The following is a 144179-nucleotide window of genomic DNA, read 5'->3' as shown; positions in this document are numbered from 1 at the left end:
ATGGAATATTATAAAAGATCTAATACATTTGTCATCAGAATCCTGGAAGAAGAGAGAAAGAATAGGTCTAAAAAATACTTGAGGAGATAATGCCTAAGAACTTTGCAAATGTGACAAGAAACATGAATCTACAGATTCAAGAAATAATTGAACCTCAAACAGGAGACAAGAAAACACATACCAGGATACAGCATAATAAAGATGAAAACTAAGAACAAATAAAATATCTTGAAAGCAGTCAGAGAAAAATGATTTTGCATCTCTAAGGGAAAAACAATTCAAATATAGGAGATTTCTTACCAAAAATCATAGCAGACAGAAGGAATTGTCATAATAGGAAGAACTATCGCCTAGCATTTTATACACAGTAAAAATATCCTTCAGGAATGAAAGAAAATCAAAACATTATAATATGAAGGAGAACTAGGGTAATTTGTCACCAAAAGACCTAAAAATCTGGTTAAAGGAAGTTTTCTAAACAAAAGGAAATCAATAAAAGGAACTTTGAACCAACAGGTAAGAAGAAAGACCATGCTTGCTAAGAAAATATGTAAGAAATGCAACAAGTTTTGCTTCTCCTCTTGAGTTTTCTAAGTTATATCCAATGGTTAAAGCAAAAACTCTAGCAAAATCTAAACTGGTTCCAAATTAATGTAGAGGAAATACTTAAAATTATTATATTATACCCATTTTGAGTTTCTTTTGGTGTATGGTTAAATTGGTGGTCTAGTTTCATTTTTTTGCATGTCCAGTCCAGTTCTCCCAAAACCACTTATTGAAGGGCCTATTTTTACTCCATTGTATGCTTATGATCCCTTTATCAAATATTAATTGACTATAGGGACTTGGGCTTATTTCTGGATTCTCTACTCTTTTCCATTAATATCTATGTCTGTTCTTATGCCAGTACTAGACTGTTTAGATTGTAGTGACCTTGTAGTGCAGTTTGATATCCGGTATCATGATCCCTCTTACTCTGTTCTTTTTTCTCAAGATTACCAAGACTATTTTGGATTTTTTTTGTTTCTATGTAAATTTTTGAAATATTTGTTCTATATCTATGAAGTATGCCCTTGGTATTTTAATAGAAATTGCATTGGATCTAAAGATTACTTTGGGTAGTATGACATTCTAACGATGTTAATTCTTCAAATCCATAAACCAGTGTATGCTTCCATTTATTTGTATTTTCTTTAATTTATTTATTCAGTGTTCTGTAGTTTACCAAGTACAGGTCTTTTATTTCCTTGGTTAAATTTATCCCTTGGTACTTTATTTTTCTTGTTGCTATAGTAAATGAGATTTCCCAACCCCAGCTTCACTTTCTGATGTTTCATTGTTGGTGTACAAAATTGTCATCAATTTCTGAATATTGACTTTGTATTCTGCTGTTTTGCAAAATTCACTTATTAGGTTGACTAGTTTTTTTTTTTTTTGAAGACTATAGGGCTTTCTATGTACACTATCATGTCGTCTATGAATAAAGACAGTGTTACTTCCTCCTTTCCAATTTGGATGCCTTTCTTTTTTTTTTCCTTGTCTGATCACTGTGGCTCTAACCTCCAGTACTATGTTTAGTAAGAGTGGTGAAAGCAGACACCCTTGTCTTGTTCCCCACCTTAAGAAGAAAACTTTTAGTTTTTGCCAATTGAGTATAATGTTAGCTGTAGGGTTCTCATATATGGCTTTTATTATGTTGAGATATGTTTCTTTTATTTCTACTTTGCTGAGTATTTTTTTCTTAATTGTATGCTTGACTTTATCAAGTAGGTTTTTGGCATCTATTGATATGACCATGTGATTTTTGCTTTTCATTTTGTTTATGTAGTGTATTACATTATTGATTTTGCAAACATTGTACCATCCTTGCATGCTTGGGATGAATCCAACTTCATCATGATGTATGGTATTTTTAATGTATTGATGAATCTGGATTGCCAATATTTTGTAGAAGATTTCAGCACCTATGTTCATCAGAGATATTGATGTATAGCTTCTTTTTTGTGTCTCTAACCTGGTTTTGGAATTAGGATGATACTGGTCTTATAAAAAAAACACTTTAGTATTCTTCCCTCTTCTTGTGTTTTTTTTTTGGAATAAATATAAGTTATAACACCATAAAAATCCTAGAGATAAACATAGGCAGGAAAATTTCAGATATCCCACATAGCAATATTTTTGCAGATATAGTTCCTAGGGCAAGGGGAATAAAGGGAAAAATAAACAAATGAGATTATGTCAAATTAAAAAGCTTCTGCACAGCTAAAGAAACCATCAACAAAATGAAAATGGAATCAACTTTATGGGAAAACGTATTTGCCAATGATACATCAAACAAGTGTATGATCTCAAGTATATAAAAAGAACTCAGTGACTTAACACCATAAAGACAGGCAATCCAATTAAAAAATTCAGGGCAAAAGATGTGAATAGACACTTCTCTAAGTACTGGTGGATTATAGACATATGAAAAGATGCTCAACAGCACTAGCCATCAGAGATATGCAAATTAAAACTACAGTGAGATATCACTTCCCACCTGCCAGAATGGCCATTATAAGCAAATCAACAAATAAAAAATGTTGACCAGGATGCAGAGAAAAGGGAACCCTAGTGCACTGTTGGTGGATATTCAGACTGGGCAGCCACTGTGGAAAATGGTATGGAATTTCCTCAAGAAAATAATATTGGAACTGCCATTTGACCCAGCAATTCCACTGCTAAGAACAGACCTTAAGAGTTCCAAATCACTAATTCAAAGTAACGTATGCACCCCTATATTCATAGCAGAATTATTTACAATAACCACGTGCTAGAAGCACTCTAAGTGCCCATCAGTAGATGAGTGGATCAAAAATGATGGTACATCTACACAATGGAATACCACACAGCGGAAAGAAAGAAGGAACTCTTATCTTTTGTGCCAGCATGGATGGAGCTGAAGGATGTTATGTTAAGTTAAATAAGCCAGTCAGTGCATGACAAATTCCGTATGATCCCCCCTATAAGAAGAATCTAATAGACAAAATAGAACACAGGCATAGAAATAAAGAACATACTGACAGTGACCAGAGAGGAGTGGGTAGGCAGATGATGGTGGGAAGAAGAGGAAGGAGCTAGTCAAAGAATGTGTGTGAATGACCCAAGGACATTGACAATAGTGTGGGAATTGACTGTGGGAGCGAGGCTTGGGATGGGAAGAAAAGAGCAAAAGAGAATAAATTGAGACAGCTGTAATAAAACAACAATAAAAATGATTATAAATATAAAGTGAATTCAATGCATCAAAAATTATATTATAAATGGGAAATTACAAAGGCATATATATATAAAGGGAATGAATTTTTTTATACTTTACTTGAAAATTATGACCCCAGTTGTCTGTGATAACTGTGTGTATATATATAATGTAATAGCTGTAACAACCAGTTTTAAAAAAAAAACTATACAAAGATATATTTAAGAAACACTAAAATGATGTAGTCTAAAGCAAAGAGAAAAAATGTCATTTTATTAAAATGACATTTTAATAAAAATATCAGACTTAATGGTAATGCAGACTTAAGTCTTAACATATTATTAATTATTTTAAACGTAAATTGCATAAGTAGTTTAAATACATAAAATAAAGGACAAAGATTGGAAAATTGTATGAAAAATTATCATTCAGCTATATACTGTCTGCAAGGAACTAATTTCTATGCCTCTATATGTAACTATAGAGGCAAGTTGGGAGTGTAAGGTTAGAAAATATATACCATACATATCATTAATCAAGGGAAAGCAAGAATAGCAATGTGAATATCAAATAAAATAGGCTTCAGATGAAATAAAATACCACAGAGAGAGAGGGGCATTATATAATAATAAAAGAATCAATCTACGAAGAAGACACAGAAGTGCTAAGGGAGTGTGCATCAAACAACAAAGCTGAAAAATATGTCAAACAAAAATTGGTAAAACTTAAAGGAGTAATAGAGAAGTTCACAATTATACTTAGAGATTTCAAAAGTCTTCTCTGAATAATTGACAGAATTAGAGAGAAAATGAGTAAGCATATAATCTTAACAATACCAACCAACAAAAACTAATTAAAATTCATAAAACCTTCCACCCAACAGAAGCAGAATGTACATTCTTTTCCACAGACAGACCATATTCTGGACAATAAAGTAATCTTCAAAGAACTGAAATCATATAGAATTTATTCTTTGACTACAGTGGAGTAAAACCAAAAAATGAACAGAAAGCTAACAGAAAATTTACAAACCATTGGAAACTTAAAAACAAAACCAAGAAAATACAATAAACAAACTCCCAAACAAACAAAAAAAAACCCAAATCAAGCAAAAAGTGAATAAATAAAACCAAACAAACAAAAAGCCCAACACAATTCTAAATAATCTATGGGTCAAGGAAAAATTTTCAATAGAAATTAAAAAAATACATTGGACTGAAAGAAAATGAAAATACAGCATATCAATTTGGGGGATACACCTAAAGCAATGTTGAGGGAAACATATAGAACAAAGCTTAATAAGTACGTATTAGAAAGGTAAAGTGCCCTGGCAGATGTGCCTCAGTGGATTGAGTTCTGGCCTGTGAACCAAAGGATCACCTGTTGGATTCTCAGTCAGGGCACATGCCTGGGTTTTGGGCCAGATCCCAGTATGGGGCATGCAAGAGTCAACCACACATTGGTGCCTCTCTCCCTCTCTTTCTCTTGCCTTTCTCTTCTCTCTAAAAATAAATAAATAAAAATCTTAAATAAAAAAGAAAAGTGTCAGGTCAACAACAAAAAGTCTCATCAGAATAACCTAGTAAAAGATCAATATAAATCCAAAGGAAGCAGAAAGCGGGACCAAGTAAAATAGGAACAGATTTAAATTTAATTGGAATTAGAAAAACAATACAGTAAAATCACTGAGAATAGTTAGTTCTTTGAAAAGATTGATAATTGACAAACCTATAGCAAAAATAAAAAAAGAAAAATGAAAATTACCAATATTAAGAATGAAATAGAAGATACTACTAAAGACCATACAGATATTAAAAGAATAAGAGAATACTGTGATGTACTATACACTTGAATTGATACAAGAAAGAAACAGATTAGTTCTTCAAAAATCACAAACTATAAAAACTTGTTTAATATGAAATAGGTAATTTGAACAGATCTACACTTAAGAAGAAAATTTAAGTCATGACTTTGAAAATCCCCCAAAAGAAATTTCCAGATAATTTCACCTGAATTTTCTACCAAATATTAAAACAAAAATAATTAACACCAATCCGAAACAATTAGTTCTAGAAAATAAAGAAAAACATTCTCATTCAATTTATGAATCCCGTATTTCTCGAATATAAAAATTAACAAAAATAGTCACAAAAAAAGAAAACTACAGATAAATATTCCTCATGAATGCAGACACAAAACTCCATAACAAAATATTATCAAGTAGAATTCAGTATTACATTAAAATAATTATATACCATATCAAGTGGGGTTTATTCCAGAGATGCATAGCTGCTTTAATATTTGAAGATTTGTAATCCACCACATTAACAGGTTAAAGAGAAAAGTCACATGATCACATCAATCAAGAGAGGGAAAATCTCTGACAAAATCAACACCTATATATGATAAAAATGGGAATCAACTTGATAAAGAGCATCTATAGAAAAATGACTACATGTAACATTATATTTAATAGTCAAATACTGAATGTTTTTTCTCAGATTGAGAGCAAGATAAGGATGCCTACTCTCATCATTCTTATTCAACATAGTTCTGGAAGTGCTAGCCAGTGAGCATTGAGCAAAATAATAGTAAATTATTACTATTATTTTATTTACTATTACTATTACTATTTATTTACTATTACTATTACTATTATTATTACTATTAATTTATTATTACTATTAAAATAATAATAATAATAAATTTACATAGATCAGAAATAAGAAGTAAAACTCTCTCTATTTGCATATGACATGATTTCCTACTACAGATTTCAAGGAACCTACAACCACACACACACAAAATCTAGAATGAATGAGTTCAGTAAGGTTGAAAAGTAAAAGATAAAAAATACAAAAATTTGTACTGCAATGAATATATGGACACCAAAATTTAAAAAATAAAGTAACAATATCGCAAAATATTAAATGCTTAGATATATGTTTAACAAAATATGGACTGGACTTAAATGCTGAAAATTACATAAAGCTGGTGAAAGTAATCAAAGATAATCTAAATAACCATAGGCATAATTTATTCATGTATTTGAAGACTAAAAATAATAAAGGTATTAAATCTTTCTAAATTTATAAATTACAAATTTAAATATAATTCCCAGCAAAATCCCAACAAACATTTTTGTAGATATAAATAAGGCAATTCTAAAATTTACATGAAAATGTAAAAAAACTACAGTACCTAAAATAGTTTTTAAAAATAAGAATAAAGTGAGAGTAAGCAGTCCATTGGTTTTAAAACTTATGATATAGCTATAGTAGTAAGAACTATGTCATAATGGTGAAAGAATAAACACACAGGTCAATGCGTTAGAGTAGAGAACCCAGATATAGGCCCACATAAATATGTCCAATCGACTTTTGAAAAAGATGAAAAGCAATGCAATGAAGGTCACATATCGTTTCCAAAAATTGGTCCTGGAGCAGTTAAACTTACATAGAAGGAAAAAATAAAAAAAAAATCATACCTTCTATAATAATTAATGTCAAGTGAATCATAAATTTAAGTATAAAATTTTAGGAAAAAATAGAACATACTCTTCAGGATCTAGGGTTAGGTAATATGTTCTTACTGATATTAAGACCAGCATCCATAAAGAGAAAAACTCATGAGCTGTTAAAAACTTTTGCTTTGTGAAACATCCTGTGAAGAGGATGGAAAGGCAAGGTACAAAGTGGAGTGGGAGAAAAGATTTGCATATGACATGTCCAACAAAGCAGTTGTATTTAGAATGTATGAAGAAGTATCAATTTCAAGAATAGAAAACAAACAATTCAACTGGAAAATGGCCAAAATATAAAAAATGACAGTTCATTGATGGTGAATAAGCACATGCATGTTCAACACCATTTGGGAAATGCAAATGAATGCTACAATAATATATTACCAGAATGTTTAAAACAATGGCAAGACAAAATTCTGGTGAGGACTCAGAGAAACTGGATCACTCATATAATTGCTCGTGGGAATGTAAAATGATAGTCACTCTTGAGAAGTTTTGCAGTTTTTATAAAACTAAACGCACAGCTACCATACTACTCAGAAATTGTACTCTTGGCTGTTTATTCCAGAGAAATAAAGACTTGTATTCACACACAAACTTGCATATGAATATTTCTATTAGCTTTATTTGAAATAGCCCAACATTGGAAACAACCCCAACGCCCAACCAGTGAATGGTTAAATAAACTGTGGTATATTTAAACTGTGAAAAACTATTAAAAAATACAAAGGAACAAGCTACACATATACAATTTGGATAAATCTCCAGAGAATTAGGCTGAATGAAAAAAACCAATCCTAAAAGTCACTGTATTATTTCATTTATGTTACTCCCTTCTTAAAAATATATTTTATTTATTCATTTTTAGAAAGAGGGGAAGGGAGGGAGAAAAAGAAGGAGACAAACATCAATGAGTGGTTGCCTCTCCCATGCTCCCCACACTGGGGACCCAGCCTGCCACCCAGGTGTAACTTCTTAAAATGACTAAATATAGAAATGAAGAACAGATAAGTGGTTTCTGGGAATTAAGAAAAGGCAGAGATTGGGCATGAAGTGTGATATGGCTATAAAAGGACAATAGGAAGGATCCCTTTGACTATGGAAATGTTCTACATCTTTACTGTATCCGTAGCAATATCTTAGCTGTGATATTGAACTCGAGCATTTTTCAAGATGTTATCACTGCGAGGAAGTAGATAAAGGATACATTAGATATCTATGCATTATTTCATAAAACTGCATGTAAATCCACAATGATTTCAAAATTATAAAGTTTAATTAAACAATTAAATCACTAGTTCTCCCCCTTCCTTCCCTGACAGTCACTCCACCACCAAAAGTTTCTTCTTTCAACTTCTTTCAAAGTTACTCCTACTATTTAAAAAAAAATCAATACAAGAGAATGTGGTTATGGAGCACTAATCTGATGAGAGAATGGGTGCCAGATAGACATGATGAAGGAGGGCTTCAAGAGAATAAAGCACACAAATAGCTGTTTCTTTCCTTTTGTCTCTCTCTTTAAAAAATCTATTTTCTTTTTATCTGTCAATCATCTATCTATCTATCATCTATCTATCATGTATCATCTATCTATCACCCATCCATCCATCCATCCATTTCCAGAACCCACTTTTTATCATCCTTCTTACTACTCTCCTGGGTCAAACCACCATCATCCCACTCAATTCTTGCAAAAGAGGTCTCTATTTCTACAAGCGACACCTTACAGTTCATTCTCCACACAGCGGCAGGAGAGCTCCTGTTAGTCTCAAGGAAAGGTAAATTTTTTAACAGCCTGCAAAACCCTGTCAGACCAGGCCTCACCCACGATTTTCTCACACTTCTCAGGCCACACCTGCTTCCTCCTCAGGGACCCAGAGCAAGCCTGCGCCTCCCCTTCTGACCCTCTGCTTGGTCATTCCGGCAGGGACCCTGGTGGATGCCAGGCCCACCTCCAACCCTGCTTGCCTCTTCCCTCTACATCTGACAGGACAGATTCTTCTCACCACATGCCCAGGTGTGCAGGGATAGAAGCCCCTGTGGCCCTGGAAGCATCAGGGACCTGGGGTGGGAACTTGGGGATGGAGTCAAAGGTGGATGTCACTGGCTTGAATGGCATGTGCCAGGGTGAGGGAGACAGCCCGGGTGTCCTGGCAAGCACTGAGAGCAGAGCCCAGCAGTCCCACACACAGGAGCTTCACAGAGCTCTCCTGCCTGTGGGTGTTCCAACAGCAGCGGTTAAGTAACTTCTCAGGTTCTCTATTGTCTCCTTTCCCTCTGCTTGGGGTATTTGCTCCAGAAATGCATATGGCTCATTCCCTCACTGCCTTCAAGGTGTTACTCAAATCACAAGTTCTTAGGGAGGCATCATCTGATTGGATATTTCATTGTGCAACCCTTATCCTCATACGTGCTACCCTAGTCCTTTTCCTTTTTTATTTTTCCTTTGTTCACACTACTAGTCACTTTCTAAGGTAGATATTTGAATTTTGTGTTAGTTTCTTTTTCTTTCTCTCTTTCCTTCCCTCTCTCCTCCCTCTCTCTCTCCCTTCCTTCCTTCCTTCCTTCCTTCCTTCCTTCCTTCCTTCCTTCCTTCCTTGCTTCCTTCCTTCCCTCCTTCCTTCCTTCCTTCCTCCCTTCCCTTCCCTTTCCTCCCCTTCCCTTCCCTTCCCTCTCTCTCTCTTTTTCTTTTTTCTGTAACACTCAGGTAGAATGTAACCTTCAGGGCACAGAAAAAAATTTCCTGGCCATTTCACCTTCAGCTTTCAGGTCACAGCAGAAGTCTTCAGAGATGGCTCTTTCGTTTAAGCTCACTGTCCATGTCTAGATTTGAGCCAAGTGAATTACTGAAATAACCTTCAGTCTTGGCACGGTCCAATGTATTTATCCCCTTCCATGCATTTAGAGAGTTTTCTAAAAAGCAAACTTGATTTTATTACTTCCCTGTCTGAAACCATTTAATATTTTCCTAGTGAATTTAGGATTACACAGTAGTATATTGAAGTGCTCATTTGAGAAATACTTGGAGATCATAGAGTTATTCCCCGTCTTATGGGGCTTTCACTGTAGCCTGTGGGAGAGAAGGGGTGATTTTGACCCGGGGCACTCTGGAATCTGTGAGCAAGCATGCACAACTGCAATGTCAGCCTGGATCCAGTATGGGCAAGTGCATTTCTCTAGTAGCCTTCAGCATTCCAGATTTAGACACTGAAGGAAGACAATGGGATTTTCCCAGGATTTCTGTTTTTCCAGTAGTTTAGCAATATTGAGAAACTTGCAAGTTTTGTTAGCCTGAAAGCAGACTTTGTGAGGATTAGGAACAAAGTGAAAATGAGAAGGAGATGAAACAGGGCAGTATGAAAGAATTTGTCCTGAGAGATTTATAGCATTCCTTGGTTTTTAGAAAAGATAATATCCTCTGATTGATGCAGGGAGGGAAGATGGTGAGGTCAGTATTGATCAGTAAGTAGCCTGGCGTCCAGGTACTGAGGGCAGGGATTGAGATCATGTAGAATCACTGAAACATTAAATTATAAAGTTAGGTGATGTCTTAGTACAAAACTTGGTAGTATCTTAGCATATCTTTACAGCTGTTTTATTCCAGGTAAACTGTCAATGTTTTACTAATTTTAAACACTTCTATTTCAAGATGCAATGCATATAATAGTGCTCTATTTTTAGGTAAATAATGCCATATCTTTATTCATATAGTAGAATAATTTCCACTAGAACACAGAACATATCTGTCTCACTAGTTCTAATACCTAGTGGTATTAGAACCACTAATTGGCTCTATACCAGTATATTAGAACCACTATATTGGTTCTAATACCAATTCCTGGGAGCATCCTTTTTTTTAATTAAATGAACACATTTATTAGTTTTATATAATTTGTGCTGCATATGCACTAAAATGAAAGAAAGTGTTTCACCTGAGTGAGAATTTGTAATCTTATGGTCTACTTATAACATCCTGTGAAAAAGAACATTTGAAGGATAGTTTGAAGGATAAATGTTCACGGTAGACTGTTTTGAAGTTAGAAAAGAAGATCCTATTATGATGTATTTAATTTGGATTACATAATAGGTAGTAGACTTTATTTTACAGTGAATTGAAAATACATTAGGTTGTGTGGAAACTGAGTTTTAGTGGATGTGGAACTTTTTTGAAGGACATCACTATTATTATTTTAAATTGAAGCTAATAGAAAATATATCAAGTTAATAATTGGATAAAAAGATACATAGCAAGGTGTCATGTATTTTAATTATTGAAAAAGTAAAATTCATTAGGCTATGTTAAACACTAGCAAATTTTTAATGTAAAGTTTAAGAAATGATAAAACTTTTGATATAATATTCAAAGGAAAATTTTATATTTGACTATAGCTGAAACATCAACATTTTATTAAAGTTGAATAGTTTACTTTTGATAATATATAAATTTTTTACAGTTAAAGTTTAATGGTCAATTTTGGAACATGATTCACTCATTACCTACTTATTGAGAATTTACATTATACTAAAATATGGAGTCAAAACAAGGTCTCTATCTTCACACACATATACACATACTACCCATCCTATATCCCCCACATATATTTATATGGCTACTACATATATACACATACCTATATTGTGAGGGGGGACCCCTGAAAAAATCAAAATATCTTGCCTAAGGAAGGAGGTTCCTTAGAGTATAGGCTTCCCTCTAGGTGAGAGTTTCTAGGAACCAATCTGTATCAGTGTACCAGTTAGTATCATTGGGAGGAGCTGCATGGGCATCAGTGATTTTTTTGAAGACTCTTTCCACCTGTTTGCCCATTTCATGATAGGTGATTTAGAGCACACTTGCCCACACCACACTGAGTGTTCAGCAGTTTTTGAGCAAAAATGCCTTGATCCCCATGCGCCACCCTCCTTATTCACCAAATCCCACCTTGAGCAACATTATTTTTGTTTCCCCAGATGAAAAATGTCCTCAAAGGGAAACATTTTGGCACTCATGTGGAAGAGGTGAAACAAAAAAACGGCAGAAGCACTAAAAGGCATCAAAATCGACAAGTTCAAAACTGTATTGAACTGTGGAAAAAATGTCTTAAGAGGTGTATTGTATCAAATGGAGAGTACTCTGAAGGCTACTGAAATTTCAACATATAGAAATAAATACACAATTTTTATAAATAAATTTAGGATTTTTGGTAGTTACTGCGTAGTTACTAACATAGCTATATACCTATGACATATACACTTATACATCCTACTTACAATGTACATATGTATATATTTTCTGAGACTTAAGGGAAACCTCTAAATATGGAAATGAAAACTGGAAAAATAATTTTATACTTTTAGTAATATATGAATAAACATGTATCTTAAAGTCATTATCCAAGATTTAAAAATAAATAAATTCAGCATGATAAAAATCTTATGTAATTTTATCAAATAATGTCTAAACAATAGCAACAGTTTCAATATGTAAATTTCTTCAGAATTGTATCTTAGATATGTAGAAGCATTCATTTTGAGACATGTGCTCAATTTTTAGTGCTTTGCTATAATATTAATTGCACCTCTTCAAGGTTTATTTTCCGCTATCTCTACAGATTCACCTTGCTAAAATGAATATTCAATTTTGATAGCATTCAGTTTTTGAAATGTGTTAAAAGGAAGGGATTAAATAATGTTAATATATTATTTACCTTTTTTCTGCTAGACCCTCTCTGTGCGTCCTGGAAACATCTCTTCATGAGATGCATTGACTCTCTCATGCTGACCTCTTTAGTAACTGGCTTCACAGGGCATTGGTTTCTATGCAAACCAGTGCTGACTGCTCCTCATCAGCCATCCTTTTTTTCTAACTATCTTTTTTATTGTTTATGCCATTAAAGATATTCTTAAAATTTTTTCAAGGACTAGAGAAAAGCTGAATAAATGAAATAGATGAAATGTTCATTTCCCCCTTAGTAAATATATACATATACAAACTGTCTTTTGTATTCTGAGATTTCTTTTTGGTTTTAACTAATGCATGTGTCTTGTGAAAGCACATGTTTTCTATCACACAGGGTAAAGGTGGCCTATCATTGCATGTGCTATCTCATCATTTTTATGGCTGATTAGTATAAAATATGTGTAATGGACAAAGATCAATTTAAATGTGCTCAGGAAAAAGTTTTTATTGTGTTGCTTGTTATCAAGTAGAAATCAGTTTTATGTCAAATTTTGTCCACCAAAATATTTAAGATATATACTATAAAAATTTGGTAAACTTTTCAAATGATCATAAATTGATCATGTTACATACAGATTAGAAAATACAAGAATGTGGAAAATGTATAAGGTAGACTGAAAATTTAGGAGTCAGAAAGAGAGGAGAAACAAAAGTATGATAAGCAGTAAACAAAATATGTGTACACAGATAAAGAATAAAACTATTTCAACAAAAACAATGTATTGTTTCTTCTTAGTTATCTGGTCTCTTCTCAGTTTTCTTGACATTTGTGAAAATGTTAGAATTTTTAAAATTTAAATCACTATGTTTGTAATACCTTCTCTCCTTTACCACCAACTCATTTTTGTCAGCCAAAAAATATTCATGAAAAACTACTTCTCTGTGTCTACTTCAACAATTAACTGAAACAAGTGACTATGCTTTAGTAATTGTGGCATTCAAGTAACACATTATTGCTTCTTTCAGTTTGTGCTTTCAGTAAGTCTTTCAAAGGAGCAGCCAAAAATCAATGTCAGGTGCTCTGAAGAAGGTTTTCTAATTAATTTTTTGAAATATTTTTAATTTTTATTTATTTTTAGAGAGGGAAGGGAGGGAGGAAGAGAGAGAGAGAGAGACATCAATGTGCAGTTTCTGGGGGTCATGGCCTGCAACCCAGGCATGTACCCTGACTAGAAATCGAACCTGCAACACTTTGGTTCGCAGCCCGCGCTCAATCCACTGAACTACACCAGCCCGGGCTTTGAAAAAGGTTTTCTAATGATTGTCTTATCATTTGTTTACTTTGGGAAAAAATGTTTTTATAACATAACACTGTTGCACAGACATATCTAGGCCTCTGGACGGTGACACTGTCCCTGTGAATCCTCAGTGATAATAGGAGAATTGGCTTGATCAGCCTAGAGTTCTTAAAATATAGATTCCTGAAATTGTTTTAACACATGAATTGCCTAAAAATCTAGTGGAAATACAGATTTTAGGGCACTGCATTTTAGATTTGGATCCATTATTTCTTGGGCTAGGTCTGGGAGTCTGTTTATGAAGCATATTCCAAGTGATTCCCATAGAGCTTCTTTAAGGATCTTCATTTAGGTAAAATGTAAATCAGCCAGGAGGCTGCTTCTGTTCAAATGTCCATTCTGGGTATCAGAAATTTTAGGCATTGCACAGGTTAGGCAGCTTTTTGTAACCATAATTGAAGTGATACAATAATTTAGAATTTGTGAAGATAAAAATAGTTAAAATTACTGAGACCACATTATTCAATGAGAACTATCAACATTCATTAAGTGTTGATAACCAAAACAAGTATGTGTTATAATGCATTCTTTTGCACTAAGAAATCAGTAACTATTTAGCATCATAAGATTATTATTTTTTAATTAGTAAATTTGTTTTTCCCAACCAGTAGTGAAATTATACAGTACTGCCTGTTTGGTTACCATATTGTTCTTGTTTTGATTCAAACGTATTAAATCAATATCAAAATACTTGAAGCTTTTTCATTATTTTTGGTCAAAGCTCATCACAAGTAGGGAGGTAGGAATACTAGTATTATTGCTGTGTTACCCTTAGGAAGGTGACATTGGAAATGCCAACATCATATTCTTCTTTTTCTTCTCCATTACCAGATTTAAAGAACCAAAGTAAACAATCTTTAATTTTTTCTTTTTCTTTTTTAATTTTTAATTTTTAAAATTTTAATTGTTGTTCAAGAACAGTTTTCTGCCTTTTACCCCATCCGAGCCCACCCCTTCAGCCCTCCCCACCTCCCTCCCATTTCCACCCCCTTGTTATTGTCCATGTATAAAGGACGCATGGATAATTTTTTTCTTTTATTTATTTATTTTTTAATTCTCTATTAAGATGTCATTAATGTGCCATATCTGGAATTCTAAAAGAAGAAATCTATAAAAATTGGACAATTCAAAGAGAATAGAAATTTTAACTGGAAGAATTGCACCTAGAAAACTGAGCAGAAAAATGATTAAGAGGGAACTGGGAAACAAAAGCCCCGTTTCTCAGATGTACCCGTTTGTGGGATCACTTAGTATAGTTGCTAAAAATACAGATTTGGCAGGTGACAAGTAGGCCCTGTAATCTATATGTTCAACAACTGCACAGATCTTTCTATGACCATGAAGGTTTGGTAGACACTGAAACAGCATTAGCTTGGAGAGGGCATGTTTGCACAAGTCTTCATCCCTGAATCCAGGAGGAATTTATGACCCTGGCACCAAATGCCAATGAGACTCTGGTCACAGGGCTTTTATGGTCTCTATAAACTTTTAAAATTTGACTTTCTTTATAGTACAATTCACACACAATAAAATGTACAAATTTTTAGTGTGCCTTTGAATGAGTTTTTGTCTCTATATATGTAGTTCTAATGATGAAATGCTTGGTGCATATTAATATTTTGAGAAAATTGTAATTACTCATTTAAAAATTAAAAACAATTCTCCATTTGATCTTTAAAAAAACTTAAAAGTAGAAGCCCTCAGAAAATGCCTTGGGATATCTATTAATAACTTACTGTAGCTTCACTATTTTGACTATGAATGCCTTCATATCTGATTGCTTATTCTTGGTGAAAACAAGTTATTTTCCATGAGGCTTTTACATGTCTTTATTTCAGTGTTGAGTTGAAGTTGCATATTTAAAGACATTACACTGAGAGGTGTAACATTCAATAATTATACTTACTTTATTCTAATTTTGAAAAATATATGACAATCTTAATAACTTTAGCAAGGAACTAAAGAATACTATAGAGATTATATTTGTAAAACACAATCAAATCACCTTTTTATGTTACTTTTGCAGAAATTTATGAGACTTTGCCAATACTACAGAATGCTGTGCATATTGCCATGTTATTTTTGAAAATTAAGTAACCCCTGCACTTCACAATCATTTGGGATATTAGGTCATGCGTACTCTAGGTGTTGTGAACTGCAAAGGTAGTAGAGGACAGACAGTGCAATGAAACATCATCTAATTCAGATCTTTTACCAGCAAGCCTATACAAAAACAAAACCACTACTGAATAACCTTGTAACTTATGACTTTATTTTATTTATATTTGCTTAACAAATAACAAGAAACACAAAAAGTATATTCATTAAATAGATAACCTTGATATATGTTTCATCATCAGTTACTGCATAGGTCCAGTGGTCAAGAACATGTTATAACTCAGTGATGAAGAGTGCTCAGTAGACTTTGAAATTTTTTTCTAATATAATTTTCAAATTCTGGGTAAACTTTGTAAATTGTATATGTATTTGAGTGATTTTCTTTGTTCTCAAAGAAGTGTCTATTGACCATCTGGAGTGCTGTTTATTTCAATTTAGAGAGTTTTACTTAAACTACCTTTTATGTAAATGGAAAGAATTCCTTTTATAGTTCATTACAAATATACTTCTTTCAACTTTTTAAAGTCTAAGTTTTAATAATATTACTGATTTTTGTGTTTTTAATGTATCAGTGAGGCTTTCATTCTTTCCTGTTTGTCTGTGTAGTAATTATGAGCACAAAGTACTACCATCTACTTCCTTCAGTTTCTTGTCTTCATTCCAATGACTTTTCATAACCTAATTTAGATTTCAAACCGATGTTTATGAATGTGAAAATGTATCTTTTGGATAGTAAGAATGAGACATAAGTTCATCCTGATAAAATAAAATTACTTATTGAGTATAATAGCTATAAGGGAAAAGGGTGGTATCCTTGAACTGGATTTGGCATTGGATGTCTTGTACATTGATACTCTAAATGTGGGTTCTTTGAGAAAACCATTGGTATGATTTAGGGTAGAGTTTCCTTGTGAAAGAGACTGGATTGTCAGGATTTTCCATTCAGAGTCATTTCTAAAGTTTATGTTTATTATATAACACTTATTCTACTATTTTTATTTGAAGAAAATAATTCTAAAATTATTACAAATATTCCCAAAACAATTTGAAGTTGAATAATGCATAAAAGGGGAATATTCTCCTGATCAAAACTATCATTTATATTCAATTTACTAATTTCCAGTTCATGCTGTGTCATTTATCATTAATTATCCTGAAACTTAAATTTAAACACCCCTCTCCCACAAGAATACAAGATATATTTAAATTCTACATATTTGTATTTTAAAATTATTTTAGTAAATAATACTTTTTAAAAGAGGCAGGAAAATTTTAGTATATAAATGAATGATATGATGTTGTGACTTCCACAAATTTAAGGCAATTAAAGTTTAATAAAAAATGCTAGAATTAATATACTGTACATTCTAAAGCTTTTAAGGATATATCTATAAATGTATATATACACACACATACACATATATAACTTATAATGATAACCAACCATTCATGTTAATCAAAAATAATTTAAGACCACATATGTGTACATATAACTTTATAGAAAATTCCATTTGAAAATGTACTCCATTTTTTGTGAATATGTTATTAAAATTACTCAGACAACAGAACTTACATTTCTGCCTATAATAATCTTATGTTTCTGACTAAATCATTTAACTTTCTCGAGCTTCAAGGTCTTCATTGGCACTGCTGGGAGATAGATGCTATTATTTTGTAAATTACAAGTGTAGATGGCTTAAGTTACTCATCAAGGACAAAAAGCAAAGAACCACTAGCAAAACCTTACAGTTAAGTTGTGTCCCGTGGCCTGATTTACTATAACACGCTTTCATAAAAATAAGGTTTTATCTTTGCTGTATACTTAAGGTAAACTGAGATAGAGAGGTTAGGATATTCACCCAAGATTTTAGGGTTGATAAATGTCAAAGCTGAGACTTTTGCATACAGAGCTTCTAGTTCTTATTCAAGTACCAAGCAGTCTACCAAAGTGAATACCTCATGGAGTTCAGTAGTACTAAGAAGGAAAAAAATCTAACAATAATGCCTTGTGTGTGCTACATATATGCTCACAGTATATAAATTACAAATAAATGTATGTGAGAGATATATCTACATATGCATATACATATACATACACATATACATATACATATACATATACATATACATATACAGTTTTCAGCAGATTTAGTCTCCTCCCCCAAAATTGTTAATACATGTACATGCTGAATATTATGCATACTATTTCTTTTCTTTTCTTTTCATTTCTTTCTTTTCTTCTTTCTCTCTCTTTCTTTCTATTGTTATTTAAGTACAGTTGTCTGCATTTATGCATATTATTTTGTACCTTGTTTTTTTACATTGGAGGATCTGCCAATTGAGTCACTACATACTTTTTTTAAATGGTTGTACATTTTTCGGTTTTAAAGATTTTATTTATTTATTTTTTAGAGAGAGGAAGGGAAGGAGAAAATGTTTGGTTGCTTCTCACACATCTCATATTGGGGACCTTGCCCGCAACTCAGTGTGTGCCTAAGCTTGGGAATTGAACCAGTGACCTTTTGGTTCACAGACTGGCACTTAATCCACTGACCCACACCAGCCAGGGCAATTTTCTGTTTTCTATGTCTACCATAAGTTACTTAACTTGTTATTCAATAAGAAACTTATAGTTTCCAATTTTTGCTATAATGAACAAAACTACAGTGAATATACATTGTTTGAGTGTGTGCTATTATATATATATATATAAAAGAAGGACCTATGGGTATAATTGCTGGGTCAAAAAACCTGACACATTTTTAAAAAATATTTTATTTATTTATTTTTAGAGAGGGAAGGGAGGGAGATAGAGAGAGAGAGAAACATCAATGTGCGGTTGCTGGGGGTTATGGCCTGCAACCCAGGAATGTGCCCTGGCTGGGAATCGAACCTGTGACACTTTGGTTCACAGCCCACGCTCAATCCACTGAGCTATGCCAGCCAGGGCTTAAAATTTACACATTTTTAATTATAATAGATATTCTCAAAATTGCTCTTTACCAAGTTGGCAGCAATTTTCTATGCAGCTTCTCATATAAGAAAGACTGCTTTCTATACACTCTCTCACAGCATTATCCAATTGTTTTATTCCTCAAGGATGAAATATTACCTGGCAGTTTTAATTTTTTATGTCTTATAATGAGTTATTTTGAGCATGTTTATTTTCTAAGAACCTTTTTTTCTGGATAATGTCATTTCATATCTCTTGCCACTTTTTGATTGGACCATCAGTCTATTTTTTATTGACTCGAAGGCATTTTGTTTAATTCCAGAAATTAAATTGTGGCCTTTGATAAGAATTACCAAAATTTTCTCAATCTGTCTTTTAATATTCTCTTTGTTTAGAGTGTTTTGGGCAAAGAAGTTCATATTTACATATATATATGTAAATATGTCAATATTGTCTTTGTAGCTTTTGAGTTTTAAAATATACTTGGATGCATTTCCTATTCAGTTTTTATTATTTTTCCAAAGTAGAAGAGAATGAATAAGACAACTTCTTGTTTTCTTCTAGTACTTTTATGTTGTTTAATGTTAAAATTTTAAATCTATCTGGGAATTATTTTGAAATAGTGGTAAAGTAAAAACTTAATATTTTTTCTCCAGATGATTGTCTTCTTTCTCTAATATTATTTATTGTATAATCTTCTATTTCCCAAAGATATGAAATATAAACTTTAAGATCCAGGTTTTTTTCTTTTTTACAGTATTTTATAAGCTATTGAATAGTTGTCAGCGCTTTGTTAACCAAGTTTAGCACATAGTAAGGAGACATTGTCATACTTCATAAGCCCTCAATTACTCTGGAAGCAGTAAGCACTGGTTTGACCACATATAATTGTTTACTTAAATATTTATTGTAGTGCAACTTCCATAAGTATGATTTAGTTAATGATTAGTGGTAAAGAGATAGGGGAAAATCAAGTCAGCAAGAGAATACACCTATTTATGAAAAATTTTGAGATATGTAACAGTATCAGTCTCAGGAAGACTCAATCATTAAACGCTAGAGCTGGCATGTGGAAGTCCATAGGTTTATTTAAACGTAGATCATCTTAAGATATTTGGAAGTGTGTGGGACATTTAAATAGACTGTACAGATATCCCTAAATATGCAATAATATTTATGTTTTGTGCTTATTTTTTATTATCTACTAAATTTAAAAAGTCACCTCATGGTCATATCTCTAATCTTTATAGTTGAGAGAGAAATAGAATATGCTGTCTCTGGCAAAATGCTTCATGGGAAACTAGTCACTATTGTAACATGTGATTGCAGCATGTTTACTCTCATGATCAACTAATATTCTTACAAATAAAAATGATCTGATAAACTCTGGGACTTCACCCAGGTAATTCAGATAGTGCTAAAGAGATTTATTCCAAGACTATGCTCGATATATATGACAGGCTAAACTCCAAAATAATACACAGTTTAAGGCAAAGAGCATGGGCTTTGGAGATAGAAATACCAGCCTCTTCCATTCACTGTGTACATTGACCCTTGTTTTCCCCACCTGTAGCTCTAGAACAGCTGTTCATTTCATGTTAATTTTGTTTAGTGTAAAACAAAATGATGAGAAAAAATAGCACAGTACTTTATATAAAGGCTTAGTAAATGTGAGCTTCCTTTCCTTTTCTCCCCTTTACTGGAAAATATTTTCATGTCATAATACTAGATGTTTCAGTAAATTTTAACAATTTCCTCTAATAATTCACCCTATATATTATTATCATTTTCAAGTATTTTTATTCTTTGATGTCATTTCTTGTGGAAATTAGTTTTTAAATGTAAATTCTTTTTTCCTTAAGAGTAAAGTAACTTTATAATGTGATATTATAGAGCTAAAATATTTCAAGTAATTGACTATTTCAATCAATATATTAATTTTTATAATAAAAAACAACATAGAGTTACATAACATTGTATATCTTCAGTGTTTAAATAACTCGATTTCTGATCATTTTCTTTATGTTTTGAACGCAATTATGTCTATGTTACATGACATGTCACTTGCCTTCACAAATTTATCTTCTATTGGTGTTTTACTTAAAATTACAGTGCTATTAGTGGTCTTGAAGGAGAAAATGTAAGCTCATGACACTTCAAAAACATGTCTTGGGCTTGCTGACATTAAGTGCTGTTGTTGCAATAATGGAAGAGATTTTCTCCAAACAAATAGCATGTATTCTGCACTTTTATTGCTCCAAGTGACCAAAAGATACTCAAATTGAATTTCATCTTATTTACTTATAAATTCTCATTTTTTGCTCAATGTAGAAAATAAACTTAAATGTTATTTATCACAAGACACATGTAGAAAGAGAGATAATTTAAATATCCCACCTTATATCATCTTTATTTATTGTTTCTTCTTTTGCATTCTTTTGTTCCATGAGACCTAACCTTGAAAGCAAGAAAATAATGATGTATATAAATGAATATATCATTTATTTTACATGATGGGATTGCATTCTTGATCTTTTGGAGTTATACTATAAGGACAAAAAGTAGTTCTGTATGGTTAAAGGTCCATCATTATTTGATTTCCATCAACAGATTGATCTGTTGGTCTTTCTACTGGTCATAATTTGCTTGTGCAATCCTTATTTCTGTGATTATCCCAGTCACACTACACCTACATTTGTGGCTTTTTAATCTTTAATTTGCTCGAACAACTGTAGTATCTTTTTCAGGGTCTATTCTCTGCTGTATTCCTGTTATTCTAACTGCAAAACTTAACATAATTTTGGTAGACTTCAGTGGACATATTATCATTAAGATGATGAAATTTAGGGAAAAAAGGAAAGAGATTAGTGAGCCAGAGGGATATTTGCATTCTTTTTAAGGGAAGACATGAAAACAAGAATCTAAGAAGGAGGAAAAAGGAATTCAAGGAACTGAAGTTATTTTGTCTACCTTGAAGAGGAGGATCCAAAAATATTATTCTATAGTGATTCAAGATGTATGCAAATAAAGATTAATCAATAAAATTTCTTAATTTTAGACTTAATATTTTATTCTAGAGGAAAAAGAGGAAGGGTGGAAAATAATGTTTGAGATGGGAACATTAAACTCATAGAATGACAGAACTTTACTTGAAATGGAGCTTATTCTGTAGCTGAGGATACTGAGATAAATGTGAAGTAATTGCTCAGTCTCAAATGTAACTATTCAGTAGTTCAGCAAGATCTGTCTTGCAGACTGACATCCAGTCAGCTGAATAGGATGGCCAGTTGCCATGGGTATGAGGTAGAGTTGTGTTAAACTTCCAAAATTATGCTAGTGTTAGAACTAAATACATGGATAAACAAACAAATGAAACTCATTGTTCTTGAAATATTATGACATGAGGAAAGCATTAAATATCCTGTGGATTAATTAATCATTTGGCCTTATTTAACAGATATTTATTACGTATCTACTAGGATGAAACTCTTAAATAGTCTTCTGGCATCAGTATCAAAGACTGCCTACATATTTTCTTCTTTCTTTCTTCTATTGCCTGTCCCTTATCTTTGGCCAAAGATCAAATTTATTTCTCTTTTATAACTTTTCCTATTAAAAACAACTTTAAAAAATTGAATTCTGGTCAAGTTCAGAGATATTGGGAGAATAGTTATGGTCTACTCTTTTTGTGTATTGTTTTTCATTTTTTTAAATTGAGGGACATGTATAAAGGACACATGGACAAAGCCAAAGAGGGTAGGTTCAAGGGTGGGAGGTCGGGATGGGTAGGGTGAAGGTGCACAGTGGGGTGAAAATGGAGACAACTGTACTTGAACAACAATAAAAAATAAAATAAAGTACAAATTGATTAATCTTACATATTCAGGAAACTTTGTCAGACTTGATTTGTAGGTCCACATTTCATTTGACCTATCAGATATTTTTATTACTACTATTACTAATTATTTTCTAGGTTTTAAAAAATAATATAATTTCAAATTAGAGCCATGCCATCTTGGTAAAATAACATAACCCATTTCTTAAGCCACAGTTTCTTTGTATACAACACAAAGATATTAAAACCTACTTTAATACAGTTTTGTAATAATTAAATAAGAACATATAAACATGGAACTATTTATAGTCAATCATTAATCTATTTCTATATATTTTAAGTATTTTGTATATATTTGGATGTGAATTAGACTTTGTACAAAGATCATTTTTCATCTTATTTTATTCATCATCTACATTATTCCAGAATGATCTGGCAAGTGATTGTATGAACATAATAAGAAAATAATATCTTTATTCAGCAGGTTAGATTCTGGAAGATGAATGGTTTAAGGGAAACCTACAAACAGGAAACTGGAACCAAATGTTTGAGGATGTGTTGAAGTTCTTACTTAATATTTTTGGAAGACGACGAAAGAAATTTATTTGGAGCCAGAAGTTATTATGCTTATCTAATAAATATGGCTATTTAGTACAGTGCACAACAATAAATCAAATACCATAAATCAGATAAGGAAACTGAATATAAAAGGTAGCATGCTGTTAAGTCTAAAAAGAATGATTTTAGTAGCGTGAGAGAAAAACAATGTTTATAGGTCCCCTTATCTCATGTTCTAAAATACTACTCTAACTTAAAAAAAATCATTACCTTCATATACCAACAAAGGAATTGGGTAAGAAATAAAATTCAGAAATAATTTATCCAAATGAATTATAATTTCAAAAGTAAACTTCAATTATTTGAAGTTTTCTTATATGAAAAGTGATCCCCCAAAACTGTGATTATCTCCTGGAGATTGGGCCCCTTTACTACAGGTTTCCCTCATTAGGTGTTCTAGGAACCTATCTGTATCAGTGTATCAGCTGGTGTCATTGTGAGAGGCTGCATTCAGTTTCAGCAAATCTTATTTGAAGACTCTTTCAACTACGTTTGCTCATCTCATGATGGCTGATTTTCAAGCATGCCTGTCCACACTGTATTGAGTGTTCAGCAGCTTTTGAGCCCAAGTGGCATGACCCCTCTGCCCCACACCCCATTCACCACATCTCACCCCAAGTGACTTTTGTTTGTTTGTTTGTTTCCTGGCATAAAAAAAGGTCCTCAAAGGGAAACATTTTGCTTATGTGGAAGAGAAGAAACAAAAAATAGCAGAAGCACTAAAAGGCATCAAAATCGATGAGTTAAAAAAACTGTTCTGAACAGTGAAAAAAGTTTGGATAGGTATATTGCATCAAATGGATATTATTTTGAAGGTAAGTGAAGTTTAAAAATAAAAATAAATACACTTTTTGGGTTTTTTTTTGGGGGGGGGTCCTGCCTCACACTCTCTTTCCCCAAAATTCCCATTAAGTAAACTATTAATTGCTTTATTAAGATTTTCTTTAAGTAATGAAATAAAATAGATGATAGATGACAATTCAATTTGAACATTTACAGCTTAACATTTAAGATTGTATCTTCATTTGTTACTATTTTCTTTCTTAAACTCAGTAAAATCAGACTTGAATCAACAAAATTCCAACAGAAGTGGTCTTGATTCATTTATAACTTTCACATTTTAAAGCCAGTGATTATTTCTCAATCTTCATCATCTTTGATCCGTCAGAAGAATTTCACAAAGTTCATGAGTTCTTAATTCTTTTTTCTAAATTTTATTTTTATTAATTTATTAGGATGACATTGCTTAATAAAATTATGTTTCAATGTACATCAACTTGATATATCAAGTTGATACATCAACTGTACATTGATTGTGTGCCCACAATCCAAAATCAAATCTTTTTCTATCACCATACAACAGTCCTTACTCTTTAATATACTTCCTTTACTTGGCTTCTAGGATATCTCACTATTTTTTCCCCCTAAATCAAAAGTGATTTCTTCTTAATTTTCTTTGATGGTTCCTTTTCCCCTTGACCACTTCATATTGAAGGTCCTCAATTATTAGTTTTTGGGCCTCTCTATAGCTTAAATGGAAATCTGGTGGCACCCAAACTTAAATCTTGAATTTAGATCTTTCTCTTAAACTTCAGATTCATATACCTTACTTGTAAAAGAACACTATCTAGATAAATGTAGATTCCTCACATAAAGACACAGATGCTACAAAGAAAGGACATAACATTTTAAAAAATATTTTATTTATTTATTTTTAGAGAGAGGAAGGGAGGGAGAAGAGAGAGAAACATCAATTTTTGGTCGCCTCCTGTATGCCCCTCACTGGGGACATGGCCTGCAGCTCAGGCATGTGCCCTAAACTGGGAATCAAACCAGAAATCCTTTGACTCATAGGCCAGCGCTCAATCCACTGAGCCACACCAACCAGGGTGGAAAAAGCAATTTTAAAGTTCTGTCAACCCAGAATTCTATATACATTAAGAATTCTGGGGAATTTTTATTAAAAAAAAACATTTTGTGATGAAGGAACACTAAAAGGATGTATTGACAGCTGACCAGTCTAAAAGACTTGTTAAAGGATGCTCTTCAGACAGAAACATGGAACATAATGAAGAAAAGAAGAGTCAAAATGATAAACATTTGAGTATATTTAATATCCATTTTTCTCCTGTTGAGTTACCTAAAATATGTTTGATGGTTGAGAGGAAAAATTATAGCACAGTCATGAAGTTTTCAATGTATTCTACAACATAAATAGAGGGAGGACAAAGAACCTTGCAGATGGTGTGGTTTTTACAATTACTTAAGGTGGTGAAATACTGACCCTAAGTACTTTGTGAAATATTAGATAAATACACATATATATGTATGTGTATATATATATATGTATATACATATAATTTGTTGTTGTTCAAGCACAGTCCTATCTAGTTTCTCACCACCACTTTCTCCCACCTCACCCACTCCCTCCTACCACCCTCAATCCTTCCCTCCTTTGGCTTTGTTTGTGGGTCCTTTATACATGTTCTTTGATGACCCTTTCCCTTCCTTTCCCCATTATCCCCTTCCTCCCTCCCCTCTGGTTACATCAGTTTGTTCTTTATTTCAATGTCTCTGGTTATATTTTGCTTGCTTGTTTGTTTTGTTGATTAGGTTCCACTTATAGGTGAGATCATACGGTATTTGTCTTTCACCGACTGGCTTACTTCACTTAGCATAATGCTCTCCAGTTCCATCCATGCTGTCGTGAAGGGTAGGAGCTCCTTTTTGCTTTCCGCTGTGTAGTATTCCATTGTGTAAGTGTACCACAGTTTTTTGATACATTCATTTACTGATGGCCACCTAATTTTTACTGAATGCATTGGGGTGACATTGGCTAATAAAATTATACAGGTTTCAGGTGTACAATTCTATAATGTATCTGTACATTGTCTTGTGTGTCCACGATCCCAAGTCAAGTCTCCTTCGATCACCATTTATCCCCCATTTACCCTCTTCTACCTCCCCCCACCCCCTTTCCCTCTGGTAATCACCGTACTGTTGTCTGTGTCTATATTTTTTTTGTTAATTCCTTTACCTCTCCTACACAGCCCTCAAACCTCCCTCCCTTCTGACAGCTATTGGTCTGTTCTCTGCATCTAGGCACAAATATTGTACTGTGATTTTTAGGGAAGTTTTAGATTCATAGAAAAATTGAGAGGATGATACAGAATCTGTCCTTATCCTCCCTTGTCTCCACATATACATACAGCCCCTATTACTATCAATATCCCTTAATAGAGTGGTACATTTGTCACAACCAATGAATGTACTTTAACACATAATTTTCATCCAAAGTCCTAATTTACATTAGTGTTCACTCTTGCTGTTATATACTCAGCGGGTTTGGACAAATGTTTAATGACATGTATTCACCATTATAGTATCATATAAAGTAGTTTAACTGTCCCTAAAATACTCTGTGCTTTGCCTATTCTGGATATAAGTTTTCAAATTGTTAGTAAATACCAAGGAGCATGATTACTGGATCATATGGAATGAGTTGGTTTAATTTTGGAACTTCCAAATCATCTTCCAAAGCAGCTGTTCCATTTTGCATTCCCCACAGCAATGAGTGAAAGTTTCTGGTGCTTCACATCCTCACCAGCAGTTGATGTTAATGTTTTCGATTTTGGCTCTTTCAGGTAAGTGTGCTGTGGTATCTCATTGTTGTGTATTTTCCTGGTCATTGGTTAGGCTTTGGAAAAAATCTCAGTATTCTATGTACTTTATAAAACTTAATTTATTTTGATATGCATACTCTTGTTTATTTTCTCAATTTATTCTTCCTTATTTGATTTGCATGTTGAAATTATGTTTATGATATATTCTCAGTAATATTGAATTATCTTCTTTAAATTATGGTAAATTAAATTGAATTAATGGTATAAAAAACAATACAGTCATTCATGATGTCTCATTCCTCTCTAAATGAGATGAAACAATTGGTGTTTGATCAAAATCAGATGCTTACTTTTTATGCACATAATAGTATTTTCAGAAGAAAGTATAATTATTTAAATATAACTTGTCTTGCAATTTGAGGGAAGTAGAGGACTTCAGGCTTCAAAGGTATAGAATATTTCTCCTTAAGGCTTTTAAGGGAAATTTGAGTTAGTTATTTGAAGATTTCATTAGCTTAAACAATATGTTGGGAACATCATTTTGTCAATAGGAAATACACATCTAAATGTGATATGAGTCTCTTTCTTTCTTTTTCTTTTATCCTCATTTTTTCTTCTTTAACAAGATGGAAACATTATTTTTCTGTAACAGAGAACTATTGAATAATATTTTTAAATAAAGTGAGGTAACAAATAATAAATACTTGTTTCTTTTATTATATACATTGAATTTCCAATCCTTTTAAAATAATATTTGTATATCAATAAAGCAGGATACAGAAGTTGTTTCCATAAACTATCTGAAAAAATAACTTTAAAAAGCATTTAAAAAACACGTTTTGATTTTAAATTTCACTTGCCTAAATATCTAAAGGAAGGATTCAATTGAAATTTCACGTTAAATGTATAAAAAAATTGCACTTTACTGAAAGTTTGGTTGCTTTGTTGAATGAGTGGTGTAATCATTAATTGTAAAATGTTTATGTAATTTGTTCTGTTATTGAGTAGTGCTACAAAAAATAGGGCAGATACAATGACTTATATTCACATAGAGATGCTAATATGTTAGAAATTAAATAATCAAATGATCAGATTCTAAATGAGGATGCAAATAAATTGTAATTACATTGAAGTGTCACTAGTATTATGATGAAGTGCCTTTACATTTAAGTTAATGCAGAGAGCAATGGGGGAAAAATGGGGACAACTGTAAATGAACAACCAAAAAAGTTTAAAAATTAAAATTAAAATAAAAAAATAAAGTGAATTTGGAATTTCAAGATATATCATTGCTATCAATACATTTAGTTTTAAAGTTGTATGGCTTCAATACAGTTTCTCTGAGTGTTTATAATGTATATGACACTTTAGGAACACAAAGATAACTAGACCATATTAGCATATAGTCTTCATTCTCAAATTAATTTGTAGCTTAGCTTCAAATTTATAAATTTCTATATGCATATTCTGAGGCTGAATAAAATGTAGTTTTTAGAGATTAAAAGGAAAAACACTGGACATGCTGGGTGGCACTTTGGAGTGGAAAGAACGTAGGCAGTTGGGGGTTGAGAAGCAGACTTAGGGGACATGTCTGGGGTGTGCAATAAACTGGATGTGGGACTGCTAATCCTCCACATTTTAGAAACCTTGATACTGACTGTAGTGTCTCTTATATGTAAGTTTCCTCCTCAACAGAAGGATATTTGTATTGATTTCTTTTGTTTGTAACTTCTGATGTCCTAAGAGATTAAAAGTCAAAGCCATTCAAGGTGCCTTATCCTCATTGTAGTTTCATTGTCTCTGAGTTTATAGTAAATAAAGTGGCTGAGGCAACAGCAGTCACCGGAAAATGGCCTGAAAACAGACTGTCCCTTCAAAGTGAATGTTGAATAAAAGGTTGGGTCCCTGTATAGATTACCAAGCTAAAATATTATAAATATCAATTAACATGTAACAGATACTGATCACCATGTAACATTTCTGTAGTGTTTCTGAAGACACTGGAAAATTGGTGTAAACCTTGGTTATCATGTTCCCTTTTATCCTGAGTGATGGTTCTTTTTTCCCAGGTCTTGGAGTTTTCCCTTTGATAGGAAGGGGCTTGAGATACTATTACTGTCATTTTCTTCTAGCCGATCTCTATTTAAGGTAAAGGAGACGATATTGAATGATATTCATATTTCCTGAGTTTTATGCTTTACTAAAATGGTAACATTATTAATAATATTATAAAAGAAGCATTATTCACAATTTAAAATGAATCACCCCTCTTTAATACCTGGTTTTATGTACTTTTTACATGTTGACATTCAGCAACCTGTCTTCTGATTTCAGAGTTTATTGTTCTGTACATGTAAACTCAGATTCACTGGGTTTTCATTGTGACATTAAAAAACCTGGAATAAATTTATATATGCACAATAATTTTATTGTTCCTCCAAGCTGATGTTTATTTATCAAAAAATGGAATAGTTTCATTTTGCTATTCTAAACTTATGTTTATTAGCTTACCAGTCAACCAACAGTTATTTATTATGTATCTACTCTGTTTTTAGAGTGGATTTTAAAGTAAAACAAAATGTTTTATGCTATATGGGGAGAAAACCTATGATGGAAAAAGTTTTTCAAATTATAAATCAGAGTAGAATTGAACCCACATTTTGCTGGGTGCTTTTGGGTAGATATTACTCAGTCTCAATGGCACCATCTGTAAAATGGGAATTATAAATTCCACTTTGCAGGGTTTGTTGAGGTTTGAAGATTACAGGTACATTTTTTAGCTTGTAACATTCATGGCTAAGTCCTACACATTTGAAACCACCAGAAAACACAATAAGGTTTACGTAATTTTAGATAGTTACAGAAATTCTGATAAGAGGAACAATCTTAATTAAGATCTTAGATAATCAAATCACTCCATGCAAGAACTGAAACATGAACAATTGCAGGTCGATTTTGAGGATGGTAGCTGTAGAAATAACGCCACTAAAAGATCTTGAATTATTTCAGGAGAAAGTGGACTCTTCTTACTTTTCATGATTGTCAAGACAATATTGAAATGAATCTTAAAAGATAGAAAATATGTTTGTCTGACTTTCAAAATTACTTTGTGGCTCTGTTCTTTCTCAACATCCTGTCCCTCAGAGAACTCATCCTTCAGTTGTTGTATTTATAATAAAAATATTAAATTTGTTTTTCTAGTTTCTGTTCTTAAAATTCTATCTAAAAATAGAGGTACAATTCTAATTATATTTTAAATAATATACTGGTAAAATATTTCTTTTATAAATTAGTGAGGTAAAAATTGCTTTTCTAACAGAGGGTTTTTCCTCCCACATACTGTAACCCTTTGGTATAGGACATCTTTGAGGAACTGAAAAGTATCTTTATGCTTTAATAATATGTACTTCCTTAAAAAGTCCCAGATAAACTTTAAAGAGAACACATTACTTTTTATGACCCTGAATTATAACTAAAAATAAATTTATTGCTTTGTATTGCCACCTTTTATAAAAAAGGTTACATCAAATGCAGATAATTCCAGCTTCTTGAAGATTTTTATTTAACAGTAAAGTATGATTAGATACAGCCCTGGTTATGTTCACTGCTTGTTCATTAGGACAAGTTGTGTCTTCAGACATGGATATTATGAAGATCAGTATAATCAAATACTTAATTTATGCTTTAATTATTGCATTAGCTTAAACAAATATTTCAAGATAAGAGTCTAACATTTTTCCAAATTTTCCTGGCTACTAATATCTTTGAATATTTCCTAATTTAAATAAAATAGCCAATATTAGTTTTTCTCATACTAAGGCAGTTGACTCAGGAATCTTTATCATCTCATAAACTGAATATATACAGTCTAATGAATTTGTTTTCCAGCATCTGTTTCTCTCATTCTCCCAAAATGTCTGTTTTTTTTTAAGGATGAAAAATTCTATATAGAAAGAGAAGGATACTGGATTCAATTTCAAGAAGTTACATTCCTTTTTAAACACATGTGAAACTTCTTGGGTTATATGGTTGAATTATTGTTACTCAACATTATCTATTCTTCACTTTGAGAACCAGAGAGCAAGAAATGCACAGCTGGGTAAAATTCAGGTGTGCTCTTTTCAGGTTTCTTTATTCTGTCAGGAAGTGGTTAAGTATACAATCTATTTAGTTGACCTTTCAGGGCATGCAACAGAGAATGTTGCTTGAGGTATCACTAGGAGAGTGTAACCAAAGTCATTGACAAATAATGTCTCCTCATTCACTCATTTTAAATATTATGTTTTACCATGTATAGGCATATATAAGCTCTCTTAATTTCATTTTTAATCACTGTGGGAGTTATATGTATGGAATGAATACTTGCTAATGCACTCAGTGATATTAAGTATTTACTATTTGATAGGCCACTAACTAGTACGAAATTATATGCTAACATAGTTTCAAACATTGACAGGTTTTTACTAAGTCAATTGAAAAATATACACACACAAAAAATACATAGAAAATGAAGATATAACAGAATTTAATGTGGAATTATATAGGTAATAGAATTGTTTTTTTAAGATTTTATTTATTTATTTTTAGAGAGGGAAAGGAGGGAGATAAAGAGAGAGAGAAACATCAATCTGCGGTTGCTGGGGGTTATGGCCTGCAACCCAGGCATGTACCCTGGCTGGGAATCGAACTTGGGACACTTTGGTTCCCAGCCCGAGCTCAGTCCACTGAGCTATGCCAGCCAGGGCAGGTAATAGAAATTTTTAACAGCCATGGTAAGACATGGGGCACGGAGAAGTTTAAAATATTATTCATAATAGTGAAAAAATAGTGGAAACATCAGATTTGAGTCTGAGCATTAGGACTTAAATATCAGCACTGTATTGTGTGAAATATATTTTTTGTAAATATGATGAGGGAAGTTTACTTCCCAAAACAATTTTTGGTGCAAAATATTTTTTATTAAATCTATTGGGGTGACATTGGTTAATGGAATATGTATAGGTTTCAAGTGTACAATTCTATGATACATCATCAGTACATTGCATTGGTTGTTTATGACCTAAAGTCAAATCTTCGCTTTTCACCATATATTTGACCCCACTTACCTTTTACTGTCTTCTCACACTCTTCCCACTGTTAACTACCCTACTGTTGTCTATGTCTGTGAGTTTTTGTTTGTGTGTTCACTTGCTGCTTTTAGTTTTATGTCCCCCATATGAGTGATATCATATGGTTCTTTATTTTTTCTGACTTATTTAGCTTAATATGATATTCCCAGATCCATCCATGTTACCACAAATAGCACTATTCCATCTTTTCTTAATGGCTAAGTAATATTCCTCTGTGTGTGTGTGTGTGTGTGTGTGTGTGTGTGTGCGCGCGCGCGTGCGTGCGCGCGCGTATCACATCTTCTTTATTAAATTATCTAAGGGTATTTTGGTTACTTTCATGTCTTGGTCACCACAAAAAACACTGCAATAAACAAAGGATTGCAAATATCTTTGTGAAAAATGTTTGCAAAATATTTAACTTGCATTTCTTGTAGGTAGCAGTTTGTTTAAATTTTATAAGATCAGTAAGACAAATAAATGTCTTCTCACAGATCCTTTATCTTTAAAGGATAACTTTCCTAACATCAGCAGAGAGAATACATGCTTTTTCTCTTTGGGTTTGTTTTTATTAGGTTTAGTGTATTAGTTAACTTTGTCTAATATTTATTGACTTCTTTCTGTATGCTAAACAAGTGCTTTAAACTATGGATAATATAAATAAAAATAACAAAAATTACCAAACAGTAAATTGCATAATATTCCATGTTTTTGTCTTATAAAATCATTTAAATTAAAATGATTTAAATAAATTAGATAAAATATCCAATTGGCAAAAGCTCCAAATATAGAAATAATGTTATTCCATCATAATTAATATTACAAAACAGATAAACTTACAAAATAAATGGAAAATAAAAACAGTCACTTTTTTAGTTTTTGATACAGAACATTAAATAAAATTAAAATGATAGGGTATTAAAACCAACAACAAGAAAGCCAACAAACAAAAACCACCTGTAAAATGAAGATTCATCCTTAAAAATTATAGTACTGTGCAGCCAAGAAGGGAGCCCAAATAAGGATTTGGAATGGGGTCCAGAACTCAAGGTGTCCAGGAAATATTAAGATGTCCTCACCCCTTCCCCTTCAGGTGTGAGCTGGAGGAAGGGACACATGGAGCAGGGCTGTTGAGAGCTGTTTTGCATAGCAACAGCTTTGCAGCTACCTTCTGGTGTGGTCATTTAACATATCTATAACCTTTAACTGGTTACATAGATATGTTAAATGGCTGTGGCCCTGCTCTGAGCCAGGGGAATGGAAGTAACTTCCCCACCAAGATGTAATGGGGGAGCAGGTCCCCCAACTTACAGCGCCTGCAAGCTTGGAGAAGATTGACTCCAGGGCATGGGGCCATGCCTGCCTGGATTCATGATGGCAGCCTAGTGAAGCTGGAAGGATATGAGAGTGCTGGCAGGTGTAACTGATTGTAGAAGGAGTTGGAAATGGGGCTGCAGAGGAGGATTGGCTCAGGGCTTTAAACCCAGATATGGCAGCCATTGGAGGGAGAGAACCACATGGTCTTTAGCAGAGTGGGGGCCCCCTAGGCTTTAGAAGGGGGAACCACCATGCGGCTTTAGCAGAGATACCAGCGACACAGCTGATGGTGCTGGGAACCAAGGGAGGCCTACCATCTGAGACGAATTACTGGGAAGAACTGGGGGCTGCCTGAGCCATGGACTTCTATTTTTTTTTCCTGAGATATGGTACCCCAGACTGGGCAAAGGGGGAAGGAAGGACTGTGTGTGTTTGTGGGTGTTTTAAGGAACTTTGGGATTTTGATGAAGACATTAGGTCACTACTTTAAGTTTGTATAGCATTAAGTAAACATTTCCTTTCCTTTTCATGACTTTCTGGCATTGAGAGACGTCTTTCCTCCTGCAGTGGACGTAACACACCTGGGGGGTTCCTTTCAGTAATAGTATATTGCCCTTCGCCCCCCCCCCCCTTGTTGTTCGGTAACAGTGCTATGATAGCCAATAATAATCAAATCTTATCCTGTTTAATTTTCAAGCACTTCATTTCTTAAATGACACTGTCTGTAGCTTTTGCTCTGATTTTTTAAAAATCATGATTTATTTTCACTTTGAGTTTTTTATAAATACATTTCTTCCCTTTTATTTTATTTACTTATTTATTTATTTATTTACCAACAGCTTACTCAAATCTGCTACAATAGCTTGGATCATATAATCTTAGCTACTAGAGATTATTAACTATTTGATTTCTGTTTTGTTACAGTGTACAGTGAATTTTATTTGGCGATCATTTTTATGGGTGGTCAACATATTTTTATCTTGATAATGTTAGATATATTTTGGCACATAAAACAATATTAACCTTACACAAACTGAATCTGGATAATACCTCAGGTCACACCCTGGCTGGTGTGATTCAGTGGATTGAGCACCAGACTGTGAACCAAAAGGTCACCTGTTCGATTCCCAGTCAGGGCACATGCCTGGGTTGCAGGCCAGGTCCCCAGTAGGGGGTGCTTGGAAGGCAAGCACAACTTGATGTTTCTTTTCTTCTTTCTCCCTCCCTTCCCCTCTCTAAAAATAAATAAATACAATCTTAAAAAAATAGTTCAAATTACATTTTTATGTTTATGAATGGAAGTATTTATCCTCGTCCTTGAGTTTTTAAAAATGTTTAAGTCAAAAATTAGTAGAGATTATTCATCAGATGTTACTAAAGGCAAATCTTTATATGTGCTTCATATTCTTCAAAGTTCTTATTTTATCAGTGGTCTCCTTATGAATAAATTTGTGTCATTTTTAATTTTTACTATTTAACAACAGTTTGTTAAAAGATTTTATTTATTTTATTTTATTTTTTTTAGACAGGGAAGGGAGGGAGAAAGAGAGAGAGGGAGAAACATCAATGTGCGGTTGCTGGGGGCTGTGGCCTGCAACCCAGGCATGTGCCCTGACTGGGAATCGAACCTGAGATGCTTTGGTTCGCAGCCCGTACTCAATCCACTGAGCTATGCCAGCCAGGGCTCTTATTTTTATTATTGATAAATATTTGCTATTTTTTCATTGTCTTGGTTAAAAATAATTTATGTAAAATTTAAACTTCAAATCATATAGGCATGGGTTTATATTTTTCTTATAGAATAACTGCTAGTATTCAAACTTCATAGAATGAACATATTTCTAATTACATCACTAAAATTTTGGTTTCAATATAACATTTGAAGCAGTAAATATATGATTAACAGTACATTGATTAAATAGATAAATAAAGAAGGCTCATACATTATGTATCCTATAATGGATCTATATTATAAGTACTATTTAGAAAACTAAATAATAACTATATATGGTGTCACATATATAGTTATTTATATGTGACTTTATATAGTTATTTATTTATAGAAATGGGGGTGATTACTTTTTAAGGTACATAAATATATAATCACTATGGTGTGCACCTGAAACTAATATTATATTGTATGTCAAGAGTAATTGAAAAATAAATTAAAAAAATATATATCTAGTATTAAAAGGAAACTGGGATATCTCTTGTTGGATAGTAGAGACTAAGAGAAAAAGTGTTTAAGCCTGGAAATGGGTACGTCTTGACCCCTGATAGTCCTTTATTGTGGAGGGTTGTGCCAATTAAGTCAGTACCACACTGAATTTGGATTTTGTTGTTGCTATGACTACCTTAATTACACTACAAGCTTCAAATTCCTCTGGAGTTACTTACCTTTGAAGAGTCCTCACTTCCAAACAAGACAGGGGAAGTATAGGATTACAGAGTGTATTTTTCTCAGTGCCTGCTTTATCTTCAGCTTTAGGTCTTTCCTTTTTCTTTGTGGCTTAGAGTCTTCATGCTCTTGAACTCAACACTAGACCTGTTTCCTGTTCCTCAATGTGCTTTAGTTTGGTGAGAGCAAATGTCATTTGTTGTTCTGGTTCAGACTCGATTTTAGACAGCTGCTACAACCCTGGGTTGAAGCCTGGCCTTTTCAGTGATTCTATCAATATCCAACTGGAGGGAGCCCCTTCCCATTGGCTGGGTGCAAGACATACTTCTGCCACATGTCCGGGCTTCAGCAGGTGTTCATCTATGCCCCGAAGGCACCAGGGTTCATTGCCTTTTCCCAGGCTCTGAAGGCCTTTCTCTGTGGGAAACTTGAGGGAGAAACTGGAATATTATGCCTTTCTTGCACTGGTCACCATCTCCTTTTTTGCCTGCATCATCAGGGAAGATTTCTCAAGACTCCATCCAGTCCCCAGTCCTATGCCTGAGAAGTGCCTGTGAGAAGATGAAAATTTCCCTGGCATGTGGCTCCCAGGGTTACTGTCATGATAGCCCACACTCAGCCTTAGCAATTTATCACAAAATTAAGCAGTATTCTTACTGGCTTGTAGCCACTGGTGATTGTTCAATCCATGTAAGCAAATGTTGCTGTCCTTTGTCCTCTTACATTCTTCCAATTGTTAACTCAGATTTAACTCAGATATCAAGGTAACAGGTTTACCTGTAATCAGTCAACTGCTGACGAGTTCAAGAAAACTTGTGTTTTTTTTTTCTAAAAACTTGTGTTTAGCTTTTTGTTGTTGCTGTTGTAAAAGTGGTAGCGTTGTGGTGTTTTCAGATTTCTGTCTTCCAGGCAGCAGACAGAATCTCTACACTTTGAAGTGTGAGTAAAACAAACTACTTTGTAATGTTGCCAGAATTGACAAAATGTAGAAATTCTTAACAATGCAGTGCTTGTAGAAAGCTGATGTATTACTCCCTCCAAAACATGTTTTACAACAAATTTTCAGGTTTGTGCTGGCAACATAGAGGCTATTCAAAGCCTTGTATTAGAATTTTTCAGGGGCGTTTACCAAGGTTAATGGAAACAAGCAGAGCAGTTAATGAGATAAGTGCCTTGCAAGTGACATGCCACACATGGATTTTTTCCTGGATTAGGGTTTTTAAAAAATGAAATTCAAATAATGTAGTCCAGTTTAAAAGTAACTCTAACTATTAGTCTGACTTTATATTGTAGCTATAGATTCTCCAGCTTTCTGGGAAAATAATTACAATATTATTATTTTAACCTTTTTTGTATATTCTGCAAAATTCATGAAAGTTTGTTGATAACATAGCATGGTATTACTATAGCCTGTGGTATCATTGTAGCCTGCATTCTCATTGTATTCTACAATTTTTCTACTGTGTTATAAGAAGATAAGAACTTAAGACTTTTGCACCCAGTGCAAGGTCTCACATACATCAAGGGACAGTGATTGCTCAAATGGGAATACCCTCCTCTTTATCCTCCTTGATTCAAAGTCGACATTGCAAGAGTGGTCATAAAAATCTCAGAATGTAGTGAATATGATAACTGGGAATAGTTTCTTAGTTCACTGGTTCTGCATTGCCTTAAAACTCATTATTTAACTAAAACTTTTGATTTAAATGTGATTTTAGCCTACATTTTATTCCTAAAAATAAAATGTTTTATGAAATGAATTCTGATATGGGTGTATACTAAAATGAATATTAGAAGATTCTGATGTAATATTTTTTCTTTTTTTAAAATTAAATCTACTGGGGTGACCTTGTTAAAAGATTATGTAAGTTTCAAGTGTACATTTCTGTGATACATGATGTATATATTGCATTGTGTGACTGTCCTCCAAAGTTAAATCCTCTTCTGTCACCATATATGTGACATACGTTACTCTTGACTAACCTACCCCCCCTTCTGGTAATCCACCACACTGTTGTCTGTGTCCAAGAGTTTTTGTTTTTCTTGTTTGTTCATGTCTTGTTTTCAGCTTTGTATCCCATGTATGAGTGAAATCATCTGGTTCTTAAATTTTTCTGTCTGACTTATTTCTCTTAGCCTGATATTCTCAAGGCCCATCCATCTTGTTGCTCTCTATTTCTTGAGGTTAATGAATGGAAGCAGAATAGTGTGGGAGAAAGTAAAGACCAAAGAAACAAAAGAAACTACTCAAGGTACAGCCTAGCTCATGGCACAGGACAGGGAACTATGAATTTATATAGAAGATATGAAAATTTCAAATCATGTAAAGCTTTTTCAATAGAAAGGATAAAAACTGCTACTTAAAATATATCTACACATGAAAGGAAATCTAAAAAAATGACTAAAACTTGATGGAAGTTTACCATTTCAGGTCAATAAAGGAGAGGTTGGAAAGAGTTTGCCCTTACACTTAAAAGAAGGAAAAACTGAGTAAACTAGTAATAAATTGCTTTATTTTGAACCAATCAGAAAATGAAATTGTGGAGATAACAAAACAACCTACCTGAATTTCAAGGTCGATATATGTTGTTGCCTGAATATTTATTACTTTAAATAAATATTCATTCATGTTTTATAAATATTCCTAACTTTTTATTGCTGAGTAATATGTCATTGTATGCATATGCCCAGTATTAAGGGGCACCTGAGTTGTTTCCAGTTTAAGGAAATTATAAATAAAGTTGCTATAAACACTGATACAGAAAATTTATAGTCAGATTGCCTATAACTATTTGTTGGAATTTTTATTGGACTTCTATTTAATATATTAGTCTAATTATAAAGAATCAATAGCAGTGAAATACTACATTATATAAACCATTAATACAGTTTATCACCCCATTTACTTACATTTTAAATTGATTTTAGAGAGAGAGAGATGAATGGAGGGAGGGTTGGAGGGAATGAGAAAGACTAATCTGTTGTTGATTGTTGATGCACTCATTGGTTAATCCTTGCATATGCCCTGATGGGGGATCGACCCACAGCCTTGTCATGTTGGGATGATGCTCTCACAAACTGAGCTCTCTGACCAAGGCCTCCATTAATTGAGATCTTTGATTTCTTTTTATTGACATTTTGTTGTTTTCAGAATACAAGTTCTGCATATTTTTTAGGTTACACCCAGGTACTAATTTTTATGCTTTCATAAATTATCTATCCATTTATATCTAAAGGTATATATGCTAGATATATATGTACTTATATTTAGCTTTAGTTTCCCATTGTTATATAGGAACATGATTGACTTTGTATATTGGCCTTCTATCGCATGACTTTGCTACATTCTCATCCTGGTTCTAAGGGATTTGGGTAGATTTAATAACATTTGCCACATATATATATACACACACACATATATATAAATATATATAATTTTATGCTGTGAATAGAAAGTAAATCACTCATAATTTTTATTACATAGGACTTAGTTCTGCCCATTGAGACCAGTCTATAACGATTATAATCATATTTCCATATCACTGCTCTTAATATACTAGAAGTTCTCTTTTATATCTCCCCCAAGGCTTACAGTCATCCAAGCATACACTTATATTGTTTCTTTTTAAACTAAAAAAAAACTATGCAGTTATTCTACTCTATGTAACCATATTTTGAAAAAACCATATTCCCTTAAAAATATAGTGGCCAGATTGTGTGAAAAATGCATATACCAATCTTTTAAGAGTCAAATTGTACTTTCTTCATGATAGTAGAGCTGTAATAATGGTAATTATATTATTTCATATAATTCTCACAGTGACCTTTTGGGTAGATATTTTTGTTTACTTGAAGATAAAGAGACTTAAGCTTACAGAAATTAACAAAGTTGCCCACAGTTCCTCAGGAAAATGTAGCCTAGCTGGGGTTTTATGTCAGGTCTCTGATATCAAATACTTTGCTCTTAAATGCTTTAATACTTCATTCAAACCACTAGTGTAGTTGATACTATAATTTTTACTGTATGAAATGCTGTTTCCAATAAAATTTTGATAATTAAGTATTTTAATTAAAATAGATAAATAAAATGTTGGTTTTAATCTTGATTACTTGTTTATCTATCTCTATTTTACATTTTATTTTTATGAATTTGGTTGGTTCTTCAAACTTAATATTCACAGGAGATAACTTTTAGTAAATCATTGCTTTATATGATTTATTATATTTTAATTGTTAGTTTCTACAAATATTTTTTTAAATTCTAGCTTACCAATGAGTTGCTACTTTCCAGCGAAATTTGATCAATTTAATTATCTCACAATGGGATAAAAGATTTACTGGGAAAATGCCCAAATAATAAACAAAATAAAATTTTGAAAAGAGAAAAAACAATGTAAATAAATACTTTTATCTTCTTAGGCTAACTCATAACTTACAGAAAACAAAGACTATTTGAGAGCACAATTATTAATTAACTGAATTCCCAGAGAGAAATATTAACCCAAACTATTTCCAGGTTTAAGGTTTTTTATAATTGCTTGTTGAACATGTTTGTGAGTACTGATAGACTGATTGAGGGTGCAATAAAGCTTTATGAGTAGCTCCATATATACCTGAGCAGTGCTCCTTGATCTTTACTTTGGCAGCCTTACCCAGCTCTTGCATAGTACAGCAAAAAGAACAAGGAATGAAATAAGGTAAGTTATGAATAATATTTCTTTGTTACTTTCATGTTTTCAAGTAATTACATTCTTCCGTAATTCATGTTAGCAACCTTCCTGTCCATCTGCATTTCTTTAATATAGCAAAAATAACATATTTCCAGTTGTCATTTTAAATATATAGCCACCTGAACTAAATAGGAGAAAACATTTATTTTTTAAGACCTAAGAATTTTATTTTTTTGCCTAGCTCTTTATTAAATCTTTTTTAAAGACTTTATTTTTTAAATTTTAGACAGAGGGGGAGGGAGGGAGAAAAAAAGGGAGAGAGACATCAATGTGTGGTAGCCTCTGGCGTGCCCCCTCCTGGGGACCTGCCCCACAACCCAGGCATGTGCTCTGATTGTGAATCATACCAGCAACCCTTTGGTTCACAAGGCCGGCATTTAATCCACTGACCCTCACTGACCAGGGTTTTACTAAACTTTTTGTCAGACTTAAGTGGAGTCATAATAGGTTTAGTTCAATTGACTTATGTAGAGGAAAATAAGGGTAAAAATATTTTGTAATATAGAAAAATACTCTAAGAATAATTAAATATATTTCATCTGAGAAAAATATGTAGGCAGAGTAGAATGTTACATTTTAAAAACATTAAATCTTTTCAAACAAATCTTCTAAAGATCAAGCTATCATCTAAAAATGTATTACTCATTTTGAAAATAGTATACAGAGAAAGGACGTCAATATATAATTTACCCCCAAATATATTGCTTAAAATTAATGTGATTCAAAGTATTATCACTTTCATTATCACCTAGAGCATACAAATAATTTTAATACTTATTGTTTATGAGTACTCACATGAGTAGTTTACTTTTAGCTCATTAATTTTGTTCTCATTTTCTAGATATAAGAGAGTTTGCTTCATGACAATATGTATTTTTTAGACTTCCTTTAACAAAAGAAAAGCCAGTCATTTTTATTGACTTCTTGATATCCAAGTAGGACATTACTTTGAGTGAGACTTAAACTTCTTTAAAGTTAAATATTAAATGCAACTACGTCATTTCTCATACAACATTGAGCAACTGGGTTTCATTTTCTAAATAGCTGCACATGTCACCTGTCAAGTTCAGTTTACATTTAGGTTGTCTGAAGGTTACCAATGCAATGAATACTGTACATATATGTTAATTATGAAATCTTAATATTTAAACATTCATTCATGAGTTATATTTTAAAAATTGAGATGGTGCTTATTGAGTGTCAGGCTCTGAACTACTTTCATGATTTTTGCTACAAATCTACAACAGTTCAATAGAGGAAATTAACATATGCACAAATAACTGCAGTAGATTTCTACCTGCCATGGTAAAATGGGAAAAGTATACATTCACTCTGCATCTAAGAGTAGGAAAAGGCTCACTGAGGAAATAGCATTTGAAATGGGCATAAACTGGAACTAACCTGGAAGGACAGATGTGGAAAGGTCAAAGAAAGATTGAATCACACGTACTAAGAAGACATATTACCCCAAAAAAGATGTTGCAGTTGTGGGGCTAGGACGTGGGTTTAATTCTGAAAATATGTTGGAGGTAGAATCAACAGGACTTGTGGAATGATAGAATGTGGTAGAAAAATATGGAAGAGGGAAAAGAAGTTTTCCATTTGGGGTGCCTTGGTATATGAACCGACACAGAAAGGTCAGGAAGAGGGACTGATATAAAAGGGCTCTTTCAAAAACTTTGATTTTTAAAACAAAAAATTTATTGAAGCATTTACTATGGATATTCTAAATTCTCATCTGGGTATATGTCATTCAATTAAGATTTATATAAAAATCATAGAACACTCAAAAGCCTTAAAAACTTGAAGACTAAACAAGATAAAAGATGCATAGTCAAAATGAAATTAAACAAATAGCTTCAAGGTGATTACTAGAGAAGGGCTTTTGCCATTCTATGTTTAGATATCCTCTGTATGTTATTTCAAATGCATAATGTTGTCTTAAATATATATTTTTGGTTTGATACACTTTATTTGCTCTTGGAGGAAGGAACTTGAAAATCATATAGTTTGAATCTTTTTTTAAAAGCTTTTATTTGTTTTTATAGAAGGGTAGGAAGGGGGAAAGAGAGGAAGAGAAACACCAATGTGTAGTTGCTTCTCAAGCGTCCCTGACTGGGAATGTGGCCCACAACCAGGCATGTGCCCTGACTGGGAATCAAACTGGTGACCCTTTGATTTGCAGTCTGGCGCTCAATCCACTGAGCCACACCAGCCAGGGCTTAATCTTTTTTTTTAAAGAACACCCAAATATATACTCTTTATATATATATATATATATATATATATATATATATATATATATATATATACACACACATACATACACACATACATACATACATACATTTTATTTTTCATTTTTATATTTACATTTATACCTTTTGTATATTTATATTAATATTTATATTTTATATTTATTCTTTTATGTTTTTATTTTTATTTTTTCTCATATGTTTATATTTATAATCATATATTCCACAATATGGTTATAAGAAAATGATTGAAATTTGAGAGACAATAGTTATAGTGGGAAGAAAGAGACCTCAGTCAAGAAGATCCCCTCCTCCACCTCTGTTCTCTCTCCACAAGAGATGAATTCAGTTGAGAGACAACATGTATAGTGTAAATGAGACATAAGTTTATTATGACACACAGGAGCATAAAGCTGCAAGCAGGCACCCAGCTAGTCTAAATGTCCCATGGGTAGAGAAAATAAAGTTGCCAATAAGTTTGTTCTATACACTTGAGCCAAGACTATAAATGAGTACTTAGCTAATCTAAGTACACTGACTGTTGAGGTTCAGGGGTTATATACCTCAGAATCCCAACTTCTCGGGGTTCCCCCTCCTTCCCCTGCCTTGGAAATGATGTAAAGCTACAAAGGCTTTCTTTCTCAGTTAGTGAAGGCTCTTGGTCTTAGTGAAATTGTTACAGAAGGTCCCTTTCCTGTCATAGAATCTCATGGACTACCTCCTTCATTGTACTATTTCTGCTTGTGATGTTTAGGGCACCTGGCAATCTTAGTGAGATTGTTACAGAAGCTTGCAGAAACCTCTCTTTCTCAGCACAGTCTCGAGGACTCCTTTCCTCCTGTGCCATTTTTCTTGTAATGCTTGGACATCTGGCAAACCAAGCTCAGGACTGCTAAGTCAACTGGTCAGCCATGTCTTTTCTTCACTCTCAGCCTCCTGTATTAAAGTTCTTTGCTAGATTGTAATGGCGAGGGTCCTGCCTTTACTTCCCCTCTGGTCACTCATTCCTAGCTGCTACCTAAACAGTTATAGTAGGAAGAACTAGATTTTTGTTTCTTACATTGAAGTTCATAAGTAAAATGTGAAAAACAGCATCTTCATATAGTGTATCTCTGTGAGAATTAACGAACATAGTGCAAATGTGAGGTTTGTTCAATCTGAAAATGCTCTAAAATGAGAAAGCTAGGGCATACCTCCTTGGTTATCTTTTCTTTTCCTTTTATGTTTTCATCTTAGTGTACTATTGTAACTGCATCATAAAGTTACTCTTTTTACTTAAAATTGAATATGTTGCTTACATTTTTCCAATGTATATTATTTCATGTTACATAAATTTATGGAGCTGTGTCTAGCTTTGTTTCTGCTGTGCTTAGTTTTTTAAATGTATATAATTTTATGATAACAATGGTGGTTTTTATAGTTATATATTTTACATTTTAAACATACATTTATTTTGTTTTAGATGGCAAGGAAGAAATTTAGTGGATTAGAAATCACTCTGATTGTCCTCTTTGCAATAGTTACAATAATAGCTATTGCTCTAGTTGCTGTTTTAGCAACCAAGACTCCTGCTGTTGAAGGTAAGTAGTGCTAAAAATAATTACACAGTATAGTGAAGTTAAGATAGAGCTTACTCCATAATAGTTACGGATTTTGAATAGTAATTTATATGAGATGAAAATTGTAAAGTAAGATCTCGGGTAAGTTACATAATTACTCCAACTTTTTCTACCAATTATATTCCAGTTATTTCAATGATGAGCCATTGTAATTAAGAATCTATGTGCCTTTACATTAATGGCCTTCCCTTATGGGGTTGCTTGAGAAATAGCAAAGGGGCAAAGGAATCAAGGTGTTCATAGAAGGTGGAATAATTGTCTACAGTTACCAGTCAGACCCTTCTAATTAGTGGGGAGACTGGGTTTATACCTTGGTTTTCAGAGAGAGAGAGAGGTTGTATAAATGGCGAAAAAAGGGAAGGGGAAACAAGGTTTGGATTATCTTCTTTGTAAATTATTCTATTCTAATTTAGAGTTGATGCATACTACTCTCGTCCACCTTATCTATTTTTTCTTTTCATCATTCTATCTTAACCAAATCAAAACCATAAAAGATCTTAAAAAATTATCTCCAAGGTAACTATGGTTAGCATTTTCTACTGTTGTTAGTCTTTTGTCTTACCTTCTTCTAGTAAACCAAAATTTCTTTTCATTGTGAAGCAATCATTTTTATCTTTCCAATATCTAATGGCTAGAAAGTTCCTCTTTATTATACAGAGTTGGAATTTACTTTTCTTTTCTATTTCCTGCTTTCTCTTCTATTTACTTCACAGTTTCCTCTTTCTCTAACTTTTCTCTTTACTTCTTCAATTCTTTTCATTCTCTACATTCTTTTCCTGTCCACATTTCATCTTCTTTCTCCATCTACACAACACAAATTGTAAATGTGGTGGGACTGTACACTTTGTTTCCTTTTGAACCTACTTCAAGTCCTTCTGTGAATATATTTTGTTTTTCTGTAGAAACAGTCCAGAGGGCTCCAGGTAGTCAGTCTTTAAATACTGCTTGACTCTTTTCTTTTTAAGGACTGGGATTTGAATTTGTATGTTCTGTTTTAATGCCAAGTTTATTTTTACTAGATATAAATTCATGTGTTCTTTTAATGTAAACATTCATTAATTAGGAATAGGAAAAAAGTAATTTAATACCACATTTTATTTTATTGACTTTTTCTGGCCCAGAGATTAGTCATTCTACTCCAACTCCAGTGACTCGCACGACCCCTGTGTACCCTGGCTCAGGGAAATGTCCCAGTGAGCTAAATGACCCTGTCAATGAGAGAATAAACTGCATTCCAGAACAGTTTCCAACACAGGTCTGTGGCAAGTCTTTAATATTTTTATGAACAGATATAATAATTATTTTAAGATAATTACTTAATATCAGATTGATGCTATATTTTTAAAGGTGTAGCCATGAATTAAGTTTCATTTATGTTTTTATTATAGTTCTGTACAAAAAGAAGAGAGATAATAGAAATGATTGAGCATATTTTTTTGTATCTCTATTCAATTCAAATTAAAAAGTTAACATTTTCCATGCTTAACAAGCTATTGTTAATTTTATAAACCTTCCTAAAATTTTATTATCTCAAATTGACTTCTTATTTAACTTTTGATAATATATAATACCTGGCAGAAAATATTTACTCTCCATCAGAGTATTTGTAATGATGGCATTAAGAAGTATCAGTGGGAAAAAAACAACACTGATTTTTAAAATATTATTAATATTTTTATTATTTTGTAATTCAGAAGAAGAATCTGAAACAGAGATAATTCAGATTAACCAAATGAATTCATATAACCTTAAATTGACTCTTCTCTGGTCCCCATAATCTGCATGGGAATAAAGTTCAATGTGTGTGTGTCTTTGTATATTTACAGTTTTCAATGTCTGTGTATTATAATGCATTATAATATCAATATAATATAAATATCACATTTAATCATTATAAGACATCATATACCATATGCATTATATATTAAAATTATATCATACATTTTCATTATAATATGCATATTATATAATATGCCCAATATATTACAGCTCTACTATATGCATATCTATTCTGTTATATACACAACATATATCTATTATATGCATATCTGAGTTTCACATAATTTTATGTTTAATTTTTCCATGAAAACTTGAAAATAGAAAAGATTTTTTCCTTAGGACAACATTAGAAATACTGGGTTTTACTGCTTACCAGATAATAAAATAGCTAAATAACAGTGTTTACTGTGACATGCTGAGCAAATTGGACAGATAATTTCTTAAGCTAATACTCTCTTTAGCAAATGATTAAAGCTAAATATAAAATTCTGTTAGAAAAAAATGTGTTATTAGAATCTTAAAGAGAAACAACATTCAAAAACAATGGTTTAAGGTTATGATGCCTACTATTATTCTTTAATGTCAGTCTTCTAGGCTGCTAGTGTTTTCAATGTGAGACAAATTAAACTTATGATTTTAACAAATTTTAGCTAATTTATCATATATATATATCATTTAAGAAAAAAGGGTGAATTAAAAGAACTTAAAATAGTATTTTAAGAAGCAGCCATAACTTTACCCAGAGTGTACTTAGTAGTTAGTGCAAACTTCTCTAATAAAATACTACTGACTGGGTGGCTTAAACAATAAACATTTATTTTCTCACAATTCTGGAAGCTAGAAGTCAAGGTGCCATCTGGGTTGCTTTCTGGTAAGGCTTCTCTCCCTGGTTGTTAAGACAGCTGCATTATTTTGTCTTCACATGGACCTTTTTTCTGCAGATGGAGAGAGTGAGGGAGAGAGAGAAAGAGATAGAGAGAAAAGAAGAGAGGGGGAGACAGACAGAACTTCATTGTCTCTTGTTTTTCTTATGAAGACACCCATTCTGGCGGATGAAAGCCTCACTTAATGACTTCATTTAATGTTAATTATCTCCTTGAAGGCCTTATCTTTAAATACAGTCACAGTAAATGTTAGGGCTTCCTATAAAAGAAGTGTGAGGGACACATTTCAATTCAAAACACAGAGGCAACCTGCTATATATAATTACATAATAATTCTATATATGCACTTAGGTACACATAAAATAAAAATAAGAACATAAATTTATTTTATATTTACCTACTAAAATTTGTGCCTATTGGTGAATATTTAATGTTTCAATATTTTGTTTTTTTCAAATGAAGCAGAAATAAAAGTGAAGTTAGATTAGGAATTAAAAATAATGGGAAAAAATGCCTGAAATCCTAAAAAATAGGCAGAACCATAAACATAAATAACAAGTACCAAAATCTATACAAAAGTACTCAAAATTTAATATATTAAGAGCCATGGAGGACACATACATTTCTAAATTAATATTTTGCTGTATGTATATAGTATGCTGAATGATGTCCTACAAAAATGTACATCTAGTTGGAGCCTCACATGTGATCTTATTTGGAAATAAGATATTTGCATATGTACGTAGTTAAATGAGGTCATACTGGATTAAGGTGGTCCCTAAGTCCAACGACTGGAGTCAGTATAAGAGAAGGGAAGACAGGCAGAGAACCACAGGGAAGAAAACCATGTGAAGATGGAAGTAGAGATTGGAATAATGTAGCTTCAAAACAAGGGATACTGAGGGTTGCCCGGAGAAACCAGAAGCTAGGAACAGGCAAGGAAGAATTATTGCCTGTGGCCTTGACAGGAGCCTGATTCTGCTAACACTTCGCATTAGGACTCCTTGACTCTGGAACTGTGAGAGAATAAATTTCTGACTCCAACTGCCCTGCTCATGGGTGCCACAACAGCTGGAGGAAACTCATACAGTATGTTTTGAGGAACTCCATGTAATTTAATTTTACTGAGTACTTTTTTTGAAATTTTAGCAAGGCATGATTATAATTTATTTATTGTCTTTTGTTTTTAAAACTTTACATCTTTCTAAATTAGTCTATCTGTGTCTAGTTCTACCTCTCATTTTGTACCAACATTAAAAAAAAACATGTTATACAGACAATTGCAAGTTATGATTTTATTAAAAAAATTATTTATTTTTAGAGAAAGGGGATGGGAGGGAGAAAGGCAGAGAAACATCAATGTGCAGTTGCCTCTTGTGTGCCCTGCACTGTGGACATGGACCACAACTCAGGCATGTGCCCTAACTGAGAATCCAACCAGCAGCCCATCAGTTTGTAGGCTTGCACTCAATTCACTGAGCCACACCAGCCAGGGCTACAAATGACCATATTATACAATTATCTTTTTGTATTGTCTGGAGTATTTCTATAAGTTAGATAATTAGAAATAAAATTGCCAGATCAAAAGTTACATGTAGAGTCCTGGCTGTGTGGCTTGGTGGATTGAGTGCTGGCCTGCAAGCCAAAGGGTCACTGGTGGGATTCCCAGTCAGGGCACATGCCTGGGTTGCAGTCCAGGAGTCCCCAGTAAGGCATGCTCAAGAAGCAATGGCACATTGATGTTTCTCTCCCTCTCTTTCCTCCCTCCCTCCCATCTCTAAGAAAAAAATTTATGTGGATGTTAGAGCCTGATAAGTAATTACCCTAAAAAATGGCCACATTTAATTGTATTCTTATCTGCAATGTACATGCATGTATGTTTGTGTTTTTGGGTGGGTGCACATGTATTTGTTTCTGATGACATTTTAATTTGATGCTAGAAAAAGGAGAGAAGCTCACACGTGTTACTTCAGTTACTAAAAGTAGAGGTTTTAACTTTTTTCAAGACAAACAGCCAAGAAAGCAAAAATCGTAGGTGTTCAAATTATGAAAGTGTACCACACTATTCCATTTAAATATTAAGTAGAATTTAATGACACTATTGTTCATACATATATAACATCACTATGTCACTCAACTTTTTATATAAGCTATATGTAATTTTCTCCTCTAGTCCACACGTTTTTTCCATATAGATAATAAAATCACTGATAATACAGTATTTTGCTTTATTCATTGAATATAGTAATGGTATCAACTATTTGCAACACCTGGCACATAAACTAGTTTAAAAGGTTTAAGTAAATTTTGAACTGACAATTGGCTGAAAATAAATACCTTACACATATTATGTAGTCTTGCATTTACGGCCATATCTTCATCTTTATAGCCTTGCTTGCATCTTGATACATAACTAGTACATATAATAAATATCTTAGTTCTTGTGTATTAACTGTACGACAGCAGAATGTATTGTAATTACCCAGAGGTCAGCAACCTTAAAAATATATAAGCTTACAAAAATGTGCACTGGTATATAAATTAAACACAACTCAGAGCATTGATCTCTGATACTGTTTAATTAATTGAATTGATAGAATATTTATATTTCTTCCAAGTGGAAGAAACAAAAAATAAGTGATATTTTAACATATATACAAATACACTTGTTTTTAAACTGCATTTCTATTGTTGACACTCTTATAGATGTCCCCATTTTCCCTGTCTTTGCCCACCTCCACCCAGCCTGCACCCTGCTTCCTTCTGGCCTTCACCACTGTGCTGTCCGTGTCTATGGGTTATGTACATTATGTTCTTTGTCTAATCCCTTCACCTTCTTTCATCCAGTTCCACCCCTCTACGCTCTGACATCTGTCTGTTCGTTGTGTCCATGCCTCTCTTTCTATTTTGTACGTCAGTTTATTTTGTTCATTAGACTCCACAAGTTTTTCAAACATTTATTCAAACATTTGGCTGAGTGAATGAGTGTGTAAAAAAATAGAGGCTGACAAAAATGCTAACAATACCGGTCACATAATTCCTTTAATAAATGTTTTATCAGGCCACTTGTGCACTGCGAGGTTGCTGCTGGAGACCATGGAATGACTCAGTTACACCTTGGTGCTTCTTTGTAAATAACCATGGCTATAATGCAGAGGAGATTAAAACAACAAATGCTGGTGAGAATTGTTCTGTCGTGGTGATCCAATATAATATATTTGAGGAGGAATCAAAATACATTTTAAAATTTTCTTTGGAAAATATCTTAAATATAATTGAATGGAAAGGATGTATACAAAAATGTTTACATTGGCTACATTAAATTGGGACAACTGCAATATCATAAGGAAATATTAAAAGTATTAGCTAATCAAAAAATGAGACATATTGTATTTTACTATGCTTTCCAGAATAAGTTTTCCTATTTTTCAAAAATGTAAGAATTTTTGGCCCTAAATTTTAAGGACTTGTGAAGTATATTCTAGTCTGGCAGCAATGAGTAAAATTTTGTTTTTTTTTTTAATATTATTTACCTGGAGACATGCCCAGTGATTTTTGAGAGAGAAGAAAGGAGTGAGAAGGAGGGGGAGAGAAACCTCATGTGAGAGAGACATATCGGTTGGTTGCCTTCTGGGACGTACCTCATCTGGGCTGAACCCTCAGCCCAGGCATGTGCCCTGACCAGAAATCAAACATGCCTTCTGTCCATGGGGTGATGCTCCAACTGAGCCACACTGGCCAGGGCAAATTTCGGTGTTTTTAAAGAGTCAGTCTACATCATCACTATTAGGTAGGGATGGTGAGGTTGATGTGGACTTATTTTGTTTTGAAGTCGTTAAAAATAGTTGGATATGGTTATGCCTGAGCTGCATTCATACTATCTCAAGCAAAATAATTAATATATTAAAAATAAATAAAAATTAATTATATTAAGAATGTATTTTTATGTACCTTCTATATTGAAAAAGTGATATTTGTGATCAAGTCTATAACTTTATAAAAATAAGAAAGCATTTAATAATTATTAATCTTTATAAATAAAAGTATGACTTGTAACAAGTTTTTTATTTCTTTAAGGACTTGAAGCCAAATTAAACAGGATATCTTCCCCTACACTGTTTGGAAATGACATTAACAGTGTTCTCCTCACAACTCAAAGTCAGACACCCAATCGTTTCCGGTTCAAGGTTTGATTTTTGAGATTTCTAAAACAAAGTTAATAATGAAAGTCATGTTATAAGCCTACCCCTTAACCTACCAAGACACCTGCTCTCTCAAGAAATATGTATTCTATAGTAAAGAACTAGTTGGAATACTTGACTTCTCTGAGCTTGTTTATTCAAATGTGACATAAATAATTTCTCAGGAAGTTATTTTGGGAAAATGTAATAATGTAATCAATGGAAAATATTTGATAAAATTATTTTAATTACAGACTATTACTAAGGATTCATTTAAAATTTAATTTCAGAAAAGGTTTAAATGTGCCACATAAATGTGACTTACACTCCTTAATTTTTTATTGGTATCATTTCATTTGTAATTTTAAAGAAACTAAATTTTGTGGTATTTTTTAAGCAAGTACATTCTTTTAGATTTGGAAGTAAAAAGAGCACCATATCCTTTGCATATTACCTTTTTAGCAAAAATTTCACAAAAATTAAGAAATTTTTTAAACAGAATTTAAAATCTGTATGGAATGTTGAAGGGATAAACATCAAAAAGCAACAAGGATAACTGAATTCACAAAAATCTAGTATTCAAAAATAAGTATTTCATAATGCTATCATTGATTTTTATTAGTCAATAAAAATATTTGTTTTGTATACACTACTTTTGTAACCAACAAATTCAGCTTATTCCTTATCAATCTATACAATAAATTTTGTATGTAGCTATTCAATAATATTGAAATTAAGTTTATGGCTAGATTAATAGCTCATCTATAAATTATTAAATTTATTGCTTTCTATTTGGAACTTGCTTTCAATATTTAATCATGAATTAGAAAATTAAGAGTTTTGAATCAAATAATACTAATTTGTTTAAATCTTTGTAGATCACTGATCCAAATAATAGAAGATATGAAGTTCCTCATCAGTTTGCACAAGAATTTAATGGAAGTGCAGCTTCTAATACATTGTATGATGTGCAGGTTACAGAAAATCCATTTAGCATCAAAGTCACTAGAAAAAGTAATAACAGAATTTTGTAAGTAATTACTTTATATTTACATAACTTTAAACAACTATTCAACTTTATCCTATGTTAGAATTAGGAAAATATTAAATCACTTTCAGGAAGAATAGTTTTTCCTTCCAAAAAAGGACGGGTGTATATCTTTGTAAAGATATAATAATACAGGGGGTTTATTTCCTGTGGATGAAAGGTGCAAGAATGGGCCAACCAAAGCCAAAGGTGGAGAGTATCAGTGACTCAATGTTAGCCTGGCTATATTTTCCCATACTTAGGGCCCCTATTGTGACCTTTCCCTGTTATTTGCCATACTCTGTTATCAATTTGTAGGATGAAATAGTTACTACTCAGAGAGGGGATAATTTTGATAGTAATGTTAAAAGACTTTTAATATATATATATATATATTAAATTAAATGGAACATTTATTGTCTAACTTATAAATGTAGTATGAGGAATATAAGTGACAAAGAAGTTAGCAGTTTTCAAGATGAATTATCTTGCATTTCCAAGAAAGGTTAATTAAGCAGTCAAGATCAAATTTTTGCATTTACTTTTCTTAAATATATTTTAATAGTTTGCAATTATTTTATGTAAAATCACAAAAACACTAAATGTTTTTCACATGTTTCATAGTATATATTTGATGTGCATAAAACAAACAACCTTTATTCTTTTTTAAAAAATAATTTTGAGCTTAATTTTAGTATATAGGTCAGAAGTGAGAGTCAGAATAAGACTTCATTTTAAAACACTGTCCCTGCAGAAAGGCAGAACTGGGTTTGAAATCTGACTCTGCTGCCCACCAGTTCGTCCCCTGGGAAAACATGAATTAATTTCCCCAATTTCTGATATTTATCAAGTGGGATTGATAAAGGTACTGTTCTTTAAGGAAGGAGTATATTGGTGATGATGAAGCACATTGTGTTGATGGAATTAACAAGCTCTGGTTATGATGTAATGCATGTGTTCTTAAGAAATGATCACAGCTAAAGAGTGACATATTTACAATGAAATAGTATGGACCCATATTTAGTAGAATTATTTTATTTTTAGTTTATACTCTTATAGATGTCCCCATTTCCTCCCCTTTGCCCACCTCCCCCCAGCCCCCATCCTTCTTCCCTCTGGCCATCACCACACTGTTGACTGTGTCTATGGGTTATGAATATATATTATTTGGATAATTCCTTCACTTTAACATTTTTTATATCTCTTTTATGGTACAGGTTTGACACCAGCATTGGTCCTTTGGTATACTCTGATCAGTATTTACAGATCTCAACCAAACTTCCTAGTGAATATATTTATGGTTTTGGAGAACACATTCATAAGAGATTTCGTCATGATTTATATTGGAAAACATGGCCAATTTTTACCCGAGATCAACTTCCTGGTGATGTAAGGAACGATCTTTCTTGTTATAAATAATATCATTATACTGGAGCAGATGGTGTTTTTAGCCTATTTGAAATTCTCCAGTGTTACTTAATTCAGAAGTTTTTTACTGTAAGAGTAAGGATTGATAACAAAGTCATAAATTACATCAATAAGCAAACAGTATATTTTTATGTGTGCTTAATAGTTATTTCCAGTTTATGAATGTTCTCTTTCAATTTTCATACTTTATCATTTCCTTTTCAGTCACACTTGTATTTAAAACTACCCATGGCTAGTCATTTCATTAGAATAAATCCAAACTCTTACGTTATATTGGGTTATATTGGGTATATTGTAATATAGTGGCTGTTTATCTACTGGACATCATATGTCTACTTCTTCCTCTTCTATAACCTATGATAATCTTCTATAAATTCACATATTTGCACAGAAAAGTTGTTCTCTTTGTAAATACTGAAACTTGAAGTTCTTTATAATGTATACAATGTCATTGAGAACTCATTTTAAGTTTCACTGCATAAGAATTTCTCCCAAAATCTTTTTTATGCAGAATTAATATTTACTTTTTAACCCTTTATTCATATTTTAATATAGAAATCATCACAGTGTATTATTTGTGTATATACTTTCTCTTTCCTAAAGATTTTATTTATTTACTTTTAGACAGAGGGAAAGGGAGGGAGGAAGAGAGAGAGAGAAGCATCAGTGTGTGGTTTCCTCTCACGCACCCCCTACCGGGAACCTGACCCACAACCCAGGCATGTGCCCTGACTAGAAATCCAACCAGCGACCCTTTGGTTTGCAGGCTGGCACTCAATACACTGAGCCACACCAGCCAGGGCCGTTTATACATTTATTAATTTATGATTGCTTTGAGTCAAATTTTACCAACTTTTAAAATGCTGATGCTAATATTTTATTCCCCAAAATGAATAAGTACATTTGTTTTAAAAAATCTCATTTGATACAGAACCACTAATGAATTTTACCAATAAATTCTATAGTATCACTATCAGTAATAAACACCTAATAAACTCCTGGCTGATGACCTTGTAGCTATTTTAAATATATTTGAGCAGTCTTATTTCCTTCACCTTATAAGTATATTACCAATTTGCCTCCTTCATTTTACACACTTATCACTTCTCATCAAATGTGCTGCAAAAGTTCTGTGAGGGTGGACATAATCTGGGCATTCTCTGCAGTTCCTTGGGAATACATGGACATAATGGATAAACATGTCAACACCATGTCATGAATAGCTTCTTAAAGCTCATTTAATCATAATAAAACACAAAAGAAAGTTAAGTAATCTATTAATATTGTAACATATTATGTATTTTATCTTAATATATTAATAACTAAAATCAGTTTGATGTTTTTTGTGCTATAAAGTTTTATTCACACACTGTCTGCCATATGAACAAAACTAGGTTAATAAAATTAACCTAGAGATATGAGAGGTAAGTTATAGAAACAACTTGAAATTTATAAAAGCCATTTTGAATAATACTCTTTATATAGTAAATATACTTAAAATTTAATTTCCAACTTTTGTCTTATAGAATAATAATAATTTATATGGCCATCACACATTCTTCATGTGCATTGAAGATACTTCTGGAAAGTCATTTGGTGTTTTCCTAATGAACAGCAATGCAATGGGTAAGAGTACTTTATCTGTTAATATGTTTAAATGAAATTTAACTTGAAATATTTTAGCTATGCTCTTTATTCCAATCATAGATATTGTATATCAGAGCAAACGTTATTGTTAGTGATTTAGTATGTGGAATTATAAGTAAGTTTGTAGTTAGTGAGACAACGAAGTTTTGCATGTCAGTGCTCTATTTTGCTGTGTTGTGAGTTTCAGGCACTTTCCTTTCTGTTCAGAGTGACATTGAAATCCTGGCATAGATATGCCAAGGAACACTCCCCTTTCCTCAACCTCATTTGCTAAGATGTTAGCATGTACCACAAATAAAAAAGAGAAAGGTCTATATGGGGAGAGAAAGAAAAAAGACTTTTTTTTTAGTTTATCATAATTCATAAAAATGTAGGATCTTTTGATTTTAATGTTGTAAGTACAATATATATATTTAAGAGGTGAATTGGTAAAATAAAAAGCTGCAAAAATTAATAATTTTTCAGTAAGAACAGTAGTTATATGGTTTTCCAGACAATTAGTTTGTTTTACATATAGAAATATCAAATTTTACATGGTTTTTCTTAGAAATTAACTTGTAATAACATGACCTTTCAGAGAATCTTCATTTTAAAATAACTAATTGATACACAATTTTAGAAATAAATATTTTGTTTTGTAAAATGACTGGTTCTCTATCACTTACTATGCAATTTCTAGGAAAGTTTTTTCTAGTATTTGCCAGGGAAACATCTTGAAGTTTTGAAAGATGTCCTATCATAAATCTCACACTTGTTGGCATTCTATTTTTCCCCTGTATTCTTCCTATCTTCAATATCTTGTTTCCTCATAATTATTTAAAACACAGTGTAAAATTATGTGGTTAATATAAATAGATACTATAATTATTTTATCACTGTGTACCTTTTTCACTATTTACATATGCTTTTTCAATTTTTATTTTGCAGAGGTTTTCATCCAGCCTACTCCTATCATAACTTACAGAGTTACTGGTGGCATTCTGGACTTTTACATCTTTCTAGGCGACACACCAGAACAAGTAGTTCAACAGTATCAAGAGGTGTGCTTCATGTCCATATTACAGAATTGTTTTCTGCTATATATTGTATCTAACATGTCTACATATTTAAGTGACACTATTTAAGATATCTGGGGCCCGATAGCCAAATATATTTTTAAATCTTACCATTTTTCATGTCTGAGTTGGTGGTTTATATTTTTGTTTTTATTTTCTATACAGTGAAGCCTATGTATATTTAAATGTCTGAATTTCTGATTTAAAATTATTAGGCCATTGAGTTCAGGAGTTGAATTTCTTTGTAAGGAAGTATCTTCAAGCTTCAGGATGGGCAATGGATGTATGGGTTGAGCGTCCTTGTAATAAAAATCCTAGAGGCAGCTTAGTTATGAGAAAGACCAGTGGAACTTGTTGATGGACAGTAGGTAAACTCCAGGAAAACTGGCTCTGATACTTAGATGTATTTAGAAAGGCAGATTTGGAATCACAGTCTGAAGTCTTACATCTTAAGAGTACTGTCTAAGCAACTCTCACTTACCTATTATATAACATTCTAGTTTACCTGAGCCCAAGATGGACCTTAGGGAGATTAAAAATCAGGGCTTACCTTAAGCCTGATTTTCAAAGTGTCTTCCATATCATTGTTCTCCTGTGGCATATATAATAATTTCTGGTGTAATCATGGAAAAAGAAATCATTTTATTGGTATTAACTTTAAGGATCATGCTTGTTTTAAAAATCTTTTTTATTGATTATATTTTGACATATAATTCCCATTTCCTAAAATAATCTCAGAGGGAATAATTACTCTCGAAAACTGTCTTCAATTATGTTCCAAAAGCCTAAAATGAGAGTACCTATGATTATACACACTTGGGTAATTTATAATGTCTACCAATTCCCAAATTGCTGTTGATAAATGCAAATTTCAGAAAGAACACAAAAGTTTCAGTCTCTGTTATATGAAATCATAATGACAGTGTCAGGCTTGCCTACATACAGATTTGTGTAAAGCTAGCACATCATCAAACCAGGGGGCAGCACATTTTTAAGGGATTTCACATGTCATTTTTGAAATATTGATTGGGAGAGTTGACTATTACATGTTGATTAGAGCAGTAGTTGAGATTGAGTCATGCTTCACATGTGAATGCAGCATACATGTGGTGATGCACTGGCTTACATAATTTTATGGGTAGAGTTGCAGAGGCTTGAATTTAAGCAGTGACATAAAAGACTGGTCTATAATGGAGCACTATTAAACACTGCTGCATTCAAATGAGGCCCAAATTATGTGGAGAGTAAATAATAGAAATTTAGTTTATTGTTTGAAAGAAAACTAAGTCTCTTCTCTGTGCAACCTAACCTATTATTCTATAATATATACTAATAAATATTCTATGTGCTTTTATGAAATATGTTATGTTACATAAATAATACATAGAACAACCCACAATGAAAATTTAATCACATGTCCAAATCTTTACATACATTTTGTGGAACATTAAGATATTTATAAAGGAGTTTTAAAATATTGAGTTCTTAAAAGTTTTATTTGATAAGTTATTTTAAAAATAAGTTTAATGCTTACATTGAGTAGAATACAATATCCCAATATTAATGTTTCCTTTTAATTTTTACACAGTAGTATTAAATATAAATAATAATCATGGATATACACACAAGCAAACCTAAACCATCATGCTAAGTAAGATTGTCTGTCTTAAAGTAAACCAATAGTCACTTTTCAGTGAAAAAGTAATATTAGCTCACCCATATTTCCACGTGCAAAACCATGGTCCCTGTTACTGTGATGAGACACTGGTGCTCTGTTTTAATCATACACCAGGCCTACTTGGGCCACAGAGGCAATGGAAGGAGAGAATCCATTTGGTCCTCAGGGGAGAAGAAGCCATGGCCTAAGAGTGAATGAGATGAGACAAGTACCTTATAAAATAACTGAGTGGGAGCCTTGCATGACACATATTTTATTAGTATTTTTGAAAATGTAAGGGAATAGAACTTGTATACATTTTGAAAGATTTTATTTTATTTATTTTTAGAGAGATGGGAAGGAAGGGAGAAAGAGGCAGATAAAAATCCATATGTGAGAGAAACATTGACTAGTTGCTTCTCACATGCTCCCAACTGGGCACTTGGCCCACCACCCAAGGCGTGTGCCCTGACCGGGAATGGACCTAGTGATCTTTCTGTTTGCGTGACAACACCCAACCCACTGAGCCACACCAGTCAGAGCAAAATTGTATATTTTTAAACACGTTCTTTTCTTACAAGATCATTCATTCATTCATTCATTTCATAGTTAATGGAAGTGGATGTGAGGTCAATTTCCTTTTTCTCTGATCTCTTTGATTCTATTCATTTATTCTCCTTTTACATGTTGTTCATCATAGGCCTTTGCAAAGTTACTTAAGTGCTAACTTTCTAATTTTTCAACCAAATACAAATGGAAAAATGACAAAGCATAAATGTTTTAAGTTTTTAAGAACAGAATTCTAACAGACTATCTTGGACACATTTGAAAATGCAAGTGACACTAAATATTTATTTGAAATATGTAGTTAGATGAATGCTAGAAATATAATAGAATAAGAAGCATATTAATACTAAGTTGTGATGCTCCTTATTGAAACTAATTATAATCCATTTACTTTAAGCTCATTGGACGACCAGCAATGCCAGCTTATTGGAGTCTTGGATTTCAACTGAGTCGCTGGAATTATAAATCACTTGATGCAGTGAAAGAAGTGGTGAAAAGAAATCGGGAAGCTGGCATACCATTTGTAAGTGGGATACAGGGTTTGTGGGAAGGGGTACCATGTTAAATATTGTCACATAATAATAAGTGTGGGAAACTGTTAGAATTAGTATATATATATAATATATATATAATATATATATATATATTATTTCTAATAATATTTAACCTGTCTTTTAATGATAAAGTACATTTATTATCACATATAATGTCCAGATCAATGTGAAGTTTTGAGAACTTATTATGAGTTACACTATGACTGAATGCATGTTTAACTGTGTACAAAATCATAGTTTTTTAGTAAACTTTATTTTTAAAGTATATATACTTTGTAATAGAATAAAAATTTAATACATTATTTAACATGTAGGTTTTATTTTCTATACAATTAATCACATTATATCATAATACATATCCTATTATCATCACTGAAACAAATGTGAAGAATAATAATGCTTTTATACTTTAGAATTAGAAAAGCTAGTTTTTTGTGTTTTTTTAAAAGATTTTATTTATTTATTTTTAGAGAGGGAAGGGAGGGAGAAAGAGAGAGAGAGAGAAACATCAATATACAGTTGCTGGGGGTCATGGCCTGCAACCCAGGCATGTACCCTGACTGGGAATCAAACCTGCAACACTTTGGTTCGAAGCCTGTGCTCAATCCACTGAGCTACGCCAGCCAGGGCTAGAAAAGCTATTTAAAAAAAAAAAAAAAAACTTCAGTACTCTTTAGTGAAATTAAAGCAATCTAAGTTTATTTATTTTTAATAATTATATGCATATTACAAAATTTGGGGGCTTAAAAGTTGAAGTGATTAGAGAGTTATTTCAGTACTATTTGTTAATATACACTCTGCTTGTTTTTAGGACACACAGGTCACCGATATTGACTATATGGAAGACAAGAAAGACTTTACTTATGATAAAGTTACTTTCAATGGTCTCCCTGAGTTTGTTCAAGACTTGCATAATCATGGACAGAAATATGTCATCATTTTGGTAATGACAGATTTTATATTAATACAATTTTAATATTTATACTTTTGTCAGTTAATAGATTTTCTATAGTTTCTATTTCTCTGTTGTGTCTGTAATGTGCCATTGAGTCAGCTCTGATTACTAACTATCATGCCTGTAGCTTCTTTTATGGGGTCAAGCCATTTCATCTTTGGACTTCCTTTTTTCCTGCTGTCTTCTAACTCTTCCAACATTATTGTCCTTCACAAAGAACTCTGCCTTCTCATGATGTGCCAGCAGTAGGCCAGCTTTGGTCTTGCCATTTTTGTCATCAGCAATGTTTCAGTCTTAATTCACTCTATGACCCACTTGTTCATATTTCTGGTGACCCGGGATATCTTTAGAGCTCTCCTCCAGCACCATATTTCAGATGAGTCATTTTTTTCCTGTTAGTCTTCTTCATTGTCCAACTTTTACATACATATGTAGTAATTGGGAAAATGAGGGTATAAATGACCTTAGCCTTGGTTTCTAATGACACACCTTTGCTCTTGGTGATTTTTCTAATTCTTCTGTTATTAGGACCCTGGCATTTCCATAAGTAATCGTGCAGATGGAACACCATATGGCACCTATGAGAGGGGAAAAGCACAGAAGGTGTGGGTAAATGAGTCAGATGGGACTACAGCAATTGTTGGAGAGGTACATTATAATAACTGTTGATGTTGTGTTGCTCAGCTATTCTATTGTTCAGTGACAAAATTTTGTGTGCATGTATTCACATTCAAAACTAGGTTTGATATTTTATTTGTGTAGTAGAAAAATGTTAGGAAGAAGAAATTGTTCAATTATCTCTAAAACAGTTTTTATAACAAGACAGATCATTTTTAGTGTGATATACAATTAAAACTAAAGACAACAAAATATAATTAATTTAGATTATACAATTCTGATAATTTTATATAAATAATATATTATAGTTTGAGTATTTATTTGCTGTGTAATAAGTTTTATAGTTTGTATTTAATCCTCACAATAAATAATGTGATAGTTATGATCGAAGTTCTTAATTTATAGATGCGAGGGTGAATTTAGAAGATATGAAGTAACTTTCCTAATATCAAGAGCTAATAAGAGCAGAGTCAGGAAACTGCTTAGCTCTAAAATGCAAAATCTTAACCAGGATAAATATTCTTTTGGAGACAATTGTTTAAGACCTATCAAAACCTATAATGTCTAGTCTAACACATTGACTTTGTGATTCCATTTGTGAATACATTCCAAATGTATTCCTTTGTGAATACATTTCTGTATTTTAGTTAAAAGAATAAAACAGGAGAAGACATAAATTTATAAAAACATGTTTATTATAGCATTATTTAAAATATTGATGAATATCCTATCACTTTGTATCTCATTTACCAAAGTTAAAATTTCTGTTGAAAGTGCTCTTTAATTATGAGCTCTACCAGAAAACAAAGCAGAATTTCCCCTCCTATAAAATAATGCCTCTACAAATTGAGTACTGATATGGTGTGCATTATTTTATGCTTTACATTTAATCCTCACAGTAAAATAATGTGATAACCATGATTAAAATTCTTAATTTATAGGCAAAAAAAATGATTTTGAGAGAGGTGAATTTCTTACTTATAAAACCTAGTAAGAACTCACAGAATACATTTTGTTAAGACCTGCTCTGTCAGATAGGGACAGATAGATAACCAATACAAATGATTTGGATATAAAACAATACTATATCTCTTAATTTATTTGAAATTGAATTTACCTTGTCTAATGTTATTTTAAGTGTTGAGTAAAATAATTTAAAGAAACACCAATCATAAAGAGGCAGCATAATTTGTGTAGACTTTATTAGCATGGCTCTGATTAGAGTGTACCTGGTTTTCAATTTCTTCTCTGACACTCATTAGCATTTGACTTTGAACAACTTACTTAACTTCTCTGTTTATCATTTTTCTTACCTGTAAAAAGGGTTTAATTTTATTGCCTACATCATCTTTAAAATGATGATAAAAATAGTACCTTATATTCTTAAATCCCTAGTGAAGAATAAATGGACTAATAGTATTAAGATGCTTGAAACATTGCTCAGCACATATGTATCATACCTGCATTTGTTAGACCATATATACATTTTTTCATTTGAATTATTAAGAAGTAGTTGCCTTTGAAAATGAACTAGTAATGTACTTTCTATTACCAGACAATGAATATATTATATTTTTTTAACCAAACCTAGTAGGATGCTAATAATTAAATTAATTTGTAGTCAAAACAACAGACTCACCCCATGTACTTCTATTTTTCCCATCATAAATGCTTCATGTTCTCATTCTACTTCTTCACTTTAACTACTCTCTCTTAAATGCATTTTAAAGTAGGCCTGGGATTATTGTAAGCATGAATGGTGTATGGATTCCATATGCCTAAAGAGTTACAACATTATAACTCTAATAATTCTTCTCTACTCAGTTATTTTGAATTATAATATACTTGTTTTTAAAATTTATGTAAGTATGTGAATGATCCATTCTTCCAGGTGTGGCCAGGATTATCAGTATACCCTGATTTCACTAATCCAAACTGCATAGAGTGGTGGGCAAATGAATGCAGCATTTTCCATCAAGAAATAAAATATGATGGACTTTGGATTGTAAGTAGCTATTCTAAAGCAGCAATTTGGGGCAATAAAACTGAAATATTTTCAACTAAAGAATTATTCAGTTGACAAGATATATTTTGCATTTTATCAACATAACATTAAAGTATTTTATATTATTTTTCTAGATGTACAAATATCATACCTGTCATGTTTATGGGTTAGACAAAAATAAAAACTAAAAGCTGTAAATTGATATTTTTCACTTTTAGTAATACCCTTTATATAATAATTTCATTTCTGTTACTAAGGTGTTGTATCTTTATGGTTAATAATTTATAGTTGAAAGTCAGTTAACAAAATTTGTGGATAATCTTATAATAGTAAAACTCCAAAAACATTTATTAAGTCTACAGTAGTTAAACAATTGCAGTACTATTAACCTGAAAAACCCTTTAGAAACATTTTTGGTAAGTAGTGAAAAGAACAAATCAAAACTGGCAATCGTTCAAGTGTTATATCTCAAAATCAACAACAACAAATAAAATGCTAGATAAATGTTCTATTTATTAAATGGAAAAACGAATGTCTAAAAGTTTCCTTGGATGAAGTTTTATATCTGTAGTTATTGATAACCTGCTTCTAGGTTTATTGTATAGAATAACACTTGATTATAGTTAATGCTTTAGTATCTGTTGTTATGGAAATTATAACTGCATTTGTGCACGAAACTACATGATGAGCCTGGAATTCCATTTTTCAGAAAAAAAGTAGTCTGATAAACCTGAAAACAAAGAAAACATCAGGGATTTTGTTCATAGTTATTACAATGGTTCAGACTTTTGAAAGGAGAGATAATGAGTATCCTAGGACTAGTTATAATCTCTTTGTTTAGGGCCATGATATCTCTATTTTGTTTCTGTGCTCATTATTAATTTGGTCATTATTTTAGTTATCAATGTATTTATTAATTCAAACAATTGTTTAGTTAACAAGTCTTTATCTTGCACCATCAATAGAATTCAATAGAATATATCAGGTATGTTCTGGGGAATTACATCTTCTGTGGACAACATGAAACTGAGTGAAAGATTAAGCAAAATCATCAGGATTCCCATGATAGTAGTAGAATGAAGTGAAGAGGCTTTAGTTATTTAACAAAAAAGTGAGATCATGAGATCAGTGAGATCATGATGATAATACCTAGCAGTGGGTAGAAGTAAAAAGAAAAACATACTTGCTCTTGAGTTTTGTTTTAAATTCTAGCTCTAATTTCAGTTGTATTATTTAATTTAAATTAGAAGTTTCTTCATTCCTTTTAATTCTCTTTTTTGGGAAACAATTGGAGTCCATTAGAATGGAGTTAGGAGTATAAATGACACTTAAAGAGTAGTAAAAGAGATGCTGGCTGGTCTGTAGAAAGAGAGAATCCTCCAGTTCCTAAGTCCTTTCAAGACTGAAATACCTGATTCATCTCCAAAGAAGGAGGGGATGGGAGGAGGAAGAACATCTGAGAAAGGAAAAGTTGTTTTGATGCTAATACAGGAACACTTTGATTAATGCTTAATAAAACAAAACACATCATGATAATTAGTATGATTTCAAACCTCACTAAATATCACTGAATTCATTATATTATGTATAAACAGTGGAAAGCACTTACTGGAATAATTGCCAAATCCTACTACTAAGTGATTTCCTTAATTCTTAACTTGCCTCAGATTATTTCTTTCTGATGGAATGAATACACAGTAAAATAATTGTCATTTAACAGATGACATTTTGTTTTTAAATGAAATTAAAAAATATTTTTATAATTTACTAGATATCTAATTTAGATCTCATGCTAAACTTTTTTTTAATTTTCAGTTTTAATATTAAAACCACTTTGAAAAATTATGTGAATTAAATTGCCATAGAAAAATATTGAACATAATAATAGTCTAGGTTACTTTAATAGAATAACTCCAACATATACTTTAAAAGAACTACAGAATTTTCCTTCTCTGTGGCTGTTAAAAATATATTTGGTAAATGGAAACATTTGCTTTGTAAAATCTATACCATAATGAGAAATGTGTTCTTTGGAACACAGTTTTTCTCACTTTAATTTCATCTGGGAATGATGTGGACCAAGAAAGGGAAGAGTAATGAAGAGAACATACTCTCTGAAGAAAAATATTCATGAGACTCTACTGAGCCTGATGCCTTTGTAAGAAGAGAGACAACAGAGATGTGAGAAGTAAGGCTCAAAAGGGGAAAGGGTGGGGCAAAAGTAGGTTTACAGTTACAAATAATATAATAATTAATAAAAAATGAATGATGCAAGGATAAACTCTGTTTTGTGCACTCACAGCTATAAACTTACTTTTGCCCTACCCTGTATAGAATTCAATGCAAGTGAATTCTACCCTTTACTGAAATTAACAGAAAAGGAAAAAGAATTACATATTTCTTGAGCCTGTATAGTGTGGTGTATGATTTTATATCTTTTATCTTTTTTAGTACAAAGAATTAACTGGTTACAGTCACAGAACTAGTAAGTGGCAAAACAAGTCTGGGGCCTAGGTTTACATGGCAAGAGAATCAGCAAGCACAGTACCTCACCACTCTGTCTCCACAGATATTTAGGTCACTGGTTCTCCCATTGTGGTTGTCCTGCCCTCTGGTCCCAAGAGACTCTTCCAGGGGTTTAGTCAAGTCATAACTGTTTTTATAAGGATACTAAAATGCTATTTGATTTTTTCACTTTTATTCTCTCATGGGAGTGTAGAAGTTGTGGGCTAGATGAAGAATGCTGCGCCTGGCTGCTAGCAATGCATATACATCTTAGAAATTAGATAAATGCCAGCTGAAATGAACAAACTATAATGATGCACGTCTTAGAAACTAAATATGTGTCAGCTGAAATGAACAAACTGTTGAATAAATAAATGTGCTAAAATATGTGCAATGATAGACTCACATTAGAAAGTGATACAGTTTTTAGAAAGACAGTTGCATAGTACTTGCATCTAATGTTTTATATGTATAATTAAAACCAGGTAAATGAAATACATTTTGCTTGTATACAATCCCTGAATCTAAAATATCTCTGTTACCTATTTTTATACATCCATGTAAAACCAAATGATATTATTTTTCTCAGTATAATGGCTTGTTCATAAGGTAGAATCAAACAGTGAGTATAGATATGCAAGTTTGTTTTTAGATTGGTAGCTTATAGTTTTCTAGGATTAAAGCAATATCATGTTTGTCTTAGATAAAAAAAAAACTGCAAACAAATAGAGCACAATTACTTCAAATCTGCTGTTCTTTATTTTATATCCATTCAGGACATGAATGAAGTTTCGAGCTTCGTTCAAGGTTCACAGAAAGGTTGCAAGGAGAACAAACTAAATTACCCACCTTTTACTCCTGGTAAATTTCATTTGGTTATCTACTTACCTCTAATTGCTGACAGCTAAATTCTAGCATATATTTCTAAATCACACAGTGTGGTGCATTTTGCAACCCCAAAATCAATATTTCTGCTTGTTTTACTTTTGAACAAAATATTTATGATGAAGAAAAGGAGATTATAAATTTTGATATAACATATTGGCATATTTTAATTGTTGGTAATAGAATAATTAATGAAAAGAAACAAAATTTGTTTGAAATAATAATTTAAGTGACCAATTTTTTTCATGAGCACTTTACTGTAAGTCTGTGTAGTTGTTAGAATGTACTTGGTAAGAATAGTTCATTACACATATTCTAAAAACATCTTTTGTATCATTAAATGTGAGTAAAATAGAAAAAAACACAAAGAAAATGATATGCTTTTAGGAGAATACATAGCTACAACCATCTGAAGAAAAATGACAATAATTATTGCAACTTCATATATGCCTGAAAATTAAAACACAATAAGAAAACTGAAAAGCAAAGATTTGGATGATTTGTAATTGCACAACAGGTCTACATGTATAGAGTTAGGTCATATTTTTTATATTTTTAAGCATGTTTTATTGGTTATGCTATTACAGTTGTTCTTATTCATCCCCTTTTACCCCGCTTCAGCCCACTATGCCCCTTCCCTCCAGCAATGCCCCCATTACTTCATGTCCGTGGGTTACATATAAGTTCTTTGGCTACTCCATTTCCTACACTATTCTTGATATCCCCCTGTCTAGTTTGTACCTACCAATTATTCCTCTTAATCACTGCATCTTTCCCTCCATTCTCCTCCTTCCCCATCCCAGCTAATATCCCTCCAAATGATCTCCATTTCTATGATTCTGTTCCTGTTCTGCTTATTTGCTTAGGGTTTTGTTTTTGTTTGGTTTTTAGATTCAGTTGTTGATAGTTGTGAGTTTGTAGTCATTTTAATGTTCATAGTTTTGATCTTCTTTTTCTTAAATAAGTCCATTTAACATTTCACATAATAAGGCATTGGTGAGGATGAACTCCTTTGGCTTTGCCTTGTCTGGGAAGCACTTTATCTGCCCTTCCATTCTGAATGATAGCTGTGCTGGATAGAATAAATCTAGGTTGTAGGTCCTTGTTTTCATCACTTTGAATGCTTCTTGACAGTCCCTGCTTGCCAGCAAAGTTTCTTTTGAGAAATCACCTAATTCTTATGGGAATCTTTTGTAGATAATTTTATGCTTTTCTCTTGCTGTTTGTAAGATTCTCTCTTTATCTTTAACCTTTAGCATTTTAATTATGATGTGTCTCGATGTGGTTCTCTTTGGGTCCACAATGTTTGGTATTCTTTTCTCTTCCAGAACTTGTATGTCTATTTCTTTCATCAAATTAGGGAAGTTTACTTTCATTATTTTTTCATATAAGTTTTCAATTTCTTGTTCTTCCTCTGCTCCTATGGCATCCCTATGGTTCAGATGTTGGTACTTTTGGAGATGTCCCAAAGTCTTCTTATACTTTCCTTTTTTGTTTGTTTGTTTGTTTTTATGGTTTTTTTTTAATTCTTATTTCTTCTTTTTGTTCTGGTTGAATGTTTATTTCTTCCTTATGTTCCAAATCATTGATTTAAAGCCTGGCTTCCTTCCCTATTTTTTCCTTTGGACTTAGTGAGCAGAGTATTTATTAATGAAAATGCAAATCTAATAATTAATAAACAGGAGTGGGGTGTGGAGACTGAGTTGGAACTTAGCTTAAATAATCATCTTTTATTGTTTTTTTTTAACTGAGTATGATATTATATAACATGTCATTTAAGGATTATACATTTTCAAATAGCAAAAATCTCTTATTGTAAACTTTAATGTTTTAATGTATTGATTTGAGAGAGAGAGAGAGAGATACACTTATTTGTTGTTCCACTTATTTATACATTATTGGTTGCTTCTTGTATGTGCCCTGACAGAAGACAGATTCTGTAGTCTTGGTGGATCAGGACAAAGCTCTAACCTACTAAGCTACCTGTTCAGGGCTGTAGAGTTTAAAATAGCAAATAATTTCTTTAAACAACATTTGTTATATATTTTCTCCAAGATATTCTTGACAAAGTCATGTATTCCAAAACAATTTGCATGGATGCTGTGCAGCACTGGGGAAAGCAGTATGATGTTCACAGCCTCTATGGATACAGCATGGCTATAGCCACAGAGAAGTGAGTGCAATTTTATTCGGAACATTCTTTTATATTTGTTGTCTAGAATATCTTAGATAATTTACTAATAGAGTTGGAAAATGGCAAGCATATGAAAGGTAACATTTTCATGATAAGAATTTAATAAATTAAAAGCATCAGTTCTTTTAGTATTACTTATGCATTTGGAACTTAGTTATCAAGAAGAAGATAGTCTATGTATTTAACTGTTCTTTTTTAAATTATAGATTTAAATTCCTCTTCAAAATTTTGATTGGGTTTTCCATCTCTGAATATAATCATGTTCTAAGCATAAACTTTACAATTGGCCTAGAAGAATGGTGCTTCTAGGACAAATCTTCTTTAATTATTATTCAGAAACAGGGGATTCAACTAAAATGTAATTTTTGATATAGTATCTCCCAATGTAATTTTCTAATGCAATGTGTTACCTGTATATAAAGAAGAACACAATGCATTTGGCTTGCTTGTTTGTTTTGTTGATTAAGTTCCACATACAGGTAAGATCATATGGTATTTGTCTTTCATAAGTAAGCAAAATAGAACCAGAGACATTGAAATTAAGAACAAACTGACAGTAACCAGAGGGGAGGTGGAAGGGGATAATGGGGAAAAAAGGGGAAAGAATTGTCAAGGGACATGTATGTATAAAAGACACATGGACAAAGCCAAAAGGGGGTAGAATTGAGGGGGGAAAGTGGGGATGGCTGGGGTGGGGGGCACCCGTGGGGGGGAAATGGAGACAACTGTACTTGAACAACAATAAAAAAAGAACAAAATACAAAACAAAGAAGGTGACAATCTTGCGTTTATTGCCTACTGTTTTCCAAGCTTTATATAAAGATCTACAAAGTAATGGTCTATAACACCAGACCCTAGTTTCAATATTGTTTTTATGTTTATACAATTAAGCAACTACAACTTAGTTTTAATTCAGACCCATATTTTTCTGCACCCATGTTTGTTTCCTTCAGTTTTTAAACTCAGTGAAACATTACATTTTACATTATACAAATTAGTAAATTGTAGGAAAAAACACCTTAAATCAGTATTATAAGGTACTAATACAAAAAAAACAGTTGAAAATACTATTATAATTAAGTTAGTCTGGATAATTGTATATACTGAATTAAACTTTTATATCTTTTCATGATTATTTCTCATTTATGGAAAAAAGGTAAATAATTCTCAGGTACTGATAGGAGTGAGATGAATAACCTTAGTAGTTGTGAGGGGTGAACTTCTAGAAACAAAATAAAATATTTCTTAAATATTTACATTTTATCCCAACATTACTTATGGATACTTGGGAATGAAGATGTTAATATATAATTAGAATCATTGTGCCACCAAAAATGTGTACTGCGTTTACATTCAGATTCCTACATTTCATATTAAAAATTTTCAATGAATGAAATCATGCATTTTAAAAATGAATATGGAATAGATAAAAAGACCACACATTTATTTAATTTTGTAAAGGAAGTCATTTATATTCTGAATGATTTTTAAAAGATTTCCTTTGTCAGTATTTGATCTGAATGTATTTAAATAAGTAAGTATTGAAAGCTAAATATAAAATTGGCATAAAACACTGATAACATAGCTGCAAATACTATGGCTTGGCTCCAGGAACTGTAATATAAGTATTTGAAATTAAGATTTTTGGAATTTCTAAATATCAATATTATTTTAAAATAAATCTTACATATTAATTTGATCTTACCTTTAGAGCTGTAGAAAAAGTTTTTCCTAACAAGAGAAGCTTCATTCTCACCCGGTCAACTTTTGCTGGGTCTGGAAGGCACGCTGCACATTGGTTGGGAGACAACACTGCTTCGTGGGAGCAAATGGAATGGTCCATCGCAGGCATGCTGGAGTTCGGTTTGTTTGGGATACCTCTGGTAAGCAGTTTCACACAGTGTTTTTCCTGAAAGCTGTTAATTACACTTAATGTGATATCTTAATGATTAGTAATAAAAATGATGAAAGGTATGTTACATAAAATTCACCATTTATTCTTAGGGAGTTTATGAGAAAAATAAGAATAAGGGTAATATCTATCACATCAAGATAATTGAATAAACAAAATTTAATCAAATCAAAGTAATTTGTGAAGCAAATATCAATATAAATAAAACATAGAAAAAGCTTATAAATAAAAAGCACCACATAAAATAGTAGGAGGAAAACCCAAATATATTAGTAATAAAAGGAAATGTCAAAGGCTAAACATATTAAAATACTTTGATTATTAGTCTGTGTTAAAAATAAAGCCTTTCTTTCTCTACTTGAAAAAGATAAGGACAGAGACCATTTAAAAATTTTAAAAGCAGAGAAAATTCATACTTAGTAATTCTAAACATAAGACAATGTGTATCAAGTAAAAAAGTATGCAATGTTCATATTAACACTATGGAATGAAAAGTAATATAAAACAATGATGCTTGACTGTAGATTTTTAAGTAAATTAATATGGAAAAAGACATAGGACTATGCATTAATAAAACTTTCTTAAATGATAGCACTATCAATGTAGATCAGAGAGTAAAGTACCAATTATTCCTCTGGGCAGTTAATTATCCATTGGCAAAATAAAAATAAAATGGGTTTGTGTTTCAGACCATACACAAAAATCAATCCCAGAGTGATTTAAGACCTGCGTGTAAAACTTCAACTATCTTAGAAGAAAATATAGGTGGGTAACTGTGATGTGAGGGTAGGAGGATAATTTCTTAAACAGAGCACACAGCGTGCAAAAAATAAACATAAATTGTCTACATTGAAATGAAAATTTTTGTTCATCAAAGGACTATTTTAAAAGTTAAAAAGTTTCCAACCTACTGGGAAATTATATTTTCAACATACATAACAATAAAATTATTAATATTTAATTTAAAGTACCTATTATGAGTTTCCAGAAGGTACAAATAATGTTTTAAAATTAGCACAATGTATTTATAGGCAATCTTATAAAAAGAGAAATCCACACTAACTTAATCAGAGAAGTGCAGATATAAACTGAAGTGAAATATGCATTTCATATATATGACAGCAAAGATTAAAAGTCATGAATTAGCAAGAAAATGAAGCCGTGGGAAATGTCATGCACTGACACCATTCATATAAATGGTTACAATTGTTTTGATTAAATAACATACATTTCCAATGAACCAGGAAATATCATACATATGCATATAAAATGATAAAAAAGTTTCTTAAGTATTCACAAAGAAATGTGTATATAAATTTCATAGAATCAGTGTTTATAGTCATGGGATATTATACAATAGAGAAGTAGTAGAGTCACTTAACAAAATTTAATCTCACAGAAACAAAGCTTTGGGAAAAAAAATGAAAAGCAGTGGGATGCCTAGAATGTACCATTTTCATAAAACTAATTCCTGTGAAAACAAGACTAATATATTGTTTATAGATACATAAATACTGCTTAGAAAAAAAGGAAATGTTTGCAAACAGTAAATGCTAAATTAAGGATAATAGTTTTTCTCAAAGTCCTTGAAAAAAGAGACATGCAATTTTACTTGAGTACATTATCAGGCAACATTTTTTGCTACTTTACTCCTACAGTATTATATTAGCAATAAAAAAACTACTGGAGATGTTTTGGAGTTAAGAACAATACATTTTAATAATGTAATTATACATTGAATTAACAATGATTACATCAAAGGACAAAATACAGAAGCTTAATACAATAAAATAAATAAAATTGAAATTGAAAAATTAAAACTGAATAACTGAATAAGAGAATGAAGAAAAGAGAGTAAAATATGGAATTAAAGACATTTATGTAACAAATATACAAAATAAATAACCTACATTGAAGAAGAGTATATGAAGACAGTAAAACAAAATGATTATGAGTACTGAAAATTAATCTGTTGAGGCAAATAATGTGATGCTTGGGACAATGTGAGAATCTTTACATTATAGATAATAGATCTATTTGTTCTTTAGATTGGAGCAGATATCTGTGGATTTGTGGCTGATACCACAGAAGAGCTCTGCAGAAGATGGATGCAACTCGGGGCATTCTATCCATTTTCCAGAAACCACAATGCTGATGGATATGTGGTAAATGCCTCTTGTTTTCCTTGTTTTGAAATGAAACATAATCCTATTTTGAACAAAGTACTTAAATATATATCTATAGAAGATACGGTCTGAAACTTTGTAGCGTAATTTGCGAATGAGTTAAAGTTCCTTCTCTCAAGCCCTATAAATGTTTTGTATGTACAAAAATGTTCAAATAAGGTAATCATGAAAGATAATGTAATTGGTACATAAATATTTTATTTAAAACTAAAGCATGTATAACTGTGTTAAATTACAATAGTTTAAATTAAAGCCAAAGATTTTTTAGCCTGATTCTTGGATTCTATCAAGCATCAGGTAATTTTTTCATAAAATATATAATATACTGCTAAAGATTTTCAGTTTTTGTTTAATTTAAGAAATACAAAAAGCCAAAGTCCCTTGCAAAGCAGTTTGAGTCCAGAGTCTTTCTATAATAAACACAACTGGAATGACAGGTTGGGAAAAAATACAATAACGCTTTTAAACACAGGCATCTGAACTGGTGGGAGCGTTAGTACAAGGGGACATACTGAGCTATTCTACCAGACCTGAGAATTCCTGCTCTGGGCTCCCATGGACATGTTTTTCAGAGGAAATGGGGGAATTAGGGTAAACCATCAATTCAATTTTGTATATAGTGGTTAAGAAATTGTTCACTATTCACATACTGGCTACATATAGGGCTTTAATTCTGTTTGAGAAGAAGGACAACCTTTCAGATTTTAGCCTGGAAAGAGGCATAATAGAACAGAAGTAAAAGGTATTAATTGGAGATAAGTAAATTCTTAAATCTATCTAAATTGTGCTTTCAAGAAATTTGTGTTCATGGGAGATCCTGATGTTAATTATATTACACTCTGTGTTTACTTATATCCTCCAAAAAGCAGATGCCAAAGCTGAATTAAACATATTAAACATTTATTGGTGAAGGACTTCTGTAGGATAAAGGAAAGGGAGCAGAAAAAGTGAAGAGAGGCTTCCGATCTCAGTTAGGTCTGAACCCGGTGAGATGAAGGCAAGGAAGAAGGTTTGATAGAGTCACACTTGGAATCACAGTTGCTAATTCCAAGAAAGTTGCAGTCATCCTAGTGTTTGAGTCTTCAAGGCAAAGTTAAGCATTGGAAAAGTATTCTCACCAGTCTAATTGATTAGCTGGAAGCAGCCAAAGGGAAATATGGCTTTAGGGTTAAAAAACATGTTAGTGAATCCAGGGAGGCAGTAGCCAATACTCTTATTTAATTCTGATACCCATAGCAGGAGATATAAGCAAGTTTGCTCACACAACTGGATCTTGGCTGAGAGTCAGCTGATCTAGCTCAGGCTTGGCAGAAAGGCTGTCCTTTAAGTTGCAAGTCTGCAAGCTGGCCAAGCAACTCTGTTTCTTGAATCTGTGGGCAACAGACCACCTGGGCTTATTCTTCTACTGGCAATGGTAAGGCACAAGGCAACAAGTCCTGAGGCAAGTGCATTTTAAGCCCTAATTTGAATGTGTCACATGGGCCAGAGTGTGTTACATAGCTGAGCATAAAGTGAAAAAATGGATAAGTGTCTATACTTCACTATTAGCTATAGGGGTTGCAAAGCTACATAGCAAGGTGTGGTGGTTACAGGGAAGGAGGAAAATTTAAGCCATTAATTCAATCTACCACAAAAAAATCAATGAAAAATTCCTTGTTAATGCAGCAGAAAGAAAAAAAGGAACTCTTACCCTTTGCAACAGCATGGATGGATCTGGAGAGCATTATGTTAAGTGAAATAAGCAGGTAGTGAAAGACAAATACCATATGATCTTGCCTATAAATGGAACCTAATCAGCAAAACAAACAAGTGAGAAAATAGAACCAGAGACATGGAAATAAAGAATAAACTGACAGTGACCAGAAGGGAAGAGGGAGGAAGACAATGGGAAGAAGCAGGGGAAAGATCAAGCGCCAAGGAACATGTGTAAAGGATCCATGAACAAAGCCAAGGGGTGGAGAGAGGATTGAATGTGGTAGGTGGAAGGTGGATAGAGCGGGGGCGAGTAACAGGGAAAATGGCAAAAACGGTAACTGAAAAATACAAAATTTAAAAAATTCCCTGTTAAAATATTTTTATTCTCTCTGTATTTAAATGAGAAAACTATTTTCAAAATAAATGTTAATTTAATAATATCCTCATAACAAAACATATTGTGAATGTCAGTCTTTACTTACCATGAACACATCAGTGAAACATCTCATGGAGAAGTTTACATGATGATTGTTCCATAAAAGATTTGGCCCCTTTTCAGTGAACCAGGGCAAAAATATTCATCTACCCTTACTGTTATTTGCTGATTTTTTTTTTTTGATGGTGGTATTCTATTCTTATGACATTATTGCAACCAAATTGGCTTTACAGTCTTGGCTTTAGTAGGTATAGGAGACAATGGGTTACCATCTTTATTGCTATGATGTGTTAAGCATTATATGCTAGTAGAATCTAATGTAACTATTTCAGGTGGAAAGTATTCTTTCAGTTTCCATTTTGAATGTGTTTGGACTAAACAAAAAATAAACTACCGATGTCTGCAAAAAATAAATTAAAATATCCAAATAAAACATAAAAATTAGAAAGTTCATATACTTTGATGATGAAATAGAAATAATTTCAGCTTTTATAAACCAGCTGAAATGTATACAATTTGCATCTCAAAAAATAGATTAAATGTTTCTATTTTAGTTTTCATTCATATTTTAGCTTTCTCATTTCAGTTTCTTTTTTTTTTATCCCATAGGAACAAGATCCAGCATTTTTTGGACAAAATTCTCTTTTGGTTAATTCATCAAGGCACTATTTGGAAATTCGCTACACTTTATTACCTTTCCTCTATACTCTGTTTTACAGAGCCCATAAGTTTGGAGAAACAGTAGCGAGGCCAGTTCTTCATGAGTGAGTACTATGGTCAAGAACTTTAATATCTTTCCAATTATAATTGCATATATATTAAATATATTAACAGATTAATGGAGATAAATCAAGATTATTTTTACATTCACATCAATGATTTGATGAACTGTAGAATGACTCTAGTAAATATAATTAATTTGGTGATTGGACAAGATTCATTGGACAAGAGTCATGAATAGAATTTAGAAAGTGAAAGGTATAGAGAGTGTATTAGGGAAATTATATCAGTAAACAAGAGTAAATATACAATTATTGAAAACATATAATGTATACAAGTACATTGTGAAACTCATCTAAATATAGATCAAATATAATATAGTGAAAAAATAATGAATTGTGCTTGTCTTTGTATGTCTTGACCAAAACAGGACCTTTCCTCAAGAAATTACAAAAAACCTTTTCAAATCCAAGTTAAAATGGGAATTAACAATGAAAAAAAAGTAAAGGGAAGGAAGTAGGATATGAAACATTTTTGGTACTTTGTAAATCTATCTTACAGAAGAAAATGAATTAAACAGAATAGCTGTTTATTACAGATAAAAAGTAACTTTATCACGTATGATAAATAGATTGTTTTGGAATCCCAGATGAACTGTTTTCTAGCACCATCTTTCTTCCCTCTCTCCTGTCCTTCCTTCCTTCTTTCCTTCATTCTTTCTTTTTTCCTTCCTTCCCAGCATCAGATGAACCATAAGATGTAAGAAATATAGATTCAGATTATCATATAAAAGTAAAATTAAAGCTAATAATTAATTCCAAGAAAAAAATTGAAAAGATAAACCAAAGAAGGAATGTGGATAAACTTTTTGTCATCATATTGTAAACATTGTCATTGTTCTTAGGTTTTATGATGATACAAATAGCTGGATTGAGGATACTCAGTTCTTATGGGGCCCCTCATTACTCATTACCCCTGTCTTAAAACAGGTAGGTTTTGAAATTTAATAAATTTACTGTTCAAGGGATGGTTGTATAACAAAATCTACCAAATCTACACTAAATCACAAAACATCTTCATAATAGATGTTACTCAAAAGCTTGTTTTAACCTGATAAATGTGGATTCTTGATTGTGGAAGAAATTTTTGAAAAATTACAAAAATATTAAGTAGGTTTATGCCTTCCTAATATGTAATATATAATTAGAAAAAATAAAATTTCCTAAAATATTCTTCAGAAAAAGAAACAGTGATTTATGGAATGGAAATCTAATCTTATAGTAATAATAATGAAATCATTTAAGTAGACATAGACATTGAAATTTTTCTAAGTTATAAATAAAGGGGAACATGAGAATCAGCTGATTATATGAAAATGTTGAAACAATAGTAAAATGATCTATGTAATTTTTACCTGTTATTTGAATGTTTTAATACCCATGGAAATATACAGGAGTATCCCCATTCACAATTACCTTGTAGAATATAACAATGCAAATGCATGCATGTATTATTTTAGTTGCCACTTTGATTAATTTCATCTTTGCTTTTGGTATATTTTACATTATAATATTGTTTAAAACCAGTAAAACAGCTTTTTGATTATTATTTATAGAACACATTGGAGTTTTAACAATGTAACAGAAGCTTTTGACCCTTGTTATGAATACCTAAATTAATATTTGATGTAATTCTTTTCTGTGAAGTATTGAACATATATATATATATTATATGATATGTATATAATTATCTTGCTTTATTAAAGGGAGCAGATACAGTGAGTGCGTACATCCCTAATGCTACTTGGTATGATTATGAAACTGTAAGTAACCTTAATATAATAGTAGACTCACAAGTATTATTGTGAAACATCTTCACATGGAAACTTAACTCCAAACAAATACCATCACTATTTTCAGTATTTCTGTCATTATTATGAAAAAATGAATAATTACACATTTGAATAATGTGTAAAAATGTGTGCATTTTATTGCCAATCAGCAAGTATATCATCTTGCTTATGATTAATATGAAGTTATACTTTTACATAAAGTGTTATTTATTTTCAAATTGTGAAAATAAAAGGTCTGGAATAATTTTAGAAAGGTGTGGTGATGTTTAGTATTTTTCTTACTTTATATATTTAACTTATTGTCAGAAGAATGAGTATTGAGCTACTATTAAACATTTGTTTTCTTACAGTACATTTAAATGTCTGGGAAAGATTTTTATTTTAACTTCAAAAAGGTAGCATAGAGACAAAAGACATTTTAAGATGTTTTTATTTTAAACAGACATTATTTTTCATATCACTTCTATTTGCTAGGCAGACCTTTTATTTTTACAGAAACCCAAATTTAAAAAAAAATTATTTTTAAGAGCCCTGGCTGGCATAGCTCAGTGGATTGAGCACGGGCTGCAAACCAAAGTGTTGCAGGTTCGATTCCCAGTCAGGGTACATGCCTGGGTTGCAGGCCATAACCCCCAGCAACCGCACATTGATGTTTCTCTCTCTTTCTCTTTCTCCCTCCCTTCCCTCTCTAAAAATAAATAAATAAAATCTTTTAAAAATTATTTTTAGAAACATGGTTAACTATAAAACAAAACAAAGAAGAAAAATATGACTAATTAAGAATATTGTTAATTATAGAAGAAAATAGATTTTTCTGTTAATTTTTGAGAAAATAAACTAATATTTCCCCTATTTGTTCAGCAAACTGAAAAAAAAATGAGTTTTCTTAAATTAGATAACAATATTTACTTGGATGATGTCAATTACTCATAAAAGTTATATAAGTTCATGAATTTTGATGGTTGGAAATGGGGTTTAAAGTCTTTACTATTAATAAAAAATCTTAACTTCCAAATATTAGGGTGCAAAAAGACCATGGAGGAAACAACGTGTTAATATGTATCTTCCTGGAGACAAAATAGGATTACATCTTAGAGGAGGTTATATTATCCCCACTCAACAACCTGCTGTAACTACAACTGCAAGGTAAAACAAAGACTAATAAACTAAAATCTGAAATATAATTTTTAATATTTCATATTTGGAGATCAAAGGTTAATGTTCAGTTATTTACTAGAAGATGCTTGACATATGGAGTGATTCTTAAATATAACCACCATGATTATAAAAAGAAGCTTCAAACCATGTATGTTAATATAAATTTGTTGATGTAAAAATAAACATAACTATATTAGAATTATATTTCCTGTATTAAAAATGTACTGACATTCTTTATTGAATATGCACAATTAAAGTTACATATGTTAAATTCATACTAAAATATAATGATAAAATTATTATTCATAATAAAATTGAAATTGTAGAGTCTATAGTTGATAATAATGTCAGTTGTTAAATATTTGGATGTCAATAATTGAATGTCACAATTTTTTTTTCTGCTTAAATGCTTTACCTTTAAGTTGATAAATGAGGTGGATAGTTCTATTTAGGTAAATTCCAAGATAGCAACTAAATTATTTAATAAGAATGAATTACAGAAATATATAGAAAAAAGAGGAGAAACTAGAAAGTTCTGGGGCTTCATCTTGCAGCATACATTCTGGGCACATGGGTGCAGAAGGGGTCATATTGACAAATTCACAAATTTCCACATATTCTGCAGCACTCCATCATAGTCACTCACTATTCTTTACTCCGCTTTATTTTCTTCACAACATTAAGAAAATCTGGAACTATATTATTTAATTTTTCTTGAATGCAGTGTGTTCACTTATCCAGACTATAAACTCCACGAAGGCAGGGGTTGACTTTTGACTTCTTGGGGGCCCAGACTAATAACGGTGTCCAGGTCATAACAGGCTGGCTCTCCGTTTTCTCTGAATAGTTGTTAAAGGATCAAATTGATTGATGGGTGAATGAATGTATGTTCGTAATTTAATTATTTTCGCATTCTAAATTGATAACTTCAATACTGTCACTATATCATGACTGTGTTCTTGGGAAAAAAGTGGGATATGCTCTAGAGCTGTATTAAACAAGAGAAACAAACACTGTGGTGAGTGTGAGCAGCAAGGAGCATGTTCTGTACAGAGCAATTGCTTAGACTGTAAAGTTTAAGAGGTACTATTTTAGATTTAAAAACCTAAGGTAATATATAGCTAAGAAACATATTTAGTGACCACATATTTCATTTCTCATAATAGAATTAGCTTCATTTCTAAGAATATTAGAGATCTCATGAAACATTTAAAAATGTTATACTTGACGTTTCATCATTTTGTATATAAAATGTATCCTTAATACACTGCAATTTAGGATTAACTGATATGTGGCAAATACAAGATGTAATGTGCATTCACAGATATTTATTTTTTTCTCATTTTAATTGAAATGTTATTGTTCTGTTTCAAAACTGTTGGTGTCCTAGCCTCCAAGAAATTTTGTGTATATAATATGTATTCCTTTCATTTATATTCTAGGCATATAAATATTTTATCATTGAAAAATTATTAATGTATATGGACATGAACTTTTAAAATATTTTCATATGAATACAGAATGTTTACAAATCTATTAGTTTGATTTAGACTATTTTTAGGAACTTTTACTATTATAAATTTATTTTAATCATATCTGCCCATAAACTTACTTAACAGCCGAAAGAATCCTTTAGGACTTATAGTTGCATTAGATGAAGATAACAAAGCAAAAGGAGACTTTTTCTGGGATGATGGAGAAACTAAAAGTGAGTCTAAAGGGGGATATGCTTTTAAATGTTCATTTTGAAGATGGGAAGTTTTGACTTCATACATAGTTGCATCCATTTAACAAATGTCATAAGTTTTAATTTTTAATTCCTGTTGTCAAATGTATTTTAGGGTTGCAGTTTACTTTATTAAATTTAAATTTTTATTTAAATTATATTTTAATTACAATACTTATTTTGTGTATTAGTTCTTTATAAAAGTCTTTTGACACGTGTAGTTTATTATATTATCACTTTTATTAAAATTGTTAAATTTACTGATGCACAAAATGCATCATATTTTTAATGGTCTTACATGATTGTGGCATTTCAAATAAAATATTGGCCCTGTAAAAATAAAAGAAAACCAACGTTTAAAGTTTTAGCTAATGCAAAATTATTTGTGGTAATAATACCACATAAATTGTTCACAATTTATTTAATTATTCCCTTTAATTTTATTTCTTGAGCCCAAACTTGAGACTTCAGTAAACCAAGAGAATAAAGAAGAGCCAATTTTTGCAATAATCATTGTAATTATAAAACGTCCTGCTCAGTTATAATTAGTATATTATAATTACACTCATATATTTGTTAAATATTTGTACTCCATTTCTTTTAGTGGAGAGCTGTTAAGTATGCTTTTAATATTATTGTCTAGAAAATATACAGTTGTTTCTGTTTTAGTTCACTATTTCTCATATGTGTTAAAGAATATCCCATGATTTTAAACATCCAAATATTTTGAAATTAACTCCAAAATGTAGTCTATTTATTGGTGTGATCTCTTATAATTTAAAAATATGAAATCTATGGAAAATTCCTTTCTTTCAAGTTTTATCTGTCGAAATGGAGACAACCCAGTGTATATTGCTACTATATATCTGCTCCACTCAACAGTCTTCCCCTTGTCACTTGATGGCAAATTTCATCACTACAAAACTCTGAGAATCCTAGAATTGACTCCTCTCTCACAACCTTAGAATTTTTCTTAGTTCTACTTTATCTGGGTCCTCTCATCTAGTTCACCACCATCATCACTATCTTTCACTTTAGTTAATACAATAGCTATTTAATTGTTTTAGAGGTCTATAGTTGTCAAATGCTTTGACATTTTATTCAATCCAACAAGTAGAGTCATTTTTTCAAAAGATGATTCAAATCATCCCACCTCTGCTCAAAACCATCTGGCAAGGGTGTCTAACCTTTTGGTGTCTCTGGGCCACACTGGAAGAAGAGTTGTCTGGGGCTACTCATTAAATACACAAACAAAGTGTATTTCTTTGATTAGCAAAGAAAAAGTTTTAAGTAAATTAACAACTTTGTGTTGGGCTGCCTTCACACCTATCCCAGGCTGTGGGTTGGAGACCCATTAACATTATCCATGCTTCTCTAGTTGACTCAGTCAGGAGCCACTGTCTTTACCAAGACCTAAAGCATTCACCACTAACTGTACTTTTGTGTGTGTGCATACTTTCCCTCTCTCTCTGTGTCTCTGTCTCTCTCTCTCACTATCCCCTATATAGCTCCCTTTTTCTCATTCTACTCCAGCACACAAACCTTCTTATTCATTCTCAAATACCTTAGAGACTAAGAACACTAAATTGAGTGCTGCAGTGAGATGTTCCAAGCATTTATTCATAGGAATATGTCATAAATGTGGATTCCAGCGAACTAAATTATCTGTAGCCACCAATAAAAAAATGTGGGCTCTGGCTGGTGTGACTCAGTGGACTGAGTCCCTGTCTGCAAACCGAAGGGTCACTGGTTCAATTCCCAGTCAGGGCACATGCCTGGGTTGTGAGCTGGGTCCCAGGTTGGGGGTGGGCCTTGACTTTAAGGTTATTCTTATATCTTTAATGATATAAATATCCCAAATATATTTCATTTTCAACTTGTAAAATGACATTGATAATTTACTTTTATGTAAGAGGATGATTAAAAATACAAAGAAGATGTGATTTAATCAGTCAACTAATATGGTATCTATAGAATTACCTGCTTTGAAAAGATAAAATCAGAATTTTTGAATAATCTATTTGTAAGTAAACATGCAAACAATAAAATGATATTCAATTTAGGCTATGACTCTAATTGTGTTTTCTAAGATGAAAATTTTAATTAAATTAATGTTTTTCAGAAAATTGTATATTAATCTTAGAATTCCCTTGTTATGTTCCCTTGGTTTCTTTGAAATTATTTTCATCATAATTTTAACTTTTTCTGTTTAAAAAAATGTTGACAAGAAGTTTAATTATATTTCTGGTGCACAAAATCATTGCCTTCTTTTTACCTTATTGGAGTTTATTTCAATCTTCAACATGTCCCCAGATTCACTTTTTCTTCAAATAATGAAAAAAAGTTAAAAGATGTGAACTAAAATTGAAGTGTGCCATATCTTCTGATAATAAACTGAATGGTGCATGCTTTACTAGGAAGATATAATATTGTTCAAAACAATAAATATAGGATAATATATATTTTACTATATTTTTTCTTTAAATTTCCATAATACTTTAGCTGCCTTTGAAAAATTAAACTAAACAAGTATGTATTTGTTATCCTTACTTACTGAGAAAATATACTACCAATGTTATTTTATTTAGAGGTAATTTAAAAAGTTAATTTAAAAGGATAATCTGTATAATTTGCTTTATTATTAAATAATATTTTTTTCAAAATTCTTGTGCTTTATAACTGTAAAAATAGAGCAGAGAATTTAACATTACATTTTGATCTGGTAACTTTATTTTTTCCATTTCAGATACCATAGAAACTGGCGCCTACATTTTGTACACATTTACCGTTTCTAATGTAAGCATTCACCTTGGACACAGTTATATATCTGATTAATGTCTGGATTATACCTTTATTATGGATTTTTTGAAATATGTTGATATTTACCTCCAGATTCAATGGAAAGAAATGAAATAAATTATTAAATTATTAAATCATAAAAATCTTAGCTTAAATTTTTATATTTAAATGTAACAAACAAGCCCTGGCTGACATGGCTCAGTGGTTGAGTGCTGGCCTGAGAATCAAGGGGTCGGTAGTTTAATTCCTAGTCAGGCCACATGCCTGGGTTGCAGGCTAAGTTCCTAATGTGGGGCATGTGAGAGGCAACCACACACTGATGTTTCTCTCCCTCTCTTTCTCTCTCCCATCTTCTATCTAAAAAATAAATACATAAGATCTTTAAAAAATGTAACAGATGAGTTGATGATGAAATAGATTCACTGAAATTTTAGGAACTTTTTAAGAGTTATGTTGAAGAAACATGCTCTAGGAAACTAATCTCAATTTATCTGAATATGTTTTAATATGTCAGTCACTGCAGTAACTATCATCAACTTGGAATGAGGATGAAAAATCTTTGAACAAAGTTAAATTTTGAATAATTGATAGCAATTTTTTGTACATGTTGGGTTTCTTTATATATTCTTTTTTGCCAAAGCTAAGTCATTCTTCATCAGTTAGGGCTAGAAAGAGAAAAGATATACATGAGTTGCATCATTAATAATTTAGGTGACCTTCGTAATAAATCTTATGGCATTTGTACAAAAAATCAAAAATGGCTACTAATGAATATATTTACATATGCCACTTGCATATGGAGAACTGGCAGGAATTGAAAGACAGATGATTGCTTATTTTCCCATTTCACAGCTGTATTGTTATTTCAATTTTGTTTCCCAAGACTGACTTAATATATAACATTATATACTTTTTCAGAACAAGTTAGATATCATATGCACACATTCATCCTACCCAGAAGGCACTGCTTTAGCATTTGAGACTATTAAAATCCTTGGGCTCACAGACACTGTTACAGAAGTTAAAGTGATGGAAAATAATAAGCCGATGCAAACTCACTCCAGTTTCACTTACCATGCTTCCAACCAGGTAAATACAATCTTTTAAAATATTTTAGCTGTTGTGTACTCTCACATTTAACATTGAATGTTACATAACTATTCAGGCTTTTGGTTTTGTGATTATTTTTCTTCACGACATTTCTTTTTGGTCTTCTCTATGTGCTGTCAATAGTCCATCTTTGGTCATTTCAATTTATATATTTTCAATTTATATTTATATTTAAGAAGAAGACTCCTTGGTACTTCTTCCTGTTTAATTTCATCATTGATAGCAATCATGCATACCTTCCTAGTATATTTGGTTGTTGTTTAGTAGAGGTAACTATCCCATTTAAAGGGAAAAGAAGTTGAGGATAGACAATTTTTTTCAAAACTCATGAGCATTAAATGGAAGAACTGAGAACTGAATTGAACTCATGCCTGGATATAAAGGTAATACCTGGCTGGTGTAGCTCAATGGATTGAGTTCAGGCTCGTGAACCAAAGGGTTCCCAGTTTGATGCCCAGTTAAAGCACATGCCTGGGTTGCAGGCCAGCTCTCCAGTAGGAGATGCATGAGAGGCAACCTAGCACTGATGTTTCTCTACCTTTCTTTCTCCCTCCATTCTCTTCTCTCTAAAAAATAAATAAATAAAATCTTAAAGAAAGATAATGCATTACATCAATGTTCTACAGTTCCCATAGTTTGCTGTTTTGAGGTTCTAGCCATTTCAGTGGCATGATATATTTTCTCATTTCTATTCCATTATTTAAGCATTATATTATAAATATTTATTACTTGATTTGAAGAATTGCTACAGTTACCACATTTTATAAATGTTATATATTTTTCAATTGTACAATGGTAGGATTATTCTTTAACATTTTCTTTGTCTTCAAAGAGCCTCTTAATCTACAGTCTCAAGTTTAACCTTGGACAAAGCTTTACTGTTCAATGGAATCAAGTTTTCTCAGAAAATGAAAAGTTTGATTGTTATCCAGATGTAGAACCTGCAACCCAGAAAAGGTGTGAAGACCGTGGTTGTATATGGCAAACGGTAATATGAATTTTAATTATGATTCATTGTATGGCTTTCACATAAGCATTTCAGTGTAATCTTTACATTTTATAATTTTAATTCTATAATATATAAATTCATCTAGATAAACATTTGGAATTTGAATTTGGAACTTCTGATAGAAAACTTATATTTATCTTAATTCCCATACTTAACTTAGTAAATGCCAGACTAAATGGAAGTGTAAATTGCTTTTTGGGCACTTTGTATAATGTTACTTTATTTAATGAAGTAACCAATTTAGTGCATTGGTTAGCTGTGGTTGACTAGCTTAATTAAGCAAGATATTATGCCATTAGGGAGCAGTCTTTCAAAAACCTTGTCTAAAGTTAAAACTTCTGAAATTGATTGGTGGGCTATGCCTATTCCACTAAGAAGTGATAATTTCTGAGCAGTTATTTTGATTATCTTTTAGACAAGAGGGTGACAGCTATTGATGGCAGAAGTTTTGACAGGAAGGGATAAAGGAAGAGTCAGTCTCCTTTTGTTATTCTTGTTTCAAAGTCTGTGTTTTGAGCACGTCACTAGGTTTTCTCAGCAAAAACATTTATTTTGTATAATCAAGAAATTAAAATCAGGTGTTATATCTCTGGTGATAGCCAAGACACACATGCCAGTACTTTCCCAGATATATCTGCATTTATATCAGGAAAAATGCCAATCTCTCCCACCACAGAAAAGGTCCCCATTCATCTCTAATGTTTGATAAAACCGTCTAATCTTCACCATTAAGAAAGTTTATAGAAGAATTAAAGAACAGAGTGAGGAGGAAAAAGATTTCTGAAATCAATAAAAGACTGTATTTATGGTGTGCTTTTCTCATCTTCAATATCTTATCTTTCAATTGTAGCTCTTCATTCATATTCAAACTCATCCCCATTTCATTCAGTGCACAGTCACTTCTATTATCAAAACAAATCTAAAGATTGGATTCTAAGGCAGAAATTACTTCTAATAAGAATATGTAAAAATGTACTTTTCCCAAAACTATTATTATTTTAACACCTTACACATTCTTAGATCAAGTAAATGAAGGTTAAGCACTAGGATATCAGCTACCAGAAATCCATTAAATATGATATTTTAAGGTACAGCTAAATTCCCTTATGTTTCTATAGATCATGATAGTTATTCATTGATTCATTTAACAAATACTTCTTGAGAACTACTATATTCTAGGCACTGTTGTAGGTGAATAAAATAAAGAAAGCCTGCTGCCCTGATAGAGCTTATATTCTAATGAGAGGAAACAAACAATATGGAAAGTATGTATTATGTTAGATAAGTATTATGCAAAAAAAAAAAAAAACAAACAGGAAAGGAAAGAAGAATGCCAGTGGTATAATTTTAATGAAACATCCACCTGAAGTGCATCTGAAGCAAGAATATACCTGATATAGTACACAAACAGCAAGGGGGCCGATGGTTCTGAAACAAAAGGAGTGAGAGAATGAATAGCCAATGATACAGATTTGTTGAAACAGATAATGGAGATCAACAACTTAGACTATTTTTAGAGTTATGATTTTCACTCCAAGATAAATGATACTAATGAGTTTTGAACAGACAAATAAGAAAATTAAGCTCCTATCTTAATAGAAGCATAATGACTTCTGTGTTGAGAATAAGCTGTTAGAGGACCAAGGCAGGGAGACCAAGAAAGAGGCTATTGCAAAAATCAGGGGAAGATAGTTTTGGTAGATTGAGCCAGGTTGGTAATGATAGAATTTGTAATAACTGATCAACCTTTGTGCATATATTAAGATAAAACCAAAAAAGTTTGTTCTTTGTTGAATGTGAATATGAGAGAAGACAAGAGTAAAAAAAATGAAGTTTTAGTTTGAACAACTAGAAAAATTAAGTTGATATTAACAGAGATTGGGGAAACTATGGTAGGGTAAAGCTTGAAGAAGAAGTTATGTTTTGGACAAATTAAGGTGAGAATCCTAATAGAAATCCAACTGCGGTTTTCCAGTTGTGAGAGATAATTGAATTAAAGAAATTAGAAATGTCATATCACAGTTAGGGTATAATTTTGGAGTCAGTGTACATACATTGTTTAAAGTCATATGACGGGGTGACATCATTAAAGGGATGAGCTTAGATAAAAAGGGAAGAGTTCAAATCTTAACCCCAAGTCAGCCCCACATTTACAGTCCAGGAAATGATTAGGAACCAGAAAAGAGATTGAGAAAAAAATAGCAAAATAATTAAGTTGAAACAAAGAAAATGTTGGTTCCCAGAAGCCAAGTGAACAAGACATTTCCCCATGGAGAAAGTAATCTACTGTGCAAATTATGCTAATAAGTCAATAAGATAAGAACCAGAAACTGAAATTTGGGTTTGGCAGCATGAACATCTTTGGTCAATTTTAAAAAGGAAATATCGATAGAGTTCTGGGAATAAAAAAGCCTGGTTTGAGTGAGAATGAAGGGACAACTTGTAGATAGATGAGTATGGTAAACTTTTTATGTTTTGCTTTAAGGAAAGCATACAAAAATGGGTCAGTAGTTCGAGAAATTAGTGAGGTGGCAGTTTTTTCTTGAAGATGGGAACAATAAAATTGGTTTATGCCATTGAGCACAATCTATAATGGGTGCAGTATTAATGACGCAGAAGAGAGTTGAGAATTGCAGAAATGTCTTTGTAGGAAAGGAGGCATGGAGCATGGCATTGAGTGTACAAATAAAATAGTGCATCTTAGCAGCATGTATCTTGTGATAGGAGGTGAAGAGGTGGGTGGGTAGATGTGCTTCATTCTGCTTTTTTTCTGATTGCTTTCTTTTGCATACTGAAATAACAAGAAAAACCATTAGGTGATAATGAGAATAGGGAAGATTTGGTGGTTGTGGGAGAAAGGAAAATATCATCCAAGGCAGTGTGATAGTGAATGAACTAGGAAAATATATTAGTACACTACATCATTAAGACCCACTCTAACTTTCATGATTATATAAATCTGGATGGATGTGTCTTTCTCAAGCCATATTTAACCAGAGAATTGTAGGTATTGAGAAGGTAGAGGACAGTGATTTCCCAGGATTGTTTTTGCAGTTAAGTACAAGAAAGCAAGAGAGAGAATTTGGTGTCATGTTACATGAAAATGGATGATTTAGAAAAGAAATAAGCTTGTGAAGGAAGTATAGACACCAAGGGGCTAAAGATAAGTACTGTTTGGATTGTGTGGTTACTCTGGTGGTGGTCACTCAGTGCAAGAAGTCTTGGTTTGCCTAATCTGGTGGGAAACCAAACATTAAAAAAAAAGAAAACTTTTCCTGAAGCTTAGTGTCATAAAATCCTTGATATTTCCTAAATTACTGTTAACTTAGAAAAAAGTCTTATCCAAAACTTCTTAGTACCTCCCTGATTCCTCAAAATCATCCCTGTCTTCACCAAATTTCACATGCTTGCTTGGAGCTGGCATCATATCTCATGTGCTCTGAAAGGTCCTATTGTTTTACTGTCATCTGAAAATCTCAGATAATGCACTCCCATGTTTGTGTCCCAAACTTTTAGGAAAAAAATCTTCATTTTAATTGTAATTCAATTCAATTTAATTAAATTTATTTATTTATTTATTTATTTATTTATTATTTATTTATATGTAGATATGTGTTTTGTATTATAAAGGAATTTTAGCATTTATTTTTGAACATATTATGGTACAAGAAATTTTATGTAACACATAATTACAAATCACAAGAACAGATCCAAAGGAACAAGAAATTTTATGTACCAGTAACAAATTTGTGATATTTACACATCATAATAGGTGAAGAACTCTTTATTACTGTCAATATCAGAAGTATTGCCTTCTTCAATTTCTACATTTCTGGAATCTTCTGAGGAGTCACTTTCCTCATCCCAGTAGATTTCATCATCCTCAGTTCCACCCATAGCATTGCTGATGCCACAATTTTTAAATGATTTCACAACTACTTCCTTCTTGACACTGTTCCATGATCTTAAGATTCAATTGCAAACCTAGGCAAAGGATGCTTTCTTGATCCTGCCTGTAGGTGTTAAGTCATTACCAGTTGACTGCATCCACAAGGTCCACTCTTTCTTCATTAGGACCTTAAAGGGCTTGTTTACAAACACCAAGAGGTTGAAGTTGGCTGGTTATCCCACTAGGTATCACAGTAAGTGCCCTGTGGTTGCTTTTACACTATGTGTAACATGGACTTTGAAGTGATCAAAAACAAGTAAAGATGTTTTTTAAGTACCTAGTACTACCCATGTATAATGGGTATCCTTATTTTTCCTTCAAAATTTTGGGCAAAAATGTGCATATTATATAGCACTTAGGTAACATTCTAAGTGGTAACTTTTCTACTTCTAAAACATACAGATGTGTGGAGATGAGCAGGCCTGAGTATTAAAAAATAAAATAAAACCTATTCAAAGTACATTTTTAACTTAAATTACTTAGATATTACTTAGATAAACCAAGTTTTTGAAAACTTATCTGTTGAATATTATGTCTATAGGGTTTTGTTTCCATAAATTACACAGCAAGATTATTTTCATCTCAGCTACAGAAGTAACAATGTTGACATTACCAATATTGATAGTTATTATGAGTAATATACTTAATTTTTGCAAAAACACATACAATCATTATATTTTCTGAATTAAAAATAGAGATTTAATCTTTTTGCTCTACTGGTCTATCTTTAGAAGCAAAATATAAATATTATATATAACATTTTAGTACATGGCACCTCAGGTTGCATAATAGATATTTTACATTGTGACTGCAATTTCATTTTATATTAAACAATAATATCTGTAGATTATACAGCATGTGATTAAACATGTCTATCTTTATTTTTGTCAAATATTACAGTGCTTACAGCTTTTGACAGTAAACATGTATTGCATTTTTAGACTTCTGGATCCCAAGCACCTGACTGTTACTTTCATAGAAATGACAACCCTTACTTAGTCACTTCAACTAAGTATTCTTCCATGGGCGTAACAGCTGACCTCCAGCTGAAGAGTACAAATACTCAAAGAAATCGGCCTTCTGAACCCATCTCGACTCTTCGTGTAGAAGTGAAATATCACAAAAATGACATGCTGCAGTTTAAGGTATGTTTCATATAAATAACACCACTGCATGACTTACTTGTCAAGATGAGAGATTTTGAGTACTTTTGGTGCTTAGATCTTTAGTGCAGTATTAAGGATTATTAATTGGATTGATAGCATTTTGATTTTATACAAATGAAGCTTTTTTTCCTTTACAAAGCTCATAGCTAGGTGCACAATAAATAAGGTTTTTCATTTTTGCTAACTTTGTGAATAATTAAACATATAGTGGCAATCTCTTAAAAGATATTTAAATTATGCTACATAGATAAATTACTTTGAATGCATTATGTTGGTAATCAAATTAAAATAAACAAAAAAGTGAAAGAGTATGTTTACTATTTTCATTACTTTTGCACAGTGATCTAAATTTTTTACCCATTAATTAGCCATGTAAAAGAAATAATCATTTCAATAGTTACACATAATGATTTTTTTTTTAAATAAAGAGCTCCAAGTATATCCACAAAAAAAAACTGTTACAAATGATAAGATCAGCAAAATGACTGGATATAAAATAATATTTACCAGAAATGCTTCCTATCCTTCCTATCCTATCCTAAATGCTTACTATCCTTCACCATTTAGAAACTGAAATGGTGTTAAATCTCACTAGCAAAATCATATGGGAAGAATAATCAAATAAACAAAAAATATTAAACAATCATAGGAGTGACTCTCTGTACAAAATAGCTATTAAAATGTGTTGATAGCTATTAAATAAGTACTAAAAAACTCTAAGACTAAATTTTATAAAGGTAACTCATTTTAGTTCAATTGATGCTTTTAAGTAATTTCCATAGAAATCTCAGTGGAATACATTTTGAGACTTAATAAAATAACCTTTACATTTTCTGAAAAAATAAACATGTGACAATGGTGATAGTTAAAATGTACATAAAAATAGATAAAATTTACAGAATTAAAACAGAAGTGCAGTTAGAATTACCTGAAAGTCTGTTTTATGTATGTTAATATAGCATATAAAGATACAATGTATACATTTAAGATTTAGCCAACATAAGCTCAGAAAAAAAATTAGCTGCATATTTATCTTGCATATGGCTAGTAAAGTTCTTTCAGACCACAAAGTCATGTATCCAATAGATAAAAATCTAATGTCCTATGTAGAAATTATACATTTCAACATTAATAAACATTATAAACAATCAGAAGACAAATGATAAATGGATAAATATCTAACACCTTTATCATAAAAGGCAAGGGTTTCAGCTCATACAAACAAGAAAATATTAAGATTATAAACAGACATGTAACAAAAGAAATAATACTGAGAAATAAAAAAAAATTACATATACACTAAAAATCAAAAGAACAAAAGACAAATTCAGAGTGGAAAATCTAAATGATGAATAATCATGCAGAAACAGTTTCATCCTCATCATCAAGGACATAAAAGACAATTTAGAAAAGAAATGTACTTATGTAACGTAAAACAGCATTAGAGCACACATTTTGGTAAAAATATTAATTAGTACAATAATTCTGGAAAACAGTTTACAAGTAGATATCAAGGGCCTTATAAATGTTAATAATACTCAGACCTAATACTTCATTTCTAGGAAATGAACTGAGAAAATAAAGATACCAATAAATATAAATTAACATTAACATTAGTAAATATTGTAGTCAATAATAGTATTTACTACATAGGACAAAGTTATTGAAACAACTTCTATGTCTAAACAGAAGTGGTAAATACTTTCGTATACCCATGTGGAACTATTTAGCCTTAAAACCTGATTTTGAAGATTTCTCATTATATACAAAAATGAATTACAAAATATTTTAAAGAGGTCAAATGCAATAGGAAATTTGGTCTCATTGCATATTTATGTATGTATATGGAGAAATATATATATGCATGCTATGGATACAGAATTAAGAATTATATAAACAAAAATCCTAAGTATTCTTGTTTTAACTATTATTTAAATTATTTAATATTTATGTAATATGTCACCAAACTAGAGCAAAACATTTCTGTTCGTATTATTTCCTGCAATAGATTTATGATCCCCAAAATAAGAGATATGAAGTTCCAGTACCATTAAACATTCCAACTACACCAACAAGTACTTATGAAAATAGACTTTATGATGCTGAAATCAAGGAAAATCCTTTTGGCATCCAGATTCGACGGCGAAGCACAGGCAGAGTTATGTAAGTGATTGAATTATTTGCTACGAATGATACTTTCATTTTAGCCTAAGATAAGAAAAGTAGATGATTATTCTCACGGACTTCACTGAGTTAGAGTATCATCACACTAAAAATGGTTTTGACCTCTTTTAACATCATAAAACTATCATTAAGAATTGGTAAAATTTCTCTTTCACGTTCGATGTGATTTATTCTATTACTAACTCTCAGACTTATTCTTCTAATCCAGTTCAGAACCAAACCAAAACTCCCGTTGAAAAGCATGATGAATGTTGGCAACATAAGTAACTGAAAATGTGTTATGTAAATATTTTGTAAGAACTGTTGAAATCAAAGTTTATTTGTTCTGGAATGTGACTGAGTTAATACTATTTCTGCCAGGCATTGATAAATGCACATAAATATATTTGTTGCAGTGAATAAATTAAAAACTTATGGTATATTGAAGGATACTTTTGTGTAATTTAAGCTTGTCTTTCTATACTTTTGAGGGTGTTATTCAGATATTTTCAGGTATTGTCATACTGGATACATGTAATGAAGAAAGTATGTGTGTATTATTTTGAAAAATGTATTATGATTATGTTTTTGTTTCAAAGGATCAGAATCTAAGTTATTTTGTAAAAAAATTCCAGTGCAAAAATATAATTATTATTATTTAAGAATAGTTATTCTTTAGTAAATACCTTTTCAAAATAATTAATGTAAAAAATTTAAATGTCCCCAAATCTTTATAATACTTATGTTTTCTTACACTGCTAACTCTTTTTTCCCTTTTCTTTTGTTCTTGCAAATGACTAGAAATACAACACATTCTCTATAAAACATTTCTTCTAGAATTTTTTGGTAAACACTGAATTAATAAACACAAAAAGCAAGATAAAAATAAAATAATTTATTTTAGTATTGATTTCTATTTATTATATTATAGAAAAACTCTTATTATCTCAAAGAAGCAGTAAAATGGATGACTTTTGATTTCTAGAACATATGTGACTTACAGATTATGTATTATTAATAACTTCATATTAATCTTAGTTTAAAAGCAATACATGTCTAAATATAAACATATATAACCATGTAATGATGCTGAATATTTGAAATATTCTTTATTTTAGGTATTCTTTAACTTAGCAAAAAGAAAAATATATTGGAATAATAACTTATGTCTAATTGATATCTTGTTAAAATAAGTTATATTGAGAAAATATTTTTGATATTCACTCACCCAAGAAAGAATTACCATTGTTATTTGTGATACAACTTCATGAATATTTCCTGAAATATCATTGTTTTGTTTTCAGTTGGGATTCTCACTTACCTGGATTTGCTTTTAATGACAAGTTCATTCAAATATCTACTCGCCTGCCATCAGAATATATATATGGTTTTGGGGAAGTGGAGCACTCAGCATTTAAGCGAAATCTAAACTGGCACACTTGGGGAATGTTCACAAGAGACCAACCCCCTGGTGTAGGTACCTCTGTTGTACTGCCTCATGAAGCACCTGAGGCCACGATTAGGATCCAAGTCATTTCTGTGTAGGCCTGTATTTTGGTATTGAAGTCATGACAAAGGGGCTGGAGATTCCCAGAGCTGCTATAATAATTTTCTGAAAAACAAGCTAAATAAATCACCATTAATTGTTAGCAAAAGCAATAACATTGAGTCCAGTGAGGACTGAGGGAGTGAGCCAATTCCGTACTCTCTCAACTGCATAGAAAGAACATTCAAATTCAGTATTCCCTGCCAAATACGTATTTATACTCAGCTTTTAGAAAATAACTGATTAGGCTCTCTAACTTTTTTATTTTCTTCAACAATGATCTGATGCCACCTTTTTTCCTTTATGATGCTCAGCTGCAGGTGTGAGTTTTTATGAGTCTTTGCTGCTACTTACATCTTTAGGAAATGTTTTTATTAGATTGTGTCACTTTTCCCAATGTTTTGACTTACTAATTAAATGCACATCATGGATATTTAATGCACTGCACAAAGAATATTAACTATAATTATTCTAGACACGTAAAAATGACATTCTCATAAAATGTTACCTTATTTCTATTTGCAATATGTGATGCTAATTTAAAGGATGTATTAAGTGTGAAATTATAAAATGTGTATACTTTGCAACCACCTTTCATATTTAGGTGCTCAAACTTTTTTGCATCACAATACTTCAGAATTAGGTTATAAAGGTGATTTTTCATTTATGCCAACTGAAAAACTATATTTGACCAAAATTTACTTTGTTAAAGCTTTCAACATTAACATCGTCATTATTAGGTTAATATAACCTTTATTCTCAATATATAAATTATCTTTTACATATTATTCAATTCCTGGGATTCCCTGAGGGTCAAAGATATGTATTTCTTTGGAGCTCATTATCTTCAAAGTTTTGTGATCTTTAGCAGGTCATTTCAGGGCCATGAGTATGTTTTGGTTATTTGATTTTTTCCATTACCATTTAGTCCCCTTATACCCCCTCCCCCCACTTATCACCACACTGTTGCCCATGTTCATGAGTTCTTTTTCCTCTTTGCTCAATTCCTCCACCCCTTTACCCCCTCACCCTCCTTCACTGTCATCCTGCTCTATACCTATGTGTCTGCCTCTATTTTCCTTGTCAGTTAGTTCAGTTTGTTCATTAGATTCCCCATATGAGTGAAATCATATGGTATTTATCTTTCTCTGACTGGCTTATTTCACATAACATAATGTTCTCTAGGTCCATCCATACTGTTGCAAAGGGTCAAATTTTATTTTTCATGTCCCACTAGTATTCCATTGTGTATGGAACTGTCCCATAGTGTTTTATTCACTCATCTACTGATGGATTCTTGGGCTGCTTCTGTATCTTGGCTACTGTAAATAACACAGCACTGAACATAGTGGTGCATATGTTCTTTCAAATTAATGTTTTAGAGCCCTGGCTGGTGTGGCTCAGAGGACTGAGTGCAGGCAGTGAACCACAGAGTTGCTGGTTCAATTCCCAGTCAGGGCACATGCCTGGGTTGCAGGCCAGATCCCCAGTAGGGGTCTTATGAGAGGCAACCATACACTAATGTTTCTCTCCCTCTCTTTCTCCCTCCCTTCCCCTCTCTCTAAAAATAAATAAATAACATTTTTTTAAAAAACTAGTGTTTTGGGTTCCTTCATATATGTTCCCAAAAGAAGGATCACTAGGTCAAAAGTCAGATCCATTTTTAATTTTTTGAGTTATCTAACAGTTTTTATTCTAAAAAGTAAAAAAATCTAGCTAAAAACAAATTGAAATGTTTTATAAATATAAACTATTATGTGTTACCATTTAAATATGAAATATTTAAAATTAGATAATTATCATATTAATCCTTTAGTTTAAATAGTTTAATCACTTTATTCATTTTTTTTAAATCTTCTTCTTCAACCCAAGCATGTGCCATGACTAGGAATGAAACCTGCAATCTTTTGGTATATGGGATGAGGTTACAATAACTGAGCCATCTGGCCACAGCAATCACTTTAATCACTTTTAGGAAATTATGTTATTGAAAAGGAAGTGCAAATTTTTAAAATAAATTAACATAACTAACCTATAGAAAGAAACCCAATTACTCTAATGCCAATGTTTCATTTTATATCAGTTATGAGGCAGCATTTGCAGATGTTACACAGTTGTATATTTGTATATTTATTTGCATACTCTAAAGCAATAACTGTTTTAATTTAAAAAAAATAATTTCTAAGGGAAATGCACTTGATTTTGATCATGTGTGCAAGGAAGGAGCATTTAATTCCTAGGCTCGACCATACAATAAATTTAAATATTACATTGACAAAATTACATGGTATTGCATTATTATCTCAATATATATGTTATGTTTATTTATGTATTTATTTTATTTTAGTATAAACTTAATTCCTATGGATTTCATCCCTATTACATGGCTCTGGAAGATGAGGGCCATTCTCATGGGGTTCTCTTACTTAACAGCAATGCAATGGGTAAGACAATCATTTTTAAAATTTTTCATCTTGTATGTTACTCTTTAATAAATATTTTATATACAGATAAAATGATATCATATTTTGAATTTCCAGATGTTACATTTCAGCCAACACCTGCTCTAACTTACCGCATCATTGGAGGAATCTTGGACTTTTATATGTTCTTGGGCCCAAATCCAGAAGTTGTGACAAAGCAATACCATGAAGTATGATTAAATTTGTTTTTAGAAAATTCATAGAGTTCTCTTTATAATATAATTCTTTTAGTTCACAAATTATTTTTGTTTTCAAAGGTAATTGGCCGACCAGTCATGCCAGCTTACTGGGCTTTGGGATTCCAAATATGTCGTTATGGGTACAGAAATACTTCAGAAGTTCGGCAAGTGTATGAGGATATGATAAAGGCTCAGATCCCATATGTATGTATAGAAACTTTTAAGACAGTGTTAAGTATGTGATGTATAACATTGGAATGAATAAACAGTTATAAACTTTAAAATTATTTTAAGCATTTGGTAACATTTAGTGCTTAGTTTCTAGTAGCACCTAATGAATTGGATATGAACTTTTAGTAAATTATCTTTATTAGATTGATAAATGAAAAGGAATATTACCAGTTTTTTCCTACTTTTTCTCCAATTCCATGTGCTAAACAAGTTACTGTGCACTTGCATTTCTCTCATAAACTTTGTTCAGACACATTCTCTGTATTTCCTCTGTATGAGAGTAAGGGTCTACAAAATTATTCCATCCACTGCTGTGACAAATTACAGGGAAGACATTGGAGGTGAAACAGAGTGATTTTTGTTTGCCTGAGATAGATGATACTGGTAATGTTAAAATATAGAATTAGAGGGCTGGCAGAATATCCTCTTCTCTCAATGTTTGTGAAAAAAAATACTCCTGAGTATCCAGAAATAATTAGTCCCTGTGAGATTTTAGTGATATTAAGGAATCCCCAAAATTCACCTAGTAACACATAAGCATGAAAATCTAGAGTGGGAGGCATATATAACAACTCCTTCTAAGAAGAATAAGAAAGACCTCATTATAAGATATTGGTAAATATAATAGAATTTAATACATAGTTCCTGAATATATTATTATGAGGACATTAACTATGTAGTAGATGATGTAGAAATATGAAGGTGAATTTTTTTATAAAAAGGAAGTTGCCTTGTATTTTTTATAAAAAGTTATGTCTACTGTATTAACTGTATGTTTTATAACACCTAGAGGAAAATTTAGCTTATGTCTACTGACAGAAAATAATGAAAAAATATATTATTTATGCCTACATTATAATTTTATTATAACACTCAAACATTTACTAGTTAAAACACATCTTGTAATAATGAATGGATTATTAGTATGATTCTTGCCGCACTACCGCAATTCTCCTATTTTTCAGGATGTTCAATACACAGACATAGATTACATGGAGAGGCAGCTGGACTTCACAATTGGTGAAAGATTCAAAGACCTTCCTCAGTTTGTTGACAAAATAAGAAGTGAAGGAATGAGATACATTATTATCCTGGTCAGTATTTGTATTTTACATTTCATACAAGCCTTATTATCTTAGCTTTATTAAGATTTCTCTCCTAGATTGAGGGATATGGGGAGGTGTTTCAAAACAGGAAGTATATAACTTTGGAATCTACTCTGTAATCTAAAACTTTCTCCCTTTAACACTTCCTTTTGTTTACACGGGCTGCCACAGGCTGCTTGTATACTTGGCACATCTTTTAGAGATCTAAGACTAAAGGTGGGAGTAAAAGTCAACCTGGTTTTTAGTAATCACCCCTGTTGTAAACTGGCCTTGATTTACAGAAGATATCACCAAGTGATGATGGGTTTTCTATTCCCATACAATTCCCAAATTATTCTCTAGGACTGCTGCTTATCTTTCTCATGTTTAAAAATTTGCCTTCAACTTAGTGATTCAGTGGGGAGAATATTGTATCATTATTTCATAAGAAGCAAGCTACATAGCGAGAAATCCCACTGGAAAAATAAAAACAAAACCTCTAGTAATCTTGCTTGAAATTATAGCTTATATATTTTCAAAGTTCTTAATTTTTATAAGAAATTTAGAAGGCAGTACAGATAGAAGAGTAAAGTTTGTATCATCAGTCCATGTCTCAGTTCATGTCTCTGAAAGCATAATATGACGCTATATATGATACACCACATATATGTATATGACATGCATGTATATACACATGTGTGCATACATATGATATATTACATACATGTTTAATAGAATATTAGGATGTTTCATAACTACCCAAGAGGCTATAGTTTTATTTCATAGTAACTTGGTCTGTATTTCCTTCCAATTTAGGATCCAGCAATTTCAGGAAATGAAACGAAGCCTTACCCTGCATTTCAAAGAGGACAGGAAAAAGATGTCTTTGTCAAATGGCCAAATACCAGTGATATTTGTTGGGCAAAGGTATTGATTTGACCTTGAAATAAAATATGAGAAAAATATTTTGTTGAAAATTTCTATTAAATTAAAAAATTATTATAAACATAGAGAAATATAAATATAATGGTATGACTTAATAATTAATAAAGAAAATTATGTGTTCCTTTGAGTTTAATCCAAATTATTAGAAATAGAGAAAAATTCATAAAAGTTGTAAGTTCAATGCTGTTTGTTTCACCTTTAAATTATCTTACTGTATTTCTTGCAACCTTTTGTGTTTTATTACAAAACTACCATTAATAACAAAGCAAATCATTATTCTATACCTCATCATTTAAATTTATGTGCTTCTCTTAAAAACTTATCATTAAAAAAGTAAACAATGTTTTTAAGGGCTAATTTATATTCCTGACTTGAACAAGGAATATAATTTACTATATTGCATTTAAACAGCAATATTCAGACCTTGTGTATTAATATCTTTTAGAAAATATCCTGATTTGGCTGACATAAAAGGGGAAAAAATAAGTCATTACTAGAAAAAAAAAATAACAAAATCCCACAATGGGAGATATAATTAAATGTATTATGAGATACTGTTTGGATCTTAGACCAAAAATAGGTCATCAGTGGTAAAAGTGATAAAATTCAAAATGGCCTATAGGTAAGTTAATAGTATAATATTAATATTAACTTCTTGGTTTTGGTACTCATACAGTAGTTATAACTATGTTAACATTAGAGGAGCACAGTGGAGGGTACAAAAAACTCTAGGTATATTTTCAAGCTGTTCTGTAAGTCTGAATATAATTAATTTCAAAATAAAAAAGGTTAAATTAAAGTAGAAAAAAAACTTTACAGATGGGGAGAGACCCGAGTCGCAAGGCCTCCTCCCCCTTGCCTCTTTGTTGTTGTCTCGCTTGCAAGAGAATAATTCAAGTTAGAGACAAACACCATAGTGGAAATGAAATAACAAGTTTATTTGTGAAACCCGGACAAGCATGGAGCAGCAAACAGGCAACTGGCAAGTGTAAATTCCCCACATATAGAGGAAAGAATGTTGTTACTAAGTCAGTGAGTTTGTTCTATACACTTGAGGCTACAAGTAGATATTTACCTAATCTAAGTATGCTGACTATTGGGATTCAGGAGTTATAGGTCTCAGCTAGCTACTAGGTTCCCCCTTCTTCCCCTGCCTTGGGAATAATTTACCGCTAAAAAGCCTTTCTTTCTCAGTAAAGTTTCTCTTCTTAGAGAATTTGTTACAGAAGCTCCCTTTTCCAGCATAGAATCTCAAGGATGACTCTTCCCGCCCCCTTCCTGTATGATTCCTGCTTGTGATGTTTAGGATATCTTGCAAACTTAGTAAGATGGTTATAGAAGTTTACAGAATCCCCTTTTCTTGGCACAGACTCAAGGGCTCTCTCCTCCTCCTGTTCTATTTTGCTTGTAATTCTTGGGACACCTGGAAACCTTCTCAAGCCAAGCTTAGGACTGCTGAGTTCTTTTGCTCCAGCCTCCTGTATTAAGTTCTTTGTTAGATTGTAATGGCGAGGGCGCTGCCTTTATTTCCTTTCTGGCCACTCATTCCCAGCTAACAAAACTATAATAGACAGTAAAAAACCTCATTTTAAAAACATGCAAGTACAGAGTATGACATGTAGGCCATAAAAAGGGATTTTTTTTCTTCCTACTTTGTCAGATTTGTATCCTCTAATCCATTCCTCTGCAATCAGCAACAAAGATTTAGTACTTACTGTGAAAACCATGAAGATATTTGCCTCAGCATGGCATCATTCAACTCAGAGAGTCAATTCCTTTTAAATAAAAATATATTCATTATTTTTATATTTTAATTTTAGAATAATTATACCAATAGTTTTAATATACTACATTCAATAAACTTTAATACATGGTTTTCATATTATTTCTGGACCAGAACTTTGGTTACATGAGTTGTTTTCCACATCACTGACTGCTACAAAAGTTAGCTTTTTTTTTCTTATTTGCTATATTAAATAGTATATCAATGTGGAAAATGGGAATAGGTTGCAAAAAGCACATATACCAAAACAAAAAACTGAAAAAAAAAACTGAAGGGATTACTAATCTGGGATCTTCAATCTATAATATGCCTCTAAAGTTCTGATTTATTTACAACATAGTCATAATACTGAAGTTATTTTAAATGGATTTTCAACTTCTTTCTATGTAGGTTTGGCCAGATTTACCTAATATAATAATAGATGAAACTCTGACTGAAGATGAAGCTGTTAATGTAAGTTTTACATTTGTTGACTATATAACTGAAGGAAATTCAGCACGTGGATTTAATGGTCACTTTCACCAATCATTCCGTTTGAATAATTTCCTCAGAAAAAAGATGGGTTATTTTCTAATGATCTATATCAGGTTATATTTAAATCTAATGTATTTATTTTTTCTTAATTACCAAAAAAAGTCACTCTGTTAAGTAATTTTACATATCTTATTTAATGCAAGCAATCATTCTTTAATTTTTTATTTTGTTGTGATAAGAATACTCACTATGCCATCTATCATTTTACATTTCTAAGGTCACAATATGGCATCCTTGAGCCTAGGGACAATGTTGTACAGCAGATCACTAGAACTTATCTTGCATGATCGAAACTTCACGCATATTGAATAGCAGTTCCCCATTATTCCCACCCCGCAGCCTCTGACAACACCACTGCATTCTCTCATTTCGTGAGTTTGACTGTTTTAGATACCTCATATAAATGGAGGCATGCGGTATTTATCCTTTTGTCCCTGCTTTATTTTACTCAGCATAATATTTTCAAGTGCATCCATTTTGCCTCATACTGTAGGATTTTCTTTTTTTGTAAGAGTGAATAGTATTCCATTGTAGGTATACACCACATTGTCTTGGTCAAGTCATCCATTGAAGGACATTTAGGTTATTTCAACACCTTCACTCTTGTGAATAGTGCAGCAGTAAAGATGGGAGTTCAGAGTTCAATTCAGGTATCTCTTTGAGATACTGATTTCAAGTTTTTTGGAGGGATAACTACCCACAAATGGTAGTTCTATTGCTAATATTTTGAGAGAGCTCCATGCATTTTGATTTTGATCAGCATTATCTTGGCAAAAAATGAAGTTAAACATCTTTTCACCTACTTGTTGGACATTGGTATGTGTTTTTTTAGAGAAATTTCTATTCAAGTGTTTGTCCATTTTTAAATTAGCTATTTTTTAAAAAAAATATATAGGCATAGGACTGTCTTGCATACCTTGGTAATTTACTATTTATCTGCTATATGGTGTACAAATATTTTCTCCTATCCTGTAGCAAGCTTTGTTACTTGGTTGATTATTTCTTTTCTTGTGGAGAAACTTTTTAGTCAGATTCAGTGACAATTGTCTATTTTTTCCCGATATCTTTGGTGTTATATACATGAAATTTTTGCTAAAACAAAATATACTGAAGATTCCCTGTGTTTTCTCTTAGTTTTGAAGTTGCAAATATTACATTTAAGTTTTAAGTCCATTTAAGCTGATTTTTGTATGTAGTATACAAATAAGGAACTTCTTTCATTCTTCTGTATATGGATATTCAGTTTTCTGAACATTATTTGATGAGGAAATTTTCCTTTTTCCCTTTGTATATTCTTGACACCCTTGCTGAAGATCAGTTGACTATATATCTGTGTATTGATTTGTGTGATCTCTATTTTGTGCCATTGGTCTATGTGCTAATTTGTATGGTGCCACCACACTGTTTTAATTATGATAGCTTGAAAATATATTTTCAAATAAGGAAATGTGATGGCTTTAGCTTCTTTCTACAGTCTTAATATTATTTGGACTATTTAGGTTTTTGGGCTTTTTTTGGTGATTCCATGTGAATTGTAACATTGGGATTTTTATAAGGGTTGCATTAAATCTATATATCACTTTTGGTAGTATAATATTTTAACTATATTAATTCTTTTATTCCCTGAAATGTGTTATGGTTTTATTCATCTGCCTCTCAATTTTATTTAACAAAGTTTTGTTTTGTAGTATTCAGTGTATAAAAGTCTTTCACCCACTTTAGTTTATTCTTATTTATTTATTCATGTATTTTTTATTTTTTATATTATAAATGTACTTGTTTTCATAACTTTCTTTTCAGATAGTTCATCATTAGTGTATAAGATTATGACATTCACAAAGATGAAATTTTTACTTTTTTCTTTCTGACTTGGATGCTTTATATTGTATTTTTTTATGCTTAATTATTCTAGCTAGGACTGTCAATAATATGTTAAATAGAAGTGATAAGAATGAGCATCCTTGTCTTATGTCTGATATTATAGGAATGTTTTTCCTGAATCAGTATGTTATCACCTATAGGCATTTGGTATACAGTCTTTATGATTTTGAGGTAAGTTACTTTGTTGTTCTTGTGTATTGAGAGCTTTCTTCATGAAAGTCTGTTGAATTTTTGCCCAACACATTTTTTTCAATTCTTGTTGAGATGATTGTATGATTTTTATTCTTTATTATGTTAATGTATTATATAAGATTAAATGAGTCTTGCATTACAAGGATAAATCCCATCTGTTCTTAGTATGTGACCTATTTTACTGTTCGGTTGAATATTGTTTGTTAGCATTTTATTGAACATGTTGCCTCTATATCCATCAGGGACATTGTTCTATAGTGTTCTTTTCTCTTGTAATATCACTGTTATTCTGGCCACCTAAAATGACTTTGGAAAGGAAGTATTCTCTTCACTTCATTCTTTTGGGGATAGATTTGAGAAGGATTAACATTAGTTAAGGATTAGTTATTTTCAAATGTTTGGTAGAATTCACCAGTGAATCCATCTTATCCTAGGCTTTTCTATGTTGGTAAACTTTTCATATTTCTTCATGATTCAGTTTTGTTAGGTTGTATTAATATAGGACTTGATCCATTTGTTCTGTGTTATCCATTTGTTGTTGTGTAATTGTTCATAATAGAGTCTTATGTTTCTCTCTATTTCTGTGACATTCATTGTAATGCCTCATTATTCATAACTGATTTTCTTTACCTGACTTTTTTCTTTTTCTTTGTTAATAAATGTATTGATTCATTCTTATTCTTTAATTTCAATTATAGTTTATATTTGATATTGTATTAGCTTCAGGGATATAGCATAGTGGTCAGAAAATCATATCCTTCACAAAGTGTCCCTCCAAAAGCACATGGAACATTCTCTAGGTTATATCACCAGTTAGGTCACAAAACAAGTTTTAACAAATTTAAGAATATCAAAATTATACAATGAATAAAAACTGGCCACAATGAATAAAAACTAAAATCAACATCAGAAGAAACACTGGAAAATTCACAAATACAACAAAGTTAAGCACCACAATTTTGAACAACAAATAGGTCAAGGAAAAATAAAAAAAGAAATTGGAAAATAACTTGAGACAGCAACATGAAATTGCAATGTATCAAAGCTTAGGCATGCAGCAAAGGCAGTCTAAAAGGAAAATTTATAGTGATAAATGCCTCCATTAGAAAAGAAGAAAGATTTCAAATAAACAGTCTAACTCTCTACTTTGAAGAACTAGGATAAAAAGAACACACTAAGCCCAAAACCATAAGAAAGAATAAAATGATAAAGATTGTACTATTAATACATGAAATAAGTGCTATCTAAACAAGAGAACAAAAATCAATAAAACTAAGAGTTGGCAATCAATAAAATAAGTTAATTACCTACAAGGGATCTCCCATAAGACTGTCAGTTGATTTCTCAACAGAAACCTTGCAAGCCAGAAGGAATGGCGAGAAATATTCAAAGTGGAGAAAAGCAAGGACCTACAACCAAGATAAATATACGTAGTCATTATTTAGAATCAGAAGACAGATAAAGTGTTTCTCAGACAAGATCTAGCTAAAGGAGTTAATCACCATCAGATCTGTATTTCAAGACATGGTAAAGGGACTTCTTTAAAAAGAAAGGGAAAAAAGTAAAAATATGAGTAATAAATTGGCAATAATTATATATCTGTTAACAGTTTAAATGTAAATGGGTTAAATGATCTAATCAAAATGCAATGTGAAGATAATGTATGAGAAATGTACACTTGAAACTTATATGATCTTTTCAACCAAATAAGCAATGTCATCCTAATAAATTTAATAAAAAGAAAAAATAATACATAAGGTAACTGAATAAATAAGAAAACAAGATCTTTATATTTGTTGTCCACCAAAGACTCACTAAAAGTAAAGAGATGAAAAAAGATATTTCATGAAAATGGAAACAAAAAAATGTTGAGGTAATAATACTGATACCAGACAGTGTAGACTTTATAACAAAGGCTGTAAGAAGAGAAAAAGAAGGACTTGAAAATTCCACTTTTATGTATTTTTCTGAAGAATTCCCACAAAAGTATTTTGAAAAGAGATGTGCATTCATTTGTTCATTGCAATATTATTTGCAGTAGCAAGATATGAGAGCAACCTAAGTGTTTATCAATAGATGAGTAGATAAAGAAATAGTTTAGATGTGCAATGAAATATGACTCATCTGTCAAAAAAGAATGGAATCTTGCCACCTACAATGACATAGATGGACCTAGACAGCATTGTGCTGAGTGAAATAAGTCAGGAAAAGAAAGACAAATGCCATGTGTTCCACTTATATGTAAAGTCTAAAAAACAAAACAAACAAGTAAAACAGAAACAAACTCATAGATATAAAGAGGACTTTTATGATTGACAGATGGTAAAGGTTGGGAGGATGGTTGAAAAAAGTGAAGGAGTCAGGAAGTACAAATTGGTAGTTACAAGATAGTCATGGGGATATAAAGTGTAACATGAATACAGTCAATAATACACATTGTAATAACTATGTATGGTGTCAGATGGTTACTAGATTTATCAGAGTGATCCCTTCATAAGATATATTAATGTCTAATCACTATGTTGTATAACTGAAACTAATAATATGGGATATCAACTATAATTCAAAAATAAGAGAAGTATTTAGAAAAAAGTTGACAATTGGTCTTTTAGGTAGATTGAAGTATAATCATTAAATCATACTAGTTCACATAAAAGTTCAAGTTCAGTGTGCAAAATTAGAGGACCATTTTCACTTAAAACCAAATTTTTTTCAAGTAGAGTCAAAGAATTACTGAATCATACTGTTCAGGAAAAATAGTAACTTTTATCTCAACTGAAGTTCTACCTATTAATCTTGGGTAATATTGGCAACTGGAGAGGCAGGTATAACTTCTTTATATAGGTTTTGAGGGTAGCTTCAATTTGCAATGGTGTGTGTGTAATCATTCAAGATCCTCTTCCACAAAAGCTATAAAGCATGTTGGATCACACATACCTGATGAAATTTCTATATATAACCAATGATTTGTATTAAAGGAATATAGTCAGCCAACTATTTTTATTTCATAAAATAAACATGAAAACGAATGGAGTTATAGAAAGATCAGAGCAATGGAAGTTACAAAACAAAATATGGTGTTACCTTTCTTACTGTTTCTCATCATAATCTATGGGAGAGCCTAGCATAGGTATTATTCATTGCATAAGCACACTGAGCCTTTTTTTCTGTATCAAGAAAGTATAAGTTGGGGAAAAATAATAAAATAAAGTGTCTTTCAAGTCTAACAGTACCAATGATATATTGGTTTTGTAAACCTTTATATTTTCTAGTCTCTATATTTTCAATGCCCTCCTGTACACTGTGCATGGAGAAGACTATTCTGGCATTTACTACACAGTCTTAAAGTGTGACAAGAAAGAATTCAGGTGAAGCTATATTTTTCAAGGAAATGATTTGTCTGCAGATTATTCCTCTGCTAACACATCAACCCTGACCTTGGAATTTATATGAGTAGGCTGGCAAGTAGGGAATTTTCTTAGTAAGGACAGGAGTAAATCACTTTTCTCTGCTGGTTGGGAAGCGTTAGATGTGAGAGAGAAAAATAAACAGCTGGTTGGGGTGGTGGTTTGGTATATTGGTTCTGGAAGAGCAGTAAACCATGTAAACATTTTTTTTTTAAATCTGAAACACAGGTTTAACCAAGGCCTTTTTCTACCCCACTTGCTGTTCCACAAGGGTAAACATGCAGTAAGGCTCTAAAGATAAGGCATAAAAACTTCCCTATAACTCTAAGAAATGCTGAAAATATATTTTTGTGTTTTGAGTGGTTTCTCTACAACCTATACTGGATTCACAAGGCTGTTCTTCTCCCTCTCCTTGTATGTCTCTGTCTCTCTTTTCACTCCCCATTGCTGCTGGGGTACTTTGAGGAAAATCATACTCATTTGTGCAGTTCAAGTTGATATCAGGTTGCCATTATTATCACTTGTCCATAACCTCTGGATCTGACAGATAAATACCTGACTTAGACACATGTGGTCTCTTCTATGATTTTATACCTGTGGTTCTGAATTTTATTTTTACAGGCTTCCAGAGCTCATGTAGCTTTTCCAGATTTCTTCAGGAATTCCACAGCAGAATGGTGGGAGAGGGAAATAGTCGATTTCTACAATACCCAAATGAAGTTTGATGGTTTGTGGATTGTAAGTGAACATTAAGGAATTTATATTCTAAATTATTGTGTATTGATGATGCAAAATTCTTAATAGATTATAATAATGTCAACAAACCATTCTTTATGAAAATTAGCTCATTTGCTTTTTCCATAAAAGTTTCCTATGCAAGGGACTGTTAAATACAGTCTTACCAATTCAATTTATGTTTATGAATGCTATTTTCTGAGTATTCAAGTTGAATACTTTCAACTTAATAAATGAACCCAAATAGCTCCTTTTTCTAATATTTATGTGCTTATAAATATCTATTTAATTTTCATTCAGTATAGGTACACATTTCATATTCAACTCTCCATGATGTAAGAAATCGTAATCTCTTATAAATTATGCAAAATTATCTCTCAATCTCTTAATTTTAGGTTTAACTTTCAAATGTTAACAAGATTCTTTTTAAAAATTTGTATCTATTTATTTTTAGAGAGGGAGGAAGGGAGGGAGAAAGAGAGGGAGAGAAACATCAATGTGTGGTTGCCTCTCACTGTGTGTGGCCCTCACTGGGGACCTGACCTGTAACCCAGGCATGTGCCCTGACCAGGAATGAAACTGGTGACCCTTTGATTCACAGGCCATGCTCAATCCACTGAGCTACATGAGTCAGGATATATTCTTAAGAGTACAATTTGAGACAGCATTACAAAAGCTTACTAGAGTTAAATACTTAATACAGGAGGTTTTATATGGTACTTCTCTAAATTTCGGGAGGTGGCATTTCTTTGTTGATTTTTAACAGGTATGCATTAATTTACTTATTTTCTTATTAAAGAAACCTTTTAAAAGGTGTTGTTATGTGTAAGCTTTAAAACATTTTTTTAAATTAATGGGTAATACAAAGTTTAATTTTATTTTTAAAGATTTTATTTATTTTTAGACAGAGAGGAAGAGTGGGAGAAAGAGAGGAAAAAAAAATCAATGTGTGGTTGCCTCTCTGTATCCCCTACCAGGGATCTGACCCACAATCCAGGCATGTGCCTTAACTGGGAATTGAACCAGCAACCCTTTGGTTCCCAGGCCAGTGCTCAATCCAATGAGTCACACCAGCCAGGGTTGCAAGTTTATTTCATATATAAAGTTATGTACTATAATGGATAATTTTAAATATATCTCCAAGAATGATAACTTGATCCAGAAAATATAACCATTATTTCAGGTAGATAGAATAATTGTAGCTAATTTATATATTTAGATGGTGGTCCCTTTGTATGTCGGTACTAGGACCCTGAAACGTGTGCTCACATACTCCTAGAAGTTTTTTATTTTTGTATTTGTAAGCTATATGTTAGGGTTTTAAAATCCACAAACTATTGTTTTTTAAAACAAACAATTGGCATAAGACTGGCTCCAAGGCATGAGTGTTCAAGAGAGGGCATGGGAGAATAAACATTATTATAATTTAATTTTATGTCTAGGAAATAATCAATTTTATATGTATATGAAGGGAGACCCTCCCCAAAATGTAATTTATTTAGAAAATACTCTTTTATTCTTACATGTTTAAGCCTCAGTCACTTTGAAAGTACTTTCCATTTGATGCAACACACTTACTGAACTTTCTTTCCACTGCTCAGAACAGTTTTGAACTGATACAGATGGGTTCTTAGAACACTCACCTAGTGGGGGAAGGCTGTAATACAAGGAGCCCATCCTCCAGAAGATAACTCTGTTTTTTTATTCCACCCCTCATATTATATCTACAGAGAAAAATTGAAAATTATGTGTTTGTTAAAAGTAAGCAAAGAATTATAAACAATTAAGGCATACTGAGCTAAAGTCTTTAGTATCATTGAGATGTAGATTTTTGCTTTTTAGAATATTGAGTAATGATTGAGTAATGATTGAATGAATATTGAGTTTATTATTTAAATATGCTTATTGGCCCTCTTAATTAGTTATTTTGAGAATATGTATTCTAAATTTGTTTTCTATTTATTTGTATTTTTTTAAGGATATGAATGAACCATCAAGTTTTGTACATGGAACAGCTGATTATAAATGCAGAAGTCAAGAGCTAAATTTTCCACCTTATATGCCAGGTACAATATTATTGCTTTCCCTTTGATGTTATCATGTTATAAATAATTAGTTAATTAGATTATATATCTTATGATGTAGGCAACAGGATTCACATTCTCGATTCTTACTACCCACCTACACATGGTACCACACTTCATCTTCATACACTTAGGCAGGCAATAAACTTCATAACTGTTAACAGAAAGTTAGGACAATTCCCTGAAAAAAAATACATCTTAAACTCAGAAAAAAAATGGATCAAATATTAATGTTGTTATAGTATTTGCCTGGCTCCTAACCCCAGGGTTTTATGTACAGAATTGATTTTTTTAAATCCATTTAATCAGTATTTGTCATCTAAATAAACAAAGTATAAGAGACATTTAGGAGTACATTTATTTTTTGTTTTTTCCCTAATTTACATTAATTATTATTTTTAATATTTTGGTTTCTTTTTTTTTAATATTTTTATTTTTATTTTTTTTTAGAAGGAGGAGAAGGGATTATTTTTTTAGAAGGAGGAGAAGGGAGGGAGCAAGACAGGAAGAGAAACATCAGTGTGTGGTTGCCTCTCACACTGCCCCAAATGGGGACCTGGCCTGCAACCCAGGCATATGTCCTGACTGGGATTTGAACCACTGACCCCTTGGTTCCCAGGTTGGCACTCAATCCACTGAGCTACAATAGTCTGGGCTATATTAATTATTAGTAATATTTTTGTTACTGACTATAGTAAAATTTTTCACATATTTTTTCAATCACAATAGTAACTACAATCAATTACAACTATAGACTGTTTTTTTTCTGTTTGTAATACCATTGGCAAAGTATACAAATGATTTAAAAATCAATAAAATTTAAAGCAAAAATTAATATTTGTACTAGAAGAATATACAGTTATATTTTACACATTTTTAATGTCAGGCACTTTATAATATATTAATGTTTTTCATTGGTTTTTCTTAGAACTCGTAAAAAGAGCTGAAGGATTACACACCAGAACTATGTGTATGGAGACCGAGCATATCCTTAGTGATGGGTCATCGGTTTTGCATTACAATGTTCACAATCTTTATGGATGGTCACAAATGAAACCCAGTCATGAGTAAGTAGTGTTCATAATTATCCTTTCTGACTCTTTACTGTCTTTTAGATACTAGATTTAATGTTATCTAGTTTGAGAGTTCTTCATTATTGACATTATTTTGTGGCACTTTTCTTCCCAATGTTATCTGTAACTTACTTGGTCTTTCATGACACTTAGAATTTGTGTTTTTCCTTTTGATATCTCTCTCTTTCATCTGAACCATTGCTTTGAATTTGTATCTTATTTCCAAAAGAATCTTAAACTATTTTATCTTGTTCCGTACCAGCTCATAGTAGGGAACACCTAACAAATAGTAAGTGCTCAATAAATAGTTTTGAATGAGTAAATGAGTAAATAATATATAACTTGATGTCATTAATTAAGATATTAATAATTGGCTAAATTTGTTTTTTGTATGAATTATTAGCAAATTAGAGTATGTGTGAATTATCTTGAGCTTCTCAAACTTTAATGTCCAATTAAACAAACTGTCATGTGAGGCCAAAGATAATGGAACTCCGGCCATTTTTTGAGTATCAAATATTTATTAGCATTATCTATTAAAACCTTCTTCAATTAAAAAAAATGTCCTATAATGTTGCATTGCCTAATGTGGTAGCTACTAACTATATATTGCTGTTGAACAATGCACTTAGGAATAGATTTTCCAATTTTATTAATTTTAGGTATTTTTATCTACTATGCTATTACAGTTTTCCCAATTTTCTCCCTTTATCCCCCCTTTGCCCTGCCCCACAACTGTCCAGCATCCCCACTTAGTTCATGTCCATGGGTTGTACATATAAGTTCTTTGAGACCTCTGTTTCCTATACCATTTTTATCTTTATGTCTACTAATTATGCTTCTTATCCCCTGTACCTTTTCCCCTCATTCCTTCCTTCCCCCTCCCCACTGAAATTCCTCTATGTGATTACCATTTCTGTGATTCTGTTCCTGTTCTGTTTTTTTGCTTAGTTTTTGTTTTCATTGTTTTTCTTTTCTTTTAGGTTCATTAGTTGATAGTTGTGAGTTTGTTGTCATTTCACTGTTTATATTTTTTATCTAAGATAAAAAGTCCCTTTAACATTTCATATAATAAGGGCTTGGTGACGATGAATTTCTTTAACTTGATCTTATCTGGGAAGCACTTTATCTGCCCTTCTGTTTTAAGTGAAAGCTTTGCTCGATAGAGTAATCTTGGATGTAGGTCCCTGCCTTTCATGACTTTGAATACTTCTTTCCAGTCCCTTCTTGCCTGCAATAAATTTAGGCTTATTTTATAGCCCACATGGCTAGTGGACACTGTTGTTAGCCAGTGATTAATTATACACTGTAATCCCCTGGAGATTTCAAATAAATTCTGACGATCAGCCTGTGGTACAGCCTAAGGAGCTGAACTTTAAAAAATTACCCAGGTGATTCTAATGGGCAGCAAAGTTTGAAAACTATCTCCCTGGTATATAACTGAAGTAGGTAAATGAATGAGAAAACATTTTGGAATAAAGAGTGTGGGTAATATTACCTCACTTACTGAAACATTTTATCCTATTTCTAGCACAAGTCTCTTTTTCAACCTTGAATAGATGAATTATTTAAGATATTATATGAATGAGTGACCACAGATTTGTTAACCAAATCCAAAAGTAGGGACACTAAGATCAAGGACTAAGGAATGCCATTCTTAAGAGTAAACAAACTGGTCTTCAACAGGTCTCAATGTCTTTTATTGAGAAAAACATTTCTTTCAATCAACCCTACTGTGATGTAATAATGGAACATGGATATCCTTACTTAACCACACTTCACTGTAAAATTACACATATTAAAAAGAACTGAAGTATTAATAATTGATTCATCATCCAGCTGGCAAAAAGTATGCATTTGAAGATGAAAGTATGTAATTTAAGGGAATATGAAAAAATGTTTTTTTCTTCAAAGGTCAGGAAATTCAACTCTGGAACACATTATGGAATCTACCATGTTTCCTGACATGTTGCAGGGTGCTTAGTAAATTTAAATAAATCCATTATTATCCTACTACAGCTACCAAAATTATATGAATAAATTTAAGGGAAAAGTAGGTTAATTTCTAGAGTTGACAAAGGTATTTGGAGATGTTTAAGGTTCATTTTAACTCTTAAATAACATTATAGGAGAGATATCTTCTGAAGAACAACCTTTAATTTGTCATAATACATTTTGTTAATAATTTTAATTTCCCTCCATTCCATAATACTTTTCAGTACAGATTTCCACCATGTTTGTTATTTAAGTTAAGCAGATTAAAGTGTTAAATGTTGAGTTAAGTATCTCAATTTATACATATTTTGAGTTATATGAGAAAAAGCAGTAACCTCCTTCTCAAAAAATTTTAGAGATTAAATATAGTCATTACATGTTTAAAGACTTTGACAAATGTGAAAGTGTTCTGTATGTAAATTACCTTTACATTTAAGCATATGGTGAAGAGTGAAGACTTTTTATTTATCATTAGAGACAACCAAAAGTATTAAAAATGCCTTTTGTTTCTTTCAGTCATCCAAATTATAACATTTTATCATTGCATTTTGTGATTCATTTGCTGTCTTTCAAACACACATATTTGACATTCAACTATCTCTTATTGTATTTTTCAGTTAGCATGAAACTTAGCATGAAAAAAGCAAACCACAGAAAGAATAGAATGAGTGTATTCAGAAACAAGAGCTAAATAATCAGCCTGTGCAATTGCAAACAGGTTTAGAGATTTTGGGATATACCACAACAAATGAAAAATTTTCATATATATACATCATAAAAAAACTTTCACTTTTCATTTTACTCCTTCTATTGCTATTTAAATTCCAATGTATTGAAACAAAGCTTACAATAGTAATATAGGGAGAAATTCAGTTTAAAAACTACCTAAAACTGTGTGTTCAAACTTCAGACAATTATTCAAGGAGCATATAAATAGTTACTTTATATTTTCATCAATACCTTTCAACAATACCTTAAATGACTTTACTCATTGCTATTTTTTTAACAGAGAAAACATAAGAAAATCAAAATCTTTGATTCTCTGAAAGTTCTGGTTGTATTAAATACACAAATTTTAAGTAAATGCCCAAAATTCCTGTAATACAAATTTAAAAGGTATTTACAAAGTCAATAGATATAAATTATTTTCTCAGATATTCCTATAGACTGGGTGAGTTTACAACTTGGACAATTACAGTAAATTGCTTTTCTATGTTTAGTGTATCTATCTGGAAAGAATAAGAGTGCCTTTTGTAGGTAGGAGAATTGTGTACTGTGGGAAGTGACTTCTTCCTAAAATTTTTAGTGAAAAATAAGACTGGTATAGATAACAACAAATAGGATCCAGCTTACCCTTTCACTAATTTGGAAGTTTTCTTAATTATAGCTGTAACTTATTTTTTTCTATTACGCTGTTGGTCAACAAAACATATACTGAACACATGTATCTTAGATATTACTTCTTTTGTTTTTAAAGGAAGACTTTCTTTTTTTAATATTTCATTTATTTACTTTTAGAAAGAGGGGGAGGAAGGGAGAAAGACAGGGAGAGAAACATCAATGTCTGGCTGCCTCTCACATGGCCCCCACTAGGGACCTGGCTCACCACCCAGGCATGTGCCCTGACTGGGAATTGAACTGGTAACCCTTTGGTTTGCAGGCTGTGCTCAATCCACTGAGCTATACCAGACAGGGCTTTAGACATTGCTTCTGATTAATGTGGTTGTGTTGGATATTGATATAGCTGTTATAAATGTTTTTGAAATTATAAAATTTATTTTTGTTGTATTTTTCATTACTATTTATCCCCTTATATTCTCTTCCACCTTAACCCACCCTCCTTACTCCCCCCAAATTTGAGTTTTAAGTCCATAAAATGTTTTTCATGAGTTAGTTTTTCACATTATCTTCTCACCGAAGGAATTTTTTAATTTGGTTATTTATTATGCTAGATACTCACAAAAAGAGAACTATTTCATCATAAAAAAACATTTTACACAATGCTAAACCTGAAATTGATATTACATTTTTAAAAAATCTAATGGTGGGTCAATTTGAAATGTTAAATGAAAAAGTTATTATTTCTAAAGTGTATTAACATATAATACTGAAAGCTCTCCTTTCTAAAAATAAGTCAATAAAGTATCTTTAGTTTTCAAAGAGCTTTTAAAATAAATATTGAGAAAACAATCCTGTAATAAATTTGCTTCTCTAAACAACACTAACCTGTCTTTCAATAATATAATACCAGCCAATCAGACATGAGAGATATAAGTATTTAGAGAATATTTATCAACTGATTTCACCAGTAATTAAAAACAATAGACATGAGTGTGCACTATAACAAAAATGTAGAGGAGCAAGTCCTTACTGATTACATCTTCTATGTCAAAAGCCAGTGATCTGTATGAAATAATTGTAGGGCCTTCCTTTTCCAAAGCAAACATGAGTTAAAAAGACAACAAAACTGTCCTGAAGAAATGTGATAGTTTTTTCACATCCTTCAATAATTCCTGTATACCTGTATATGTTCAGGTAATTTTTCAAGAATCACGTTATAAACATATGTTTAATTCAGTTAAATTGGTAAGATTTAGCTCTCTGCTAGTGATACAGGAACATTTTCAAAGAATTAAAACACTAAAAAAAAAAATAGCCGTAGCTTCTTTTCTATTATTATGTGTATATTTCTCTTTATTGTGTTTATAAAACCACAAAGGGTATCTTTGACAGAGAGATTCACCAGATTTGCAGAATCACAAAATGATCTTGATTATATTGATATAGAAATTGTGTTCCATTACTTTTCATTTGTACCTAGTTTCCATATGTATGAGTATGTCTGACTGTGTGCATAAAATGTTAACAGTTGAGTTATTTTGTCTTTTTACTTTCTTAAGATGTTTTCATTCTTATCAGTAAAACACAGAGCAGTGAACATCCATGAGGTCTCTATGTGAATTTGGCTGTTTTTTTTTTTTTTAAATTGTAGCTCAAGTTTTGAGTAAAATTCAAGGTCTACCTTTTACTGTATGTTTCAGAAAATATTCTCACATCAAGAATAATTTTGTTCTCAAAGTAACTATACTAAATTTTCAAATAAAATTGAGGCTGCTATGTTTCTTAATTCTTGAGAAATGTAAATTTTATAAAATTCATTCAACTAAAAAAAAATAGACTTTTGAATTAATTTGAGATTACCTTTAGTAAACATGACTAAAATAAATACATTCTTAGATCATTTAAAATGTTTTAAAGTTTTCAAATCAATAGTCTTCTTTTATATAGTCCTCTTTTATAATATACAATTATGTTTTATATAATTATTTTCTCTTAAAAAATGAATTTTCTCCAATAATTCAAGATAGTTTTATAAATTTTCTAATATTTTAAAAATGCTTGTGTAAACTATTATAAAACCCAATAAAATACTTCTGTAAGAAAACATTAAAATTCTTTCTATAAGCTATATTCTCCAAAGTCAATTGACAACAGAAGATAAACTGTCTTATGGTTTAATGTGCTTCTTAAAATTGAACTAAATTCATTGTGACTAAATTATTTGTAAAGTTAGATGTGTTTGAAATATTTATAAAATATGTGTAGTGATGGGATTTTAAATTATTTGTTGAGTGATAAGTGATTTTCAGATAAGAAATATTCTGTGAAGGTTTACAGAAGATATTCTTCTAATGCAAAGTTAGGTTTTTCCTTAAAAGAAAACTATTTAAAGTACTTTTTTACATGATAGATTGGGAATCAAACCAGTAACCCTGTGGTTGGCAGGTCAGCACTCAATCCACTGAGCCACACCACCACACCAGACAAGGCTATTTTGAAAATAATTTATGCAGGGTTCTTCTTGATCAGAAATCTGGTAAAACACATATTCAATTATTAATTTCAGCCCCTGGTAAAAATTTTTGCAAAAGACATATAGAAGAAAGAAAGCCTTTAAGATTACGGTGTTTCTTGCATGTGAACACAGTGAGAGTTTGTGACAACTTTATTCTTATGTAATTTTTATAATAGTTAAATAAATTTAGTTTCATTTGCAAATTAGTAAATTTAGATTATACATTTTCATTTATACTTTTAAACTTATCAATTATTTTATTATTTCAAAATATACATTCATTTCTTGATAAATATCAGGAAATATATATTATATATAACCAATATATTAATTTTATTAATTTGATTGACTTTTTATATTTATTATCAGAAATAAAACAATGGAGATGTTTTTCTTATATGACCTTTCTAAAGAGAGACCCATGTAAAGTAGAAAATTTAAGTTAATAGATACAATGGATACAACAGATGGTTCAATATTTCATCTTAAGTCTATTTAAAATATTTTAGTTTCCTATAATATTAATTTGAGCTATTCAGTAATTTAAAAATTTTCTACATTACTATTATATGCCTGGTACTGTATTAGGTGTAAAAAGTACAAAAAAGATTAACACAAAGTCCTTAACCTCAAGAATCTCAAGAACTCATTAAAGAAGCTTTACATATAAACAAATCAGTATAAACACTTTGGCCATACTGTAACAAAAAAACATGATTCTATACTGTTGATAACATGTAAGTGAGTTGTAATGTCTACCTAATTAAGTACTTGAAATTTTTTCCCTGAGACTTTACTACAATCCTTATTCATATACAATTTATTTTGAGTAAATAAAAATAAACATTTTATTTTCAATTAATAGAATAGTAAAATAATTTCCTATTTTAGATAACTCATTATATCAGAGAGAGAGAAATGCAGATAAAATAATGTAATGCATTATTCTTGCCACTAAAACACAAAACAAGTTATTCAAGTCACTTTTCAAAGAGTGAGGGAAAACATGACATCATTTGTAAAATCCATTCTTTTAATCTGACTTTGAATAGATTCCATTCTTGTATAGAACAATTAGATTCATTTTTGAGCCCAGGAAAGCCCCATTCTATTTAAACTAGCCTGTAAAAGAAGGGATATTATAACAAATATTCTCTTCACAATAATACAAAGCTTGTGTTGACAAGTTACAATTGAGCAGGGATGGAGCAGTCAGTAGTTGGAGCCTAGACCTTTTATTAAGAGAAAACATTTAAGTAGACTAAAATGCATTCAGTCAAAAAACTCACAAATCATTAATTAGTTGATTTGATAATACCAATAGTCGACTTAATTTGTACTAATTGAACAAATAACTGCAGGCCACTTAGGTATTTCAAGCTTGTAAATGTTGGAAGAGAAAAAACATACCTTTATACCAGTGAGGCATTTATAGTATAATGAGAGAAGGCTCACATATGAAGAGCCAGTTATATTATGACACAACATAGATATCATAAATCAAATTCTGTTTTCAATGAAGTGATTGTAAATAGAAATAGCTGAAGCAAACAACTAATGTAAAGACTTACAGATCCTTTTTCACTTACATTAGTGGATTGCGGAAGGCAACAGGCAAAAGAGGAATTGTTATTTCTCGTTCTACATACCCAACTTCCGGACGATGGGGAGGTCACTGGCTTGGGGACAACTATGCAGACTGGAGCAATTTGGACAAATCAATCATTGGTATGTGAGAATCACCACCTTTAACCTTTTTTTTTTTTTGAGTTTTCTGTTAGGTATTTACTTTTCCTGGTATCTGTTCCTATACTTTATAAGTTTGTCTTGAAAATTTACTTCTGGCATCACATTTTAATGACAAATACCACCATGATATAAGGCAATAGGCTAGAAAACAACATCTGGGATGCTTTATAGAAACTAATGATTTCCAAACAGTTTATTTTGAGAAAATAATTTTATCATGTTTTGTTTCCTGGTTAGAAAGGGAGCTAGATGGGAAGGATAACACACTAAGAATAGAAATGGGAAGAAATTCTAGATTCTAAGAATCACTTATAAATTCTAAAGAATGAAATATTGAAAACCAAATTTAGAGAGAATTTTCTGGCAATGGTTGGATAAATAGTAAATAAGACATTATCATTTTAATGGGCAAATTAATACTTTTCTGTTTATAATCTAGTCTTAAAAATGATTTACAATTGAAAATCTAGGAAATCACATGCATTCTATTTTCCTCTGAGGAATTTATTTCATAAAATGACTTATTTTGTTTCAAATGATGAGACCTATCATTAAATTATTACAGAGATAGCCTTTTATTATAAAATATGAAACCAAGAAAATCACTACACTTTCTTCTCATACTATGTCTTTATAATAATTCTGTGCTCTAAATATGTTATCTTAGAATTGTCAAGAAAACATCCTTTTTTATAAATAACATTAACACTATAAACTTAACATGTATGAAAATTATTAAAATATATGATAGAAAATTGTGTTAATTACCTTAAAAATGTTTCATTGAACTAGAGGTTGACATTAGAAATAGAACATTTTCATCAATAAAAATACTGAAATATGAAACTACAGCTTATTAAAATTTTTCCTAATTTTTTAGGTATGATGGAATTTAGTCTCTTTGGAATATCTTATGTAAGTGATGCTATTCCTTTCATATTTATAACTTGTAAATATTAAGGAAGACTGAAAATTAATTAAATATAACAATGCATTTTAGACTGGAGCAGATATCTGTGGTTTCTTCAATAATTCGGAATATCAGCTCTGCGCTCGCTGGATGCAACTTGGGTCATTTTATCCATACTCAAGAAATCACAATATTAAGGATACTAGGGTATGTAATTATTGCATTTACTCTCCCCTTCCCACTAAACATATGTTTTCTATTGACTTTCCCTCAATGATGTTCAGATGAATGTTTTTTACTCTCTGTATATTTACTAAGAATCTCTAAGCTCATCATTTTGAGAAATTTCTGGCTTGGGTTACTCTTTATAATTTTTGGTTCAGAACTTTGATAGATTGCTTATTTACTGCTATTCTATATAATTTTGGAGTAGTTGGGGTGGGAGGGGGGAATTGTCCCTGGAACTTCTTCCAAACCAGAATGGAACAACAAAAAAGACAGCTTCATATTGAATAATTAGAAGTGAATGCCATTTGAAATACTTGTATCAATGCATGAAATAGGAAGATTTAAAAAGGCATATGTTAAAAATGAGTTGAGAAATTGAAAGAAAAGAGAAAGAGAAGAAAAAGGGAATCATGAGGACTTACTTCTGTGTGGTGATACAGCTATACACTTTACCAACTTGTCCAGAGGAACTTCTGAATGAGAGGGGGGACAATACTAAAAGTTATGGATAACTATGAACACTTAGAGGCAATGTTTAACTAAGCACTAAATTTTGCGATACTGATTTTCGGTGAAGGAGTACAGAGCAAAGATAAATTACCAAGAGCCCCTTATGGAAGAGTTGTAGACAGAGCTTGTCTTTAAAGAATGAAATCTAGCCATAGTAACTGACTGTTAGAGCTCACCATGTGCTTCAAATCTTTGTGTTACTCTTGGGAAATTTTAGTCAGAAAATGAAAGTGAAAATCTATTAGGGTAGAAAGGCAATATCATATTTTGGAAGAATTTGAAATTTGGGAAATAGAGACATAACTTGATGGAATAGAAATATTTAACAGGAAAACTTATCAATAACAAAAGCTGTGATATTAGGAGGGTGGAGTTTCTATGAATCAATAGAAGCTTGAGTATGGATTCTTTCAGAAAGTATTCACTGAGAATCTATTAGCTATTTACAAAACCCCTGCCCTGCTAATTCACATAATGTAGGAAGGATAGTGATTATAGATAAGTATGTGTACATATATTTATATATATTTTATGTATATTTTAGATGAAATATGAGGTACAAATAAATGCATATGAAGCAAAAATGAAGTGTGCTAAAATGATAGAGATTTATAGGGGTTCTGTTTTAGAAGGGGTGAACAGGGAGGTCAACTTTTCTTAGATGAAGTCACATTACAATTAGCACAGAGACTTGAGTGGAGAAGAGCAGCTAACATAAATATTGTACTGGGGAAGAGAATTTGAGGTGGGAGGGAGTAAGGGAAAGAACCCAAGATGGGAATGTGGCTGGAGTTTTTGAGAAGATGAAAGGGGGAAGAAAAAAAAAAAGACTAAGGAAATATGTCTAAATAAAAAATCAAAACAACAGAAGGCTCAACCTAAGTTTAATTATGAGGTAATAGAATCAAATTTAGGAATGTATGGTTTAGAATTACATGCTTGTGTATCAACATTTTGAAAGTGAAATAATATTGAAATCAATAAGCAACAGATAATGACCTTTGTCTCTTTCTTCTTATCTGACTTTGAAACTTGTAACAATATGGTCATATCCCATTTAGTAGTCCTTGCAACATTTAATTTTTAAGTATGTGCTTATTCTAACATTACATACACCAGTATTAACACTCAGTCATCATCAAGCATTCTTAATCCTAAAATCTAGAAAAGTTGGAATCTTCATAGATATGAGGAAGCTCTTAAGGGCCCTATTCTTGCTGATAACAACAACAACAACAACAACAACAAAAACATTGAAAGTGTTGCCCTTGGAGTTATGTGGCAGCCTTTTTTGTTCCCTGGAAAAGATAAAATATAAAATACTAAACACTTTAACTGTGAATTATTTTTAACCAGTTAGTGCAAAAATGCTTTAAACAGGTGTTTAATCTTTCACATATTAATTTTAGTCTTTTTACCTGGAATGTATATTCTACAATAAACTGGAGCATGCTTTTTTCCCTTTTCTGGCATTAATTAGATTTTCTCGTCCTCATATATAATTAGTTTTTCGCATAATAATTTACTTATTTCTTATGAGAACACACAATGTGCAGGGTTACTATGGCAGGCTCTACATGTCTCTTTATTGCAATTCCTTTTTGTGTAATGTTCCTATCTATCCTACACCACTTTGCACTTCTACACTGTATGTCATCATACTTGACAATGTATTTGCCCCCTATTCAAATGTGAACTGCTCTTCATACATGATAACTTAAACTAAATCAAGCCAGAATTAAATCTGCATTTTTCTTATTAAAGGCCAATATTGTGCTCTCAGTATGGGATAGAAACATTATTGCATAACATTTTGTGACAATAGTATAAAGCACAGGATAATGAATTAATACTATTCTTTACTTTTTATTCTCCAAATATGCATTTGAAAAATATGATTTAAACAAAGACAACAGTTTGTGACTATTTCAATTTGGTTTATTTCAGAGACAAGATCCTCCTTCCTGGAATGAAACTTTTTCTGAAATGTCAAGGAACCTCCTAAATACAAGATATACTTTATTGCCCTACTTCTATACACAGATGCATGAAGTTCATGCTCATGGTGGCACTGTTATCCGACCTCTTTTGAATGAGTAAGTGCAAATTTTTTTTCTACCATAAAAAAAAATAGCTTTCATTTGTTTTACTTAATAGTATCTCTCAGTACAATATAGAAATATTTTGACTTGGAAAGTTTGCATTGATATTTTAGTGTACATTTTGGCTTAACACACATGTTCATAAATAAATCTTCTGATAGATTAATATATGCCATTAAAAATAAAACAAAGTAATTAGTTACTAAAAAGTAATCATTCTTATTAGGAACAGATACAATATCCCGGGTGCTCTTCTTGATAATTTCCATAACTTATTACATTGAATATATTCAAAACGTTTTCTACATAAATAATATTGTCCCTACATTATGATTAAATTAGGTACAGTTTATAGCATTTAAGGAAATCTACCACATATAAGTCCCTAATTAAAGAAAATCTCACTCCTTTCCATAGGTATGCTAATGGGGTACCTTAGAACACTTTTAACATTTTTCTTCAAAAAATTTTGGATTCACTTTTTAAAGCACAAACTGATATATGGCCAAATCTTGAAATGTGATTCCATGGAGCACAGTTAGAAAAAAGTTATCTTGTTCTATCCTTAAGACAAATACAAACTGATTTGTATCATAGATATTACAAAAATCAAACAAACACATATTCAACAAAGAAACCCTTGAAATAATCATACAGGGGGATAAAAATGGAATTTATTTGTAAAAAATTGTATACTTATTCTTACATATTTAAACCAGTCACCTTCAAATTGCTGTCCATTTGATGCAATATACCTATCGAGATGTTTTTTCCACTGTGCAGACAGTGTTTGAACTCATTGATTTTGATGCCTTTTAGTGCTTTTGCTGTTTTTTTTGTTGTTGTTTTACCTCTTCCATGTTGGCAAAATGTTTTCCTTTGAGGACATTTCTCCTGCAGGGAAACGAAAAAACAAGTTGTTTGGGGAGAAGATGGCTGAATAGGGAGGTGGGGCATGGGGGTCATGCTATTTTTGGTGAAAAAAAATCTGAAAATTCAGCGAGGTATGGGCAGGTGTGCTGATAAATCATCCTCATAAAATGAGCAAATGCACTGAGAGAGTGTTCAAAAAAATTCACTGAAGCCAAATGCAGCCTCTCACAAAAACAACAGCTAGTACACTGATACAGATGGGTTCCTGGAACACTCACCTGCAGAACAGGGGAAGCCTGCCCTCTAGAAGATAATTCTGTTTTGGAGGGTTTCTCCTCACATAGTATATTTAGCTTCCTGTGTACCCTATATTATCAGAGTAATAAAAAATATAGTAAATCAATAAAAACATACAACATATATTTGCTCAAATTGATCAGTAATAACCAAGGTAACTTTACCAAAATAATAAGTCAATCAATATGCCTTAAGTTCTAGTAATAAGATGAAAAATTCAGCTTTCTTAAAAAAAGCTTTTCTAGATTCAAATTATTCTCTCCAGTTGCTTTATTAAACCACACTTTCCTCACACTTCTTTTCCAGGGCATTTATAATTTTTACACTCTAGTTTGTTGAGATTCTATTTCTGGTTGATATCTGTACCTCTGTGAGTTCTCTTCAAAGGACATTTCTTATTCAGTGTCATATGACCAATCACAATTCTCAACATGTTGTCAGGAAGTTTAATAGTGGTCTAGATTTACTCATAAAGCCTTATATATAGTATTGCATATTGAATTCCAAGTCATAGAATTTTTTAAAAAAATTTATAGTTTAGTTTTCATTGCAATCCACAATGTCCACACTGCAAAATTAATTCTTATTTCATGGTATTCATTAGATATGAAGTTCTTTCATTAAACTATTTGTAAATACTTTGCCAAGGTTCTTCAATGAGAAGCCAACCTGGAACGTATTCGAGCAGTTCTTGTGGGGCCCGGCGTTTATGGTCACCCCTGTATTGAAACCTGTAAGTCCCACCACATATTTTTGTTCATAGAATATTTAATGCATATGTTTTAATTACTATACATTTATTTTTTATTTCATCTTTATTACATTTTCTATGACCACTCAGTCTCCTTATGACCCCCAACCTCCTGCAGTCACCACACTGTTGTCCATGTCCATCAGTCCTTACCTGGAGAACTTCACATTAAGTGAAATAAGCCAGTCAGAGAAAGACAAATACCACATGATTTTACCCACATGTGGAATCTAATAAAAAGACTGAACAAACAAGGAAAATGGAGACAGACTCATAGATGGAGAGCTGCGGGGTGTGGGGAGGTTGAGTGGAAGAGGGATTGAACAAAAATAACTTTATTTTTAAATTCTAGGACACTTTTGTTGTACAAGGTTACGTCCCTAATGCTCGGTGGTTTGACTACCATACGGTAAGTAATTAAAGACTTCTGAGGAACTGGCTAACTGTAAATGGACTTAAATTTGATTCTAACAATTTCATTAATGACATATTTGGTTTACTTTCCAATTAAAATGAGTAAGGTATTTCTTGCTAATTATCTGAATCAGATTAATGCACAGTAAAAGAGAATTTATTCTGCTATAGTTGTTTATGTAGTCATCCATTTATTTTACCCAGTAAACATGAGAAGTACACATTGTATACCAAAAGGTCATTGTCCTTTATTGGCTATGCAAAATGATCACTAAAGGTAATACAGTCCTCCCCAAAATAATGTATGTTGGGAATAACTTCTGTGAGCTTTCAAAGCCTATCCATTTTCTGCATGTGAGCACCACAAAAACAAGTAATGGTAAATCCATGTCAAGGCTATCAATAAACCGAGTGCTGAATATATGCTTTAAACAACATGATCTTCTGATTAAATGTTTGTGTCTTGAGTTTAAAATAGGAAGTGTATCACTGGACTTTATAAATGAGCCTCTTCAAGTTACAATATTGCTAGTAATTCTACTTCTTGCTGCTTTTGTTCTTCCTTCCAACCCTGTCATTTCCAGGGTCAAGACATTGGTGTCAGAGGAGTCGTTAAAGAATTTGATGCTCCGTTATATAAAATAAACCTTCATGTTCGTGGTGGTTACATTCTACCTTGCCAAGAGCCTGCTCAAAATACATTTCACAGGTAAATGAAGTGTTCACGGAGCTCAGATTAAATTGTAAGATACATCATGTAGAACTGTCAAGGACCGGGAAGAGTCTGAGAATCTACCCTATTTCCAAGCTTACAGGGTAGCCTGCCAATGTCATGGAGCTGGGTCAGAAGCAACGACCTTTTTTATACTTGGCATACCTAGAAATGTGACCTTCACATTTACTTCAGTTTTCCCTGTCCTCCAAGTCCCATGGGGGTGACATGGAGTGGCCCACTAGATGCTGCCCATTTCAGAACTTTGAATAACAGCTAATAATTCCAAGCTCAAGGGAACTCTCCTCCTCCTCCTCTTCCTTCTTTATGGACTATAAGCAAACTTGCTCACTCTTCACTTTGAATTATTATACTGGACAGGAATTTTAAAAAATAATTAAACAAACAAACACTGCTCTGTATTCCAATACTGTTTGCTTTAAAACATCTTTAAAAGGATAGTTCAGAAAAAGAAAAACTGTCAGTGCTTCAGTATTCAAGATACACAAAAACGTGTTGTCTCCAAATACATTTCCTCATATAGTAAGAAAGTTTTTCAGACAAATAAACCAATTAAAACTTAATGTCTTCTGTATAAATATGCAATGGTAATGATAAATGAATGCCTTGCTTTTTGAATGGCTGCCTTTCCTAGCTCCTCATCTTTTTCTGCCTCTAACATGTGGAAATAAATATTGTTTATTTCTTGAAAACATAATTTTTAAATGAACCTTTCTAGAACTCTAAACATACATTGCTCAGAAGATTTCTCTTTTTTCCATCTTTTCTGTTCCCTTTTTATGCCTCTCTCTTTCAGTCCTGTAAATGTTCTTTGACCCACTTTAGTCTTTGAAAAAGACTAATTTTTTTTAAAAGACTAATTTTTTTTGAAAAAGACTAATTTTTTTTGAAACCCATCTGGTTCTCACAGGAGAACCAGATGAGTTTCTTAGTAGACCCATTTGTATAAAGAAAAAAGATAACTCAGATTTGCTGTCCATTACCATTTACACTGATTATCTGGTTAGGACCCTCCTCTCTTCTTTGCTCCAGAACCCTCTGACTTGTATTCTCTTTCTCTCATTCAGCATTATGTGTCCAATCAGTCAGGGATCATGGGTCCATTGTATCTCTTGTGACTGATGTAAGAGTGACTCTTTTATACAGGCCATGGAGTCTCTGTTTCAACTGCTTAAAATTCCTGGCTTAGACAAGCAGATTTTAGAGGACTTAGTCCCTCTGTCTCTTTTCCACTCTGTTCATCATCTACATGCTCACAGACCCAGTTAACATGAACAGTTTCTTTCAATTTTCTGGAAACACACCCATTTCTATCAATATTCTCCCTGATATCAATTGAACATGAGGAAAATGATTCTATATAAAAAATGAGTGCTTCATTGAGGGGACCATTCAAACCTTCAACCATAAAGGATCATTTTGTTATGAGAAAGGAGGAAAGAGGCAATTGTTTGAGTGTGTCAGAGATAAAGTAAATAGGATATTAGTCTTAGGTATATGTAGGGTAGGGCAAAAATAGGTTTATTGTTGTGAATACACAGAACATTTTATTTTTGTATTATGGATCAACTACTATATTATTTTCCATAAATCTACTATAATCCTATTTTTGTCTTGCCCTGTATATAGGATAAAGTGCAAGTTGTAAAATTATTTTAAATCTGTTTTAAAATATGTTGCAAATCTGTGGGTTAAACCAGAGTTTTAATGTTGCCAATAAGGTACTTATCTTCTAAACCAGTGAACTGAGCTGAAATGCATACATGTATGCATGCTAAGACATACTAACATTTTTACACAGAAAATATCAAGTTGCTATGAAGATTAAAATTTTAGATATTCTGGTATTTTAGGAGAGTTTCATGGCAATACAATCTTAAACATTCGTGATTGACCAATAGCTAAGCATGATTTGCCTGAGAAATCCTTCCTTAGTAATATGAAGCTGTCAAACCAGCTCTCTTATCCAATGTTGATGGTGGCAAATATTTAGTTCTCAAGTAGGCCAGTGAAGCCAAAAATTTAAGAGATAGTGTCCATTCCTAGAATGGGACTTAAAACTTGCTGGCTGTTTTCTACATTCTTATTAATAATTGCTATGATAATTCAGTGATTTATATATGGAAATGTAAGGAAGACATAAGACATATGAGATAAAGTGCCATTATTTTAATGTTTTATGTTTAATGATCAATGACAGGATTATCATTGAAAAGAATAAACATGTCAATAAACTTATGGTTATAATTATTATAAGTGAGGCCACCTCTGATTTATTACAGTAAGTGAACTTTTGAGATCAAAAGACATGCATGATATATTTATTAAATATCAATAATTTTATGGTTCATTCTCATGAATTCATAATAAATATTAAAGTGCTTCCTTTCTTTGTCTAAAACAGTTACATTCTCCTTAATTGATGTTCTTTGTTGTATTCATTTGGCTACTTATATAGATGTCATGTCATAACAAGGCACATGCTCCTCTATAAACACTGGTAAAATGATATTTCTTTCTCATAGTCGAAAAAATTACATGAAGCTCATTGTTGCTGCAGATGATGATCAGACAGCACAAGGATCTCTGTTTTGGGATGATGGAGAAACCATAGGTATGTGTTTCATTTAGTAGATAAATGTAATTGATGATGTACATAAATTATCATATTACTTTTATATTAATATCATCATACTTTGAAAGTTAAAAAATAATATCATTTAAAACAAAAATAGTTTAATAAATAGTGCAATCAATTTTTAGAAGTGTTGTAATCATTTAAAGAATTTCTTCTTATCCTAAATATAGTTAATCTCTATGCTAAATGTCTGGATAAGTAGGAGATTTGTGTGCGTAGGGATTGTATATCAATCATTTTTGTTCTCCTAGAAGCTAAAGTTTTGTGTCTTATGCTTGTATGGTTTTATAGAACTCAATCTGAGTAGTCAGGAAAACCAGGCCTTGATAATGAAGATGGTCCCCAAATTAATGATGGGTCAACTTAATATATTTCAACTTTATAATGGTGTGAAAGTGATACACTTTTAGTGGAAATCACACTTTGAATTTTTAACTTTGATCTTCTCCTGGGCTGGTGATAGGCTGTCTGATGCTCTCTCGTGGTCCTGAGCAGCAGCAGGAAGTGCAGCACAGGGGATCGTGAGGGTAAACCAGCTTTACTGTGCAGTGTACGGTTGCCAGCAGTTTTTGATAGTGTGTTTTAGGTTTCACGGATTCAGTAAATTTTAGTACTCAACACTTTATTATAAAATAGGTTCTGTGTTAGGTGATTTTTCCCAAGTGTAAGATAATGTAAGTATTCTGAGCATGTTTAAGGTAGGCTAGGCTAAGCATAGATGTTCATGGATTAGGTGTATTAAATGCATTTTTGACTTACTGTATTTTCAGCTTCTGAGGGGTTTGTTAGGATGTAACCACATCATAAATAAAGGAGTATCTGTAATTAGTTGTTTGACTTTTGGTCATTTATTTAATTTCTCTAGGACTCGCTTTCATCTTCTATGCAATGGGGTTATAATAATATGTATTTTAGAGTAGTGTGATAAAGTACTTAGAAGTTGATGAATAGTAAGTATTTAATACATCATAGCCTTAAATTATTGTTAAATTAATTTTAAATATGTCAAGATTACATTTTATATAAAGAGGTGGATATAAACCTTATGTTTTAGAACCCTCTCTGGTGATTCATTCTTTATAGTTTAGTGTTCCTTGGACTGTGTTTAAACAAGTTAACTAAAATGCAATGATGGTTTTTGTTTGCTTTGTACTGCAACAATGAGGCAAATTATGCTAGTATATATTATTATTCTTTGGAAATATAAATATATCACTTTTATATTTCCTTACAGACACCTATGAAAGAGGCCTGTATTCCTTGATACAGTTTAACTTCAAGAAGGTGTGTATTAATTTCAGAGCATTTATATGCAATTGTGTTAAATAATATATCAAGTTTTATGCTCTATTTTATATTTATTTTGTATTTATATATTTTATATGTAGTGCTTAACATACCTTATTTTAAATAGTTGAATAAATAATTTGCTGTACTATGGGATATATTTTAATTAAAATATATATTTTTTTAAAGATTATTTTTTCAATAGAAGGATTTAAATTGTGTCTTTCTCTTTGTAGACCACCTTGACAAGCACTCCATTGGTAAAAGGCTACATAAACACAGAGGAAATGAGGCTTGGATCCATCAGCATATGGGGGCTAGAAATGACTTCTGTTAAGGCAGTTAACCTCATATACAATGGAAACCAAGAGTCACTTAACTTTGCTCATGAATCAAATACAAAGGTAAGTGATATAAGACAATATTTTTTAAATGGAGTGATTCAAAATATCTACATAGATATTTTTATTTCTCAGCCCTAAAGAAACATTATTATGGGTGAACTCTAAACTTTCTTATTTATTTTCATTGAACTGCCCTATTTATTTCCATATTATCCTACTTGGTAACCTGTCATACAAATCAACTTAATGGCATTTATTTTAAAAAGTGTCTTAATGTAATTAAAGCAAGAGTAAATGTACCTTAAACATGTAAATTATTGTCATTCATATATGGTAAATTGCCTCAAAACATTTTTAAAACTATTTTTTATTTATTTATATTTAGAGAGGGAGGAAGGGGTGGGAGAAAGAGAGGAAAAGAAACATCACTGTGTGGTTGCCTCTCACGTGGCCTCCACTGTGGACCTGGCCTGCAACCCAGGCATGTGCCTTGACTGAGAACCTAACCGTTGATTTGACCCTTTGGTTCGCAACTCACCCTCAATACACTGAGCTACACCAGCCAGGGCATACAATTTTTTATTCAAAAACAAAATACCTGTATTTCAACTTTTCATATGCCTGAGATAAGGTATCTTTGAAAACTCTTGCAAAACTAATAGACTAATTGTCTATTAGCACTCATGAATATTTTGACATAGAGGTATATGAAGCTGTAACTTGTGGATTGAACAAGGAGTCAAGTATTTTTTGTTAAAGTTCCAGTAATTAGCTTTTTACCTTGACCAAATAATTTTAGGTCCTTTTTCTTTTGAGTTTAAATAGGAATATAGAAGTAAACAATCCCTTAAGCTCCTTCCAATTCTAAATCCTGTGAATCTATGTCCTATAAAGGTAGATTTCAAAAAACATATTCTAGAAACCAACTACCATAGCCATCACAATTTGCTTGATCTAAGCTTAAGGCTGCCTCTGCACTGCAAAAGCTGTGTGAGTGCTTGTACACTTACTGGTTTGCACTTAAAGTTGAATGAAAAGAAATAGCTGTTAATCAAACAATCACTTCACATGAATATAACTTACACAGTTACTTGATGGACTTCAACTTAAAAACAAACAATTATGTGTTGGACACAGTCTTAGGTCGTCATAGATTTCATAGGATGTGAGAGCTGGACATCACCTAAGGGGCCATTCTATTCACCTAAAACAGTCCTGTTACTGTTTTGTAGTCTGTTGAGATTTCACCTTTATCATGGAACTGTCTTAATTATTACTTAGGTATTAAAATACTTTTATTACATTTAATTATATAAAGTTTGGGAAATTAGAGTTTTGCATACTTAATGTCTTTTCCTGGTAAAAATAATAGTTTATAACCCAGACCTTAATCCTCATTTGTCCTCTTTTAAATATTTTCCTGGTTTTTAAAATTCCAGTTTAATGAAATCACTGATTTAGTCAGAGGCCTGTTAGGGCAAACCAAGAAATAGTCCCTGAAAAGAAAAATTAATCCCCCTAGGTGCAAATAGCATACTTATCAATTGTAGTTATAAATCAGTTTTGTTAAACTGCCTAATGTTCAACAGATCAAAACAGATCAGCAGTATATTCTCGCTCTTTATCTACTACTACAACAGTGAACAAAAGAGCTCACAGTTTTTACAATAAAAATAAACTACATACCATCAACAAGACAGGGTTAAATATTTTAACATACCAAGTATTATTTCAAGTTCATTTTGACCAAATGCTAGGCATAAAAACACATCATTATAAAGAAAAGTTTTCAAGCACATTCATAGAATTTTAAGTATTAAGGGGTAATTTTTAACAATGTTTTATTACCTCAGTGATCCAAAAGAAGATATTAATTTTACTAACAATGGAGTGCTTCTTTCAAGTATATTTAAACAAAATAAATTTTTGTGAACACCTACTATATTCTAACCATTTATAGATGTATGGGAAAAGGAAAGAGTGGTCAATTTCTCTCTCAGCCTGGTTCCCATTCTCCGTGAGTGTGGGAATTGTATGCAAAGGATGTTTTAATTGCTGTGTCAATACAAATTTTAAAACATTTTCCAAGCAACAGGTGTGCCTTGTTGCCTTTTGTAAAAACATTGCTTTTTGGTTTGATATTAAAAGAACTAGGTTAGGTTTTGGTTTAAAATGGGTCAGTTTCAAACATAGGCAATGGATATGAAAAAATTATTTAATATATACCTTTCTAAACTCATGTATTATAAACAGTAGAAATAAACCTAAAGATGATGTGCTTTAGTGAAGAATAAATATATAAAACCTTCAGGAGAGTGTTTGTACAGGAGAGTCAGTAAGTACTAAAGTAATGCTGATTCTCTTCACCTTCTCTTGCATAATTGATGATTGAATCCAAATTCACTGAGCTAAGGCACAGAGATTATTAGAGAAAAAGCAGCAATGAGAAGGTCTACTGACATCATCATATAGAACTGTTAACAGAGGATTGTTTGTCCTCTGCTGTTTAATTGTTCACTTCCAAATTTAGTCCCTGTCTGGTCTATTTTAGATTATCTCCCATGAAAAGTAACACACACATAATTAAAATCATTGTCAATGAATTCAGCATCCCAAAGCCCTTTGAGTGTGATCAAAAAGAAACATATTTCTATCCTAAATTTTATGTGCAAATAACAATACAGTATACGAGGATGGGAAGCATAGAGATTTATGTAGAGCAAGTATGAGTAATTCAATATATAGGACTTATGGAGAAAAAAAGAAGTAATAGAAATCAATATTTAATTGGTAATTGTATTAATTATTCACTGCCTCTTGAGGACCATCCCAACTCTCTAAGATTCTTTTTCATCATCTGAATAATGGGTGAGTTGGGTGAGATTATTTCTGAAATGGCTGTGAAATTTTTGGAATAAAAAATTTATCAAAATGAAAAAGAAAATATACCTTGTTTATTTAGAGAACACATTCTTTGTAGATATTGTCTTTGTTAAAACATGGTTCTGATCAAAGAATTAATTGTCATTTCACTTCTTTTTAGATATTAAATATTGATATGAAAATAAATAATGTTACTCTAAATGAGCCAATAGAAATCAACTGGTCATGAAGATCATCATCGATTCCAGTTGCCAAAGGGACATTAACATCTGGGTTTAAATTTCATCCTACTTATAAGCTTTGCTCTTCATTGGTTTCTTTTGTTGTGTAAAATAAAGGACACATGGAAAAAAACAATGGGGTGGGGAGGACTGAATGTGAGATGTGGGTGGTGGGTGAATCAGGGGAGAGTAATGGAGAAAATGGGGACGATAACTGTAAATGAACAATAATACAAATAAATAAATAAAGGAAATAAATAAATAAATAAAATCTAAAGTTATTGTACAGCATATGACTACATGAATACTAATTTATTATATTAATGTGGCTTAGAATAATTTTTAAACATATTTGGTGGGATAAATAGCTCTATTACCTTTGCTAAGTATCAAACAAAATTGTAAACCAGTTACTAAATATACCTGTATAATGAAGACATAATTAAAACAAATGATTTTTTAAAAATTTAGAGAAGTTATTATATAATTGTATATAAAAGTTTCTTCAGTATTTTGTCCATTTGTTATGTACCAATAGTAGTCATCAGACTTAATTATTTTTAGTAAGTGCACTCAATTGTAAGACAAAACCTAGGATGTATATAAGCATATAAAATATATAGTTTCTCTTTGCTTCCTAAAAGGACTTTGTCTTATTTTTGGATTGCTTTAACAAATTACCATACACTAAGTGACTTAACTAATAGACATCTATTTCTCACAGTTCTGGAAGCAGGGAAAGTTTAAGATTAAGGTGCTGACACATTTAGTGTCTGGTGAGGACCCTCTTTCTGGGCTGCAGGTAGCCATCTTCTCACTGTGTGCTAACGTGGCAGAGGGCAGAAAGGACACAGACTCTGTGGTGTCTCTCATAAGACACTAATCTCATTCATGGGGGCTCCACCCTCATGACTTAATTACCTCACAAAAGTGCCATTTCCTACTCAAATACTATCACATTGGGGATTACAATTTCAATATATGATTTTGGAAGGAGCACAAACATTCACTTTGTAGCAGAAATCTTGTTTTTTCTAGCTTTGCTCTTTATATGTGAGAAAAATATTATTATCTATTCTGTTTAGTTAGTTGAGTAAACTATCCTCATTTATTCATTAAGATTGGAGAAGTTTCTAAATTATGTCCTGAAATTGTATTCATTGGTCTATTTTTAATATGTGAGTTGCTTAAATTGTGTCTGTCACAGACCCTATAATATCCATGTGCCAAATTTGAGTTGATGTTTGAAGAAAATCTTCCTTTTGGTATTAGTATCTCCACTTTTCTCTGCCTTGTATCTTGGGTAGGTGATAGGCCAGCTGTAAGTAATACTGATTTTTACTCCCATTTGGGACATCTATGTGTAATGTCTACTATATTTGGAAAAAAATTTGAAAAAGAAAGAAAAAAATAAAATTCTACATATCACAACATGGATGGAACTTACAATCAGTATGTTAAATAAAATAAAATAAGAAACGGAATATGTACTGCTCAAAACTTTTGTGTAAATATTGTTAAAACAAATTCATGAAAAACAAAATATATATGTTTATATATATTATATAAAATATATATATTTTATATAAAATATATTTTTTTCACAGAACCACATACAGATAAAAATATAAGGAAGCCGAATTGGAAGGATTTAGATCACTGGGGGTAGATTCCTAATTGCAGAAAACAATGGCACTAGAGATAGGGAATAAAACAGAGAGAGAGCATGAATGAATAAAGTATGTGCCTTACACAAATAAAATTATAAAAAAGTATAAACTGTAAATACGATACAGCCATCTCTATTTGTAAGGCTGAGGGGAAAAAGAGTACATTATATTACAGAGGAAGAAATGGTGACTCAGGTTTAAAATACTATCTTGGTAATGAACTAAAGATTGAATCAGGGAATGTTTGATCCTCATAGTAGTAGAAACTAATATCTACTTTATTGCTTTAATAAAAATCAGGTCATATTATTCCCCACACATAAAAAATGGACCATGCCCATTCATTGCAATTAAAAGAAATAAAATAACTATTTTCACCTATATAACTTGTATGGTCTCTTCCTTATTTTTTGTTTTGTTAAGAATATATGACTTACTTAGTGTAGCATAATATTCTCAAGGTACATACATGTTGTCATAAAAGGCAGTATTTCATCTTTCTTATGGCTTTCTTATGGGGGAATATTCCATTGTGGATACGTACCACATCTTCTTTATCTAATACTCTGTGGAAGGACACATCAGTCCTTTCCATGTCTTGGCCACTGTGAATAATGCTGCAGCGAACAAAGGGATGCAAATATCTTTGTGAATAAATGTTTTCAAATTTGGGGGGTAGATACCCAGAAGAGGCACTGCTGGGTCATTTGGTAACTGCATTCTTAATTGTGGGGGGCGCTCCGCCCACAGGGCTCCCCCCAGCCACCACAGATGAGAATAAATCTACCAAGACATGATCTCCTTGGGGAGGAAAAGTGGCCAATCTCTCAAAGGAAAAGGGCCAAGAACCATTTCCTCAATGGGCTTTTATTGGGTTTGTTTCCAAAAAAAATACAGTTAAAGCTCATTAATCATTTTCAGGCAGTAAGGATCAAACAATAGATAAAAAAGAACTCTGAGGGCCTATTTTCAGTCAGGGTCAGATAGCTAAAGAGCTATAAAACTTTGAGGAACAAACTCACTTCTTGCTTGGGCCCTTATCATTTAATTGAGAACATTCTAAACAAAGCAGGTTTCACAGGATTTTACATATGTACTTTCTTAGGCCTGATTGCCCTAGGGAACCTGCCCTTTTTAGCACAGGGCTGCACCACCCTCTGCCATTATTTCAGGCTTAAGCCAGGCAGGGAAGTAAGGTAGCCAAGAGATTAGGAGACTTCTCACAGACAGAATGAGGACTCAGGCTTTATCAAAGTCCAGGGACAAGGGTCCATCACCCCCTTTTGCTGTAGCCCCCCCAAGTCCTTCCTTGGGGGCCTCCTACATAATTGTGCATGTCTTAGGTTGTTTCCCCCTTGGAGAATCTTACCTGTCATTGGCTAACCAATCAAGCATTGGGGGGCCAGTTATGAAGTAAAAGGAGCAGAAGTGGTGCTCCTGCCAGGGAGGTAAGCTTTGTCTCTTTAATGGCTTCTGGTCCAAAGGTCGCCCCCTCAGCCTTAGCCATGGGAAGGTTACAGCTTCTGAAACCAGGCAGGGTGGTTCCCAACACTTAATTTTTTGAGGAACCTCAAAACTGTTTTCCATGTATCTGTAACAGTTTACATTCCCACCAGTAGTGAATGAGGGTTCCCTTTCTCTCCACAACCTCTCCACCCCTTGTTATTACTTGACTTTTTGATAATAGCCACTCCAACTGATATGAAGAGATATCTCATTGTGCTTTTGATTTGCATTTCCCTAATAGCTAGTGAAACTGAGCATCTTTTGATATCTTTGTTAGCCATTTGTATGCCTTCTTAGGAGAAATATCTGTTGAGGTCCTCTGCATATTTTTTAATTAGATTGTGTGATATTTTTGATATTGAGTTGTATGAGTTTTTATATATATATATTTTGAATACTAACACCATGTCAGAACTATTGTTTTCAAATATCTCTTCTTGGTTGATCAGTTGCTTTTTGTGTAGTGCATTTTTAGCCATTTGTTTTTGCTGTGTACAAGCAAAAACAAAACTTTTTTAGTCTCATTCATTTATTTTTGCCTTTACTTCCCTTGCCTTTGGGGTCTAATTCATAAAATATTCTCTAAGACCAAGGTCCATAAGTTTAGCACCTGTTTTTCTTCCATGTAATTTATTACTTCATGTCTTATATTTGGGTCTTTGATCCATTTTGAGTTAATTTTTGTATATGGGAACAAACAGCTGTCTAGTTTCATTTATTTGCATGTGGATTTCCAATTCTCCTAGCATCATTTTTGGGGTATAAAACTGAATGCACCAGTCAGGGTACATGCCTGAGTTGCAGGCCATGACCCCCAGCAACCACACATTGATGTTTCTCTCTGTCTCTCTCTCTTACTCTCTCTCTCTCTCATCTCCCTCTCTTCCCTTTCTAAAAATAAATAAATAAAAATCTTTTAAAACTGAATGCAAACAAATGAACAAACAAGAAAAACAAACAAAATCTCAGGCATAGACAACAGCATGGTGGTTACTGGTGGTGGTTACTGGTGATGGTTACTGGGATAGTAAAGGGTAAAGGAGATGATATGACTTTGCATTATGGACAATGCAACATACAGATCGAATATCATAGAAATATATTGTTGAAACCTACATAATCTTATTAACCAATGTCCCCCAGTATTTTTTCTTTGAAAGAGAATGCTTTCAGCTCCACAGAACAAAACACTTGACCAAAACACTGGCTCAAACAATTATCTCATATAAGGAGCCTAAGAACTAGAGATGGATAATCCTATGACTTTAAATATCATGGACCCATATCCATTCCATCTTCAAGTTTCTATCTTTAGGATCCTATAAAAATGGTTGCAGCTGTCTTAGGTTCCATGTCCAAAAATAGTACTATCTAGAGCAGCACTGCCAAAAGAAATACAATATAACTCCCAAATGCAAGGGACATGTTATATAATTTTAGCTGTTAAATAATCACACAAAAAGTAAAATGTGACAGGTGGAATTAACATAGTAACATATATTATTTAACTTGGTAGATTAGCAGATATTTTGGTCCTGTCTAAAATATTCCTAGAGACATTTGGTCTACACCAAGAAGATTCTTGAAATTTTGTTTTACCCAAAATGACCATAAAATCATCTGGTCTGCTCTTCCTCAAGATTTGAACCCAAACTCATCTACTTAACTCCATATGATGTTGCCAGCTAGGCTACCAAGGCAGAGGGTTATTATTTTCAATAAAGCTACAACATAATTGTTGGACCAGAAAAACATAATATTACTTTTCACATATTAACTCTCTAAACCAAGAGTATAAATAAATGTTATGGGCTGTTTAAACTGAGGGACATTTTCTAAGTGTATTTTTGACAGGCCAAATTTCAAGGACATTTGGTGTGGACTAAGTGACTAATGGATGTTTGGCAGGACCAAATGTCCTGTAAGAAACTTAACACATCCAAAATTTTATTTTAACATGTAGTTAATATAAAAGTTATTAATCAACTATTTAAAAATTTTTATCTTTGTGATCTAATGTATATTTTATATTCTGTAGCACATCCAAAATGGAATCACATTTTTAGTGCTTATAATATATGCACATGTTTAGTGAGTACCATATTGGACACTATAGGTAGAGGAGAAAGATGGTTTGTATTAGTATTTTATTTTATTTTATTTTATTTTAATTTTATTTTTTGTAGCTTTCTCTTAGGAGCAAACAATGTTTTTCTCAGATGCTTCCTCCGTAGCTTTCCCTTATACAGTACCTTATGGACAAAATTGGGCCACACATTTGTGCGTGTAGGGGGTGATTAAACTTGTATAAATCATGGCCTCCCTTGCCATGCAGGTAAGTCATCATCTAGCTGCATGAAAGATTGGAGAGTATGGTAAAAACTGAAGCTTGTATTTAGAAGGATTGAAAGAAATTAGTTGCTGGATAGGAAATAACATTGCCTCTTACAATATTTGCTGAATCAACTTCTACCTTTCTCTCTATAATGCTTGAAGCTTCTTTCACTGAATATGTTATTTATTTGTGTAAAGTTCTTTTATTTTCTTTTCAGTTTTACAAGAATATCCCCACACAATGTTTTTTTAAGTTTCCACAGACTGTGAAATTCTTAAATAATCTGTTTCAAATAGCCACTATCCCCCTTTCCTGGTTACCCATTACTATTTTATTTTTATAACTATTAATCTTTGAAAGCTAGTTGTATGTTTATTTATTTTTTGACTTTTCCCACTACAGTATGAGAGATGTGTGTGTATTTTTTCTCCTTTCTATTACTAAAGGCTAGAACTAATCTTGGCACAGAGTAGATACTTGTCAATACATCCTTGTCAACTAAATGAGTGTATAAATAAATGATTCATATAAAATAAAGTAGCATTAAATGAGAGTTGTGCTTAGATTCTTGAAATAGTATTTTATGGATCTTAAAGTTGCAGTTTTGGAATTGTAGCTAAAATAGATAGCTTTTGAGGGCACTTTGACAGACCACTATGATACTGATAAAATAACTCTCTGCAAGAGATAAGGATCCACGAAAGATTGTAAAATCCAAAAACCACATTATGTCTATACACCCAAAACCATTAAAATCTCTGTAATAACATATTAACAACTGTTTACTGAGTTCAAAAAACACATACAGATGTATACAATATCATCATTGGCCCTTGGAGCCAATCAGGTTCAGAGAGAAGATTAAAATATGTATATTGGAAGTCATGATAAATTTTAACATTGATAAAAATTTCAAATTGAGGGTACTGCAGCTAAAAACTGTTTCACTGAATAAGTAATATATTCAAATATAGTGCTTTACCAACCTAAAATAAATTTATTTTACCTTCCAGTGAGATAGCATGCTATAGAGTTTACAATATGTAGAATAATACAGACTACTAGTTTATAATCATTGTCCCCTAAGGGGACCTAAATTTTTTTCAGAGCCTTCTTTGGATATAGAGGAAAAACATGTAGCAGGCTAATTCCAGCAGATCAGGGTACCACAACACACATATTTGAATGACTAAAATAAAATTAAAATCTGACAATATCAAATGCTTCAAAATCACAGCCATTGAAACGCTCAAACATTGCTGATGGGAAAGGTAAAATGGTGCATCAACTTTAGAAATCAATTTGAAGTTCTTAAAGGTTAAGTATTCACCTATAACATGACTTAGAAATCTCACTCCTATTTCCAAATGTCACAATGGTTTTTTTTCATAGTAGCCAGAACAAATGAAAATCACCCAAATGTTCCTCAATGAAGGGATAATAAATAGACTATTGTATACTTATAAGAGCGAATGAACAAGTGAGACCTCTGAAACCATGGATGAAATTCTAATTGATCATACTAACTGCAGAAAGTGAAAGTCAAAGCACCATACTTTATCATTTCATTCATTGGAATTGAGTAAAAACAACCACAAGAGAAAAGACACACTAGGGTTGTCATGGACATCAAGGGAGGGGAGCGGCTTACTACAAGGGGGCACAGAGAACTCTTGGTACAGTTACACAGATATATGTATATATATTTTTTTCTCAGTACTTGCAGACTGTATACTTAAAAGTGTAAATTTTACCACAAGAGTTAAAAACCACATACAAAAGTAAAGATACAATGCAATTCCAAGTATATAAAGATCAAAAAGCAGGAGAAAGCAATGGATGGTGATAAAAGTCATGGTAGTGTTGACCTTCATAGATGTAGCAGTGCTAGTAGAGTCAAGAACATGGTTTCTGGGTGCTAGTAATGTGTTTTTTCTTGATCAAATTATTAGATCCAAAGGTGGATTCACTCTAGGGAAATATATTTAGTTCTTAACTTGGGTATATTTCTGTATGTACATTTCAATAATTTATTGGAATTTGAGGAATTTATGAGATAAGATAAAGAGAAACATGTTTGATAGTTTTGATTTAGTTTCTGTATTTTATTTCTTAAAATCTCTGTCTAATCAGATTCATAATTTTCTATAATCACAATCATTACATCTTAGACAAAGATTATTTTACGTCATTAGCTGTAGAACACAGATATAGATATATTGATACTTACACTTGCTCCTGAAGCTACAAGACAACATACAATAAAATCCTGATGGAGCTTTGTTTTCATAAATCATTTTCTCCAAAGTCTTCTGCTGGTGTCTTTTTTCATTCTACTTTATGTCTTTATTCATTCTCTTTCTTTCAAGTAGCTTCTTAGTGAGCTCTACTATTATGTTTGTATCTTTCTCACATTTTCTTTTCAATACCAAAATCATGTTTCAGTCTGCTTTTGGGGTACAATTTTTTAAATGAATCTTTTTATATTGATATAATAAAATGACTCAAAAGTGAAAAAAACATATAACTGGTGAAATTACTTTCTCAAATACTTAGCACTAAGTACTTATTTGTCCTCTAAGCAATGCATTAACTTCTTATAAATCACTGAACAATGTGTGTGCTTATATTTATTTACAATTACAAATATTTATATACTCATTTTTACCACCATCACCATTCTTTAAGTTAATAAGTGCTCAAAGTCATATGTACTTTAGTTTTCTCAAACTCACGTACATAGAAATTGTACATATGACACCCATAACTCACAAACTGAGGGTAAAGAAAATGTTCAAGGGTCACAGAGCATGTATTGTATATCTCAACATCTCTCTGCTAACTTTCTTTCACTGAATAGTTTACATTTCTGACTCAGATTCTTGAAAACCTTGATGTCATTTTTCATTTGTTTACAGTTCCTTTCACGTCATCTTTCTAGCCTTCGTCCTTTTCTTTACAATAATGATCACCTAATTAAGAGACACAAAACCTTGTCTATATTATTAAAATATGAACCTCCATTTGTGTCATGTTGTGAGTCAAATATAGGTTGGGACTAGAGTCATTTAAAGATTTGATTGGCTGGAAATTCAAGATGACATCTTCACTTATATTTGGTGTATCACTGTTCATCCTCATAGACTCTCTTGACTGTTGATTTGCTTGGACTTATGTAAAAACTCAGAGCTCCAAGAGATAAGAATTAATAAAATTAGTAAAAGCAGTCATAGGCCAACACAGATTCAAGAGGGTGAAGAAATAGATTTTTTCCATTGAGGTCATGTCAAATTGATGTCACCGTCTTTAAGACAAATTCCCAGATATTAGAGTTTTATATTACTTTCCTCCAACTTCTTTTTTCTGCCTTTGGCCTCATTGTTAGTATAGAAAATTTTCATTGCCTTCCTGGAATTATAATTTTACAGGGTTTTATATTCACAGAATACATATGTCAATCTTACCATTGAACAATTTGAGGTTAAAAAGATTCGAACAGCACAGAAATATAAAATCAAAAGAGACAATTATGTAGAAACTAAATCTGATCTATATAAATATTTTACACATTTCTGAACTCTTCTAAATTTTCCTTTCATATACAATATAAAATTAAATCAGGGCCAATAATTTTCCTCTGCTTATTAGGTTATTTGAAATGGCAATTTTTGAGCATAAATAGAAATAGTGGTTGGTTGGTTGTTGATAGATCAGAAAATAGAAAATAAAAGTCAATAAGTAAAAAAAAACAATATTATTTTATTAGATCATAAAGTTTTATTTCTAAATAAGCAACTGTTACATTCTAGAAGTTGAATAAAGTTGACAAGATAATCAATAAACAAATGTACCAATGTCTCTTAAGAGCATGTGGGATATTTTATAGTGACAATGCACTGTGGTTTGCAACTACTCATTCATGTTTTTTTTTCTGATTTTTATGATCACAAAAAAATACCTTTAGTCTTTTATCAAAATTTAAATATTTTATCCTTTTATTTTAATTAAGTTGTACTTTCAATTCCAAGTCCAGGGATTAATTATCTGACTGAAAGTCTGATAATTTCATGCCTTACATAATATATCAATTTTAAAATGGAGCAAACTTATATATAGCTATTGAATATCTAGATAATTCAGAATTAATAAAAGACAATATGTTATGACAATAACTTACTGCCAATATGACAGTATATTATATGAACAAGAAACAGAAGACTATGAATTTTATAAAAGAATACACTTCAATTTCTTGAAATTGTTGAGCTTTCCCTCCTACTGCATGTTATTTATGTTATTTAATGTCACATTCATAAATATTTAAAGCCACTTTGATGTAACTTTCTGTTTACTATGGATATGCATATTGCTTTATTATTTCTGAATTCATATCATTTTATTTTAAAAATAAAACTGCAGCTTTGGTTGGTGTGGCTCAGTGGATTTAGCACTGACCTGGGAACCAAAGGGCCACCAGTTTGATTCCCAGTCAGGGCACATGCCTTGGTTCCAGGCCAGGTCCCCAGTAGGCTGTGCATAAGAGGCAACAACACATTGATATTTTTCTCCCTCTCTTTCTCCCCCTTCCTCTTTCTCTAAAAATAAATAAATAAAATCTTAAAAAATAAAAGTAAGACTGCAATAAAATAGGTTAACTGGAAAAGAAAATACATATCAATATATTTTATACTAATTAACAAGTATATTTCCTTTCTTAAAACTAAGTTTGGGAAAAACTATAACTCAGGTGAGACTTGTATTTGAAATATGTGAATATGCTCTATTATGCAAAAATCTTAATCACAGCATATGATAATTGTTTGGAAAGTATAATTATCTAGTAGTCCAATAAAATTAGCATTTACCATCTATTTACCTTAAATTTCATCTGATATATTTCAGTAAAATGTGAAAGATTATCAACACATAGAGATTATAGTAAGGTAAATCTGGAGATTTGAATGTAAGATTGTCTCTAAAATTAACATTCAATAACTCAGAACAGAACTATGTAAATTAACCTTAGAGACATTCCAAGTCTCCCAAAGTCTCAGTGCATCGCTGCCCTGATACAGACCTTCCCTTCTCCACCTCCTTGCCTGCTCTGGGCTGGGACACATTTCAGCCTCACAGTCAGCACATGCCCTCCCTGATCTTCAACTTCTCCTCCAGCCGCCCCAAACAGCATGTTTTGTTATCCTTAGTTGAAGCCGGGCTGATGCCTGATGTCACTGCTTCTCTGGCAGTTTATTATTTCAAACTTCAACAACTTTAATCTCCAGGCCAGATCGCTACCACAAGCTTATTTTTTCCCCTCCATCCCTTTTACACACCTCTATTCAACTCTAAGAATAGTTATTATTTTATATTAACATTCCTGGGGAACTCCATTTCCCTATTTCTATCTATTTTAAATGATGTATCTTATTAGTAAATAGAAATCAGTATTATGTACCTTAGCACTGATAAATTTCTCCATTTAATTAGACATGTATGTGGTAAAATGTAACTGACCACAGGAGCATTTTCATGCCTGAAACATCAAAGTACAGGAAATATTGGCATTAGGTACACTATAAATATGGATGCTTCCTCTTTCAGTTCAACACAAACTAATAGGTGTAAATTGGCTTAAAATGGGATTCAGAAATGTGTTTTATCTCTTCAGAAATTGTTATTTTTAAAGTAGACTTTTCACTAAAAGGAAAATAATTTTCCTTGCTAGGAGCAATGTTGTAAAATGAAAACTTTGAGAACTGAATGCTATATTCTATATTTATAATAGTAAAATCCCCACAAATCTCCACAAACTGCCACAACTACCTTCAGAAAAATGATCATAGCAAACACATTATTTCTTTTGAAAAACTTGGTATATTTACTCAAACACAAGACCACAGCAATCAGTCATCCAATTATACATTTTTTTACAAAATCATCAATTTTATTTACATTTCAGAGATTCAAACATGAAGTATTTGATAGACATTCTATTGGAGAACAACAATCTTTATATCATAGAGGTCAAAAGGCCATAATACATGTAGCTAGAATATACTTAACATAAGAATACGAAGACACTGATGCAAAATACAACTGCCAGAAACAATGTCGGTGATAAGCTTGGGAGAATTTTCAACTTTATGTTTTTAATCTAAAAACTTAACTGTAAGTCTTTAAGTAATATCCAATTGTAATAGAAAGAAAAATGGTACCCCTTCAAAGATGCCCATGTTATACTCCTTAGACCTGGGAATATGCCTGGATACATGACAAAGATGGGTACAACTCTGAGTTTTCATATAGCTTGAGAAAAATAAATCATTCTTGGTGATGATAAAATCATTCTCTTGAGTTTGCAAGAGTGCTTGACAGTTTCTGGTATTTGGCTGGTTCAACAAGGCAATACTAACTTTTGGAGGTATATACCAACTGATTTTGGGAATCACTGTGGACACCGTGGCCAACATCCTTCTTACTAAAAATCACAAAAGCTGCATTTAAATTTCAGCACTGTAAAATTTCAG

At 31.9% G+C, this 144179-nt stretch overlaps 1 protein-coding gene across 1 annotated transcript; it reads left to right on the top strand.

The window, feature by feature from the left end:
* Window positions 1-40407: 40407 nt before the first annotated feature.
* On the top strand, window positions 40408-132730 carry SI (sucrase-isomaltase). The gene is made up of 48 exons (XM_045851294.1): window positions 40408-40463; window positions 44214-44331; window positions 45492-45625; window positions 50095-50212; window positions 51111-51220; window positions 52093-52244; window positions 53459-53630; window positions 55196-55295; window positions 56244-56356; window positions 58993-59118; window positions 59961-60092; window positions 60633-60752; window positions 62614-62727; window positions 66009-66093; window positions 68173-68290; window positions 70023-70194; window positions 72272-72388; window positions 75150-75304; window positions 76165-76249; window positions 77026-77082; window positions 78134-78258; window positions 79890-79978; window positions 82743-82792; window positions 83714-83884; window positions 84738-84893; window positions 89805-90008; window positions 92038-92192; window positions 93497-93665; window positions 96086-96182; window positions 96279-96391; window positions 96479-96604; window positions 97597-97725; window positions 98533-98643; window positions 100835-100897; window positions 107080-107196; window positions 109172-109259; window positions 110206-110344; window positions 117796-117929; window positions 118831-118865; window positions 118951-119067; window positions 121546-121694; window positions 123519-123603; window positions 123974-124030; window positions 124620-124744; window positions 127294-127382; window positions 128641-128690; window positions 128930-129097; window positions 132081-132730. The coding sequence occupies exons 2-48, from the start codon at window positions 44214-44216 to the stop codon at window positions 132147-132149; spliced, it is 5478 nt and encodes a 1825-aa protein (XP_045707250.1). The 5' UTR covers window positions 40408-40463; the 3' UTR covers window positions 132150-132730.
* The last annotated feature ends 11449 nt before the right edge of the window (window positions 132731-144179 follow it).

The sequence above is a fragment of the Phyllostomus hastatus genome, unplaced genomic scaffold (assembly GCF_019186645.2).
Source record: "Phyllostomus hastatus isolate PE091 unplaced genomic scaffold, TTU_PhHast_1.1 phas_contig_86, whole genome shotgun sequence".
In the NCBI taxonomy this organism is placed as follows: domain Eukaryota; kingdom Metazoa; phylum Chordata; class Mammalia; order Chiroptera; family Phyllostomidae; genus Phyllostomus; species Phyllostomus hastatus.
Note: the sequence above shows the minus strand (reverse complement) of the source record. Positions and strands in the feature narration are given on the sequence as shown.

Excerpts from the sequence above, each read along its gene's own strand:
- SI (XM_045851294.1), top strand. The coding sequence starts at position 44,214 with ATGGCAAGGAAGAAATTTAGTGGATTAGAAATCACTCTGATTGTCCTC. Across the intron at positions 53,631-55,195 it reads GAGATCAACTTCCTGGTGAT|AATAATAATAATTTATATGG; the intron begins GTAAGGAACGAT and ends TTTGTCTTATAG. Across the intron at positions 84,894-89,804 it reads GTGGTTGTATATGGCAAACG|ACTTCTGGATCCCAAGCACC; the intron begins GTAATATGAATT and ends TTGCATTTTTAG.